Below are 144,179 nucleotides of genomic sequence, written 5' to 3' on the forward strand. Positions count from 1 at the left end.
TATGTTCTTCTGTAACATCCATTAAACTTACTGAAACATGATCATCCATCCCATATCGTTCACTTTGTTCTTCTTTAACATCCTTTAAACCTATTGATACATGATCATCCATCCCATATCGTTCAATATGTTCTTCTTTAACATCCATTAAACCTACTGAAACATGATCATCCATCCCATATCGTTCAATGTGTTCTCCTGAATTATCCATTAAACCTACTGAAACATGATCATCCATCCCATATCGGTCAGTATGTTCTTCTTTAACATCCATTAAACCTACTGAAACATGATCAGCCACCCCATATCGTTCACTATGTTCTTCTGTAACATCCATTTCAACCCACTGAAGATGATCATTCATCCCATATGGGTCACTATGTTCTTCTGTAACATCCATTTAAACCTACTTAAACATGATCATCCATCCCATATCGGTCACTATGTTCCTCTTTAACATCCATTAAATCTACTGAAACTTAATCCTCCATCCCATATCGTTCACTATGTTCTTCTGTAACATCTATTTAAACCTACTGAAACATGATCATCCATCCCATATCGGTCACTATGTTCCTCTTTAACATCCATTAAACCTACTGAAACATAATCCTCCATCCCATATCGTTCACTATGTTCTTCTTTAACATCCATTAAACCTACTGAAACATGTTCATCCATCCCATATCGTTCACTGAGTTCTTCTTTAACATCCGTTAGAACGTTTGTTCCACATGTTTTCATTTCCTTGTTGCAGTTGTTCCATTAATTAACTCCTTTTGACAGTGATGCAATGATAGTTTACATTTGTCCTCACTAATTGTTTCTTGAACATACAAATTCCTCTCAGATCATGTTGACTTTCTCTTATTTGGAACAACTTTTTAATACTGTCGGCTAATAACTGATCTTTTTTTCTCTGTAAATGACCAGAACCATTTTGAAGTCATCCATCCATCCATCCATTATCTGAACCGCTTATCCTGCGCTCAGGGTCGCGGGGATGCGGGAGCCTCCATATCTTTAAATTGTATTACCTTTAATTGGATAAACAGTGGGTTTGTTGGTTCTCTATAAGTGGTTTTATTTACAATTATGTCCCTTTTTTGAAGGATGAAGATTGAGTTAATGTTTGTTTTGTGTGTATTTTCCCTGACTGCCACACAGTAAGTTATATAAAGACAGGACAAAACAAGCATCATTTGCGTTTAAAACAGCTTTATTGTTTGTTTTTTTAACACTCATTACATATATTACATGCCTTCTTTTTCCGTTCATGTTCAGACATTAATACTTTGTAGGCTAAATGAAAACAAGGCAGCAGTGGTTCATCAAACTATCTGTTGTGAACCAATGTCATAACTCAGGATGGTAACCCCATTTTTCTTTCAACACAGCTTTTAGATGTGAGCCATTATAACATACTTTTCCCATATGAGGATGCCTCTTAAACAAACTCCAGGTGACACCTTGCTTCAGGTACATAACAGATAGAAACATGGCGCAGTTAGCTCGGATACATCACCACCAGTTCAGCACCAAAAACATCCTACAGCTTGCATGTGTTCCACGTGTGTGTTCGAGTAGATTGTTTGCTGTTTCAGTTCAGTCTCACCCCTACCTCGTGTAGGTTAACACCATCAGTCTCAAACGCACAGTAGTCAACGCACTCCTCCCTCGCTTGCTCACCTTGATAACAGGAGATGCACTCCCTTTTAGACTCGTGGCAAATCAGCGCTATCAACCAAAACCTTCCCTTCCCTTTGCAGAACTCACCTGATCCAGTTCACTGTGAATCTCTTAGAATGTGTCACAGCAGATGTTTCTGACTGCATGTCTCACTCCTTTTCCTGTTTCTGCGTGCATGTCTCACTCCTTTTCCTGTTTCTGAGTGCATATCTCACTCCTTTTCCTATGTTTATGAGTGCATATCTCACTCCTTTTCCTGTTTCTGAGTGCATGTCTCACCCTTTTTCTGTTTCTGAGTGCATGTGTCACTCCTTTTCCTGTTTCTGAGTGCATGTCTCACCCTTTTCCTGTTTCTGAGTGCATGTCTCACCCTTTTCCTGTTTCTGAGTGCATGTCTCACCCTTTTCCTGTTTCTGAGTGCATGTCTCACTCCTTTTCCTTCCGCTTTGGTTCCTCAGACTAAGTGCCAGGTCACACAGGCCTTGTCAGTGTTAGTTCACACCAAAATCAAATTCTTTGAACAGAATTTTCCCAACCAGTGGACTGTAGTGTGCTATGTGTGTTCTTGTAGTTTTTGGATGTGTTTTTGTCTTTGTGTTGCGCTGCTGTGGGCTGGGAAAACGATATGTCGTTTCATTTCATGTGCGAAAGTACATGAAATGAAACGACAAAGTGTTCCTGATTCCTGATGCACTTCCCTTAGCGAATTAAATTTGTGTGAAGCCTTTGCATCGAGATTTTTGATGAACTTGATTGCGCTAATTAACACTGGCACCGACTGCAAAACTACTTTGTGCGGACCTCTGGTTGGGCTGAGGAGTCCACAATGGAGGAAACTATCATTTTAGCTGCATCACATCCAATTTTATACAATTGTGCTAAGCCAAAATATAAATTGCTACACAAAAAAACAATGTGGGCAATCAGGCGGGAATCAGGATAAAATGGTAACTATGTTTATTTAATCAAATTGTATTTAGTGTTTTTGGTTTCTAACTTCTGGTATCACAAGGAGACACATTAAGCTCTGCCCATTTCTGGTGTGACCAAAGCCTAATACGAACATCTTATCTAGGAACAATGACCTCCACTTTTTCCTCACCACAATATTTTCTCAAACCACTTTTCTTACAGCTAGTTTCCCATTTCTTCCATTTTATCTTACTTTCTTTTCCAACTGCATGTGTGTCAGTCCTCACCATCTACATAAAAGCAACAGTTGTAGTTGTGACCAAATACACAAGAAGCCATAGTAACCCTCAACTGTTCACAGTTCTCTGGGTCAGCCTGGTCTTCTTCCTGTCCATCATATCTCTGTTATAATTAACAATAGACCACCAAAACGTATCAAACACTGTCAGTCTGCGCTTAATACAAACAACCTTTCCCAGATCTCCATCAAGACTTCATTATCAGTCAAGCCTTTCACTCCAGCAATATGTGTTGTGTAACATAAGATCTCTGTTAAACAAGATTTTTATTCTTAACAATCTCATTTTATGTCACAATCTGGATTTCTCACTTTTCATTGAGACCTTGGCTTAAAACCGGGGAGTGCTGCCCTCTAACAGACCTCTGTCCTCCCAATTACCAGACCCTCAATCTCCCTAGGCTCACGGGTCGTGGTGGGGGTATGGCAGTTGTTTTTAAGAATATTATTTTATGTAATCAGATTACATGGGGTACTTTCAATAGCTTTGAATTGCTTTCTTTTAAAATTGATTGTGAAATCTCAGTATGTTGCAATTCTTTTTTAAATGAACTCTCTGAACTGTTAACTTTGGTGGTTCTAAAATATATTTGAGATCTCTTGGACCTGGATTAACAACATTCATCAACTGAAAAGGGAAGTCAGAAGAGTGGTGCATAGGTTGAAGAAATCCCACCTCAGGGCCCATATCCTCCATCTGAGGGAACTGCTGTCTATGCTTGCCTAGTTTGAAGGGCTAAGTAGTCAAGTCAGTTTTATTTGTATAGCCCATTATCACAAATTACAAATATGCTTCAGCGGGCTGTAAGTAGTAACAATAAACACAGTCTGAGGTTCCCATATAAAGCCATTGACCAGATTGTAAACCCTGCCCATCTCGCTGTATCTGCCTCCTCCCTAGTAGACTGTGAAAATGTGTTGTCCTCCTTGGTTGACAAAACCAATAACGTTCTAATTTTAACATTGCTAATATTTCCTCTGATTCATCAGTCTACTGTCCTACTCTCATGTTTGATTTCTCTGATCTCTGCACAATCACACTGACACTGTATCCCATATGTGCCTGTTCTCTTGTCCTTTAGATGTAATCCCCCCCCCCCCCAAATTCCCTATAGCGGTCCTACCCTTGGCCCTAGCCTGCTCTCCATTATTGATCTTTCTCTCACCTCTGCCTGTGTTCCTGATGGTTTTAAGATGGTGACAATCCAGCCTATTTCAAAAAGAACCTGCCCTTGATCCAACCCTACCAAATAACTACAGACCTATTTCAATACTACCATTCATCTCAAAAATTCTTGAAAAAAAATCGTTGCACAGCAGCTCTTTGAGGTCACCAAAGGACACAATATTTTCAATAAATTCTAATCTGGCTTCACCACCAACATAGTACAGAAACAGCACTACTAAGAGTGACAAATGACATCCTCATGCAAGCTGACAATGGTGAACATTCTATCCTTGTCTTGCTTGACTTAACGGCTGCTTTTGATACTATTGATCACTCCAGCTTGGTTGAATGTTTAGATAAGTGGGTTGGTATCTCGGACTCTGCTCTCAGTTGGCTCTTGTCCTATCTGTCTAACAAGAAGTTTCAGGTTATCATAGACAACTTTGTGTCCTCAACTGCCCCTATACTCTAAATTTAGAGTTCCACAGGGTTCAAGTCTGGGTCCCATCCTTTTCTCACTTGACTTGTTACCTCTAGGCAATCTGGTTAGCCAGTTCAATTGCATCTCTCACCACCTCTACGCTGATGACATGCAGCTGTATTTTTCAGCTGAGCCAAATGACATGAGTAATATTGGTAGCCTTCATGACTGCCTGGTTGCTATTAAGGAGTGGATATCACTCAATTTCCTTCGGCTCAATCCAGACAAAACTAAGGTTCTCCTTACTGGTCCTAATAAGTTTTTCTAGAAAGAGAAGCCTCGTATCGGCCCTCTGGCCATCAATGTTAAACTCTCCTCAAGAAATCTGGGTGTAGTCTTTGACCAAAATCTGAACTTTGGCCCACACAAAAAAAAATTTGTGCAAGTCCCAATCACCATCATGGAGGGCTTCGAAGGGAAGATCAGGCAGTTCCTGCACCAGAGCCTAAGCAGCATTGCCCTTTACAGGCATAACACCAAGCTACAGCTTCCTCTCAGCAGTCTGGCAGAGGAGTTCAAAGTCACCCCAAGCCAGAGAGATTCTGCTCTACCAAGATTCTGCTTACTCTAAGGTCTCCTCTGCGGGTATCGAGGTCAGAACAGGAAGGAAGTGGTATACACAGGAAGCAGTTGGGCGGGTTGAGTCAAGGTTGAGGCACAGCATCTTGATGGGCATTGTGGCTGGGCTTGGGAGCAACCCAAGACCTTGCTATGGTAAAGCCTGAGGAAACAAGACACAAAAGCTGACCCAGGAGGAGGTACATGCAGAAGTGGAGGAAGCTCACTACAGCAGAATGGTGGGTATATGCAAGCCGGGGGGCCTGGATCAAGTGGGAGCATACAACCGGCCAAAAGACCACCTGGACAAGAACTCTGCAAGGCGGAATCACACTGATTCAAGTTTTTGGTCCAGTCAGTGTATGATGTCCTCCTGAGCCCTTCCAACCTTTTCAGCAGGGGCCTGGTGGACTCACCTACTTACCAACTCTGCCAGAAAAGGGAATCCTTGGAGCACATCCTGAGCTGCTGTCCAAAGGCCTTGGGAGAGGGGCAGTATATCTTGGCGCCATGAACAAGTTCTTCAGGCAGTAGCAGACACCATCTGCACTGGGATCAGCTACAGCAAGCACCAACACCCAACAAAACACAGTATCACCTTTGTTCGAGCAGGGGAGAAGCCCCAGGCCCAGCCAAAGGCTCAGGGTTGGCTGCTCACAACAGCAATGGGCTGGCAGTTCCTGGTCAACCAGGGAGACAACTGAGGTTCCCAAACACCATCACAGCTACTACACTCAGGCCAGACATGGTCCTGATGTCTGTGGCAACAAAGCAAGTGGTTTTGCTAGAGCTAACAGTCCCCTGGGGAAGATTGGATCGAGGAGGCACAAGAACGGAAGAGAGCCAGATATACAGAACTGGTAGCTGAGTGGTGGAGGAATGGGTGGAAGGCACACTGTGAGATGGTTGAAGTGGGCTGCAGGGGCTTTGCAGGCCCAGTCTCTATACCGGGTCCTGGGACTCTTGCGGGATTCGTGGGCTGCAAAGAAGAAGAGCAATTTGGAACATGGAAGCCGCTGAAAAGGCTTCCCATTGGCTCTGGGTGAAGAGGGGTGACGTGTGGCGTAATGCGCTACCTGGGCACAAAATGGCACTTGATCACCCCCAGCTGGGTCACTCGGGCAAGGGTGTCTGAGGTTAAGACCCGAAACATCTGATGACACAGGACTGACGATGTGTCCAGGATGTACCACATGGTGTATCAAAGAACATGCAAACCTGCTTTTTCCAACTCTGGAACATCACAAAAATCAAATCAATTCTATCAACAAGAGATCTAGAATTACTAATCCATACCCTAATTTTTTCATGCCTTGACTAGTGCAATGCTTTTTTCTCCTGTCTCAGCCAAGCAGCCCTGTCCTACCTGCAACTTGTGCAAAATGCTGCAGCCAGGCTGCTAACCATTAACAATCTTAGATCCCATGTCACACCAATCCTCACATCCCTTCATTGGCTCCCCGTAAAGTATAGAATAGACTTCAAGATACTGTTTATCACATACAAGGCCCTACATGGTCCTGCCCCTTTATACATATATTTACAAACTTTTGCATCATTACTCCACCTCTACACCACTCAGATCTTCTGACCAGGGTCTGTTATTTATATCCCACTCCCTCTGCAAATCCAAGGGTGACTGTGCTTTTTCTGTAAGGGTCCCATCCCTCTGGAACAGCCCCCCCCCCCATTAGATCAGCTGAGTCTGTAAACAGCTTTAAAAAACTTCTCAAAACCCATCTCCACCAACTTGCCTTCCCTGTAAAGGGGCTGTAATTTATACTTTTCTGTATGTAACTGTATATGTATGTTGTTGTTTATTTTTCTGTATGTGTATCTTGTGCAGCACTTTGTAACTTTATTTTAAAAGGTACTATATAAATAAACTCTTAATTATTTACATGGTAATATGCTGCCATAAAATTTCTACAGAACTCCTGTGGCTAGAAGATGGCTAAGCTACAGACCAAGGAAAAGTCTGACAGAAGGATTTCTTGCTGCCATATCTAAAATTGGCAACAGTTCATCACTGAACAGGGAAAGAGTAAGGTCATTTTCAGTTCAAGAAATTCAAAATATTGACTGACAATAAACAGTAAATGTAGTGAATGAAAACAGTTCAGTTAGTCACATATGCAAGTATATCAGGTGCTTCATGCCAAAATTTTAATCAAAATCTGGATCCTTAAATGACTTGAAGGTGCAATGTGTCCTTTTTGGATTTCATGAGGCATGATATGACTAGCAGATACAACAAGGGTTGCTGAATGGTGGTGACTCAAACAAAGCTAACAGCTTAGAGCACCCACTCCCCACATTTCTGCCTTCAAAAGCACATCATATTCTGGATGTTATTCACATTACTGAACAATAGATGTCAGCATTCAGGAGCAAATAACACATTGCACCTTTAAACTCAATTAAATCCTGCAACTAGTGATCCTCAGAATTATGGTGTGGTTTTAAAAATTAACCATCAAATAATTGATAAAAAAGCAGTGAAAATTACAACTCCATCTATACCTCTGTTGTGGCAAATTCTAAATGATCACAGCATCTTGCAGTATGAAAAGACATGACAAACTCTGCAACCAGACTGCCTGCAGCAGCTGTGTTTCTGTCAGTTAAGATACTGCTCGCTGTAGCATCAGCAGTACAGAATCTGTAGAATGAGACACAGCAGTACGAACATAAGCCTGTATGGCAATCAAGTGTTCAGCTCCTGTGACTTTTCCTAGCTCTCAAACAAGGAAACATCTCAGCAACTCAAGTGGCTGCCGAGGAGCAAAGTATGGCATCAAAACCTTGTTGGAAAGACGCACAGCAGGAGCCTGGTGAATAATTCCAACTGCACTGACTTGAAAAAATGGTGTGTACAAAATATTTTCTCAGACATTAGAAAAACAAATGCCATACTTTGTGAAGCATGTTCATCTGCTACCAACAAGCCATAGTAGCCACAAAGTGCCCACCAATTCCCAGAGTTATCAACCTTAACACTCGATTCATGAATAACGGGGTCAGTAAGATACATCGTGGGCATGTCTGGTTAAACCATCTTTCATTTAGTGCTTAAAAGTCTCTCTCAAAACAACCCATCTAAAAATGTAATAGTTATAGATCTTTATAAATGCTTTAAATACAAGCACTGACAATGCAACTAGTACAGCAGCATGTGTAGTCTCTGCAGGTTTCAGGTTAGAGTATACTGCCTTGTGGTCCCCAAAGTTAGGTTGCAATCATGATCTTCTGTCCTGCGGAGAAGCCACGCAGTAAAGATGCTATTCGGCTGAATACTAACGGAGAAAGTTTTCCAGTGGGAACAATACACGTATACAAATGTACTCCTTTGTGGAGAAAAAAAATATTCGTATCCATCAAAAATCAGTTATGAAAATGCCGTTTCATTTTTAGCCAGTTGCTGTACCACCGACAAACCGATGGGACAAAGACTCGGGAAAAGTTCCCAAGCTGCATCTGGAAAACCACTGAATACTGTAATCAATCTAGCTAAATAAGATTATTAATAACAAAAATAGTAATGATAAGAATACTGTGGCAAGGGTATAAAAGAGTATAAAACACAGTTCTATCTTTAAACACTTGGCTGCCTACTCACATGGCTACTTCCCCGCAAAACACAATCATTTTTATTAGTAGTAATACAGAATCAACCATTTAAAGCTTTAGAAGATACATAGTCCCAACACAAGGAAACAAAAAAATACATACTTGGTACAAAACCCTCAAACATATACTCTGAATGGTAAGTATATTTTTAATTCTACTATAAAGCCTACCAGTTCTTAAGATCCACTCTTACTTGCTAGGCCTTCAGACCTGTTGGATCATGGGAAGTCATACCATCACATTCACTTTCACCTACAAGTGAAGGGTTTGAGTATACAAGAATCAGTTGTTCAGTTTCAGCAAGTGGGTCTGTGGGTTTCTTTTTAAACTTTCCGGTGACATCCACGCTACTAGGCCAGGTTTGTCCAACTATTTACCAAACGTGGTAAACAGCTGCTGATACAGGGAAGCCATTTTTGAAACCATCTCATGCTACCTGCTGCGTTTTACTACCAAGTTCCTACAGCAACACCCTCATCTAGTGCCTGACACAGGCCTGACAAACCACTGTAGAGACAGAACTGTAGTCCGGTCATGGTGGAGCCCCTTTGAACAGTATTTTCCAACCCAGTCCTCAAGTTTCCCCTTTTGTGCAGGTTTTTTGTAACCATCTAAAGAGGTCATCTATGTTAAGAGGGAATGACCATCCCTGAACCGGGGGGGGGGGGGGGGGGGCGTCTAAGATTACATCTGTCACCATCTTACAATGCTGTGATTGTAACTATTCCCCAACCCTCTGTGAATAGTACACATGGCCATTGTAATACTAGTTAATGGCCACACCATATTTGCATATGAGACCGATTGTTGGTTTCAGTCGTTATGCCACTGTATTGTTTATAAGGGTGGGGACACCTGCAGTCACTTGAGACTGAAGAGGTCACTTAGATGACGATGAAACATATCTGTCAATAAACGTTGTGTCCAGATGAACTGATTCAACCTTCTGTGATGTCCACAGGCCTGTTTGTACTTACTCAACTAATCAATACTTCATCATGTCAGATATGGCACACCTGACATAATGATGTGCTATAATTTGATTAGTTGAGTAAAAGATCTTAAAATTTGAATACTGTGAAGCCCCAAACGTTTTGAACAGACACACCTATTCACACCTATTCAGGGTCTCAAAGAAAGTCTCCAGGACAGGGGTACTGCAGAAAAAAAGTCTGCACTGTACTGGAGGACTGGAGCTGAGGGGTGCCGGAGGACTGGAGGACAGGGGTACTGGAGGACTGCAGGACAGGGGTACTGGAGGGCTGGAGGACAGGGGTACTGGAGGACTTCGGGACAGGGGTGCAGGAGGACTGCAGTACAGGAGTACTGGAGGGCAGGGGTGCAGGGGTGCAGGAGGACTGCAGGACTGGGGTACTGGATGACTGGAGGGCAGGGGTACTGGGGGACTGGATGGGCAGGGGTGCAGGAGAACTGCAGGACAGGGGGATTGGGGGACTGTAGGACAGGGGTGCAGGAGGACTGCATGACTGGGATACTGGAGGACTGGGTTGGGAAAGAGGGACCCACTCTACTATTAAAAACTGTTAAACTAGCGGTGCAAAAAGCTTTTGGATGACTTGTGTTTTACAAAAGTCTCTGGACAGACGAGAGTTTGGTCAGGTTGTCCAATGAGTTAAAGGTCACTGGCCCTTCATCAGTTTCCTCCATATCATCAACATGTGAACTGGACAACACTCTACAGACCAGGTGGTATAGAATCAACAGTTACTTAGTGACAGGAATAAAATAATACTTGTGTTTTTCTGCTGAGCTAGCATGGCTGCTACACTCAAAAAGGTCATTGCCTTACACCTTCGGTGGACATGTCAGTCCAGAACTAACTTCCTCTCCCACATCTACACATCAGTCCAGAACTAACCTCCTCTCCCACATCTACACATCAGTCCAGAACTAATTTCCTCTCCCACATCTACACGTCAGTCCAGAACTAACTCCCTCTCCCACATCTACACGTCAGTCCAGAACTAACTTCCTCTCCCACATCTACACATGTCAGCCCAGAACTAACTTCCTCTCCCACATCTACACATCCTGCACAGAGCCCAGAGTGAACTGACAGCAGCAGAGTTGATGAAACCAAGACGGAGTCCTCCTTCCTTGATGCTGCATTGTTAGACACGTGTGTGTGTGTGTGTGTGTGTGTGTGTGTGTGTGTGTGTGTGTGTGTGCGTGCCTAGAAATTTAAATTCATTAATAAAGCCATGCATCTTTGTGTGCACAGTTTGTATATTTTGTGTGTGTGTGTGTGTGTGTCTACAGCCAGGTGAGAAAAGGCTCTGTCTTATTGAGAGCTGACTCCACATCATTGAGGATGGGTATGAGGTCAGATCCCTCCAAGGTTCCCAAGTCAACGTTGGTTCCTGGAAGTGAATCCAGGAAGTCAGGGAAGCGGTTGGGCTGGCCAGCAGGCATGCTGAGACTGCCCTGCACCAGAGCGTCACCTGCAGGAGAGGAGGGGAAGCACACAGGGTCCACCACTGCCAATCCATAAAGAACACAAGTAACATGAGTAGCTTTGTACACACACACACACACACACACACACACACACACAAACGAAGCTTTGCATATGTGTGTGTGAACATGTGGATGTGTGTACCTGTATCCATCTCCTCCATGTTGTTGAGGAAATCTTCAGGTGTCGTTGGAATACTGTAAGAGCCTAAACCCAAGCCGCTGTCGCTGCTCTGCTCTCTGGAGTGGTGGAAATGACCACTGGCACCGGGACAGATAGAAAGAAAAACATCATTAATTTTAACCTCATGACTGTGTTATGAAACACAACACTTCTGGTGAATCAGCCAAAAACTTCTAGATTACCTTCACCTGGGACAGAAATGTTTATTCTTAGAAAAGGATGTAGAAGGAAGAAACCACTTTCCAAAATAATGAATTGTATTTACTGTGTGGACACGTTTTATGAAGGTCACTTAAACTTGGCCAGAAGGCCCAGTGAGGTAATTATTCATGTCAGATGCAACACATTATTCGACCCGTTTCTCCACATGGAAATGTGTGTGATTTTACACATAAGCAACAAAACTAAACAACCAGACAGGCATCTGGACTAATGCAGCTGCAGTCTGCATGGAGACAGGTGGTAGGATCATGTTGTGTGATGGTTTAAAACCATGTTCCAGATGTTTCCAGGTGTTCCAGGTGTTTCCAGGTGAGATTAGAAGATGTACAGCAGAGCGTTATATGAGAACATGTGCAATACAACAAGCTTCTGACTGAACCCTGTGTCATGGATGTTGCTACTTCACATCACTGCTGTGCATTGTTTGATGTGTCTGGTTTTCCTGTACAACAGAAGAGCTCTCGAATAATCAAAAAAGGATTCACTGACAATAACACAATTGAAACCTTTAAGAAAACTGCAATTGAGCTATCGTCGTACAAACTGAGGATCTTGTGAACGACTTCAACTCAAAAATATATTTGACAACACTGCACATGTTAAAACTAAAAACAGAGAAAAACAAAAAGCCCCCTGAAGAAATGGAGTGGTTGTTAGGCAGTTTAAGAGAGACTGTCGCCAAGGAGAACGACAGTGGAGAAAGACTACACTTCAGGTTCACCATGAAATCTATAAGGACAGACTGAACAAGTACAGCAGAGACATTAAACAGGCCAGACAGTCTTTCTTCTCTAAAATCATGAATGAAAATATTAACAATAGTAAAGTGCTTTTCTCCACTATTGACCGACTTATTAATCCACCATCTCCAAAGCCATCAGAGATGCTGTCCACTGAAAAATGTGAGCAATTCGCTACATTCTTCAATGACAAACTTATTGCCATTAGACAGAGTATTAGAGCCTCAAGATCCAGTAATGAACCTACCCTCCAGTTCTCCAGAAATAGCACTGGCGCCATGTCTCACTTTGACACTCTAGACCTTAAAAGTCTAGACAATATTGTTAGGCAGATCAGGTCGTCCACCTGCTGCTTGGATCCTCTCCCTACCAAATTTAAAAAAAAATGTTTTTAATTGCTTAGCACATGACGTTTTAGAAATTATTAACTACTCCCTTCAGGCAGGTATATTTCCTGCAGCACTTAAGACAGCTGTCGTTAAACCACTTCTGATGAAGAGTAATCTTGATGCGACAGTTATTGCCAACTACAGGCCCATCTCCAACTTACCATTCCTCAGCAAAATCCTTGAAAAAACAGTTTATTCTCAAGTTAATAACTATTTAATATCTAACAACCTTCTAGGCATTTGTCAATCGGGTTTTCGATCTCACCATAGTACAGAAACAGCACTTATCAAAGTTGTGAACGATCTGCATATGAACACAGATTCTAATGAATTGTCTGTTCTTGTGCTCCTGGATCTCAGTGCCGCCTTCGACACTGTTGATCATGATATTTTGCTAGAGAGATTAGAAAAATGGGTCGGCCTTTCTGGCCCGGTTCTCAACTGGTTTAGAACATACCTTCAGGACAGGCAGTTCTTTGTGTCTATTGGAGACTTTTCCTTGGACAAAGTGGGTATAATGTGTGGGGTACCCCAAGGTTTGATTCTTGGACCACTACTATTCAATCACTATATGCTCCCACACGCATGTTATACAGAAACACAAAAATAAATTACCATAATTATGCAGATGATTCACAACTGTACATATCCCTATCTTCTGATGACCTAGCTCCCATACGTTCCCTAATTCAGCGTAGTGACGATATTACTTTATGGATCTCAGATAACTTTTTACGACTGAACAAAGACAAGACAGAAATACTTATTTTTGGTGTAAAGACTCGGAGACAGAGAATTGCAGCTCATCTCAGCTCTCTGTCTCTGGAGTGCAAAGGTGAAGCTAGAAATCTTGGTGTAATCATGGACAGTGATCTAAATTTTAAGAGCCACATCAGTCATCTCAGAAGATCAGCCTTCAACCATCTTAAAAACGTTTCGAAACTAAGGGGCTTTCTATCAAAATCAGACTGTGAGAAATTAATCCATGCTTTTATAACAAGTAGACTGGACTACTGCAATGGACTATATTCACCGGCCTCCCAAAATCAGCTGTGCACCAATTACAGTTAATTCAAAACGCGACAGCACGTGTTCTCACCAGAACTAAAAAGTATGAGCACATTACACCTGTTCTTAGATCTCTGCATTGGCTCCCCGTCAAAACTAGAACCGATGTTAAAATTATGTTGATTGTATACAAAGCGCTAAACGGCCTCGCACCACGCTATATAAAAGACATGTTAGTTAGATACAAACCAGCAAGAACTCTCAGGTCCAATGGCAGTGGTCTTTTAACCATCCCTCGTGCTAGGTCTAAAGCAGGGGAAGGTGCATTTTCTATTTATGCCCCAAGTAGATGGAACGCCCTGCCTGAGGACCTGAGAGAGGCCCCGAACACTGGACACATCAGGTTAAAAACCTTACTTTTCAAAACAGCCTACGGCTAAGTTCTCGGTGTGTGTGTGTGTGTGTGTGTGTGTGTGTGTGTGTTTTGTATATTTTGATATTTTTTATTAATTTTACTAACTCAGTTTAAACTTGTCTGCACTTTCATAAGATGTGTCTGTACTTTTATTTATCTTATTTTTATGCTTTTTATTTCTTATCTTTTGCCTGTAAAGCACTTTGAATGACCTCTGCGATGATAAGGTGATACACACATAAACTGGCCTTGCCTATACACATACACTCACTGGCCACTTTATTAGGTGCACCTTGCTAGTACCGGGTTGGACCCCCTTTTGCCTTCAGAACTGCCTTAATCCTTCGTGGCATAGATTCAACAAGGTACTGGAAACATTCCTCAGAGAGTTTGGTCCATATTGACATGATAGCATCACGCAGTTGCTGCAGATTTGTCGGCTGCACATCCATGATGCGAATCTCCCGGTCCACCACATCCCAAAGGTGCTCTATTAGATTGAGATCTGGTGACTGTGGGGGCCATTTGAGTACAGTGAACTCATTGTCATGTTCAAGAAACCTGTCTGAGATGATTCGAGCTATATGACATGGCGCGTTATCCTGCTGGAAGTAGCCATCAGAAGATGGGAACACTGTGGTCATAAAGGGATGGACATGGTCAGCAACAATACTCAGGTAGGCTGTGGCGTTGACACGATGCTCAATTGGTACTAAGGGGCCCAAAGTGTGCCAAGAAAATATCCACCACACCATTACACCACCACCACCAGCCTGAACCGTTGATACAAGGCAGGATGGATCCATGCTTTCATGTTGTTGACGCCAAATTCTGACCCTACCATCCGAATGTCGCAGCAGAAATCGAGACTCATCAGACCAGGCAACGTTTTTCCAATCTTCTATTGTCCAATTTTGGTGAGCCTGTGCGAATTGTAGCCTCAGTTTCCTGTTCTTAGCTGACAGGAGTGGCACCCGGTGTGGTCTTCTGCTACTGTAGCCCATCTGCCTCAAGGTTCGGCTTGTTGTGCGTTCAGAGATGCTCTTCTGCATACCTCGGTTGTAATGAGTGGTTATTTGAGCTACTGTTGCCTTTCTATCAGCTCCAACCAGTCTGGCCATTCTCCTCTGACCTCTGGCATCAACAAGGCATTTTCGCCCACAGAACTGCCGCTCACTGGATATTTTCTCTTTTTCGGACCATTCTCTGTAAACCCTAGAGATGGTTGTGCGTGAAAATCCCAGTAGATCAGCAGTTTCTGAAATACTCAGACCAGCCCGCCTGGCACCAACAACCATGCCACGTTCAAAGTCACTTAAATCACCTTTCTTCCCCATTCTGATGCTCGGTTTTAACTGCAGCAGATCGTCTTGACCATGTCTACATGCCTAAATGCATTGAGTTGCTGCCATGTGATTGGCTGATTAGAAATTTGCTTTAATGAGCAGTTGGACAGGTGTGCCTAATAAAGTGGCCGGTGAGTGTATGTATGTATATATGCACAGGAATCTCAAAAACTCATCACTACAGTCTTATTTGTTGTAGCCAGGAATCCCTGTCACTCTGTCAGTCAGTCAGTCTGTCTGTCAGTCAGTCTGACAGTCAGTCAGTCTGTGTGTCTGTCTGTCTATCAGTCTGTGTGTCTGTGTGTCTATCAGTCTGTCTGTCTGTCTGTCAGTCAGTCAGTCTGACAGTCAGTCTGTCTGTCAGTCAGTCTGTCTGTCAGTCAGTCAGTCTGACAGTCAGTCAGTCAGTCTGTCTGTCTGTCTGTCTGTCTGTCTATCAGTCAGTCTGTCTGTCAGTCTGTCAGTCTGACAGTCAGTCAGTCTGTCTGTCTGTCTGCCTGATGAAAATGGATGATCTGCTGTGGCGACCCCTAACAAGAGCAGCCAAAAGTAGTAGCAGTAGATTAACAGTATAGGAACTCATCTCACTAGTAAGTTCATGAAGAATATCATTTTGGATTTAATGTGACAGAATGATTATAGTTTCATAATAAGTTCTCAACACAGGGATCTGTGGTTCGAATCCCCGTGTTACCTCCAGTTTGGTCGGGAGTCCCTTCAGACACAATTGGCCGTGTCTGTGGGTGGGAAGCTGGATGTGGGTATGTGTCCTGATCGCTGCACTAGCGCCTCCTATGGTCAATTGGGGCACCTGATCAGGGGGGAGGAGGAACTGGGGGGGAACAGCGTGATCCTCCCATGTGCTACATCCCCCTGGTGAAACTCCTCGCTGTCAGGTGAAAAGAAGCGGCTGGTGACTCCAAATGTATGGGAAGAGGCATGTGGTAGTCTGCAGCCCTCCCTGGATCAGCAGAGGGGGTGGAGCAGTGACCGGGACGGCTCAGAAGAGTGGGGTAATTGGCTGAGTACAATTGGGGAGAAAAAGGGGGGGGGGGTAAAAAAAAAGAAATATACTTATTATTTTATAGCGCCCCGCTTTTCTCAGGTATTTCTGAAAATCACATACCTTCTGACACCATCGCCAAATATTTACCTATTTGATTCCCATTTTCCATTTATTTATTTATTCTTTTGTTCATTTATTCACCCAGTTATTCTAGTGCTGGTAGACATTTTGCTGGTAATAAATGTCTGTTATTGAGCATCGCTGCCTGTGTGTTTCTTTGAATCGAAGATAGAAATGCCTGAAATCCAGAATTTACAACTTCAGATCTGAAATTGATTCATTCTGTTTATCAAGTTGCTACGGAAGGAGATGGTGTCCCGAAATTCATAACTAGAAAAATTGTCACAGCCTCTCGCCCTTGACATCAAAGCGATCGCCCTTGACACCTGCTACACCAGCTGACACCTGCTACGCCAGCTGACACCTGCTACGCCAGCTGACACCTGCTACACCAGCTGACACCGGCTGACCCCCCCTTCACCCCGGCAATCGCCCTCACCCTTAAAAGGCCTCCACTATGGACCATTCATGGACTTCTGCCTGCTTGCCTACCTGCCACAGAGCCACCTCCTGCTCTACCCCCGAGATCGGTCACTTCAATAAAGACTGGATTCTTCCCTTATCTGGTTGTCCCGTCTGCTTTTGGGTTCCTTCCCGATACGTGACAGTACGTTCCAGCCACTATGGACCCAGCAGACTATTCCACCACAGAGCTGGCCACGGTCTGCCAGGCTGTAGCCAACCAGGAATCGGTCCTCGGCCAGCACAGCCAGGTGCTACAGGGGATGACTGACGCCCTCCGTGGGCTCAGCTCAAAGATCTCCAGAATCCAGACCCAACTTAGTGCCTCCGCTAGCCCGGGATCCGCCCGTCCAGCTCCGCCACCCCCAGCGCCATCAACTTCGGCTAAGGAACCATGGGTTGCCCCGCCCGATAAGTATGATGGAGATTTTGGACTTTGTCGCCCTTTTTTTGATGCAGTGTGAGATTGTGTTTAACCAGCAGCCCCAGTCATATTCCACGGATGGAGCCAAAGTCGCTTACATCATGGGTCTTCTCCGGGGAAGCGCCCTGGATTGGGCTACAGCGGTGTGGGAGATGCGGGCCTCCACTTCCTCATCCTACGCTGAGTTCACCACTGCTTTTCACCAGGTTTTTGATCATCCCGTGCGGGGAAAGGATGCGTCAAAAAGACTGATCTCTCTCCGCCAGGGTTCCCGCAGCGTCGCTGACTACTCAGTTGAGTTCCGTATGCTATCAGCGGAGAGCGGATGGAACAACGAGTCCCTCCAGGCCGGCTTTTCCAACGGGCTAAGCGAATCCATAAAGGACGAATTGGTTTCCTACCCCGAGCCTGGAGGGTTGGAGGAATTGGTTACCCTGGCCATTCGTGTGGACAACCGTCTCCGGGAGCGGAGGAGAGAGAGGACGTGCCGCTTTCCTGGTCACAACAACTTACCACGGGCCACACCTCCAAACTCGGGGGGCCGAGCTCACTCGACTGAGGTTGCCGTCCTCCGAGAAAGCCCGAGGCGTGACTCTTCCCCAGCTTCGGAGCCGATGCAACTCGGCCGCTTCCGGCTCAACCCGGAGGAGCGTCAACGCCGCATCACCGAGAACAGCTGCTTGTATTGTGGTCAGCCTGGTCACTTTCTCGCCTCCTGCCCTCACCGTTCCGTCAAACTAGCAGGCTCACCAGGGAGGGGGAGGATCCTCGTGAGCCCAACTGTCTGCCCTCTGTCTCCTCGTCCATGTACCCAGTTGCAAGCTACCATGAGTTTTAAAGGCCAGTCCACTAAACTTTTGGCTTTAATTGACTCTGGGGCTGATGAAAGCTTTTTGGATGCAAGTGTTGTGAAGCAGCTAGGTCTTGCCACTGTGAGTCTGGACCAGCCTCTTGAAGCTAATGCCTTGGATGGACGTCTCCTGATCCGGATAACCTCTAAGACCGAGCCTGTGCGCCTCCTGTTGTCGGGAAACCATCAAGAGGAGTTAAGTTTTTTCGTTATCAATTCTCCCTTTGTTCCCATTATACTTGGTCATCCCTGGCTGGTTAAGCATAGTCCCCATATTGATTGGTCATCGGCCAGAATTTCAAGTTGGAGTCCCGTCTGTCATGCCATATGCCTCCAGTCTGCTCTGCCTCAGTCTGTCCCCTGTCAGGTGTCAAGCTCTGAGACCTCTGACCTATCACTGGTGCCTCCAGAGTACCATGACCTCCAAGCCGTGTTCAACATGCAGCAAGCTCTCTCCCTGCCTCCTCATCGCCCCTATGATTGCGCTATTGACCTGCTCCCGGGCGCTCCCCTCCCCAGCAGCCGCCTATATAGCCTCTCCAAGCCTGAGTGGGAGTCCATGGAGAGGTACATCAAGGACTCCTTGGCTGCTGGTCTTATTCGCCCGTCATCATCACTCCTTGGTGTGGGGTTCTTTTTTGTGGGCAAGAAGGACAAGACCCTCCGGCCGTGTATTGACTATAGAGGCCTCAATAACATCACAGTCAAGAATAAGTACCCTCTGCCCCTCATGACTTCCACTTTTGATTCTCTCCAGGGAGCCACAGTGTTCACTAAACTAGACCTCCGCAATGCTTACCACCTGGTCCGGGTTCGAGACGGAGATTAATGGAAGACTGCCTTCAACACCCCCCTGGGGCATTTTGAATATCTGGTGATGCCGTTTGGTCTCACTAATGCCCCAGCTGTCTTCCAGAGTCTGGTCAATGACGTCCTACGTGACATGTTGGATCGTTTCGTTTTTGTTTACCTGGATGATATCCTGATTTTTTCCAGAGACCTGTCAGAGCATGTCATGCACGTCCGCCAAGTCCTTCAATGGCTTCTGGAGAACCGCCTTTTCGTAAAAGCAGAAAAGTGCGAATTCCATGCCCCTTCAGTCACCTTCCTGGGCTACATCGTGGCCGATGGGCAGGTGAGAATGGACCCCGCCAAGGTCAGAGCGGTTCTTGAGTGGCCAAGCCCGACCAGCCGTAAGCAGCTTCAGAGGTTCCTCGGGTTTGCTAACTTCTACAGATGGTTCATCCGCAACTAGAGCCGCGTTGCGTCCCCACTAACCGCTCTTACCTTCACCTCCAGACCGTTCCTGTGGACCCCTGTAGCAGAGGCAGCTTTCCAAGCCCTCAAGCACCGCTTCACCACAGGTCCTATCCTCATCCAGCCAGACCCAACCAAGCAGTTCGTTGTAGAAGTGGACGCCTCTGAGATTGGGGTGGGGGTGGTCCTTTCTCAGCACTCCAGTGAGGATGGCAAGACACACCCCTGTGCCTTCCTGTCTCACCGTCTCTCCCCAGCTGAAAGGAACTATGATGTGGGGAATCGTGAGCTCCTGGTGGTGAAATTGGCACTGGAGGAATGGCGACATTTTCTGGAGGGGTCTGAGCTTCCTTTCATAGTGTGGACTGACCATAAGAACCTGGAATACATCCAGTCAGCAAAGCGACACACCGCGCGCCAAGCCAGGTGGGCGCTCTTTTTTGGTTGTTTTAATTTTTCTTTGACGTACAGACCTGGCTCCAGGAATGCCAAGCCCGATGCTCTGTCTCGTGTGCATGGGGAGGAGTCTGAGCCCAAGCTCCAACCTGACACCATCATTCCCTCTACCTGTGTGGTTGCGGCTGCGGCTGTCACCTGGAACATTGAAAGGGAGGTCATGGCAGCACAACAGACTCAGCCTGACCCAGGTAACGGTCCCCCCGGGCGCTTGTTTGTTCCAGACGCTGTTAGATCTAGCGTGTTGCAGTGGGCTCACTCTTCCAAACTTACCTGCCATCCTGGAGTAACCCGTACCCTAGCCTTCCTCCGCAGGCGGTTCTGGTGGCCTTCCATGATGGAGGATACTGGGTCTTTTGTTTCTGCCTGTCCTGTTTGTGCCCAGAATAAGCCCTCCACTCGGGCCAGTGCCGGTCTGCTGTGCCCCCTGCCTGTTCCACACCGTCCCTGGTCGCATCTGTCCTTGGATTTCGTCTCTGGTCTGCCCGCCTCCGACGGTAACACCGTTGTACTGACTGTCGTTGATCGCTTCAGTAAATTTGCTCACTTTTTGCCCTTGTCTAAACTACCTTCGGCCCGAGAGACTGCGGATCTGCTGGTCAGGGAGGTTTTCCGGGTCCACGGTCTTCCCCGTGATATAGTGTCTGACCGTGGCCCCCAGTTCACTTCTGCTGTCTGGAAGGCTTTCTGCTCTGCCATCGGTGCCACCGTAAGCCTGTCATCGGGGTTCCATCCTCAGACCAACGGCCAGGCCGAGAGGGCCAACCAGGCATTGGAGACTGTCTTCCGCTGTCTGGTGTCTGCCAACCCATCCTCTTGGTCCTCACAACTTCCCTGGGTAGAATATGCCCATAACACCTTGCCATCGTCTGCTACTGGGTTGTCCCCTTTTCAATGCCTTTACGGCTATCAGCCCCCCCTTTTTCCTTCTCAAGAGGTAGACATTCCGGTTCCGTCTGTCCAGGCCCATGTTCGTCGGTACCGTCGGACCTGGCGGTGAGCCCGTTCTGCACTGCTCAGGGCCAGCGCTTGGCGGATTGTCATCGCACCCCTGCTCCGGACTACTCCCCCGGTGACCAGGTATGGCTCTCTACCAAGGATCTACCCTTAAGATCGGACACTAAAAAACTGTCCCCCAGGTATACTGGTCCCTTTCCCATTGTCAAAGTCATTAACCCCTCTGTGGGCCGTCTGAAGCTGCCCCACACTCTGCGGGTTCACCCTTCCTTCCATGTGTCCTGCCTCAAACCTGTCTCTACCAGCCCTCTAGTTCCTCCGGCCCCCCCGCCCCCACCTCCTCGTATGATCAACGATCATCCGGCTTACACCGTTCGTCGTCTCCTGGACTCTCGTCGCCACGGTCGCGGCCTGCAGTATCTTGTGGACTGGGAGGGATATGGCCTGGAGGAGAGGTGTTGGGTCCCTCGTCGCCTTGTCCTGGACGTGAACCTCATCCGGGACTTCCACAGGACGCACCCTGACGGGCCTGGTAGGTCGCCCGGTGGCGCCCCTCGAAGGGGGGGTACTGTCACAGCCTCTCGCCCTTGACATCAAAGCGATCGCCCTTGACACCTGCTACACCAGCTGACACCTGCTACACCAGCTGACACCTGCTGACCCCCCCTTCACCCCGGCAATCGCCCTCACCCTTAAAAGGCCTCCACTATGGACCAGTCTTCGCTGGAACGTCACCATTCATGGACTTTTGCCTGCCTGCCTACCTGCCACAGAGCCACCTCCTGCTCTACCCCCGAGATCGGTCACTTCAATAAAGACTGGATTCTTCCCTTACCTGGTTGTCCCGTCTGCTTTTGGGTTCCTTCCCGATACGTGACAAAAATAATAATATTATAGCCATATATCGCTACATTGTTCTCTTACAATTTGTGTTGCAGTGACTTTTTTTAATATTTACGCATTAATGAAACTATGACGCTGTCGTTAGACGGCTCAGCCTAGACGACTGCTCTAGAGTTCAGAGGTTTGGGGGGGGGGGGGTGCTGTGGTTTGTAAAAAGAAGGGAACTCTTTCTTGTCTACTGCATAGAAGACAGGCTGCTGCAGCTCTTCTCAGCATGGTGCTGAATAAAGGGACCACGTCTCCCTTAATGTCTGCAGCTGCTCTGGATGACTGGCTCCAGGTACCTGTTCAGGAAGGGATCTGAGCCACTGCTGGGCATGTTGTTATTCTGACTGCCACCAACAGAGGCCAGTGTGGAGGTCAAATCATCTCCTTCCATAGGCAGCTGCCGACATAGTGCCACCTCCTGGTGGGGAGGAGCAGGGGAAGGGGAAGAAAAGAAATAAAATGAAGTTAAAGGAGCACAGAGCACAAAAGAGAACACTAAATATTGGCAGGTTGTGTTCACCATTTAACAAAACCTTTTAAATCAAGAATAATTATGTTTTACTAATGGAAGAATAATTACAACATGAACTTCTTCCGTTTTTCTCTGTGTACTAGCACTGTTGACTCACCTGTCTCATGAGCTCCTCCTGTCGTCTCTGGATCATCTCTCTTTCCAGCTGGATTCTTTGGAGTCTCATTTTCTGCTGCTGGCTAACACTAACAGGGGTACCACCACCTAAGAACAGACAGAAAGGAACTATATGTGCATTTGTATGAGCTGATGCTACTGACACTATGATGAAACCAGGAAGAGAAAGAAGTTTCACAAAAAAAACCCAAAAAAACATAATACAGTACCAGAGAGGCAATCTTATTCGAGTGACTACGGTACTCCTTTATTTGTTTGTCATGGCTAGAAGGTATTTGTATTTGGTCACAACCCAGATATTCAAGAAAAGCAGTAAAGGATTGTTCCACCAATACCAAGTCCGCCAACGTCTTTCTTATTCCATCTCATTGCACATGTCAGTTTCCCAAAAGCAATTTTATCCATATTTTTCCAAAATAATGCAATCTGTCTCTGAGCCTGCAGGAGTCATGCCAATAAGCACTTCCTGTTCTTCATTCGCCTTAAAGAGGCTCAAACATGTCCACTGTCCACTAGATTACACTGGACAACAACAGATCACCACATGTTCCCGTCGTAACTGCTGTCCTGTATGTGTTTCAACAATAGTTCTGTGTTAATGTAGGGTTCTTTCGTGTGTACTGCATAGCCAGTGGGTACTGAAGGGTGGACATTGCCATTGTGTAACAGGACAGCTTTCATGGCATTGTTGTGGGTCATGCACACAACCCAAAGCCATGAACAATCCATCAGTGTCAGTGCAGAAACACAGGTTGTCAATCTGTGTAAAGAAGTTTGACAAATGTTCTTGATGGTTCCAAAAGATAGAAATGTTTGTACCTGGTGACAGCAAACCCCATCCTTGCAATCTTTAACCAAGTTGCTCTGCTTTAGCTTTTGACAAATCTAAGTCCCTGACCAGGTCATTTAATCCTGGGTGTGTTATCAGATGAGGATAACCACGCATAAAGGGTTCAACATCCGGATCAGTGTTGTTTTTCACATCTGGTACATGCATTGTGGCATCTTCATCTGCCCCATCTAGGCTCCATGTCTCTGGTGGCTTCGGTACTGGCAAACTGTCATCATGTGGCACTGGTGTCATGGCTGAAGGCAGGTTGGGGTATTCAGTAGCTTTCTTATTGTTAGTAGAGAAGCCAGATACATTGGTCAGACCGAAGCAACAGCCCGTCACGTGATCCTTCTGTTCTCACCATATCATTGGGACTGCAAATGGCATTTACTTTCGAGTACCTCTGAGTCAAGCTCTCAGGTTGACTGCACATGTTGCACAACAAATGTGAGGAGCCCAGGGTTTCTCTTGGCCACCAGTTTTACATCCCCAGTAGAGCTCATAGGCTTTCTTAATAAGTGCAGTCATGGTGCGTCTTTGAGCCTTAAGCGTGTCCTCACCACAGATGTAACAGAATGTATTGCAGCTGTTGCAACACTGACGATACATTTCCGCTGTATGCATGCATACACACACACACACACACACACACACACACACACACACACACACACATCTATATCGATATAGATATAGATGTGTGTGTTCGCACGTAGACAAAGACAGAGAGATTGTGAAAATCGTGATAGTTTCCCTTTAATATGCTTAGCTCTGTCTCAGGTGACAAACGATGATTGGTTAAAGGAAATGTACAACAATGGGGGGCTAGTCATGGGGGCTGAGCTGTTTGACTTCAGTACAGCTTTTGACATAATAGATCATGATTATCTACTATAGTTTCACATCCCCCACAATCAGTTGGATAGAAAGTATATATCAGAAGACACCAAGTATTTTAAATGTGGTGTTCTTCAGGGAAGCTACCTAGGTCTGCTTCTCTATTCTATCTATCCTAAAAGGTTACCACTCGTTTTGAAGACTGCCAGGTTGGGTATGTATGCAGAAAATTCTACGCAATACACATTAGCCCATATAGTAATTTCTCTTTATGCTACCTTAAGCAAAGAACTGCAAGCTACATTTAACTTGTTTATAGCAAGTAAACTGGTTTTGAATACATCTAAGACCAGTACGACATGACTGGAAAGTCATGCTACTCCTTGTGTTGTCCATAGCCAGCAGTCCATTGTGGCAGCTGCTAAGGCTGCCATGATACCATACAACTTAAACTTATATGGCAGAGGTTTCAAAACATACTCATCCCCCAGTGTTAACCTTTGTCTACGTAATAATTTGTTAAACTATATCACCTTGAACATTGCTAGTCCCACTAGCTCCACCAGCCCCAGCCCCTAGGGATCCTCCCAGATTCATCATGCCTCCAGAAGAGCTGTGCTGCTGGGCCAGGGTGCTCGGTGAGCCCAGAGTCTCGACTGGGATCTGTTGGGCCTGTAGCTGTTGCTGTTGATGATGGTGACATTGCTGTTGATGCTGTCGATGTTGTTGTTGCATCACTAGAGAGAAGATAAGGTGAAAGAGAAACAGTGATAAGTTACAGTCAGGAACAACCAATACTGGATTATGGTCAACAACTCAAACCGGGATTAATTAAAATCAATTTAAGAAATTATTTCTGGCTGTGCTGTATCAGAGAGGTAGGACGGATGAAAGCGCCCTGACACACTAGGACCTTTTGAAGATGCCATAGTTTACAGGATTTCATTCTTCAGGAGTCATTGGGCCTCAAGCAAATGGTTGTTTTTTGTTTGTTTTTTGTTTTTTGAAGTACAGCTCTGTTAATTAAAAAGTGATTACAACGAAAACCTATGGTATTCACAAGTTGTATCTTATTTTGGGTTTGTTCATTATGGACTGAACGTCTTGATGCATGCTCAGTATGCCAGGTAAGAACATCAAAGAAGGTTGAACCAGTTCATCTGGACACACTTTTTATTATAGACATCGTATCCAGATGACCTGATTCAACCTTCTTTGAGATCGACTGAATGTTATTGGTCAGAGTTGGGCTATGGTTGAGGAACCTCCTTTTGCTATTTTTCCTTAACCCTTCAAGAGAGACCGATGTCCCGTTTAAACCCATTTTACACCAACAACCATGTTCAACCCATGTTGGACCCTTTTACACGAAACCTGATGACTCGCATTATCCCTGCGTCAAGCCATGTATACAACATGTGGGAATGGGACGCAAGTCAGGCATTGCATCACATCATTGTCTACTCTCAGGTCTACGTCATTAACAGGGGACAGAAACTTTGTTTACAGCCAGTTCAACATGGAGTCAAGCGGAGTATCTACATGTCTATCTGTGTAGCCTAACAACCTGACATGACTAGACACCAACAACCTGACATGACTAGACACCTTCTTTTCATTTAGATAATCTAATGACAAAACCAATTTCATTTGGAAGGTGATATTACACATCTCCGTGATTACTGTTCATTACCATCACTTAACCCCTCTGACGTCAAAAACTACAGACCAGTTTCCCTTCTACCCTTTCTATCCAAAACTTTCCAACGTGCTGTCTTTAACCAACTTTCTTTGTACTTCCACCAGAACAACCTCCTGGACTCCAACCAGTCTGGGTTCAGGGTGGGTCACTCGACAGAGACGGCCCTCCTTGCAGTGACAGAATCACTGCACTCTGTGAGAGCAAACTCTCTCTCCTCTGTCATGATACTCCTGGACCTGTCAGCTGCGTTCAACACAGTGGGGCTGGGTGTCACAGGCTCTGCACTCTCAATGGTTGCATCCTACCTGACAGATCGCTCCTACCATGTGACATGGAGGGAATTTGTGTCGGACCCTCGCAGACTGACTACAGGCATTCCACATGGTTTGGTTCTGGGCCCTCTCCTATTCTCCCCGTACACGACATCCCTGGGTTCTGTTATTTGCTCGCATGACTTCTCTTACCACTGTTAATCCGATGACACCCAGCTGATCTTGTCCTTTCCTCCCTCTGACACACAAGTAGAGACTAGCATTGCTGTGTGTTTGACTGACATCTCAGGAGTGGATGCCAACACACCACCTGAAGCTCAATCTGGACAAGACAGAGCTGATGTTCCTCCCGGGGAAAAGGTTACCCACACAAAGACCTGGCCATCACCATTGACAACACCGTGGTGACGCCAACTCGGAATGTGAGGAATCTGGGTGTGATCCTGGACAACCAACTGTCGTTTGCTGAAAGGGTTGTATTGGTTGCTCGCTCCTGCAGATTTCTCCTCTATAACTTCAGGAGGATTCGCCCATTCCTCACCAACGAGATGGCACAGGTGCTCATCCAGGCTCTGGTCATCTCTCGGCTGGACTACGGCAACTCCCTCCTTGTGGGCGCCCCGGCGTCGGCCATCAGACCTCTGGAGTTTGTTCAGAAAGCTGCAGCTCATCTGGTCCTCAACCGCCCTAAGTTCTCCCACACAACTCCCCTTCTCATGTCCCTACACTGGCTCCCAGTAGCTGCTCGCCACCAGTTAAAGACTCTGGTGCTAGCCTACAGGGCAGTGAAAGGAACAGCTCCTTCCTATCTCCAGGCCATGGTCAAGCCCTACACCCCCGCCTGACCACTTCGCTCTGCTGCCTCGGGACGCCTGGTTGCCCCGTCGCTCAGAGGCCCTTGCTGCCGATCGACCCGGTCACAGCTCTTTTCTGTCCTGGCCTCACAGTGGTGGAATGAACTCCCCACTGATGTCAGGACAGCGGAGTCGCTGCTCATCTTTCGGCGCAGGTTGAAAACTCACCTCTTCAAGAACTACTACCCTGTTACTTGTTCTTAGCACTTAATGTATTCACTCATTAAAAAAAAAATCTCTTTCTTGCGCTTTTACTTTAGCACTGGTTTTGCTCTTAGATGCTTGTTTAGATGCACTTATGACCTCTGATAACTAGCAGTTATCCTGATTTCCTATGTTAAATGATGCACTGATTGTAAGTCGCTTTGGATAAAAGCGTCGGCTAAATGACTTGAATGTCATGTCATGTAATGTAATTACTGTTCATTTACACTGGTTCACATATTTATAGGTAACCAACAATGATAAGAAGATACAAGTACAGCTGGAAAGTACAGTTTGAAGCCTGAACCTAGAACGACCGGGATTTCACGCCTACCTAAAACGACCACGGGTGGTCAAAATGATGGCCAGTGTTTAAACTCTATATTGTGTCAAGATAAATACCCAATTGAAATATTAATGCATTACATATGTTGGAATGTCTGTTAGGAAACGATTGACATGAAAATCAACATTTTAACAACTATAATACTATTTTTAAACAATTTAAACTTCAGAGAGACATGGTCGAACTTGAATAGTAAAATTGCAAAAGTGAAAATATTACCTGAAAATCAAAATGGACAACACATATTGCTAATCTAAAAAACGCAACAAGGCCTATAAAACGTGACACGTAAAAGAGAGCTGTGTTCTGTAACTCTCATGCGCCCTGCATGAGCCAACAGACAGACAACTCCTCCCCCAACCAACCACCAGGACGACAACGCCTTTCAGCTCAGCGTCTTCTCATGGTGCACTGGAGGGAGGGTCGCAATACCATGAATGTATGTACACTGTACATAAATAAACTACGCATCAGATATGCTGGAGTCTAATACAAACCTGATAATATGTAAACATAAGCATGTGTGTATAAACATACATAATAAAATCCAATATTTTGTCCACAAAAGGGAAACAATAAATGAAATAGACTCACCGAGGTATAAGCTACAAACATATGGATAAACAACTAAGTAAGTATTTTAAACACATTCAAGTGTTGTTTTATAACCAACAATTAAAGTTCAGCTGACTCTCAATATCAGCAAATACACACAACACACTATACTGTGTGTGACGTTCTTGTGTAAGAAGTGGGGTTGTTGTGAAGCGTCTAGTGTGTTGGTGTAGTGTTGTGTGTCTGTCACGTCTCACTCTCAACTTTCACCTCTGGCTAGCAGAAATGCGAGCAGGAGAGCCGAGCGCGTAAGCCTCTCCTGGTCAGTACATAGCCTCTCCAACAGCAAGTACTATGTAGCGCCTCCTCATGGCGACACACGGTAACTGGGTACACCTTGGACCCTGGCTGAACTACAAGGGAATCGGAGGAGCTCTGGCCCCTAGACGTGCGGTATGCAGGCCCACCGGTGTGTGGATATTCCCTGATGCCCATGAACCACCCCCAGCTATGGGTTAGATAGTGCCACCTAGTGGGTACCTCGGGAGAGGAATAGGCTACGGGAGTAAACCCCTACACAACTCCAACGTCCACAGTGCTGTTGTTTTGTGTTTTCCTTGACCTTTTGTATGTGTTTAAGTGGGAGAGTACTGCTGGCGTCCTGTGTGGCTGCCACTCCTCCCTCTCGTAGCCCCCCTTCACATCCACCCCTGTATGTCTTCTCCCTCCCTCCTCTCCATCCACCGCTGTATGTCTTCTCCCCCCCTTCCCATTCACCCCCGTATGTCTTCTCCCTCCCCCCTTCCCATCCACCCCTGTATGTCTGTGTTATGTTTATCTGTTGTCTTGTTTCACCCCCTTTATTGTGAAGCCACTTTGAGTGTTAGAAAAGGGCTATATAAGTTTGATTTATTATTATTATACACTGCTACTACTACTACTTTTTTAGTGCATTCTTAGTGCCGGTCCCAAGCCCGGACAAATGGGGAGGGTTGCGTCAGGAAGGGCATCCGGCGTAAAATCTTTGCCAAATCAAATATGAGGATCATGAATAAGATTTCCATACCGGATCGGTCGAGGCCCGGGTTACCAACGACTGCCACCGGTACTGTTAACCAGCAGGGTGCCGGTGGAAACTATGCTACTGTTGGGCGAAGGAGAAGGAGAGGGGGAAGGCATGTACAGAGGCAGCTAGAGAGGAGGAAGGGTAGGCGTGTGGAAGTGAGAGTTGGAACTTTGAATGTTGGCACTATGACTGGTAAAGGGAGAGAGCTGGCTGACATGATGGAAAGAAGAAAGGTAGGCATACTGTGTGTGCAAGAGACCAGGTGGAAGGGGAGTAAGGCCAGGAGTATCGGAGGTGGGTTCAAACTCTTCTACCATGGTGCGAATGGGAGGAGAAATGGGGTAGGGGTAATCTGAAGGAAGAGTATATCAAGAGCGTGCTGGAGGTGAAGAGAGTGTCAGACAGAGTGATGAGTATGAAGCTGGAAATTGAAGGTGTATTGCTGAATGTTATCAGCGCATATGCCCCGCAAGTTGGGTGCGAGATGGACAAAAAAGAAGAATTCTGGAGTGAGTTGGACAATGTGGTGGAGAGGGTACCCAAGGAGGAGAGAGTGGTGATTGGAGCGGACTTCAATGGACATGTTGCTGAAGGGAACAGAGGTGATGAGGAGGTGATGGGAAGGTAAGGAGTCAAGGAGAGAAATGTGGAAGGACAGATGGTGGTCGATTTTGCGAAAAGGATGGAAATGGCTGTGGTGAATACATATTTCAAGAAGAGGGAGGAACACAGGGTGACGTACAAGAGTGGAGGAAAGTGCACACAAGTGGACTATAGCTTATGTAGAAGGCGCGATCTAAAAGGCATTGGAGACTGCAAGGTGGTGACAGGGGGGAATGTAGCTAGGCAGCATCGGATGGTGGTCTGTAGGATGACTATGGAGACCAAGAAGAGGCAGCGAGTGAAGACACAGCCGAAGATCAAATGGTGGAAGTTGAAGAAGGAAAACAGTTGTGTGGAGTTCAGGCAGGAGTTAAGACAGGCACTGGGTGGTAGTGAAGAGTTGCCAGATGGCTGGGCAACCACTGCAGAAATAGTGAGGGAGACAGCTAGGAAGGTACTTGGTGTGTCATCAGGACAGAGGAAGGAAGACAAGAAGACTTGGTGGTGGAATGAGTAAGTACAGCAAAGTATACAGAGGAAAAGGTTGGCAAAGAAGAAGTGGGATAGTAAGAGAGATGAAGAAAGTAGACAGTAGTACAAGGAGATGCAGCGTAAAGCAAAGAGAGAGGTGGCAAAGGCAAAGGAAAAGGCATATGGTGAGTTGTATGACAGGTTAGACACTAAGGAAGGAGAAAAGGACTTGTACCGATTGGCTAGACAGGGGGATCAAGCTGCAAAGGATGTACAGCAAGATAGGGCGATCAAGGATAGAGATGGAAATGTGCTGACAAGCGAGGAGAGTGTACTAAGAAGGTGGAAGGAGTACTTTGAGGGGCTGATGAATGAAGAAAATGAGAGAGAGAGAAGGTTGGATGATGTAGGGATAGTGAATCAGGAAGTTCAGTGGATTAGCAAGGAGGAAGTGAGGGCAGCGATGAAGAGGATGAAGAGTGGAAAGGCAGTTGGTCCTGATGACATACCTGTGGAGGCATGGAGATGTTTAGGAGATATGGCAGTGGAGTTTTTAACTAGATTGTTTAACACAATCTTGGAAAGTGAGAGGATGCCTGAGGAGTGGAGAAGAAGCATACTGGTACTGATTTTCAAGAAAAAGGGCGATGTGCAGAACTGTAACAACTACAGAGGTATAAAGTTGATCAGCCACAGCATGAATATTTGGGAAAGAGTAATAGAAGCTAGGTTAAGAAGAGAGGTGATGATCAGCGAGCAGCAGTATGGTTTCATGCCACGAAAGAGCAGCACAGATGCGATGTTTGCTTTGAGAATGTTGATTGAGAAGTATAGAGAAGGCCAGAAAGAGTTGCATTGTGTCTTTGTAGATTTAGAGAAAGCATACGACAGGGTGCCGAGAGAGGAGCTGTGGTATTGTATGAGGAAGTCAGGAGTTGCAGAGAAGTATGTAGGAGTGGTGCAGGATATGTATGAGGGAAGTGTGACAATGGTGAGGTGTGTGGTTGGAATTACAGATGGGATCAAGGTGGAGGTGGGATTACATCAAGGACCGGCTCTGAGCCCTTTCTTGTTTGCAATGGTGATGGACAGATCAGGCAGGAGTCTCCATGTACGATGATGTTTGCGGATGACATTGTGATCTGTAGCGAGAGTAGGGTGCAGGTTGAGGAGAGCCTGGAGAGGTGGAGGTATGCACTGGAGAGAAAAGGAATGAAAGTCAGTAGGAGCAAGACGGAATACCTATGCGTGAATGAGAGGAAGGACAGTGGAATGGTCAGGATGCAAGGAGTGGAGGTGACAAGGCATTTGAGTTTAAATACTTGGGGTCAACTGTTCAAAGTAACGGGGAGTGCAGAAGAGAGGTGAAGAAGAGAGTGCAGGCAGGGTGGAGTGGGTGGAGAAGAGTGTCAGGAGTGATTTGCGAAAGAAGGGTACCAGCAAGAGTTAAAGGGAAGGTTTACAAGATGGTTGTGAGACCAGCTATGTTATATGGTTTGGAGACAGTGGCAGTGACGAAAAGACAATCAGCAGAAGGGTCTACTCACCATCATCAAGACCTTCAGTGATGACATCAAGATGGAATTCGGAATTTACACGTATGCCAAAACCACTTTCAAGAAAGGAAGACTTCCCAAGACTGCAGACTTAGACCTTGACACTGACACCATAATCAAAGAGCTAAACCAAGATGGCACATTCAAGTACATAGGAGTGAATGAAGGAGACGGCATACAACACTCAACCATGAAGGAAAAGGTCTGGAAAGAGTACCACAGGACAGTGCGTATGGTACTGAAGCATGAACCCAATGCAGCTAACAGAATTTACACTATCAACATCCTAGCGATACCTGTAGTGACGTACAGCTTCAACATCATCAATTGGAAACTGAACGACATCAAGAGACTAAACACCAAGACACGAAAGATGCTGACCATGGAGAAGATGCACCACCCAAAAGCAGATTTCGACAGGCTGTACCTACCAAGAGCTTCAGGAGGACAAGGTCTAGTCCAACTTGAACTGACCTTCAAGACTACCACTATCGAGTTGGATGCATACTTGACAAAAACAGATGACCCACTCTTCCGAATAGTAAAACATCAGATCTACTAAATCAATAAAGACACTGCACAATACAAGAAAGAGCTTGATGTCTCAGACACCCTACCAACAGAAAATGAGGCAGCTACCATCTACACCAAATGAGTGAAGCAGAAGGCAAAACTCCATGGCCAGCAGCAACTGCAAAAAACCTGGGAGGACAATGCAATGCATGGGAAGTACCCAAAAAGAATGAAAGATGCAGATGTGGACCAACAAAAGACACACCAGTGGCTGAGGAGCACCAGACTGAAAGCAGAGATGGAGGGCCTGATAATCGATGCACAAGACCAGAGCCTGGCAACCAAATACTATCACCATCACATCATCAAAGATGGAACAGACCCAAAATGCAGAATCTGTGGATTGTACGAAGAAACCATCGACCATATTGTCTCAGGCTAACCGGAACTGGCAAAGACTGAGTACATATAGAACAGGCACAACAAGGCAGCAGCATACCTGTACTGGAAGATCTGCAGGAGTTACAAGATCAAGACGACTGACACACACACACACACACACACACACACACGCACGCCTTCACCCGAAACGAGTAAAACACAAGTTAATACAAAGATAGTATAAATCTATGATTCACTATCTCCATATTCAAATGTGAGGCTGCACCCTAGTTGACGACACTGTTCGGTGCTCTATAGTGTCCCTTGGCAAGATTTTCTGTTGCACAGCGTAGCTGAGACAGCCGCAGAAGAGTCCTGTTGCTTTTTGCCAGAACTGCTGCCGAGTTGACAAACAGAGTTGCCGGTTGCCGGAACTGCTGCCGAGTTGACTGAGTGGAGCCGCCATGGTTTACCCTTTCCGTTTACTGACAGCTGGGTGGATCGTACCCGGGGATTTGAATTCAGAGTTACCTTCTCTTAGCATTTGCTTAAAGAGGCATCAACTTACAAGGCAGCAGGTGGTTTTGTTGTCAGAGTGCTTCCTTCTTCTAGCCTTTGCCTAAAGAAGCATCAACCCACAAGGCAGCGGGTAGATTTGAAATCAGAGTTCCCTTCTCCTTTCCCAATGTGTTGGCTGGACTGGGCACCATGGGAAGTACCATACAGGCATGCAGAAGGACCAGATCCATCAGTAGGGACATGGTCCTTAGCCAAAGGGCCCTTGCTGAGGTAAGATGCTACCCCTCCACAGCCTGCGGTTGCAATTTAGCGTCTTACCCAGGACTGAAGACGAATGAGAAGTGGTATGAACATCAGTCAGAAACAGTCACTGAGACCAATGATGTCACCATCCTCTGGGATATGCCGAGCTTCACTGACAGAGAGATGAAAGCCAACAAAACGAACAACATCATTATCAAGGACAGGAAGGAAAAGAGGCGCATGCTCATCGACATGGCAATACCATCCGAACAAAACACCTCAGTGAACGTCACAGAGAAGCTGACCAAGTACAAAGAGATTGAATTCAACAGGATGTGGGGTATGAAGACCGAAACAACACTAGTGGTCATCGGCGCTCTAGGGCTCATGAAGAAGGGAATGGAAAAGTTCACCAACCGCATCCCAGGAAATATCAACATCCATGCAGTCCAGAAGATCGCCCTACTCGTAACAGCCCACATTCAATTCAATTTAATTAAATTTATTGTCATTAAAAACAATGTGCAGGCACATGTTAAAATTAAATGAGGGCTGTGGCTTCACCAAACAGTGCAAGACAGACACAGACAAACACAGCAAACACAGCATAAGATATACACACATGAAGACCAAAAGCTAAAAAATAAGTATAAAAAGAGCAAGAGTACAAAATATTTAAAAATATCTACAGACATTCAGTGGGTGGCCAGGTTCAGGAGGGCAACAGCTTGTGGAAAGTAGCTGTTTTTGAGCCTGATAGTGCGGGCTCTGAGGCTCCTGTAGTGCCTCCCAGAGCACGGGGGGAGAACAGTCCATGGTTGGGGTGGGTGGGATCTCTGCTGATGCTCAGACCCCTTCGAAGGCACAGTTTGTGATAAATGTTTTTTATGGCTGGGAGCTGGGTACGGGTGATATGCTGGGCCGCCTCGACGATCCGCTGCAGAGCTTACTGGACTACTGAGGTGCAGTTGCCATACCAAACTGAGATGCAGATGGTCAGGATGCTCTCTATGGTGCAGTCGTAGAAGTTGGTGAGAATGTTGGGGGATAGACGGGCGCTCCTCAGCCTCCTCAGGAAATGCAGGCGTTGTTGGGCCTTTTTCACAAGGGCCTGGGTGTTTAATGTCCAGGAAAGTTCCTCGCTGATGTAGACTCCAAGGAATTTAAAGCTGGAAACACACTCCACTTCCACCCCATTGATGTGTATGGGGGAGTGGCTGCAGCTTCTAGACCTCCTTAAGTCCACAATCAGCTCCTTCGTCTTCTGCACACTGAGGACAAGATTGTTGGTAGTACACCATGATGTGAGGTGCTGAATCTCGTCCCTGTAGGCCGTCTCGTCATTGTTGGTGATACGGCCAATGACTGTGGTGACATCTGCAAACATAACTATAACATTTGAAGGGTGAGTTCGCAGGCAGTCATGGCTAAAGAGGGAGAAAAGGAGGGGGCTCAGAACACAGCCTTGAGGGGCACCTGTGATGAGGGTCAGGGTGGAGGAGGTGTGGTCACCTAACCTAACAGACTGAGGTCTGTTGGTCAGGAAGTCCAGGGTCCAGTTACAGAGGGAGGGGTTGAGGCCAAGGGAGAGGAGTTTGGTGGTTAGTTTGGTGGGGATGATAGTGTTGAAGGCAGAACTATAATCTATAAACAGCATCCGGATGTATGTGTTTTTAAGTTCAAGGTGGCTCAGAGCAAAGTACAGGGCAGTGGCAATGGCAGCATCCTCAGCAGACCTTTTGGGACGGTAGGCGAACTGATGTGGGTCGAATGTGGGGGGGGGTAATGTATTTGATGTCAGCCAGAACCAGTCTCTCAAAACACTTCATGGCAATGGGGTGAGTGCTATGGGTCGGTAGTCATTCAGACATGTGGATGTTGGTTTCTTGGAGACAGGAATGATAGAGGTGGTCTTAAAGCATGTCGGGACTATGGATTGGGACAGTGAGAGGTTAAATATAGTTGTGAAGCCCTAAGCCAGCTGGTTGGCACATTCCCGGAGGACCCGACCCAGTATGCCGTCCGGTCCGGCAGCCTTCTGTGTGTTCACTCTACACAGTGATTCTCTGACCTCTGCGAGCGATAGAGTGAGCACCTGGTTTTCTAGGTGGCTGGGGATTTTTGTGGCCGGGTCAGTATTGTCCTTGTCGAAGCGGGCATAGAAATGATTCAGCTTGTCTTGCAGGGAGGCGTCATGGACAGCGGGACCGCTGTTGGAGCTTTTGTAGTCTGTGATAGACTGAATGCCTTGCCACATTCGCCGGGTATCGGAGTTATTGTGAAAGTGGTCCTCTATTCGTAGGGAATATTTACGTTTGGCTGTTCTGATGCCCTTTTTGAGGTTGGATCTGGCTGCGCTGTAGGCCTCACAGTTACCTGACTTGAACGCTGCATCCCGGACTTTCAGCAGCTGCCGGACCTCACTGGTCATCCAGGGTTTCTGGTTTGGAAAGGTGCGGACTGATTTTTTTGTTGTGACACTCTCAGTGCAAAAGTTAATGTAGGCTAGTATGGCAGATGTCTGTTCATTAATGTCTATATGGGAGCCATGGGTAGCTGAATGTGCAAAAATACTCCAGTCTGTGTTGGCAAAACAGTCCTGGAGTTCAGAGACTGCTCCTTCTGGCCAGACAGTGATTGTCTTTACTGCTGGCTTGACCCGTTTATTAGGGGTTTGTAGGCTGGGACCAGGAACAGACAGAGGTGGTCAGAATGCCCCAGGTGGGGACAGGGAGTAGCTTTGTCTGAGTCCTTAATGTTTATATGGAGATGGCCCAGGGTGTTTTGTCCCCTAGTGGGGCAGGAGACATGCTGAAGGAATTTGGGTAATACAGCCCTGAGGTTAGCCCGATTAAAGTCACCACCTATGATAAAGGCATTGTCCGGGTGTTTGGTCTGTTGTCTGCTGATGGCACATTGTAGCTGCTTAAGTGCTACCTCAGCATTAGCATGTGGGGGAATGTATACAGCAGCGATGGTAATGGCCGTTAGCTCCCTGGGCAGGTAAAAAGGCCTGCAATTAATCATAAGGAGCTCCAGATCAGCAGAGCAATGCCTTTTGACGATCTTTATATTATTGCACCAAGAGTTATTGACATAAATACTCAAACCTCCTCCGCGGATCTTGCCGGAGTCCGCTGTCCTGTCGGCACGGAAGGCTGTGCGGCCCGCTAGCTCGACTGCCGAGTCGGCTATGTTGCTGTTGAGCCAAGTCTCCGTAAACATCAGCAGACAGCAGTTCTGCAGCCTTTTCTGAGAGGACAGCCTGATTCTTATCTTGTCCATTTTGTTAGCCAACGATCGGACATTAGCCATGAAGATGTTGGGGAGGTAATCTTTGAAGGGAGCGCTACTTAGCTTAGCATGTAGCCCACCTCGTTTCCCCCTCTTCTGTTTACGTTGCCAACGGGGGCAGCGTTTCCACTGCGAGACCGGTGAACGGATAATATGGATGGGGAAGTTGTCTGTGATAGTGGAGGGAAGTGAGTAATCCGTTCTGAGGTTTAAAAGTTCCTGACGGCTGTAGAAGAGCGCATGACCTACACTTGTAAGTAAACTTAAAACTAACGTGTAAATAACAAAGAAACACAACACTGAACAGGGAGCCGACATATTACGACGAGTACTGTCAATGAAGTGACATCTGCCATATAGTGCCTCAGGTCCATAGTTTGGACCCGGCTCTACAGGATGTAAAACGGGGAAACACAAAAGAAATAATAATAATAATAACAATAATAATAATAATAAAAGTAATAATAATAATAATACGATTTATTTATGGGCACCTTTCAGAGCACTCAAGGACACCTTACAAAACACAGTTAAATATAAGCAGCACTGTAGCAGACAGCATAAATTCAAACAAAGCAGGGTAGACAATAATAAGTTAATACAAACAGGTATAAAATCATCATCTGTACTAAACTTAAAGTGGGTATAAATATTAAAGTCTGGATCAGATTGAATATGCCTGTTTGAAAAGGTGCGTTTTGAGATGGGATTTGAAGGTTGAAAGAGAGTCAATATTGCGAATCTCTTGTGGGAGAGAGTTCCAGAAGTGGGAGGCAGAATGACTGAAGGCTCTAGACCCCATGGTAGTCAAGCGGGCTGATGGTGTAGTGAGTTAGAGAGCAGAAGAGGATCTGAGAGTGCAGGAGGGCGTGTGGATATGAATGAGTCCGAAAAGATACAAAGGAGTTAGGTTGTTAAGGGCCTTAAAGGTGAGAAGCAGGATCTTGAAGTCAATAGGGTATTTAACAGGGAGCCAATGGAGTTGCTGACGAACAGGAGTGATATGATCCATGGAAGGGGTTCTGGTAATGATACGGGCAGCTGAATTCTGGACCAATTGAAGTTTATGAAGACACTTGAGGGAAAGACCAAAGAGGATAGAATTGCAGTAGTCAGGATTTAATTTCTAGTAGGCAGTCGGAAAGGGAAGTGGGCAGAAGAGCGGAGGAAGGTTTGATGGATAGATAGAGCTTGGTGTCATCCATGTAGCAATGAAATTGAATGCCAAATTTCCTGAAAATGTGGCCAAGAGGTAAAAGGTTAATAATAAATTTGAGGGGGCCCAAAACAGAGCCCTGGGTTACACCGGTAGAAAAAGGAAGGGACTGTGATCTCAATTTTTTAAGTTGGACAAACTAAGTGCGGCCAGAAAGATATGATCTAAACCAGGCAAGAGACGTGCCAGTGATTCCAATGGAAGCTAATCTCTGGTATGGTATCAATGGTATCAAAGGCTGCACTCAGATCAAGAAGGACAAGTATGGTTAAGAGCCCAGAGTCAACTGCCATCAACAGATCATTAGTGATTTTCACCAAGGCTGTCTCCGTACTGTGAAAGGAGTAAAACCCACACTGAAATTGTTAAAAAACGATTTTTATCAGTCAAGTGAGCATGAGATGCACCCGAGATGCACCTGTTCCTTCAAGTATTTTAGAGAGAAATGATAAATTTGAGATTGAGCAAAAATTATTCAAATTGTTGAGGTCTAAACCGGGTTTCTTGAGTATTGGCGTAATTGCACCTGTTTTGGGAGATGACAAGACCAGAAGCAAGGGAGGGATGTATGATATCAGTCACTGGAAAACAATTTTTTCAAATGTTTTGCTTCCTGAAAAACACTTAAGAGATTAAGATAGACAATATCAACATGAACACAAAGATAATTTCAGATTTGCTGTATCATGTATGAATTTGGAGAAACATTCAAATAACCTTTATTGACTTTAAAATGTTTAATCTCTGGCAGTTTCATCGAGAATAAGACAACGTGGCCGAGAGCTTCCCCTTCCGATCTCTGCAGGCATGACTAATCAATCACAAGCGTCATCTCTCAAAAAAGCTCAACAAGTCCATCATAGATTAACTCCTCTGGCAGGTAGGTATACTCATACTTTTTCAATGTTTTAACCCTGCTAACTTTTGTTATAAACATTTTAACCTCTTTCACTAGATTTTAACATTCACAATTCACAAGACTTTTTATAGAACTTTTACATTAATAGTTATGACCTGTTTATAAATGAATTCCATTTTGTCCCTATGACTGTTTCTATTACCTATTGAACTTATATCAATAATCAGCTTCATAATAAAATCAATCTATCACTCATCCATACTCATGCATGCTTAGTACATGCAAACAGGAGATGTAAACAGGAGATGCACATGTACAGTAGAGAAAGAGAGGGAGAGGCACACCAAGAGTTTTTGCAAACAATTGCTGTTTATTATGTAATTATTTTGACTTTGGTAGTTTGTTGAATACTATGAAAAAGCTGCCCTTGTGTGGGAAAACAACTGTCCATCAGCATTAGTACCTGTTTGTTCTTGGGGTTGTTGAAGATGGACAACTAATTTTTCATAAAGTCACTAACAGACTCGCTGTTTTTAGAGGTCACAGTCCACTCCACCAACAAGTATATTTCATAACACAAACAGAGAGAGAGCAAGAGAGAGAGAGAGAGAGAGAGAGAGAGAGAGAGAGAGAGAGAGAGAGAGAGAGAGAGAGAGAGAGAGAGAGAGAGAGAGAGAGAGAGAGAGAGAGAGAGAGAGAGAGAGAGAGAAGAGAGAACTCACCCAAATTGGGCTGAGACAGAGCCATAGTACGTTGAAGCTGGATGTGAGAGTTTGTATGTTGGGTGGAGTTATTCTGGGTATTGTGCTGCAGAGATGCTGGGGTCAAGCTTGGTGCCATGGATTTCCGAGGATCCACCCACGTTGTTATCTTCTCTATGTGACTGAAGGGAAGGAGAGGAGAGAATTATTTACACACCAATACATCTCCAGAAATCACATCAAGTAGAAATAGAAGAAGGCATAATTATTCTTTAGTGTACAATAGTGGTGGACAATATGGCCAATTTTTAATAAAATATTGGTGCCCAGAAAAGTTGAATCAGTTCATCTGGACACCAAGTTTAGTGGGAAAAATGTTCATCGCTCATCTAAGTGACGTTGTCAGCTCTTAGCTGACTGCAGCTGTCCCCAACCTTATAAACAGTACGGTTGCATAATGACCAAAACAAGCGATCTAACAAGGCAGCATATTCATCCTGCAGTGCTGTGCCGCTGCAGGATGAATATAGGTGAAATATAGAGAAATTTTAGCAGCAGCGCTCATAAAAGCTGCTGCAGAATTATGAGTGCTGCTGAAATTTTACATGATCATTTATATCAATGGGCTACTCATGACAGTACTGTACTGTTCTCATTCAGTGTACATGTGTGTATTGAACTAAACAGCCAGCTAAACTTTTCTCAGCATCAAGTCCTCCAAGGAACACGCAGATGTATTTAGGAGGATTTAATGATGGGAAGTGTGAAAATAAAAACAGAATATAACAGTATACAGTAATATAAATATAAAAAAATACTAATCATCTTTCTTTCTTTTACAGGGAACAGGAAACCACAGATCTCATTCAGAAGAGCATCAAAGGTAAGCACTTCACATGAATTACATGTGTAGCTATTTAACAACATTGGGTAATTAGCCACAACAGCAATATTAGCAACATTAGTGACATTAGCAATGTTAGCGAAACGGGCTAGTTTAAATAACACTACAGTCTATCTACCTGTTTCTTAAGATGACACGTTATAGCTAAAGCGAAGTGTTGAAGCATTCACTCACTGATAATGCCATGTTAAGGGCTACGAAAAGTGGAAAGAAGATTCTGTTTAACTTGGAAAGTGTTTTGATCTTGTGCTCTCACACACCATGACAACAGGAACTTACTGAATTCCCAGGAAGTGATGTAACTGATTACACAGGAAACTAAGCATCAATATATAAGTCCTACGTAAAACTGCTGAACAAAAAAATTACTAATTAAATTTCTGTTTTCTTTATTAAAGTTCCAGCACTCTCCCCACCCGACATATATGAAGATGCCACATTTAGCTGCTTCTTTTTTTTCTTCTTATTCCTCAGAAGCCAAAAGGAGCACCACATCCGAGTCTAAGGTAAGTCTAAGGTAAGTCCGGTCTAAGGTAAGTCCTCACTGGCTAATGAGAAGTAATTCTTACTTCTACTTTCCTAACTACTCCATCGTTGCTTGGAAACTTTTGTTATCCTTCCCATTAGCCATTCCTTCCATCTGTTCTGTTTTGTTTAATAACACCACATCTCCTTCCTTGAAATTTGGTTTCTTATGGTGCCATTTCTGTCTACTCTGAAGTGTGCGCAAGTATTCCCTTCCCCATCTGGTCCAGATGATGTCTGCTTGGGCTTGGACTCATTTCCACTGATGTTTGAACAAATCAAACTTAAGAATTCCCTAGGAGGACCTGCAGGTATGCTGATCTTCTGAGTAAGTAACATAGAAGGAGTTAAGATCAATGGCACTTCAGGGTCTTAGGAGGCAGGTATCGGAGGCCTGGAATTGCTTATAGCTGTCACTTCAGCCATTACTGTGCACAATACCTTATGTGTCAGCTTTGACTTTGCGCCTTGAAGCAACATTGAATAAAAGATGTGCCTTGTCATCCCTATCATGCGCTCCCAAGTGCCTCCCATGTTGGATGCATGTGGGGGGGTTGAAAACCCATGTGCATTTTTGAGTAAGGAGGTAGTTCTCAATGGTGGGCTCTCCAGGACTTACAGGAGACAACATCAACTCTCTGAAGCACCAGCAAAGTTAGTCCCACAATCTGTCCGTAGCTGTTTCGCAAGCTGTCTAGTGGAGAAAAATCTACAGAGTGCATGCTTGAAGAACTCATAGACTAAATTATCTCCATGTGAATAGCTCTTGTCGACATGCAGGTGGACACTACCACCCGCCTTTTGCTAGTGGCACTGCCACCTCTAGAGACTCCATGTATCCACCCCCCTAGGTCCAAAGATGTCTAGACCTGTGAAAGAAAATGGGGGTTCTTGTTGTGGGCGCATCTGTGGTTGTTGCAGCTTCCTGCGTAGCTTTCTTCATGTCACACATTTATGGATAAGACTACTAATGCTCCTCTTTTCCCCCACTACCCACATACCACTTGAACAGATACCTCCTTCAGTGTGGAGAGCAGTTTTCACCCCCTTATTATTTTTACAGTTAAATAGCACCAATTTATCTTTTTATATGAAATAATTACCTGGGTACAATCACAGCTGCCATGATCACTGAAAAGTCTGGGCATGACACCCCTTATAAATGCATTTCAGTTACCACCAACTCTCTGACGTTAATAATTTTCACTCTAACTGTGTGTGGCTATTAGCGCTGGTGTTTGTGAATTGGACTTTTTTTACAATGAGGTGTTTCAGTAGTATCCACTAGTCGCAATATATTACATTAATTTGCTTGTTAACCACTACACTGATTCACGGCCCGGTTTACCAGCGACGTCATTGGTCAGCCGACCAATCGTGTAATGTGTGATATCAGTGGTTGCCGCTAGCTGGATGTGAATGTGATCCAGTGGCCCAATGTGTCAAACTGATCACTCAGCCAGTCAGTTAGGGATATTTGTATTTGTAGGGCTGGTGGCCACGCTGGCTTGTCCAGCCAAAAAAAAGAAAAAAGAAAAAAAAGTTTGTCGTAGTTGTGATGCAATAAAAATATTTGTTTCTTAACTTAAGGTAAAGTGATTCCTGTATGTTTTAGTACAGTTTTAAGTGTTTTAAGCATAGTTTGATAATCGGGATAATACCGTGAATCGCAATTATTTAGGCCAGGATAATCATAACATGGAATGTTCATATCGTCCCACCCCTACTCACTTCTGCTAGGGGTGCAAGTTTGGCTTTGCTGAGGATGAAACCAACATCACTGCGGCCATCTTCATTTGTCACCTGGAGGTAAGCAACTGCAGCAATTGCTTTCAGTGATGCGCCCGAAAAGACACAGCGCTGCATGCTTTGACCTTGTGAGAGGGGGAATGATGCATAGATATGAGGGACATTGAACTCATTGAGCTCCTGTAGCGAGTCCCGCTATCTTCCCCAGTCTGTGCCCTTACAGTTAGTGGAGATTGTGTATCTTGTGCAGTGAGCGCCCTTAGAATGAGTCTTCCCTGGATTGTGACTGGAGCAAGAAACCCGAGCGGATAAAAAAAAACTGCTGACTATAGAAACCACACCTCAGCATGTGAAAGGCTTCTGACATTCTGGCACTTGGAATGTGAATGTGTCAGACATCATGTTCCACCTCACTCCAAGGCTACGCTGACATGGTAGGTCATCAACAGAAAGATCCAAGTGCTTGACATCTGTGATGTTCAGACTTTAATAGAGAATACCTCTTTAAGAGAAGCAAGGGGTTATGGGGCGAGTATGGAAATAGGAGGGGGAATGAGCATGTATGCAGGACACAGCATGGATATATGAACGACAGAACGAGATTGATAAAACAAAGCTCCAGTTATTCGCTCACACAGTCGTCCCGTTTATTTGTGGACATTACAATGGCGACGAGGATTTTGTGGATTAAAAGGACCTACCTTGCCACGGACCGAAAGGATTGTTGAGTAGCCTAATAGTGATCAGTGATAGCTGCTAACTAATGTTTAGCATCCCGACGCGTAAACGGATTAGCTCACAGCTCAGACCAGAACGTAGCCTACACCGCATCTAACCATCGCCAACATGCTCTCTGCTACAGCTGATTCATCCTCCGTTTTTGACGTTCACGGTGGAGCACCTGGATAATTAGGATCAAGATGGGACAGATGGATGGCTCATTTTGAAAATTCCCTGCGCGCCATAGACATCAAGGAGGACACTCGAAAATGTGCCATGTTACTTCACTATGCTGGTGAACAGGTATATTATAGTGGTTATGGGGATACATAATTCCCCTTATTGAGCTAGTAGGAACGTTGGTTTACAGCTGCTGTTTTCTCAGTTCGGGTTTACAGTGATACACTTCCGCTGCGCGGGTTTTTGTTGTAATGGTGGAAGGAATAAATGGTGCACGTTGTGTAGCCGAAAGAGAAAGTTGTCACGACTCCTGATTGAGCTCCTCTACACTGGTGACCCCGACGTTTGTCTCTTGGTAGTTATCAGAGACAATCTTTCAGACGAACCATGTTCGTCTGAAAATTGCCAGAGTTCTGGGAGTCATCGGCAACGACATGGTTCGCCCAGGCGGAAGCGCAGTTTGCTATCCGCAAAATAACAGATGATGCTACTAAATACAACTACGTGGTATCGGCGCTCGGATGTTCGACTGCAACTAGAGTGGCGAGTCTCCTTACAAATCCTCCGGCGGCAGACAAATACAAGGGGCTCAAAGATCACCTCTTGAAGATTTTTGAACTTTCCGACGCCGAGAGGGCCCACCGTCTCTTTTCTCTGCAAGGCTTGGGTGACAGCAGGCCATTCGAGCTCATGGACACAATGCTGAATCTGCTGGGACCGGCGCACACACCTGATTTCCTCTTTGTCCAACTGTTTCTGCGACAACTGCCTGCTCAGGTGCGGACCGCTTTGGCTAACACCAGCATCACCGATTGCCGCAAGCTAGCTGAAGAAGCTGACAAGATCTTCCTGGCCAGCCAACAGCAGCACTGCGCGTCCGCGCTCAACCCTGCCCACCCCCACACGCCACCACCTGGTGACTCAATGGTGGTCGCCGCGGCAACCCCCGGTCGGCGACAGGAGCCCGGCCTGGGCTTTTACCATGCAAAGTTCGGGGCCAGGGTGAAAAAGTGCAACTCCCCGTGCAATTTTAGCTCGTCGGGAAACGCCGAGGCCGGCGCTCACTAGTGGCCATGGGCGTCGGCGTGGAGGACAACAGGCTACTTTTCCTGCAAGACTCCGTCTTGGGGCGGCGTTCCCTATGCGACACTGGAGCGCAGAGGAGTGCCGTACCTGCATCGAGTGTGGATGCCCTGTCGGGCGCTCACGGCCCTCCCATGGAAGCTGCTAACGGCAGCTCTATCCGTACGTACGGCACGAGGCACATTGACATGTGTTTTAACGGACAGCGGTTCAGCTGGGATTTTGTCACCGCCGACGTGGCATTTCCCCTCCTCGGTGCAGCTTTCCTTTGTGCTCATGGGCTGCTGGTGGACGTCAGGAATCGACGCCTGATTGACGCCATCACCTTCGCTTCACACGCGTGTGCACTCAGCGATACAGGCTCCATCAGGCTGTCCAGCATGCTCTCCAACGAGGACGTGTTTCTCCATCTTCTCTCTGAGTTCCCTGACCTCACTCAGCCCACATTCTCGTCATCTACGACCAAACATGGGGTTGAGCACCACATCGTCACCACTGGCCCCGCCAGTGCACGCCCGAGCTCGGGGCCTCGACCCGACCAAGCTCTCTGTCGCCAAGGCGGAGTTTGAGAACATGGAGCGCCTCGGCATCATCCGTCGCTCCAGCAGCCCGTGGGCTTCACCCCTCCACATAGTGCCTAAGCCTGGCGGTGGGTGGCGTCCATGTGGTGACTACCGTCGGCTCAATGACGCAACAACACCGGACCGCTACCCGGTCCCTCACATCCAAGATTTCTCCGCCCACCTGGCTGGTAAAGTGATCTTTTCCAAGGTGGACCTCGTCCGTGGATACCACCAGGTGCCCGTCCATCCCGCTGATGTCCCCAAAACGGCTGTGACAACTCCGTTCGGACTGTTCGAGTTTCTGCGCATGCCGTTTGGGCTCAAGAACGCCGCGCAGTCCTTCCAACGCCTCATGGACTCAGTGTTGCGGGACCTACCTTTCCTCTTTGTGTACCTGGATGACATCCTGGTCGCTAGCACCTCCGTGTCCGAGCCGTGGTCAGCTCACCAGCAGCGACAGTTGGCCAACATCTCAGAGTTTACCACCAACGTGAGGCATGTCGCTGGGAAGTCCAACCCGGTCGCCGACTGTCTCTCCCGGGCCATCGCTGGTGCCGCCCATTTGGGACTCGACTACAGCCAGATGGCGGCTGACCAGGCCGCCGACCCAGGAGTGCAGGCATGCAGGACCGCCATCATAGGGCTGCAGTTGGAGGATGTGGCTTTCGACGACGCCGGCGCCATGCTCCTGTGCGACGTCTCTACGGGTCAGCCCCGACCCGTCGTTCCGACTGCTTGGAGGCGGCGGGTCTTCGACGCAGTCCATGGGCTGTCTCACCCTGGCAGAAAGCCTTCACAGAGGTTGGTGGCAGCAAAGTTTGTCTGGCATGGACTCAAAAAGGATGTGAGGGACTGGGCTGACACCTGTGTGGACTGCCAACGCTCCAAAGTGCTCCGGCACGTCAAAGTGCCCCTGATACCGTTCACGGTACCTGAGAGGAGGTTCGACCACGTGAATGTGGACCTGGTAGGCCCCCTACCCCCCTCCCATGGTTTCACATACCTGCTCACCATGGTCGACAGGACCACGCGATAGCCAGAGGCCGTCCCGCTTTCGTCCACAACAGCGCCTGAGGTTGCCCGAGCGTTCATCGGAACCTGGGTCGCCCGCTTTGGCACCCCATCTGACCTCTCCTCGGACAGAGGGCCGCAATTCACGTCAGCGCTCTGGGAGGAGATCGCCGCGGGTTTAGGGGTGAGGCTCCATCGCACCACAGCGTATCACCCTCAAGCGAATGGATTGGTCGAGAGGTTCCATCGCTCGATGAAGGCCGCATTGCGGGCTACCCTCAAGGACGACCGCTGGGTCGACAAACTGCCTTGGGTCATGCTTGGGCTCAGGACGGCCCCCAAGGAGGACCTCCAGTCCTCATCCGCCGAACTGGTCTACGGACAGCCACTAAGGGTCCTTCCCACCGCCACAGCTCACTGGTCTGCCAGCTGTTAACGGACTGCGCTAGAGGAGGAAACCAGGGCTTTTTCACCGGTCCCCACTTCTCAGCATGGTGGCTCTCAGTCCTATGTCCCCACGGAGCTGCGGTCGGCGGAGTATATGTTTTCATCCATCACGACACGCACCGCGGTCCCCTGCAGCCACCCTACGACAGTCCATTTCGGGTACGGGACACTGGAGATAAGCACTTTGTGGTGGAGGTTGGCAGCAGGCTGAAGCGGGTTTCTGTGGACCGCCTCAAGCCTGCTCACCTGGACTTAGACCGCCCTGTTGGTCTTGCCCTGCCCCCACGGCGGGGGCGCCCCCCAGCCCTGCCCCCTTCCCCCGGCGAGCCGCCCCCTGCTTCCCCAGCCCCTCCCTTTCCCCGGTCCAGCTGTGAGGACTCTGCTGCTTTGTCTGCGGTTAACCAGCCCCAGCTCCTGCTCAGCGGGGCAGAGAGATCCGCCCCCCTCGCCACACTGACTTTTCGTATTAAGGCGAATTCTGGGGGGACGTGTGTAGTGGTTATGGGGATACACAATTACCCTTATTGAGCTAGTAGGAACGTTGGTTTACGGCTGCTGTTTTCTCAGTTCAGGTTTACAGTGATACACTTCCGCTGCGTGGGTTTTTGTTGTTGTTGTAATGGTGGAAGGAATAAATGGTGCACGTTGTGTAGCCGAAAGAGAAAGTTGTCACGACTCCTGATTGAGCTCCTCTACAATATGACATTTTTGTCACGCTTCCTGATAGAGGAGAGGATAACGACTTTAATAGATCCAAACAGGCTCTTGTTACTTGTTTCTCACCGAAGAAAAATGTGGACTTCGAAGTTTACAAATTCAGACAATCTACTCAATCCGAAAATGAAACAGTTGGGGAATACTACGTTTGCCTATGCACACTGGCTGCTTCCTGTGAGTTCCCTGCTGCTGATGCAGAAATCAGACATCACATTGTACAAAGCAGCAGATCACACAAGCTGAGAAGGCAAGCTCTCACTGATCCCACAATGACACTGAAAAAAACTCCTTGAAATAGCCAGGCTGAATGAGGCATCTGAACAACAAGCACTTGAAATGGAAAAACACATTGACACTGGTTTAGATGGTGTTTTAGCATTGCGCCATCAAGAGCAAAAGAGCTAGCAGTGAGCCCGGAAACCGGCATCAACAGCCCGAAATGCACGCGCATGCGAGTATTTCAATTGCAGTGGACCATTCCCTCACCAAGGCGAGTGCCCAGTATATGGACATGCATGTCACAACTGTAGTAAAATAAATCACTTTTCGAAAGTGTGCCGGTCACAACCAAGACAAAATGTGAACTCGCTCTCGTCGGACGGCCCCTCAAACTCTGCCTACTCACCTCATCCCAATGAAGATGGGGCAGACTCCTCCTCCGTGTACCTCTTCACACTGGGGGACCCAGCCGTCACAGCACCAAAACAGACCATTCAAGTAAATGGGTCTTCACTCGAAGTGCTAGTGGATATTGGAGCCTCTGTCAATGTGATGGATTTCTGCATTTTTCAGTCACTACCAAACCCTCCCGTGTTGCAGAGCACGTCAGTCAGGATTTTTGCATACAGCTCACACACGCCTTTGCCAATGCCTGGGCAATTCCGCTCACAGCTCAGCTTCCGAGACAGGGTGATCTCAGAGACATTCTATGTGGTTGACAATCCAGCGATTCCTGTTTTGAGTTGTCAGACTGCGATTGCCCTCGACCTAGTCCACCTGGTCAACAGTGTAGACATGCCACTAAAGCCTCAGGAGAGGTACTCTGAAGTTTTCCAAGGCATTGGAAAACTCAAGAACCAACAGGTAAAGATCCACATCGACACAACTGTACAATCAGTAGCTCAGCCACACAGATGCATCCCATTCCACATGAGGAAGGTAGTCGAACAAGAGTTGGAGAAACTAGAGGCGATGGACCTCATTGAACGAGTTGAGAGCCTGACACCCTGGGTCTCACTTGTGGTAGTAGCCCCTAAGCCTAAACAACCAGGAAAAATCAGACTGTGTGTCGACATGAGATGCCCAAACAAGGCCATCAAGCATGAAAGACACCTCACTCCCACTGTGGATGATATCCTAGCAGACCTAAATGATGCAAAAGTGTTCTCCAAACTCGATCTAATGGCTGGCTACCACCAACTTGAACTCCACCCTGACATAACGACCTTCATTATACACGTGGGCCTGCGACGCTCCAAGCGTCTCAACTTCGGGATATCCTCAGCTGCAGAGATTTTCCAAAACACCATAAGAGAGGCACTATCTGGCATCCCAGGTGTTTTGAATGTCAGTGACGACACGCTGGTGTACGGTGCCAGCCAACAGGAGCACAACGAGAACCTGGAGAAGGTCCTCACACGCCTCAGAGACTGCAACCTGACACTAAATGCTGACAAGTGTGACTTCAACAAAACCAAGCTGGAGTTTTTTGGCTATGTGTTCTCAGACCAAGGCATTTCAGTGGACCCCAAGAAAGTGGCAGCATTCAAGGAGACCACAGCCCCACAAAATCCTGGAGAGGTCCGCAGTTTCCTGGGCCTTGTCACATACTGTGGTCGCTTCATTCCAGATCTAGCTACCCTGACACAGCCCCTCAGAGAGCTCACAAAGAAGGACCAACTGTGGAGCTGGTCCCCCGCACACCAGGCTGCATTCAACACACTCAAAAGTACCCTGAGCAGCGACACAGTCTTGGCCTACTTTAACCAATAAAAACACACAGAGGTTGTTGTGGACACAAGCCGTGTAGGCCTTGGGGCTATTCTAACCCAAACTGACTCTGATGGTAGACTACACACACTTGCCTACGCCAGCAAAATGTTGTCACCTGTGGAACAGAGATGTTCACAGACTGAGAGGGAGGCCCTAGCTGTGATTTGGGATTGCCTTCACTTCCAACTCTATCTACTTGGATGCACTTTCACAGTCGTTACAGACCACAAGCCGCTCGTGCCCATGTTCAACAAGCCATCGTCCTCCCCTCCCCCCAGAATCGAACGCTGGTTGCTGAAACTGCAAAACTTCAGCTTCTCTGTGGTCTACAGGGCAGGTGCCGGTAACCCAGCAGACTATTTCTCCAGGCACCCTGTTTCCACACCTGAGTCCAAGGACACATATGCCACTGAGCTGGCTGAAGCCCATGTGCGCTTCATCATCAACCACAATGTGCCCCGTGCCATGACACTACAGGAGATTCATGCTGCCACACAATCTGACCCATGCCTCCAGAGGGTTATGACTGCTGTCAGGACTGGACAGACAGTGGACATGTCTCCAGCCCAGCAATCAGTTCTCCGGTGTTTTCACGCAAAGAAATCAGAGCTAATGGTGTCTGCATCTGATCTCCTGCTGAGAGGGAGTAAACCTGTAATACCTTCCTCACTGCACAACCGGGTGATAGACATCGCCCATGAAGGCCACCAGGGGGTGGTGAAAACAAAGAAACTACTCCAGGAGAAAGTGTGGTTCCCAGGAATCGACCAAAAGGCAGGGGACTGCATCAAAACCTGTCTTGCCTGCCAGGCAGTAACAAACACGACACAGTCTCACGCACCACTTCAGATGACTCTTCTGCCAGCTGCACCTTGGACTGAAGTGAGTATTGACTTTTGCTCCTTGCCAAATGGAGAGTACCTACTTGTAGTGATGGATGACTACTCAAGGTTCCCTGTGGTGGAGACAGTATCCACCACATCTGCCAAAGCCGTAATACCAAAGCTAGACAAAATCTTCTCAGCATATGGCATTCCAGAAATTGTCAAGAGCGACAATGGTCCACCATTCAACTCTGAAGAGTTCTCCAGGTTTGCTACATACCTGAGATTCCACCACAGAAAGATAACTCCATAATGGCCCCAAGCAAATGGCGAAGTGGAAAGATTCATGAAGACCCTGAAAAAAACACTCAGGATTGCAACACTGGAGCACAAAAACTCTCAACAAGAACTGAATCGCTTCCTGCGAGCATACAGAACAATACCGCACTGCTCCACTGGGACGCCCCCTGCCACAACAATGTTTGGTAGGCAAGTACGCACAACACGGCCCAGTGTCCAGTCCACAGTCCCGGACGAGCTCATGACACACAAGTAAAAGAGAAGATGAAAGGGCACCACGACAAACACTTCTGTCGTCCCTCCTCTGCTCTGAAAGTGGGAGACCATGTGTTGGTCAAAAGACTGCGACCAGACAACAAGTTCCAATCCCCTTTCCATCCTGATCCGTTCCAAGTCATTGCTGTGAAACGAACAATGGTCACTGTACAATGTGAGCAGTGAGTGGTGACAAGGAACACATCACACTTCAAGCAAGTGCCCTCCTCACTAGCTCGATCTACGCCTACCGCTACAGAACATGACAGCATCATGCCTCAACAGACTGACCCATAGGCGGTCCTAGCGGGTTTGCCCACATCGACACAGACAGGGCATCCCCCAGTGGCACCATCGGGTCCGGAGACCCCTGGCATCCCTCGCTACCCACGGAGGGTAGTTCAGAAGCGGCCAGAGTACCTTAAAGACTTTATACTAAGTTAAAAGGGGAAAAAACCTGTTTGTAGTCACAGAAAACCGTTTGTTTCTGCTGTTGCATAATAATAGATAAATAAATAAAACACTGTTTGTAGTCAAAGACATTTTTTTGCTTTATTTTGATATCTTCCCCTTTGCCAAGTATGTTTTGTCGTTTTGTTTGGGAATGTTGGAGGGATGTGATGTTCAGACTTTAATAGAGAATACCTCTTTAAGAGAAGCAAGGGGTTATGGGGAGAGTACTGAAGTAGGAGTGGGAACGAGCATGTATGCAGGACACACAGCATGGATGCATGAACAACAGAATGAGAGTGATAAAATAAAGCCCCAGTTATTCGCTCACACAGTCGTCCCGTGTATTTGTGGACATTACAACCTCATTGGCTCGATCCTCGGTGGGGAAGACATTCATAACTGTTGTGGTTACACCGCCCCGAGCTGCCTCCTCGGCACGTTCAAGCCACTCCCCCAGCTCGGACGTGCCGGAAACATCCGAGCGCTCGGCTCGCGCTCTGAGGAGACGAGCGCTGCACTGCACCAGGTGTTTGCCATCATCCATCAGGCACACCTGTGGCAATCAGGCAGCCTTCTACAAGAAGCCTCCCAGAACGTTTCTCAGTGCTTCGACGTACTGAACCCTGCGACTCTCCCTCCGCGATTTCCACGGCTCCCTCGTCCCCAGCGACCTTCACGTTTCTCCCCGGACCTCTCCTGCGATCTCCCCCCTTGTCCCTCTATCTGGACCCCTCCTTTCGGACTCGACTTCCCGGATCTCGGACCTGGACTTTCTCGGACAACCCCTCTTGGATCACGGACTGGACTTTCTCGCCAGGTGCACGCACATTTTTTCAACACCTCCTGGTCATTTACATACCGCACCACACATTGGCTAAAAACACTCACACATAGTTATACACGCAAACCACGGGACACCACACATAGTTTATTCACACATCCCACTAACAGAACGCCTTTTTTTCACCATACATTTCCCTCCCACAATAAAACCTCCCTTTGTAGCTTTTCAAGTCATCTCGTGTCTGTCTGTCTTGGGTTTAGCCACACGGGTCAGGTTCTGGTGCGCGAGCATAACAGAACGTCGAAGCCATTATGGACCCAGGCAAACCCAAGGAGCGGACGGTCCCTGTGACGCCTCAGAGCCCCGTTCCCCTAGAGGCAGTAGTAAGAAGTCACAGTTGCCAACTTGCCTCTCTCAGCTCAGAGCTTACTACTGCCTTCACCCGTGTCACCGGGGAGATCAGCGATCTTCAGTCCGGCTCCCAGGCCGCGACGAGCGCGTTAGATGCCCTCACCGCGCAGATCGCTGCACTCTCCACAGCGGTCTCCAGGATGAGCGACCACCCTGCCCTGTCCTCGGTCTCTGCCCCCAGCTCGGCCTCCGGTTTCCCAGTTTCTGGTCCCAACGTTCCCCCTCCTCTGAGTCAACCCCCACTGGACCCCCGGTGCGAGCCTAACCTCCCCTGCCCCAAGGCCTTCGGTGGGGAGTTCGGCTGTGCAGGGGTTTCCTTGGTCAGTGTGAGCTCCTGTTCAAACACCAGCCAGCTAGGTATAGGACAGGAGAGACCAAGGTAGCCCTTGTCATGTCACTCCTCACCGGCAAAGCCCTCAGCTGGGCCATAGCGGCGGTAGGCCATACCGAGCAGCTCGCCTCGGACTATGGTGCCTTCCGCCGAGAGTTCAATCTGGTGTTCGACCACCCAGCTGACGGGCAAGACGCTGCCGGCCGCCTCCATTCCATCCAACAGGGAGCCAGGTCGGTGGCAGATTATTCCTTGGAGGTAAGGATACTCGCCGCAGACAGTGGGTGGGATGACACTGCGCTCAAGAGCACGCACAGGAGGGGGCTGAGCGAGCCCATCAAAGATCTCATCGTTCGGGACCGCCCTGCCTCCTTCAACGAGCTGGTCACCCTCGCCCTCCAGATGGACGAGCGGCGCCAGGAACGCGCCCCGCGCGCTGGCCCCTCCCATAGACCAACCCCCGTCCGTCCTACCGGTGCCTTCCCTGGGTCAGCGTCCCGTGGGCTCTCTCCACCCTCACACTCCCCCTCGCAACCCTGAGTGGCTTCTGGATCCAGGCCGGAGGAGGAGCCCATGCAGTTGGGTCGGTCACGGCTCCCGCTGGAGGTTAGGGAGCAGAGGATGCGTGGCCACCTCTGCCTCTACTGCGGGAGGTCGGGCCACTACATCAAGGCCTGCCCAACTCGCCCCAAAAGACCCGGCTCACTAGTGAGGGGTGTCCTAGTGAGCCTGACGACCCTTCCTCAGCCCCAGCCCAAGAAGGAGCACAACAACCTTTTTCCGGTCACTCTCACCTGGGGTAACCACTCACTGTCTGTTGGTGCACTCCTGGATTCGGGGGCGGACGAGTGTTTGATGGACATCTCGCTGGTCGGCATTCCACTCGTCCCCCTAGACACACCCCTCACAGCCCAAGCCCTTGATGGTCGTTCACTTGGTAAAATCACACACGGCACTGCTTCCCTCACCCTCACACTTTCGGGTAATCACGTGGAAGCTATCAGTTTCTTGGTTTTGCGCGCCCCTGGTGTTAGGAAGACCGTGGTTGGAACGGCACGATCCCTACATCTCTTGGTCTACTGGGCGGATTTTGGGTTGGAGCGTTGCGTGTCATGCCAACTGCCTTCGCTCCGCCCACTCCCCGTCCAGCGGCCTCAGACCCGTGCCTCCTCCCACGGATCTCACTGGTGTTCCTTCCATTTATCACGATTTAGCCCCTGTATTTAGTAAAGACAGCGCACTTTCCCTCCCCCCTCACCGTCCCTATGATTGTGCCATAGATCTCTTTCCCGGGGCCGCCCTTCCCACCGGTCGGTTGTATAACCTCTCCGTCCCAGAGAAGGAGGTTATGCGCAATTATATCCGAGTCCCTGGCCTCAGGAATCCTAAGGCCCTTGTCTTCCCCGGTGGCGGCGGGCTTCTTTTTTGTGGCAAAGGAGGGCAGCCTGAGGCCTTGCATAGATTATCGAATGTTAAATAATATCACGGTGAAAAATAAATATCCACTCCCCCTTATGAGTTCCACGTTTTGAGCCACTCACTCACGCCACGGTGTTCACGAAGCTGGACCTGCGCAGCGCGTACCACCTGGTGCGCATCCGGGAAGGGGATGAATGGAAGACGGCCTTCAACACCCACCTAGGGCATTTCGAGTACCTCGTTATGCCCTTCGGCCTCACCAACGCCCCGGCCGTCTTCCAGGCATTGGTCAACGACGTGCTCCGGGACATGCTGAACACGTTCGCGGTGGTGTACCTGGATGACATCCTCGTGTTCTCCAGGACTGAGGAGGAACACCACCAGCATGTCCGCCTGGTCCTCCAACGGCTGCTGGAGAACAGGCTCTTCGTGAAAGCCGAGAAGTGCGTGTTCCACTCCGCCTCCGTGGAGTTCCTTGGCCACATCGTGGAGAAGGGGCTCGTCCGCACTGACCCCAGGAAGACCCGAGCGGTGGAGGAGTGGGCACGGCCCACCAACAGGACGCAACTCCAGCGCTTCCTGGGGTTTGCAAACTTCTACCGGCGCTTCATCAGGGGGTTCAGCTGTGTGGCCGCCCCCCTCACTGCACTCACCTCCAACCTCCGCCCCTTCTCCTGGACCTCGGAGGCGGAAGCCGCCTTCTTGGCCCTGAAGAGGCTGTTCACAACGGCTCCGGTGCTCGCCCACCCGGACCCGTGCAGGCAGTTCATCGTGGAGATGGACGCATCGGACACGGGCATCGGGCCGTCCTCTCCCAGCGGTCGAAGGAGGACCAGAAGATCCACCCGTGCGCCTTCTCCCGGCGTTTCAGTCCTGCGGAGAAGAATTATGACATCGGCAACAGGGAGTTGCTGGCCGTCCACGCCGCCCTAGAGGAGTGGAGACACTGGCTGGAGGGAGCAGGGCAGCCGTTCATCGTATGGTCCGATCACAAGAACCTGACCTACGGACGGCTAAGAGGCTCAACCCCAGGCAGGCGCGCTGGGCTCTCTTCTTCAGCCGGTTCGACTTCACCCTCACCTACCGCCCGGGCACCAAGAACGTCAGGGCAGACGCCCTCTCCCGTCTGTTTCCCGAGGGGTCCCCTGACGCCCCAGACACCATCCTTCCCCCGGCCCGGGTGGTGGGTGTCGTCACCTGGGCCATCGAATCAGTGGTGAGAAGGGCCCAGGCAATGGACCCCGGAACCGGCTATTTGTGCCTCCCTCTGTCCGGCCCCAGGTGCTGGAGTGGGGCCACTCCAGCCATCTTGCCTGCCACCCCGGTGTCTACCGAACGGCGGCCTTCATCCGCAGGGGTTTCTGGTGGCCCACCATGGAGGCAGACACCAGAGAGTTCGTGGCAGCCTGCACCACCTGCGCCCGCAGCAAGGCTCTCCATCGCCCTCCAGCAGGTTTCCTGCGCCCCCTTCCTGTCCCTGGCCGACCTTGGTCCCACATTGCCTTGGACTTTGTAACTGGTCTCCCCGTGTCCCAAGGCAATGACACCATTCTGACCATTGTCGACCGGTTTTCCAAGGCCGTCCATTTTGTTGCCCTCACCAAACTCCCCTCTGCAGCCGACACGGCGGACCTTCTCGTCTCCCACGTCGTCCGACCTCATGGGATTCCCCTGGACATTGTCTCTGACCGTGGTCCCCAGTTCACTTCGAAGGTATGGCAGGCCCTCTGTAAGGGGATTGGGGCCACGGTCAGCCTCTCCTCCGGGTATCACCCCCAGACCAATGGGCAGGCAGAGCGGGCCAATCAAGCCCTGGAGGCGGCTTTGCGTTGCGTTACCACCAGCAACCCCGCCTCCTGGAGCAAGTACCTGCCCTGGGTGGAGTACTCGCTCAACTCCATGGAGAGTTCAGCTACCGGTTTGTCCCCCTTCGAGTGTTCCCTGGGCTATCAACCCCCTCTGTTCCCCCATCAGGAGTTGGAGGTGGCGGTCCCGTCCACGAGGGCCGATGTCGGCGCGTTTGGAAGACCGCCCGGGCCGCTATGTTGCGAGCTACAGAGCGGGCCCGGCGCAGCGCCAACCGGCGGAGAGTGCCGGCCCCAGCTTATCGACCTGGCCAGAGGGTATGGCTCCTGGCCCGGGACCTGCCCCTCCCTACCCTCAACCGGAAGCTGGCTCCCCGCTACGTCGGTCCCTACACCATCGACCGCATCGTCAACCCTTCGGCGGTGCGTCTCCATCTCCCTACCTCACTCAAGATCCATCCCGTCTTCCATGTCTCGCGCCTCAAACCGGTAGCCACCAGCCCCCTGTCCAAGCTCCTCCACCCCCCAGGGTCCTCGACGGTGGTGACGTGGTCTGGGATGTTGACCAGCTGCTCGCCGTACGCCGCCGGGGGCGTGGGTACCAATACCTGGTGGACTGGGTTGGCTATGGGTCCGAGGACCGCAGCTGGGTTCCCCGGTCCTACCTGGGGAACCAGATTCAGCGTCTCCGCAGTGAGGTTTGTGCGCTTCGGCACGCAACGACACTTCAGACTGATATTGGAGAAGACCTGCGTGCGGTTACTGCGACCACTGATGGCAGAGTTTCCGTGCTGGAGCGTCACCTGGGGCCGAGCCGTGGCGGAGGGCATAGCCTGGTGTTGCCGAGGGACAATGGAGACGCCGGCGGGAGCGCACGGTGAGCATCGGCTGTGGATAATGGCGAGACGGTGGCTACGGTTGCGGGCGACTCTGGTTTCTCTGCTGCTGTTGATTCCAGTGTTGGCCCGGGTCCTGCTCCTTGCGCGGAGTTGACCCCGGGCAGTGGAGTCGGTGCTGGCGTGGGGAGTGCAGTGAGCCTGCCTGGAGGGCCTACAGTGGTGGCGGAAGACTCGCCGAAATGGAGTCAGGTTGCAGAGCGGGGCTTGCGCCGACGTATGAGGAGGAATACCGAGGGCCAGCCCGGCTTGTCAAATGGCGTCCCGAGAAACCTGAACGGAGGATCATGCCTAAGCCTATTGTTGGCACTGGGGCGCATGGCAATATTAAGGTGGTGCGTAGGAAGCTGGTAAGTGTTTTTGCTACCAGATTGGCACCAACCCTTGATGCAGTAACGCTGTCTATGTATCTTAAAGAAGAGCTGGGCCGTGATGTGATTTGTGGACGCGTTGACACTGCGCGCAACACATTCAGCTCGTTTAAAGTGTGTGCTGAATGCAATGAAGTCGCGGAGATGTACAACCCGGAAATCTGGCCGGAAGGCTCTGTTGTGAGGTGATACTATGAGCCACGCAAGGCTGTGGTGACAGGGTAGTCTAGCGCTGGTGCTACTGTGCCGGATAGGGCAGCAGCCGCACCCGGTACCTAAACTCTCAAAATGCGTCTTGTATCATACAACGCACGCGGCCTGCGTGTAGGATGAAGCGGTGCGGATGAATCCGGACGTTTGGTGGTGAACACACTGCAGGACGAGGGTGACGTTCTGTGCATACAAGAGACCTGGTTTGCCAAACAGGACTTGGACAGACTGAACACTATAAACGAGGATTTTCATGGTGCTGGTGAATCCACCACTGATCTCAGCACGAAAGTAGTACGAGGTAGGACACATGGTGGTGCGGCTCTACCCTGGAACTGCAAATACGATCTGCTGGTTAAGGTGGTACGTTTAAATGTTGATTGGGCTCGAGTTTAATTATAATGATAAAAAGTTTATAATTTTAAATATATATACACCTTACGAATCCTGAGGATGAATTTCTGAACAGGCTCGCCTTTGCTCATTCTTTTATTGAGGACAGTGACTCAACTTGTGTCTATGTAATTGGAGATTTTAATGCTGACTTGTCGGATAACAATTCTATATTTGCAAAACATCTGCTGCAGTTTTGTAATGATAGCAGTTTAATAATATCTAGCAAAGTATTCTTGCCTGATAAGAGTTTTACTTATGTAAGTGAAGGTTGGCATACTGCTTCTTGGCTTGACAATTGTATGTGTACAGCAGATGCCCATGCCTCTCTGGATAATATAGAGATATGCTATGGGTTGGCCACCTCTGATCACATACCTGTTGCTATGTTACTAAATGTTGAGAATGTACCCCTGCTGGCTGTTACTGGTAATGCTACTAATACAGGGAAGCTAGATTGGACAAATCTGACTGAGGAGGATATTGACAGATCTCTACCCTAACTGACAGATTGCTTAATAATATTGCATTGCCTAGGGATGCTTTAATGTGCTTAAATATGAATTGCGAAGACCTACATCATGATGCTGATCTCTGCGCCATGTACGATAATGTGACGGCTCTTGGTGCCTCCAGTGAGCCCGTCCATAAACACAGGAATAAGGTGTATAATATCAAACCTGGGTGGAATGACTTTGCGGCTGAACAACATGCTGCAGCTAGAGAAGCCTTTGCACTCTGGTCTGAGTCAGGAAGGCCTAGACAGGGGGCATTGTTTGAGCATAAAAAACTTACAAACACAAAATTTAAATATGCTCTTCGTTTCAGGTTAAATGGGACAATGATGTGTCTGCCCCATTCCATGTAAGCAATGGGGTTCGCCAAGGTGGAATTTTGTCTCTGTTTTTGTTCAATGTGTATATGGATGACCTGTCGAGACAGCTGAATGGGTGTAACAAGGGCTGTCTTGTGGGTGGCTCTGTCGTCAATCATCTCATGTATGCTGATGATTTAGTTTTAGTTAGCCCATATGGTGCTGGACTCCAGCAGCTACTGAAGGTGTGCTTGCAGTATGGCGAAGAACATGACATTAAATATACGCCAAAAAAAAGTAATGTCATGATTGTCAGAACTAGAGAGCACAGGAAATCACATTTTCCTGTTTCAGTTACTAGATAGTCCTCTCGATACATGCAAGGAAATAAAATATCTTGGACATGTCCTCTCTGATGATCTGACGGATGAGAGATATATACTGACAATGCTGTAAAATCTATGCCCAGGCTAATATGCTGCTTTGGAAGTTCTCTATGTGCTCTGTTGATGTAAAGTGTTCATTTGTTAGAGCTTATGTAACACCTCTGTATACAGCTCATCTCTGGTCTTCTCACAGGAAGAGAAGTATGCAGAGGCTATATAACACCTCTGTATACAGCTCATCTCTGGTCTTCTCACAGGAAGAGAAGTATGCAGAGGCTATATAACACCTCTGTATACAGCTCATCTCTGGTCTTCTCACAGGAAGAGAAGTATGCAGAGGCTATATAACACCTCTGTATACAGCTCATCTCTGGTCTTCTCACAGGAAGAGAAGTATGCAGAGGCTATATAACCACTGTATACAGCTCATCTCTGGTCTTCTTACAGGAAGAGAAGTATGCAGAGGCTATATAACACCTCTGTATACAGCTCATCTCTGGTCTTCGTACAGGAAGAGAAGTATGCAGAGGCGATATAACACCTCTGTATACAGCTCATCTCTGGTCTTCTCACAGGAAGAGAAGTATACAGAGGCTATATAACATCTCTGTATACAGCTCATCTCTGGTCTTCTTACAGGAAGAGAAGTATACAGAGGCTATATAACACCTCTGTATACAGCTCATCTCTGGTCTTCTCACAGGAAGAGAAGTATGCAGAGGCTATATAACACCTTTGTATACAGCTCATCTCTGGTCTTCTTACAGGAAGAGAAGTATGCAGAGGCTATATAACACCTCTGTATACAGCTCATCTCTGGTCTTCTTACAGGAAGAGAAGTATGCAGAGGCTATAGAACATCTCTGTATACAGCTCATCTCTGGTCTTCTCACAGGAAGAGAAGTATGCAGAGGCTATATAACACCTGTGTATACAGCTCATCTCTGGTCTTCGTACAGGAAGAGAAGTATGCAGAGGCTATATAACACCTCTGTATACAGCTCATCTCTGGTCTTCTCACAGGAAGAGAAGTATACAGAGGCTATATAACATCTCTGTATATAGCTCATCTCTGGTCTTCTTACAGGAAGAGAAGTATACAGAGGCTATATAACGCCTCTGTATACAGCTCATCTCTGGTCTTCTCACAGGAAGAGAAGTATACAGAGGCTATATAACACCTTTGTATACAGCTCATCTCTGGTCTTCGTACAGGAAGAGAAGTATGCAGAGGCTATATAACACCTCTGTATACAGCTCATCTCTGGTCTTCTCACAGGAAGAGAAGTATACAGAGGCTATATAACATCTCTGTATACAGCTCATCTCTGGTCTTCTTACAGGAAGAGCAGTATGCAGAGGGTCAGAGGAGTTTACAATGATGCTATGAGCTTTTTGCTTCATGTCCCCACATGGCATAGTGCCAGTCAGTTGTTTGTGTCCTCAGATGTGCCTATATGTGATGTGCTTTTAAGACAGCTAATGCATAATTTTATGTGTGGCCTGGATGTGTTGGAGAACAGCATCATAGAGGCTCTAACCAGCCCTATGAAAAGCTGCTATCGGTTCACATCCAGACTTCAAAAGCACTGGCGAGATAGCCTGTAGTATCTGCTATGAACTGACTGTGTTGTACGGTGCATGTGTGGACGTCTCACATGGTGTGTGTGTGTGTGTGTGGGGGGGGTGCTTGTGAAGTGTAGGGGTGTCATGGAGGCCTAAATGTGTTTTTTTTAATTATTATTATTATTATTATTATTGTACTAGAAGAACCCCGGCACAATGTAGCCGTTTGGTTATCCACCCGTCTAAATCTCCCTCCTCTTCATCCTGCCAGCTAACCGCCTTCCCCCTGCCCCTAAACCCCCCCCACTCCAACTCCCTCCCCCAAATGCTCAGAATCATCTGAAATGCTGAGAAATTTGGTTTACCCCCCCACACTCCAACTCCCTCCCCCCAAATGCTCAGAATCATCTGAAATGCCGAGAAAAGTGGTTTTTAGCCATTTTTAGAAAATGCATATTTTGCATAATTATGCATAATTATTATAATTTAATTTTCTGCTTTTTTCTGGTCCTCTCTGGAACAATACCTACCACCTCCAAAAAAAATTAGGATCATAAGTGCATTTTTGCAAAAATGCATATATTTTGCATAATGCCAAAACATTTCCTAAGTCCCCCGAATTTTTTTTTTATAGGTGAAAAAATCAAAGATGCTCAGAATCATCTGCAATGCCGAGAAAAGTGGTTTTTAGCCATTTTTAGAAAAAAGCATATTTTGCATATTTATGCATAATTATGCATCATTTTAATTTTCTGGGATTTTTTCCTTACTCTGAGACAATACCTACCACCTCCAAAAAGAATTAGGATCATAAGTGCTTTAGTTTTCGGTCCCGCTATCTACACTAACTAACACACACACACACATTACGAAAATATATGAGTAGATTGTTGCTTTTATGCTATGGACCGGCTGTGTGTCCGAAATAATGACGATTATTATTGTTGTTGTTGTGTAAACATATTCCTTGTGAATGAGGAGAAAATGGCGGCGCGAACTCACATTTGCGGCGGCCTCCCCCAGTTCCGACTATGCAGTGTCTTTATCCATGTCTGAGTTTGTACCATCGTGTGAAGGATTATGGCTGTGATCGTCGATTTCGTTTGATAGCTGGGAGAGCAGGTGTTGGGTCAGCTGGGAGGGCTTGGTCTGCAGCGTTCTGTGGGCCGAGGGACCACGGCCCTGCCTGGAGCTGTGCCCGAAGAGGAAACACCGATGGCGGTCTGAAAGGACGCGGACGGAGGGCAGGCTAAGCTGGCTGCTAGCCCATGCAGACCGGCGGTTCCGATAACACCGAGGGCGGTCCGGCAGTGGCTTCGCCAGGCGTCAACTGTGCAGTTTTTTTGTCTGCGTTTGTGTTGTCGTGTGGAGTACAGGGGAGGTGTCTGGCTGGGAGAGCTATTGTTGGATCAGCTGAGGGAGCCTGGTCTGCCGCGTCCGGGGTTGGCCCAGGGACCACGGCCCCCACCTGGAGCTGCGCCCGAAGAGGAAACACCGAGGGCGGTCTGACTGGATGTGGAAGTGGGGCAGGCTAAGCTAACTGCTAGCCCATGTAGACCGGCGGTTCCGACCATCATCCTGGCTGGCGTTCGTTCTCTGGACAGTGACATTTTTGTACTGTGTTTGACTGTTGTTTTTGTTGTTGATTTTTTTTTTGCTTTGTTCTCTCTGTTTTTGTATGTTTTTGGTGTCGTTTTCTTTTGGATATGTTTTTTGTGTTGCCCTGCTGTGTGCTGGGAGAAACGAAATTTCGTCTCTTCTGTGTATGAAAGTACATGAATGAGAGGACATTGTTTCTGATTATCACATTAGGCATTAAAGCCAGTGACATATTTCACATATGTTAAGTCTTTTCAATCATGAATTAGAAACTTGTCTGGATGGATGGACCCTACAGAAAGTCTCAGTTGGCAAACACCAGAATGGCTCAAGCTGTGGCCTTTTGTGCTGATGCAAAGAATTGTTTTTAAAAACAGGTTTTAAAAGTTCCTTGTTATTAAGAGTCAGTTTGTTTAACACAGGGATCACCGGTTCGAAACCCTGCTTTACCTCTGGCTTGGTCGGCGTCCCTACAGACAATTGGCCGTGTCAGCGGGTGGGAAGCCGGATGTGGGTATGAGTCCTGGTCGCTGCACTAGCGCCTCCTCTGGTCGGTCGGGGCACCTGTTCAGGGGGAGAGGGAACTGGGGGGAATAGCGTGATCTTCCCACGTGCTACGTCCCCCTGGTGAAACTCCTCACTGGCAGGTGAAAAGAAGCGGCTGGCGACTCCACATTTATCGGAGGAGGCATGTGGTAGTCCGCAGCCCTCCCCAGATCGGCAGAGGGATGGAGCAGCGACCGGGACGGTTCAGAAGAGTGGGGTAATTGGCTGGATACAATTGGGGAGGGAAGATATTCTCCAACCCTAAACTGGAAGTGTGTTGACTTTGAAGGACCTTGGGTCTTGCTGATTACTTTGGCAGCAAATTAGCCAGTAACTAGCAGCACAATTAAACGGCTCATGATGAGATGGCAGTACAGCCTGCCTGTGTCATGGCTGCTGGGTAGCTAGTGAGTTAGCAGTGCTGCTGGATAGCTAGTGAGTTAGCAGTGCTGCTGGAGAGCTAGTGAGTTAGCAGTGCTGCTAGGTAGCTAGTAAGTTAGCAGTGCTGCTGGGTAGCTAGTGAGTTAGCAGTGCTGCTGGGTAGCTAGTGAGTTAGCAGTGCTGCTGGATAGCTAGTGAGTTAGCAGTGCTGCTGGGTAGCTAGTAAGTTAGCAGTGCTGCTGGATAGCTAGTGAGTTAGCAGTGTGCTGGTCGTAAACTTGAGCTCCCACAAGTTGATCAGCATGGTCCCTGGTACCATCAAAGCCACAGTTTTCTTACAGCTTGTTTTGTTTGAGGCTGTTAGGGAGGCAAACGGGGGGTATTTTTATTCTGACAATGGGCTTCTCTTCTCAACACTTCTCTCTGAACGGGGTGAACTCTAACACTTATATAAAGAGGGATCAGGGTTCCATAGGGACACGTTTCAGGGGAAAAACTAAATTGTGGTGCAGTCTTCCAGAACAGAGATGAAGTTAAGCCACAAAAGCAAATAGAACATGAGCTGGACAGACGTTATAAACCATATAGGTTTGATTCCAGGTAAAATCGTACATAGTATACCTTTAAATATGAAACTCTTTGACAAAATATTTTAGAGTTGGCTATACAGAGTAGTCCTAGAACTAAATGCATTGATGTTGCAGGAGAGCTAAATATCACTAAGCACAATACTGCCCTTACTGGAGAAAGAAAAGCTGGGTGTGGTTAGTAGCCAACACAACACAGCTTTCAGATCCAGCTACTGGGGAATTTCCCGAGCCCCCCACCCAGCCCCAGCCCTACACCCACAGCTCCAATGTCATATATACAAAAAGTCCCTAGCTAGCATAGATGGTACTTAAACTGCCAGCTGGAACAACTGCTTGTGTGTGCTGCAGGGCTATACTTAGACAACTCTGCAACAGCTGCTGTGGTCCCCAACTGGTCCCCAAAGGATGAACAAAGTTGAAATTCAGGGATCGCATTAGATCAATCAATAACAAGGACCTTCCGATGGACATTTATAATGATTAATCAAGCATTTTAGTCATACTGAATTTTATATCTATCTTTCCGTCCCCCTGCAAACAATGTAGAACTCACTCATAATAATAATACATTTTATTTACTAAACGCTTTTCAAGGTACTCAGAGATGCTTTACATAAGTTAAAATGAACATAAAAGCAGCACAGAAAAAAAAAGAAAGACAACATTAAATCACACTTTAAAAGCAACTGCGAAAAGGTGAGTTTTGATGACTAATTTGAATGTGGACAAATCGGTGCAGTGATCCAGGTGCTCATGACTAGCACTACAGTAACATACGGCATCCTGGCTGTTCAGAACGATCATCTGGAAACTACAGTTTATACGGACTGCTGCAACAAGTTTGGCCTGGCATCAAAAAGTTCCTGCACTTGCCACCAGTCAGTTAATGTCCTGACTCAAATCCTTCCTTAGACTTGCTCCCCAGTTTAACAATTGGCTGTGCAGTCTCAACATCCATCCATCCATCCATTATCCAAAACTCTTATCCTGCTCTCAGGGTTGCGGGATGCTGGAGCCTATCCCAGCATTCATTGGGCAGCAGGCGGGGAGACGCCCTGGACAGCCCACCAGGCCATCACACAGGGCCAACACACACACAAACATTCACACCTAGGGACAGTTTAGTACAGCCGGTTCACCTGACCTACATGTCTTTGGACTGTGGGAGGAAACTGGAGCATGCGAAGGATCTGTATCACCCCCATTTATTTCAGCATGTACAGACCAAATACTAAATTACAACATATTGAAACCCTTTCAAATCAACAGCATCTTCATGACACCATGAAGTATCGTCCTAGTTCCTGGCACCTTGATGCCATGTTTTTGACCACATGCAGTGTCATCTGTACAACAAAAGCAGAGATGAAGCAATAAATTGGGATAAGAATATCTGTGAACGCTTGGGAGGAGTGTCAAGAATTAACTTGTGCACTATTAATTTACAATTTGAAAAACAGGTTTGTGAGGACTACATTTCTTAGAAATTCTCAACCATCTGTGGACACATTCTTGCCTCCGTTAATAAAATTAAAGTGTGATATGTCTTTGGACCAAGCGTATTGGTATTTCTGAAAAATATTGTATGTTGCACACTGCATATGTAGCGTAGGAGTTGTTTGTTTTTTTATTTTAACTTTTTGATCTTTTTTTTTCTTCCTTTAATGCTTAAATGCTGTAAAATACATCCCAGCTCCGTGACAGATTTTCCTATTGTTTGGTAAAGGCCACTGCAGTACTGTGTCCTACCTAACCTATTCACTACCTAGCCATTTCACTACCTAGCCTTTTCACTACCTAACCTATTCACTCCCTAACTTATTCATTACCCAGCCTATTCACTCCCTAACCTATTCACTACCTAGCCTATTCACTACCTAACCTATTCAATCCCTAACCTATTCACTACCTAGTCTACTCACTCCCTAACCTATTCACTACCTAACCTATTCACTACCTAGCCTATTCACTACCTAACCTATTCACTACCTAGCCTATTCACTACCTAGCCTATTCACTCCCTAGCCTATTCACTTCCTAACCTATTCACCACCTAGCCTATTCACTACCTAACCTATTCACTCCCTAACCTATTCACTACCTAGCCTATTCACTACCTAGCCGATTCACTATCTAACCTATTCACTCCCTAACCTATTCACTACCTAGCCTATTCACTACCTAGCCTATTCACTCCTTAACCTGTTCACACCACATCCTGAGCCATGCTTTACACGTTCACCTCTGAAATGGTTTTCAATGGAGGAATGCATTGTCACTCTGCCCACACACACACACACACACACACACACACACACACACACACACACACAGCACATTCCAGCCAGCTGATAAAAAAAAATAAAGACAAAGTAGAATTAGAAATGTAGGGGAATATGGCTCCAGTCTACTCAGCATTTCCTACATTGTAGGCCAGAAGCATGGTCTAAACTGAATCCAGTCATACCAGCACACTTAATCTGGTTTCATTAAGGTGAACACAGAAATTATAATATCAGATTTTCTGTTTTAAAACTTTCTTTCCCAGTGGACTTCTGCTCTTATAATGTGACATCATCTTCTTATCAGCCGTGTACAGACAGAACCAGTCAGATACAGTATTTAGTCTAAGGAAATGGAGCCCAGTGGCCTTAACAAAATGCTATGGTTTCCACTTCCTGTCATTCTTGTTATCTGTGCTTATGTTTGTGTTCAAGCCATGAAAAATAGCTCAACACCAGCATAGACAAACCCACAATGTGACTGTAGCATTTGCTTTGTGATCCACTGAACGTCTGCAGCATCAATCCTCTTCTGCTCATGTCACTAGAGCTGACTGATATACAGACATTACTGAGAATAGAACAGTAAAACAGAAAGGCCAAGGAGGCCAGTGGTCAAGTTTCTCTCCTCAGTTTGAACAAAACAGACCAAACAAAGATGATACACCTTAACACACACACAGAGCTGGACACTGTCTAGTGGAGAAGGTAGTGGAGATGGTGTGTGATGAGCCTCAGTGTGGAGTTAGCATCTCTCCCCGTCTCTCAGAACCAGCTGCAGCCCTCTTCTGCTCAGGCACACATCTGAACCGACCTTCAACTTTATTTCATTACAGACCGACTCGCTGCTGCAGCATTAGCAAACTTTAAAACTACCATCCACCACTGCTGGATTTCCCACCTCAACACAGCACGGCGCTGCTACTGATGAAGGGTCACCACCTTAACTCATCTTGCAGGCTATGTTCCAGACGGGCTCTTTGTCTAGGACTTGTTGGCAACACCACAAGTGTTGTTCAAACCAACACCGGCAGTCTGACCAAAGCTACTCGCCACATCACGGGTGCAGTTAGTCGTTGCAATTGCAGCACATCGCAACGTTATTTTATGAAACTCATTTTGTGAAACTCAGATCATTTTACTGAATTTAAAGCCAACACATGACTTCATTATAAATTATGAGAAGCCACTGGATTAAAACCCAACACATGTTAGCCAGCATCGTCCGTCATAAGATTCATTCTTCCCAAACTCAGACTTGGAGACATTTTTACTCATTTCTTTTCCTGGAGAAAATAGGTATATCTAACAAAAATTAAATACGCCCTATTTAAGAACACAGTTCAAAGCAACATTATGTTTTATTTTGTTTTTTATTAATTTATTAAGATCTGCAGTGTGTACACAACAAATTGAGAAGCCTGGCACTTTAATACATCACTTAATCGCACTGCTACCACCTTAAGTGGTGTGGTGCACCAGCAAACGAGAGCGTGCACGGGAAATGACACTCACTTTGAGGCATGATGAAAACTAAGGCGGGATTGTAGATGTTTCCAGTCTATTTCCAGGCATATCAAATAAAACATGCCAGTTTAAGTAAAGCACTGTTGGGATCTGAATTTTGAACAGGCACATATAAAGGCTACTGGTTCATCGAATTAATGAAGTAGAGTAAGCTGGACAAGAAAATATTGCTGTTTACTCCAATTCTTTGACTAGAGGCACTGCTGCAACATGAAGAACATAGCACCGTGTGTGGCTGTGAAGTTGTACTGCATGATCAGCAAGCTATTGAACCACAGCCCTGACTTGATCCTACACATATTCCCTGTGCTTACTGTTCTAATGCTGCAGCATGCAACATGTGTAGGCTATTTTGACAATATATAACAATGCTAGGCTAGTTCAGCACACCCACACAACTATATTATTTTGTTTCCATGTTTTAATGGTCCTAAACTTGACATAAAGTTTGTTGCTGGGCCCCAAATCCACATTTGTGTCTGCTCTGCCAAACTGCCACATGGAATACCCAGGGAGGGAAAACCTGTTTGAGGATATATTTTTTTTTAAGTTGAGTTATACAAGCTACTTGAGGATTCATTCCAGCCCTGCTCTAAACAAGTGGAACTAAACACAAAACCACGTCCCGCTCTGTCGCACAGCCACACAGCAGCAGCAGCCGGGAGGACGGCAGTAGTGGTGAATGAGACAGGGTATTATAGTTTTAGCTGACGGCTGGAAATAAAAACAAATGCGGTCCACACACCTTTCCAAGAACTATTGTTGTTGAGCAAAAGGGCATGGCACAACAGTGTTGGAGCTGGTGGGCTCAGCAGCTGCTTGAGGATGCACTAAGCAGTGGTGAATGGCCTGAAACTGCCACGGCATGTGTGCAACACAGCCCAACTCTGTCAGAAGTTGAGACAAAGGCATGGCAACAGTTTTTTGCCAGAATATTTTCCTTTCTTTCTGTCAGTTAATAATGTTCAGCTCTTAGAAATGACCAAAACACCAACTGCGAGCAACAGGACATGAGAATGATGCACCATCGTGGTGCCATGTGTACTGGCACAATGCAAAGTAATCAGATACTGTTACAGTTTGTGTTATTGTGTAACTATGGAGGTATTTCCCCATTTTTATGTGCATGCTCCACTGAGCTACAGTTATAATGGGGCAGTGTCCATGAGCTATTTTTAGCCCTTCCCAAGCGGAAGCGGAAGCTTCACAGCACACGGAAGTCAGACATCGGACGCACTAGACTACATTAGAAGTAAGCCGTTTGTTGTAATTTTCTTCGTTTTTTGCGTAACTTAATATTATCGGATATATGGCAGCATGTACATGAGTTGGTGTTGTGAACACAGCCATGCTGTACTGTCTAACGTGCTCCGCATGGCTGACTTCCTGTGACGTGTCCATAGCGACAGCGATGCTGTGACATCACTCAGACGCTGCCCCATTATGTATGAGTCTCTAATGTCAGAAAAACGGATCCCTGTAAATCCTGCTCGTTAAATGTGCAATTGCCTTTTCTTTTTGTTTGCTACAATCTGACCTGCCTTTACTTTTTTGTTTGTTACAATCTGATCTGCCTTTTCTTTTTTGTTTGTTACAATCTGATCTGCCTTTACTTTTTTGTTTGCTACAATCTGATCTGCCTTTACTTTTTGTTTGCTACAATCTGATCTGCCTTTTCTTTTTGTTTGCTACGATCTGATCTGCCTTTTCCTTTTGTTTGCTACAAGCTGATCTGCCTTTTCCTTTTGTTTGCTACAAGCTGATCTGCCCTTTCTTTTTGTTCGCAACAATCTGATCTGCCTTTTCTTTTTGTTTGCTACAAGCTGATCTGCCTTTTCTTTTTTGTTTGCTACAATCTGATCTGCCTTTTCCTTTTGTTTGCTACAAGCTGATCTGCCTTTTCCTTTTGTTTGCTACAATCTGATCTTTCTTGTAATCTATTAACGATATTAGCTAGAAGAGAAGGTTCTGGTTTGCTCAACTGTACACTCTAATGTGAAGTATAAAACATGGCTTTCACCACATGCAGGTAAAATATTATGTTTGCCTGTATAAAACAATTATTTCAGCTCATCTAAACTTAAAATTTAATGAGGAAATGAGTTTAAGTAGACGAACCTTTTCATTCATATTTTAGACTTACAACTCAGTATAACTACCCTTCAAGTTGAATTATTAAAGTAGATTAATATATTTATTTCACTCTGACTTTATATTCATATTTGCAAAAAATGAAGAAAGTATCAAAATCCAGCATCATTATGATCCATATAAAGCATGATTTGCCATGTGGAAATGTGAATTTTAAACCCACCTAAAAAGAGAATTGTCAACCAAAAGGTTTCTAATTAACGCCGTCATTTTAATTGCTGTAAAAAAATTTTTTAACTATGACTCGATTAAGCTATCAGCAGGGTAGAATACTTTGAATACTTGAATGTGAAAAAGGGCACATGTGAAACAGTTGAGCTGCATCATTAATATTTATATCCCATTATGGCTTAGTCTATGGCATGACTGGCATCTCCATGCCATTATTGAGATGTATTGACCAACTGCCAATTACTGCTGCACACTGAAAAAATGCGGTGCATGCAGGAGGAAATGTGCATGTGCTGATATGAAATAGTTTTTAGTTTTTCAAAAGACTGTATGATTACTTTTAATGAGGAGCCGTGCCAGTGCTAGATATCCTATCATAGCATAGCATAGCATAGCATATCATATCATATCATAGCATAGCATAGCATAGCATAGCATAGCATAGCACATCAGAATGGCCGGTATTTAAGTTTGACCTGGGGCCTTTTCAGTTGACTCCACCTCGCTATTATTATTTTATCTTATACAATCCGCGACTAGATTATAATTGTTTTCTCTATAAGGTCCACTATAGTCCAATTGTATTCAGAGTTAAAGTAGACCAAACTGTGATCCTGTCATTGGCCAGATTCACTTTACCCATTGACTGGCAGTCTTTACACTACCACAACTCAGTGGCGCCAAGCAGATGCATGTCCACCGAAGGCGATAATCTCACTTGTCACTGCTCTTTTGCCTCTCGCTTTCCACTTGCCAGTTCTGGGTGTAAAACATCACTGTCATTAAATCAACCATAATAATAATAATAATAATAATAATAATAATAAAAAATAATCAATTGTTGCCCATTCTTGACGTTATCCAATTCAATATCAATTCAACGGTGTACATGCTTAGCCTACATTCTGATTAAAACACATACATGGGTTTGACTTGCTAGATACTCTCTCACAGTGTTGCATGCCTGTCATAAATTAGTCCAGTAGCAGATTAAATGTCTTCGGTCTAATACGTTAACTTTCAGAGGGTTCAGAGCATTGTGCATACAGACAGAGACAGCGTGATTTTTCATCACAGTGAATTATATAAGAAAGAGGATCTACACTACTTGCACTCAGGGGCGCCGCTAGAGACTCTGGGCCCAATGAAAGAATATAATATTGGCCCACCCATCAACCTAGAAAACCCAGTTGAATTTGATGTTTGATGAAGAACTATTTCATCGATAGAAGATTACTTGATGCACTGCAAGAAATCCACTGAAGGCTATCTTTTGTAAATTTAATAGAATACAGTAAATACAGTAATCAACAATCCAGTAAAAAAAAAACCTCAACATTCATCAACTTATTAAATTAAATGAAGATTTAAAAACAAGGACAAAAAGTACAATCATACAAAAAGTAAAAATATAAATTCAATGGGGTGGTATTTTTATCTGAATAACAGAAGCGCTACTATAAAACTATGTGGAGTCCATGGCTGTTGGTTTACCATACAGCTCTTGGCTGCATGGTCTTGGAAATACTAATCCAAAGTGTCAAAGGTGAGGAAATACGTTTGACTTATAAAGCTTTAGCCTACTTTAGGTTCTCTGAAATCATCTATTCCTGGCCTGGTTTATCTCTAGTTTACAATACTCAGCAACGGGCAAGACGTAGGCTATTACAATGTAACATAGCCGGGGCAGTTGTTACAGTAGGCCTATAGCTGTGAAATTAAACCTTATTCTCCCTGCCCATGACTTAAATGCCAAAAGCCAAACGCCGCGCCTTCTTGCTAGCAAAATCGTGAATCAAATCCCTGAAGTTAAGTGATAAAGCCAACTTGCTTTTGACTGACAGTATTGCAAGGTTCTTGAACTTCTCCTGAGACATTGTTGATCTCAGATAGCTCTTGATCAGTTTCAGTTTGCTAAATACCCTTTCTCCGCCGGCAACGGTAACCGGGAGAGTGAAAAAAATCCTAAGAGCAATGCAAACCTCTCCAAAAATGCTCTGGAGTTGCATTTTATAGATTGCATTCAGGGGAGCAAGAGAGGTACAGCCAGAGGGGAAAGTGGCAGAAAATATTGTATGAAGATGCCTGATTTCACTCTTAAACCGAGGTGTGAGGTCCTTTGTGTACTTCATTATCAGTGGCTGACACAGAGAAGCAATATTACTGTCACTCAACTGCCAGACTTTAAGTATGGCCGCAGATTCTTCGACAATATTTGCTGTGGTTTGGAACCGAGTGTCCAAGTCACTTATTATCTGGTCCATGGTAGTGAAAAACACAGTGTTACGATATGTTGTTTCTGGCTTGTCCTCCTGACCTGTTTTTTCTGAGGTCTCATCATGGAACCTCTTCCTCCTCCACATCTGTGCTGGTCTCTGTCCTTTGCCTCTTCTTCTGCCTCTGCCTCTTTACCTCTGCTCTCCTCTCTGGCTGCCTTGCTTGAAGAGGACCCTGGCTCTAGAGTATCCATAAGGTACATCATTCATAATCTGTTCTATAATAGTATTAACATAGTAATACATAAATATATTACACTGTGGCGGACACGAGGGGCTGTGCCTCTCACCCAGCAGGGCTGTGAGCTGGGGACATGGTTTACGTTCCCGGGCTCTCTGGTGCAGGGTTGTTCCTGTTGTAGTTTGGTTTTTGGAGCGGAGGAATAAAGTTCAAACTCGCCTTCGTCTCCTGTGTTTTTCCTCATCCAACCACAATACCAGATGGGCTATCGTAAATTTTATCTAGCTAGCTGACAACCTTATTTTACCGTGCCAGAGGTCAATGTTAATGCAACTATTGGAAGAACTAGATGAACTAAATGTGACAATTAGCTAAAGTTGTATTCAATGTTTGCTTGCAAGCTAGCTACCTGCTCACATGGTAATACATCATACATTAAACTATCCAAAATCAGTTTGTATGGGCCTTAAACCCAAATCCCTACTGCTCACCCCCTTCTCCTTCAACTGGGGGGTGGTTTAAGGGAAGGGTTTCTGATCCTGAAGCTGCATCTGTGCATGACGAGGGCAGACGTGATTAAGGAGTGAACAAGCTTACAAGCATGTAACGTTATGCTAGTTAGCTAGCCTAGCATACTAGCTGCTGGATATAGGCTACAAATTCACTGAGCTCTAGTTATATTTGGAGCAAATTTGCACTCATCTCATTTTCGGTGGCAATAAATATTTAACTAAAATTACCCTGACACCGCAATGTAAATTAACTTTACTTGAAGCTAGCTAAATCATCCACGCAGTGATTAAGCGACACAGAATAGCTACGCTGGCTAAGTTAGCTAGCTACATGTTATGGGCACCAAAGGGAGGGGCCGTGAATAAATATCTTTCTTTTGAAAAGACTTTATGACTAGCTGTCGCCCCTTAATGTCACTCGCAGCTTTTTTCTTGTCTTTTGTTTTCTTTTCTGACAACCTGATGTAGGTTTGGATGACATCTCTTCATCTCGTCACCTAACGTTATTCTACTGGAATCAACTGTTCTAGGCTAGCGCGCTCTGCAAGACTGAACCATGCAATGCATAGAGAGAGGGGGGAAATAAGGCCAATCATCCTGATAATTTTGCCAAAAATGGAGAAACAAATCCCAAGTTTGTTTCTTTTGTAACTTTTTAATACATACAATTATCATTGTAAGTACATTCACTTACTTATGATAATAATAATAATAATAATAATAATAATAATAGTGTTCTCTGAAGGGCCCCTGTTAGTGCTGGGCCCTTGGAATCGTTCTAACCCCCCTCCCCCCACGGCACCCCAGCTTGCACTCATCGCAGAGTAGAAAATAAAGTCTTAGCGGAACTAATGACTGGCGTCCAATGTACAACAAGCATCCCGATTGGTCAGCACCAAGTGGACACGGGATGTAATTTGCCTTAAGTTGAGTTCTCATTGTGAGGCTCCGCTGCACAGACCATGATGGGATACTTTGACCCTACCGTGTAAGAAATTAAAGTAGCGGCAAACAATTGACCTATCACTCCGTACCGCCCCTCAAACGCAGACGAGCCAATGGCATTGTAGTACCAGCATGCGGGAGCTCACTTGGACATCTAGAGCTAACAACTCCATTAACCAGCATCAGAGTTGCATCAGAGGTCGTGGTTTTTGTGATGTTTTATGGATATAAGTTGAACAAAAATGGTCAAATGATGTGCATGGAGTGCATGCAACACTGATATTAGGTATCCTGAGAGGATAGGCAACGGGTTATATTTTATCCCATTTCCCAAACCAAAACAAGATGGAGCCAAATGTCTGCGGTGGATTAAGCTGTGTGGCAGACCACGCAGTCAACGCAACGTAACGAAGATAAACAAGGATGTCTACATTTGTTCTAAGGTAAGGCAAGGTTGTGTGTAATATACTTTTCACTTTGAAACTTTTAATGATGAAATCATTAGAATGATGAAATCATTAAAAGTTTGCTTCAAATAATAAACTACTTATTTTAATAAACTAATACACGTACATCTCAGTGCCTCTCCAGAACTAACGTTAGTTAACTGAAGGTAAATGAATTAATCCTACTCTGCGGTGCACGAACAATGCTGGTCCTGGATGATGTTATCTGCAACTGTGTTGACCGTGAGATGAGGCTTTTCCCTCTTGCATTGTGATCTGTAAACTCTCGCCTCCAATTTAAGCTTGTCACCCACCATATCTAGTTTTAAATGTTGTACATATCCCTCCATAGCATAGTGAAGTCCTTTTTGATGCCTTCTAGATGAAATCATGTCCTCCTGTCTCCAGAAGTTATGTATAACCTCTTGGGATATAATTTTGACACCGATAGCTGCCATTGTAACTCTCTAGTCAGCCCGGGTAGCTTGTCCGAGTTAGCAACAGTAACTAAGTGGGGTGGGGCTCAGCGATAGGTCCATTGGATTTGAGAAAAGTTTGCTGTGAACGTTCTTCCCCTGTAACCACAGCTTTTCCGTGTCCCACCAATATGAAGGCAAAGCAAAACAACTGTGTCAGGTTTCCAAGCTATTTTGTTGACGTACAGACGTACACAAAAGAAATGTCATTTGATGACAAGTGGCAGAAACGTCGGCATTTCGGATGTGTAAAATTAACGTACAGGACGATTTTATCCACATGCCATGAATGTCTTATCATGTCTTATCTTCATTAGTGCCCTGTGATGGTCTGGCAATCTTATGTAGGCTATTTTCATTAATTTAATCAAATTGAACTGGGGGTAAAACTATAGAACAGATATGTCTGTTGGCAAGATGACACACCCACAGACGGCAGATAGAAGTGGTGCAACGCTGAAGTCAATGCTGGAAGCAGAGAAACCATCCTGCATCACTTCAGCCCGCTACCATACCACACCTAACATTATCCAGACAAACACAGCTATAGGAGGCAACATTATCCATTATGAGTCGCACCCTGAACCATGTCAGTGGTCACAAACTGAAGTTGTGCTGACTTGCCAGTGTTTTGTTGTCTGTCATTTGTTTGTTTGAGGGTTTTACAATATAGTAACATTTTAAAGATCATCTGCTAAAAAACACTAAGATGGTAAAAAAAGTTTCATCCTTCTCTGGGTGCGTCTAGAACTACTATCTGAAGCAGCAACACCTCACAGCAATGACATGGGCCCTTAGCTCAGATACAGCAGGAGGGACCTGTTGAGTCCGCGGTATACACTGCACAGCGAACTCAGTCTGGAGGCCAACATACATTTTACAGAACACATCAGCATCCAGATATAACAGAGGGAAAGAAAGAGGATCAAGAGGAAGAATACGAGGTGGCAAGCATCCATTTGCTGCCATTACACTCGCCAATGTACATTCTTTGTCTAACAAGATGAATGACATGTTGGCACTAATACTGAATGACTGGGACTACAGCCGTGCCAGTCTCTTCTGCTTCACAGACATGTGGTTGACTAAGGATATTGGCATTAACCTGAATGGATTTGCAATTTACAATTTGATAGGGACCCTGTGAAAATCCAGAAGATGGTTAGCAGGGGCTTTTGCATGGCTGTCAATGATGGGAGGCCAACAAACTTTTCTAAATGTTAAACTGTCAGTACGACGCACTTTGAAATAATGACAGTATATTTTTAGCCACACTACCTGATGCATGAATTCAGTCAAATCACTGTCGTCTTCGTATATATTCCAGGGCCTGATTTCTCATGTGCAGTTGAATGGATCACAGAAATCTGTAAGAGAGCACTAAACAGATCAGCGGATCTGCCAATATTTTCAATGGTGATTTTAAAAACTGTGATATAACACCCTGGCTTCTAATCCAGAGCAATTTGTGTCCTGTCCAACCAAGCAGAATAGAACATTAGATCAATGTTTTGGGAACATACCTACCTAATGCTTATATTTCAAGGTGCCACCCACCACTCTGTCATCCTGACCACAGTGTAGTACACCTATTGCCAAGGACTAAGCAAAGACTTGATGTATATCCAGCACAGACTAAAATAAGCAACAACGACACCCTGAAAAAACTCTGTGGCTACCCAGAGGCTACAGATTGGGATGTATTCTTTGAAGGACCTCTAAACTAATCCAGTAGTTTATTTGCGGTTTTGCACAGAATCTGTTGTTCCCATAAAACCTGCAAGGGTGGTTTCAAATAATAATCCATGGCTCACTACAGACCTTAAACAAACCTTGATTCAAAAGAAGCAAATCTTCAAACAGGGAAATCATGACAGATTTAAGTCTTTAAATAAAGATCTATAGAGCAAGCAGAGCAGTGCAAAACTAGACTACAAGACAAAGGTGGCAAAGTAAGAGGCATGGAGAGGCCTAAACCTTATGATGGATAGAGCACAGGGGAACCAAAGCATTCATTGTGCCAACCCTATCAAGTTTGTAAATTACCTTATTTGATCAAAATCAACACAGGAAGATGGGACAGTTCTTCTCTGCAAGTAAGGACAAGCAGTTGCAAATAACAGAGGTAATGTCAATTCTTTGACAACTGAACCCCCATAAAGCCAAAGAATCTGTTGGCTAGGAGGGATGAGTCTCAAAACCAGTGCCAAGCTGCTAGGAAATGTGCTTGCCAGACTCTTCCAGCTGTTCTTAGACATAAGCTTTGTTCCAACCATTTGGAAAACCACCAATCATCCCCACTCCCAAGAGGACATTAGCTAAGGAAATGAATAATTTCTGGTCTATAAGCCTCACATTAGGGGTGAACAATATGCAACAAAAAAAAATCATTGTGATTATACTATTTATTTTTTTGGAGCTTTTCCCCCCTTTTTCTCCTCAATTGTATCTGGCCTATTACCCCACTCTTCTGAGCCGTCCCGGTCACTACTCCACCCCCTCTGCCTATCCGGGGAGGGCTGCAGACTACTACATGTCTCCTCCCATACATGTGGAGTCACCAGCCGCTTCTTTTCACCTGACAGTGAGGAGTTTCACAAGGGGGACATAGCATGTGGGAGGACCACACTATCCCCCCCCCCCCAACAGGCGCCCCGACTGACCAGAGGAGGTGCTAGTGCAGCGACCAGGGCACATACCCACATCCGGCTTCCCACCCACAGACACGGCCAATTGTGTCTGTATGGACGCCCGACCTAGCCGGAGGTAACGTCGTGATTATTTTGACAGATATGGCAATTGCGATTTGAGTCATGATTTTTAGTGGGAATGGTAATTTTTGCATTTAATTTTCACTGAAAAAAACATATCAAAATGATGATTATGTGTTTTTTGCTGGGGTCTGTACCAAACAAGTATCTGGTGACAAGCATCCCTTACATTTGGAGAACATGCTTTGTAGGCGGGGGCTTCTCCGTAACACCACAATACTTCAGTTATAATGGTATATTGAGACACAGTTTACCGTGGTCAAAATAAATGCAGCTACTGCGATTTGGATATTGCACTTGGCCATATTGCGATTTCGATAATATTTCAATCAATTGTTCAGCCCTACCTCACATCCATCCAGTAAATATATAGAGAAAGTTGTATGCAAATGACTAACATTATCACTCAGTAAGCCATTAGGCCTACTGCAGTTTGCATACGATGCTAAGAGAGGGATGGAGAATGCAAGCCTGTCATGGTTACATACAGCAACACATCACCTGGACAAACGAGGGTCAGTACACTGATTTAATGTATGGACTTTTCCTCTGCTTTTACTGTTATCATTGGTGGTTACTCGGGGTCAAGTATGACTGTCCTCCTTCTGGGTCTTCAGGTGGTTGTAGAGGCTGATCCTGGAGCCGCATAATGGGAGGATACCTGCGCATGACAGCTTTTTACGTGGAGTGGCTGATGTGCCTGCAGCCATCACACGGTCCTTGGCAGGGGGTAGCCAGGGTCCGATGGAATGGAGAACCAAGACGATTGGGAACCACCCTCTGTTAAAGCCTTCATCCGCCCTCAGTGCTGTTGTGACCTGAAGACATCTTCCACCAGTTCCGCCGTTGAGGTCTTTGTTGGCTCACACTTCGTCTGGAACCTCCCCCTTGACCTATCCACCTTGGGTGACCCTCCGGACGGCATAGCTCTTGGGATCATTAGTACACGCAAGCTTCTCCACCACAGCAAGGTGGCGATCCAGGAGAAGTTTACTGTTACACTGTTAATTCAGAAATATTGATTAAGCACCTTTTTCACCTATGGATACATGCCATTGTTCTTATGTAATGAACCCCAGAGTGTTAATGTGAATGACTGGATGTCAGACACACTTGTTTTAAACACGTGTCACCCAGGGCTGCACTCTATTTCCAGTTGTATTTTATATATATATACACTACCGTTCAAAAGTTTGGGATCACATTGAAATGTCCATATTTTTGAAGGAAAAGCACTGTACTGTTCAATGAAGATAACTTTAAACTAGTCTTAACTTTAAAGAAATACACTCTATACATTGCTAATGTGGTAAATGACTATTCTAGCTGCAAATGTCTGGTTTTTGGTGCAATATCTACATAGGTGTATAGAGGCCCATTTCAAGCAACTATCACTCCAGTGTTCTAATGGTACAATGTGTTTGCTCATTGGCTCAGAAGGCTAATTGATGATTAGAAAACCCTTGTGCAATCATGTTCACATATCTGAAAACAGTTTAGCTCGTTACAGAAGCTACAAAACTGACCTTCTTTTGAGCAGATTGAGTTTCTGGAGCATCACATTTGTGGGGTCAATTAAATGCTCAAAATGGCCAGAAAAAGACTTTCATCTGAAACTCGACAGTCTATTCTTGTTCTTAGAAATGAAGGCTATTCCATGCGAGAAATTGCTAAGAAATTGAAGATTTCCTACACCGGTGTGTACTACTCCCTTCAGAGGACAGCACAAACAGGCTCTAACCAGAGTAGAAAAAGAAGTGGGAGGCAGCGTTGCACAACTGAGCAAGAAGATAAGTACATTAGAGTCTCTAGTTTGAGAAACAGACGCCTCACAGGTCCCCAACTGGCATCTTCATTAAATAGTACCCGCAAAACACCAGTGTCAACATCTACAGTGAAGAGGCGGCTGCGGGATTCTGGGCTTCAGGGCAGAGTGGCAAAGAAAAAGCCATATCTGAGACTGACCAATAAAAGAAAAAGATTAAGATGGGCAAAAGAACACAGACATTGGACAGAGGAAGACTGGAAAAAAGTGTTGTGGACGGATGAATCCAAGTTTGAGGTGTTTGGATCACAAAGAAGAACGTTTGTGAGACGCAGAACAAATGAAAAGATGCTGGAAGAATGCCTGACGCCATCTGTTAAGCATGGTGGAGGTAATGTGATGGTCTGGGGTTGCTTTGGTGCTGGTAAGGTGGGAGATTTGTACAGGGTAAAAGGGATTCTGAATAAGGAAGGCTATCACTCCATTTTGCAACGCCATGCCATACCCAGTGGATAGCGCTTGATTGGAGCCAATTTCATCCTACAACAGGACAATGACCCTAAACACACCTCCAAATTGTGCAAGAACTATTTAGAGCAGAAGCAGGCAGCTGGTATTCTATCGGTAATGGAGTGGCCAGCGCAGTCACCAGATCTGAACCCCATTGAGCTGTTGTGGGAGCAGCTTGACCGTATGGTACGCAAGAAGTGCCCATCCAACCAATCCAACTTGTGGGAGCTGCTTCTGGAAGCGTGGGGTGCAATTTCTCCAGATTACCTCAACAAATTAACAGCTAGAATGCCAAAGGTCTGCAATGCTGTAATTGCTGCAAATGGAGGATTCTTTGACGGAAGCAAAGTTTGATGTAAAAAAAATCTTATTTCAAATACAAATCATTATTTCTAACCTTGTCAATGTCTTGACTCTATTTTCTATTCATTTCACAACATATGGTGGTGAATAAGTGTGACTTTTCATGGAAAACACAAAGTTGTTTGGGTGATCCCAAACTTTTGAACGGTAGTGTATATATATATATATATATATATATATATATATATATATATATATATATATATATATATATATATATATATATATATATATATATATATATATATATAAATGAGATGATGTGCAATACAGACAGACTCACACTAATCAAATATAGAGATGATATGGCCCTAAGGGTATGTCCTACCGATGCTCAGTTGTTCAATTACTACACTGACTACAGTGCACACATAAGTAAGTTGATAGTTACCTCTCATTAAACATGTCCAAAACAAAAGAACTGTGTTTGCTTTGTCACAACCTTTATTCAAGCTAATTGTGGTCAATGGCCAGAAGGTGGAACATGTGAACTCCTTCAAGTAGCTGGGCACAGAGTTAGATCATACTTTCTCCTACTGAGGCAACATGGACTACATATTCAAAGAGTACAACAGAGACTCTTTCTGCTGTGCAAACGAGGGCATTTTGATTTGGGCATATGTAATTTGAACATAGTATGTCAATCTTTAATTGAAAGCGTGTTGATTTTTGATTCTGTGTCCTGGCTTGGCCATCTGACTGTCAAGGACAAGGCCAAGATCTCTAGAGTGGTCGAAGGAAGTACAGTGATAGGTTGCAAGCAGTCCCAGCTCTCAGATTACCACTCTCAGGCAGTGGAAAAATGCCAAACATACTTTTTTTGCAATACTCCTTTTCAAGTTCAAGTTTCTGTTTCTATTACCTCTCACCACCAGGAGATGTTGACAACATGCAAACTTATGGCTTGCAGGTTTAATTTGCCATAATTATTTCTTACAAAGTTGAACGGAGTTGTCTGTGACTAACGGAAACAATTGATGCTACTGAAATTTAGTCAGTACTGCCGCTATTCGACTATACTTTGTATGACAGGTACAAAACTTGGGACGAATGTTCTAAGGCTATCTGATGACCTCAGCAAGTTTTTTGCCATTTTCTGTTCACAAGCTGTTATAAGCTCAAATGTTAGATGTCTTGCCTACTGGAAGTAATTCTGACCAAATTCCGGATTCTGAATAGTACATTATTCCAATACCATGCACAACAAATTTCATGACAATTGGTCGATCCATTCATGAGATATAAATTTCCGGCAATTGTGGCACCCCTTATGGGAAAACACCGTGATTTTCATTTTAATATAAACTTTAGTTAGACAGGTAATCTCATTGAGACATGGGGTCTCATTCTCAAGAGATACCTGGTCAAGAAAACAGAACTACAACACAAAGTTACAGGCAGACAGGGAATTTAATACAGACACAAAAAAGAACACAAATCATAAAAGTGGTAAGTACATAAGGGCCAAAATGGTAGTCAGATTTTACATACTATGTACAAGAGCAAACCCCTAGAGACGCTTGCTCCAGATTTTGTAAAAAGTAGTATAAAAGTAAAAGTAAAATCCCAAAGCAGAATCATGCTGGACAATTAAGGTCCTTCTGTAGCATGTTCCAGGTTGAGGGGCAGAGTACAAGAAAGCCTTTTTACCAAATTCTATAGAGGGGATGGAGAGTGATTTAGCCCTTGGAGCATATGCTATGGCAGCACTGTTTGCATGGCATGTAAGTGGATAAATAAGTGGGCAGCAGTCCAAGGATAGATTTATAAATGAAGTTATACCAGTGCAAAGTGGACGGCACATGGATAATGATGACCAGTTAACTAAAGAATACAGAGTGCAATGGTGTGTGTGAGGGGTGTACAGTCGGTTACGAAGTGAACCATCATTTTGTTTTGGGGTTTGTTTTTTTTTAAGAAAAGAACATGGCCTTAGTTTTGTCTGCATTTAACACTAGTCTGCGATGGAACAGGTGTGACTGAATAGTGTCAAATGCAGACTGCAGATGTTCAAATGCCGGGGATACAATAGTATCATCGGCATAAGATGTAATAAGATGTACAGAACCGACATCGTTTACATAAATACTGAAAAGGGTGGATCCTAAAACTAAACCTTGTGGCACACCCTTAGTGACATTAAAAAAGCTGGAGGAAAGACAACTGAACTATACACATTGCTAACAGTTCGGACTGACAGGCCTATATCTGATAATCTCTAGTATAAAATGTCATGGTCAACGATATCAAATGCCTTCAATGATTCAATAAAAAGAGCAGTACGATAGTTCCTGGTGTCCAAGGCTTCCATAATATAATTTACTACTTTCATGAAACAGTTACTGTACTGTGCTTTTTCCTAAAACCAGACTGGTGAGGAGCAATATGTTGTTCAATCACATGTATTCCTTGATCTGGTGATTCACCAGCCTTTTAATGAACTTAGCTAAAATAGAGAGCTTTGAAAAGGGTCTATACTTATTCAACATTGTGGGATCCCCGCCTCTCAATAATGGAAGAACTTGGGCAGTTTTTCAAACATCAGAAATGATGTTGTTTTGTATAGAGAGATTAAAAACACGCGACACTGATTCAGCTACAATATCTGCAGCCAGGCGTAAGAAGTAAGGGGGGAGATTGTCAGGGCCTGCCAATTTTCTAGGGCCTAGGTCCTTTAAGGCCTTACAAACCTCACTAATGCCCCTTTCCCAATGGACAAAAAAAAAAAAAACCACTAATGCCCGCCGACATGTGGCTTTTGTCTTTAGTGGGAAAGGTTACAATCAGCATTCATTCTCACAACAGATGACTCTGCAGTAGTCACAGGTATTCACAGCTCCAGCTCCGATCGACAATGATGGAAACATGACACCTGGGTAGACGCGCTAAGTTTCGCCCCTTGACAGGTGTCATGGCTAAAAGTAATCGTCCGCCAATAACTGATTGCCATCCACGGTTTCCACTTGCCAAAAAGTGATTGCAGCTCCTACCTTGTGACTGAAAGGTTGTTTCTCCCTCAAAATCGCTTGATCTAGATTTTAAAGACAAGACCTTGTTAAAGAATATTTAAATGAATTTGAAAACTGAATATCTACTCATATATTTTCGTTATGTGTGTGTGTGTGTGTGTGGTGTTAGTGTGTGTGTGTGTGTGTGTGTGTGTGTGTTAGTTAGTGTCGATAGCGGGACCGAAAACTAAAGCACTTATGATCCTAATTCTTATTGGAGGTGGTAGGTATTGTCTCAGAGAGTAAGGGAAAAATCCCAGAAAATTAAAATTATGCATAATTATGCATAAATATGCAAAATATGCATTTTTCTAAAAATGGCTAAAAACCACTTCTCGGCATTTCAGATGATTTCTGAGCATCTTTGTTTTTTTCACCTATATAAAAAAAATTTCTGGGACTTAGAAATGTTTTGTCATTATGCAAAATATATGCATTTTTGCAAAAATGCACTTATGATCCTAATTTTTTTTGGAGGTGGTAGGTATTGTTCCAGAGAAGACCAGAAAAATAGCAGAAAATTAAAATAATTATAATAATTATGCAAAATATGCATTTTCTAAAAATGGCTAAAAACCATTTTTCTCAGCATTTCATATGATTCTGAGCATTTGGGGGGAGGGAGTTGGAGTGGGGGGGGGGGGTAAACCACTTTTCTCGGCATTTCAGATGATTCTGCGCATTTGGGGGGAGGGGCTTAGGGGCAGGGGGAAAGCGGTTAGCTGGCAGGATGAAGAGGAGGGAGATTTATACGGGTGGATAACCAAACCGCTACATTGTAGCGGGGTTCTTCTAGTTTAAATATATAAACTGAAACAGACTGCGGACGACAATCAGTTTTTGGTGGACAATCACTTTTTGGCAACTTTTTGCACCTTTCTGACACCTAAGACACCGGCACATTCATGACACTGAACACAACACACCAGAAAAAAAAGAAAAAGAGAAAGGCATACTCGTGTACTGGCAATGGGAAAGGGGTCAATCAACTATTTTTAGCTGTAATCCCACGTTAAAAAACCCCTACTTATACACGCTAATTTTTGTGGGAAAAGGGCATAACAGATAAGGGGGTGAAGGAGAAACTGCGACTATTGGAGGCATGACTGGCAGGGGGAGTGGATGATTTGCCATCAGATAATGTGCCAAACAAAGAGCTGGAGACTATAAAATGTTTGCTAAAACAATTAAGCATCTCAGATTAATCTGGCACAGGGATGGAGTCAACAACAATATCAGGAGGCAGCTCTGAAGAGCAAGAGCTGGCAGAGAGAGATCTTATAGCTTGCCAGAATCTCCTAGGGTCATTTAGACCATCTCTGGTCTGTGATAAGTAGTCATCTCTTTTGGCTTTTTTAATGGAAGCAGTGCAGCGATTACGTAGTTGACAGAAATGTAGCCAGTCAGCCTCAGAGCCAGACTTCCTCGCATCGGCCCAAAGCTGATTCCTCTTGTGTAAGAGGCCTGCCAGCTCTGAGGTGAGCCAGGGGCTACCACGGCTCCTCACCCTGAACTGGCGAATAGGCGCATGTTTATTCATAAAATAACTAATACTGTCATGAAAATATTTCCAAACAAGGTCAGCATCACTAATCAATAAAATATGGTTTCATTTAAAATGAAATAAATCATGAAGAAAGGCTTGCTCAACAAAGTGCTTAAGATTTCTCCTCTGAACAACACAGGGCTTAGTACAGGGGATTTTAGTGTCCCTAATAGCACCAACCACACAGCAATCGCTTAGATCATTAGTAAAGATCCCTGTGGCAGAATTTTTATGTGGCATATTGCTAATTAAAAGGTTGATAAGAGATGATCCGTCTAGACATCTGGGTTTAGACGTATGGGGCTTTCAGTGACTTGTGTAAGGTTAAAAGACAAACATTGTGCTTTAAAATCATCAGATACTGGTGAAAGCCAATCCCAAATTGAATTCACCCACCAGGATAATTTCCTTAAAATGTAACTGAGGTAAGAGTGGCATTAAAGAGGATAATGTGTAAATGGTAGCAGAGGGGGGCCTATAGCAACCAATAACGGTTAAATACTGAACACCAGCCAAATCAATACTTAGAACTAAGATTTCAAACTGCTTAATTGCAGATTTGGAGAACATTCCCTGCGCAGCAAGACTGGATTTAACATAGATTGCTATGCCACCGCCTTTCCTGGCATGGTCAGAACGATAAATATTGAAGCCATCAATTGCTCTATCTTTATCCACTATAGACTTGGAGAGCCAAGTCCTGGAAACAACAAATTTGCACCATATCCATGTTAGGAAGCAGACTGCGAGTGTTTATATGTATGATATGCAACCTAGACAAAATCTTAAATTCTCCATGCGAGATACATATAGTTGAGGGGCCAGGATTAGGCTGAATACCAGACAGCAGTAAAAGCATAACAATAAGCATTTCTGCTTAATTTTCATTAACGTCAAGTCATGACAGGAGTTAGTATTCTGGCGTAAGGCAGCAGCAGAGTTCATCAAGGAAGAGGCACTGGGAAAATAACAGATCTCTAGAATCCAAAGGCAGTGAAGCCAGTAATGAGAGTCAATTCAAACAATATTCACGTGTGACAACCATCCATTATGTTCATGGCCCAGTGAGGATGTTGCACCACCTGTGGTGACCAGCCACTAGCACAAGGAATCTGAGCTGCCACTAGCAAAGTCACTAAAACTCCACGCCACGACAAGACAGAGAAACAAGGCAAAGGACATCATGGCAGGAGCCAGAGAGAAACAGCCACTTAGCCGGTCCAGTTAGCAGTTAGCCCCCATGCTAAGTAACTCGTGCCAGGTGCTACAGTGGCAGCTAAATGATCTGATCCGCCAGCATATAAATCAGATCCGTCGGTGTCATACTTTTGCGCACATTTGTCTAACTCCATCAACCATCAAGCATACTTTCAGTTATTACCCATTTTTTTCTTCAAGGCCACACATTTTTTTTTTCATTTTTATGTTTATACCACAACCATTTTTCAAGATACCAAAATTCCTTCACAATTTAGAGAGGCGACCATACCTAGATGACACATACCAAGGCAGTTGCAATCTGACAAATGTTCGTGGAGGAGAAAGAAAAAGGTTTTTCAGAAAATTAAAATGGTGGAAAATCCAATTTGGCCAACTTTATGTGTTCTATGAGCAAGTTCGTACAGCATGACTTACTTGCATTTGCAAGTAGGTCTTTGGCTTTCACTTTGGTCACACAGGATATGTAAGAAAATTTTAAACTATAATTTCTTGGCATGCCGATTTCTAATGAGGCGGCATGGCTCGGGAGGTAGAGCAGGTCATCTAGTAATTGGAAGGTTCCTGGTTCGAGCCAAGGCTCCTCCAGAGAGCATGTTGACATGTCCCTGCGCTAGAGCTGGGCAATGTGGACAAAATCAAATATCATGATATATTTGGACGACATACCTAAATATCAATAGTGTGATGATACTGTGGGAATGACCAACGGTGCTTTCACAAAACATTTACACAATCAGATTATTGATAACTAAGTGGGTAAAGGCAAATAATAGAACAGCTAGAAAATTCTGGTAAGTTTCAAAAAATTACATTACTGTAATGCAGCCTTGAAAAACCAGGGAAAGACAACACTTATGCCATATCACAATATTAAAATATCCAAAATCCCAGATGATATCTAGTCTCATATCATGATATTGATATAACAATATATTGCTAAGTCCTACCTTGAGCAAGACACTGAACCCCTAACTGATCCTGGTGAGCAGGTTGGCGACTTGCATGGCAGCCTCCGCCGTCAGTGTGTGAATGTGTGTGAATGCGTGTGACTGTGAGGCATACACTGCAAAGTGCTTTGAGTGGTCGGTAGATGAGAAAAACACTAAATAAATGCAGTCCATTTACCATTTCTTCCTGGGACTATGGCACCACCTGGGCTGTCAATGACCCGGGCCTCTATCTCTAGGTACCCACTAACGGCACAATGCTGTCAAATTTCAAATTTTATGAGAACTTGGTGAAAATGTAGGTCAAGGTGACAGAAGTAGTGAAAGACGTAAAAGAAATGAAATGATTTCAATAGGGTGCCTAGCCACCTTCAGTGCTTGGCCACCAAAATACTGCCAGTAGGTATTTCAAAGCAGAGAAATTAAATAATGCACACAAAATCAGCCAACTGTTCAACCACATCATGAGTTTACCATCCATCCATCCATTATCCAAACCGCTTATCCTGCTCTCAGGGTCGCGGGGATGCTTGGAGCCTATCCCAGCAGTCATTGGGAGGCAGGCAGGAAGACACCCTGGACAAGCCGCCAGTCTATCACAGCCCCCCCCCCCCACACACACACACACACATTCACAGCTAGGGACAATTTACAGGGACAAAGTACAATTTGTCTTTGGACTGTGGGAGGAAACCGGAGAAAACCCACGCACCATTTAAATATGGTAAACCCACGAGTTTACTATACTTAAAGACAAAAAAAAAGAGTCATGTTCTACTTGTTCAACTAGTGTTTTTAGTGACAGATATATAGTCACATATATGACCAAACTGGTTGGGGTGTGGAGCCCTGTGTGGTAGCATTAGTAACCATGCAGTCTGTGTAACCATGCAGTCTGTATCCATGTTCCCCTATCACAGTGAAACAGAAATATTTACATATTACAACTCTGAACTGAAAGACTTGACAATTATCCATCTACTGCATTTTATCCTGGAAAACAAATTGTTATATCCAAATATTTGGATTTCATCTTTGATTGTCTGCATACTACCAGTAACTGGGGCATCAGCTGGAGGAAGCGTTTTAAATGTTCTGCTCATGAAGGACACCAGCGACTGTCTGTGCCAACAGTTTGAAACATGCTGAGAACCACTCCACCTGGTTCAAAGTCCTGTCGTTTTTCTGGCTCTGCTGGGCCTCACAAGGAGCACAACTGGCATTGCTCCTGGGTGGGGAGCCGGCAGCAGTGACATGCTCTGCCAGTGTAAATATAGTGGTGGTGGTGGTGGGGAGCTTGTAGCTCTGCAGGTGGATCTGGGGGTAAAAGTGTGACCCTCTGCACATTTCATATTTCCCAGAGAAACCTGCAGCAAATCCTTGTGTATTGAGGACACAGAGTCTACAGCCTCCCCAGGGTCATGCCATGGTGGCGTCTTCACAGAACAGGGCACTGGGCATGTCAACTTGGTGTACAAAGGTTAATGTGTTTAAGAGTATCACTTGACCTATACTGAATAATTTGTACTCTCATCAAATTATTATTTTGAAATATATCTTGTTTTTCTTATTCGTATTGACTTTTTATTTTGCACTTACAGAGACAGATGGCGCTGTAGTTTATGTAGTTTATGATGGTGCAGTAACGCAACAGACTAAAGACTCGCTCCTTTCAACACTTCTCTGTCATGTCTGTTGATAATTTATTTGTGAGTATAGTCAAGGAAAATGTTTTTCATTTGTACTGACTTTTTAACATGTTCAGCCCTTCACTTGCAATAGTTTCAGATATTTTATATTATCTAAGTTTGTTTTAATTTTTTATATTATTTAAGTCCATGTTTTAATTTTTCCATAGTGAGTTTTCCTGTTTGAATTATTTCGAAATAAAGCAGACTGAATTTACCTTTCGTATCCTCTGCACGTGTGTGTGTGTGTGTGTGTGAGTGAGTGTGTGTTAATTTGACCTGCAGAGGCACAAGCAACAGATAAAGATTCATCAAGCCAAAGCATAAAGGCAGTTTTAACTCAATTTTGCAACTGACTGCTCAAAGCACGTAAATGAGTTGATCCACTGCACTGCAGCAGATTGTACTGTAAAGATGTACTGTAATGTAGATGTAAAGATGAACTGTAATGTGAAAATAAACTGTAATGTAAAGATTAACTGTAATGTAAAGATATACTGTAATGTGAATATGTATTGTAATTTAAAAATGTACTGTAATGTGGAGATGTACTGTAATGTGAAGATGTACTGTTATGCAGATGTGAAGATGTACTGTAATGTAAAGATGAACTGTAATGTGAAGATGAACTGTAATGTAAAAGATTACATGTAATGTAAAGATGTGCTGTAATGTGGAGATGAACTGTAAAGTGAAGATGTACAGTAATGTAAAGATGATCTGTAATGTGAAGATGTACTGTAATGTAAAGATGTACTGTAATGTGGAGATGTATGGTAATGTAAAGATGAACTGTAATGTAAAGATGATCTGTAATGTGAAGATGTACTGTAATGTGGAGATGCACTGTAATGTGGAGATGTACTGTAATGTAAAGATGTAAAGATGAACTGTAATGTGGAGATGTACTGTAATGTAAAGATGTAAAAATGAACTGTAATGTGAAGATGTACTGTAATGTAAAGATGTAAAAATGAACTGTAATGTGAAGATGAACTGTAATGTAAAAGATTACATGTAATGTAAAGATGTGCTGTAATGTGGAGATGAACTGTAATGTGAAGATGTACAGTAATGTAAAGATGATCTGTAATGTGAAGATGTACTGTAATGTAAAGATGTACTGTAATGTGGAGATGTATGGTAATGTAAAGATGAACTGTAATGTAAAGATGATCTGTAATGTGAAGATGTACTGTAATGTGGAGATGCACTGTAATGTGGAGATGTACTGTAATGTAAAGATGTAAAGATGAACTGTAATGTGGAGATGTACTGTAATGTAAAGATGTAAAAATGAACTGTAATGTGAAGATGTACTGTAATGTAAAGATGTAAAAATGAACTGTAATGTGAAGATGTACTGTAATGCGGAGATGCACTATAATGTGCAGATGTACTGTAATGTAAAGATGTAAAGATGAACTGTAATGTGAAGATGTACTGTAAAGATGAACTGAATGTAAAGATTAACTATAATGTAAAGATGATCTGTATGTGAAGATGTACTGTAATGTAAAGATTAACTGTAATGTGAAGATGTACTGTAATGTGGAGATGCACGATAATGTGCAGATGTACTGTAATGTAAAGATGTAAAGATGAACTGTAATGTAAAGATGTACTGTAATGTGAAGATGAACTGTAATGTAAAGAGATGTCAAGATGTACTGTGATGTGAAGATGTACTGTAAGGGGAGGTGAACTGTAATGTAAAGATGAACTGTAATGTGAAGATGTACTGTAATGTAAAGAGATGTAAAGATGTACTGTAATGTGAAGATGAACTGTAATGTGAAGTTGAACTCTAATGTAAAGATGTACTGTAATGTGAAGATGAACTGTAATGTGAAGATTAACTCTAATGTAAAGATGAACTGTAATGTGAAGATGAACTGTAATGTAAAGATGAACTGTAATGTGAAGATGTGCTGTAATGTAAAGAGATGTAAAGATGTACTGTAATGTGAAGATGAACTCTAATGTAAAGATGAACTGTAATGTGAAAATGAACTGTAATGTGACGATGAACTCTAATGTAAAGATGAACTGTAATGTGAAGATGAACTGTAATGTGAAGATGAACTCTAATGTAAAAATGAACTGTAATGTGAAGATTTGCTGTAATGTAGAGATGTAAAGATGTACTGTAATGTGAAGATGAACTGTAACGTGAAGATGAACTCTAATGTAAAGATGAAATGTAATGTGAAGATGAACTGTAATGTGAAGATGAACTCTAATGTAAAGATGAACTGTAATGTGAAGATGAACTGTAATGTGAAGATGTACTGTAATGTAAAGATGTACTGTAAGGGAAGATGAACTGTAATGTGAAGATGAGCTGTAATGTGAAGATGTGCTGTAATGTAAAGAGATGTAAAGATGTACTGTAATGTGAAGATGAACTGTAATGTAAAGATGAACTGTAATGTAAAGATGTACTTTAATGTGAAGATTAACTGTAATGTAAAGATGTACTGTAATGTAAAGATGTAAATATGAACTGTAATGTAAATATGTACTGTAATGTGAAGATGAACTGTAATGTAAAGAGATGTAAAGATGAACTGTAATGTGAAGATGAACTGTAATGTGAAGATGAACTCTAATGTAAAGATGAACTGTAATGTGAAGATGAACTGTAATGTGAAGATGTACTGTAATGTAAAGATGTACTGTAAGGGAAGATGAACTGTAATGTGAAGATGTGCTGTAATGTAAAGATGTAAAGATGTACTGTAATGTAAAGCACTGTGGGGCCGCCTGCACAATCCTGATGGGGGCACCCAGAGCCCCAGAGCCGGTATTGACGACCGCAACTAATTTGACTTGGGCCTATAAACCATCCTGTCGGGTTACAGACACGCTAATAAAGCAGCAATAAACACAATAATTGAGTGTTGTGTCGGGCTGGATGAAGTTGTGTCCACACAACTGTGTCCTATCTCTGCTCTACGGATTTTTGACCAAACAGATAGCCCAAATCACAGCAAGGAAAAAACTGGGGGGGAAAATCAAATCATCGTCTTCAAAACTATTGTGTAGACTTGAATGCCCCCCCCACACACACACACACAGACACACACACACACAATGAAATAAATAAATAAGTAAAATTAGAAAGCGAGCCCACACGGGACACCCAGACGGTTCTTACTTGAGGAAGTACTTCTGGCCGCTGCTGGTGTAGGCCATCTCCCAGCCGGGCGGCAGCGGCAGCTCCTCCGCCACATCGCAGGACTGGTGCCGCTGGTGGTGGTGGCTCTGCGGGCTGGGGCTGGGCTTTCCCGCGGAGCCGAACTGCAGCGAGGCCGGGGAGGAGTGGGAGCGGCTGTGGGAGACCAGCAGCCGGATCGGATAGGAGGTGGAGTCGGTGCTGCTCTGCCGGGAGTGAGAGCCCGAGTCCGGTTCCTTAAAGAAGGACTCCGGGAGAAGTTTCTTCCTCCAAGAAGAAGGCTTTGGGTTCATGACCGAGTTGAACAGGGCTTCCAGGTCGGTGTCGGAGTCCTGGGCTACGTGCACCACTTGTTGCCCAGGCATTGGCTGATGATGCTGGTTCATCTCGTTTGAGGGAATAGTTTCAAATGTCCAATAAAAAAAGTTTCAGACGGTCCTAAAGTAGTGTTTCGGCCGACGGACGGGTAGCCAAACTGCGGCCTCCTGTCTGGCAGGAATGTCCTCCCAAATCTCTGTCGACACTCGCTGGAAGAAACTTTTGCTCCCGCTGGAAGTGGCCGCTTCGCTCCGAAATCACTTCCCGCGAGTTAGAGGAAAGTGGCGTGGGGTCCTGCAGAAGAAAGGGTCTTCTGGTGAACTTTATCCCGGTCCTGCTGTTTTTCCTGCGGCGCGTCGTGCCGGTGTGGAGTTGCTGGGGTAAGTTGGCTGGGACGGGACGGCTGGGCGGTGCTTCCTCGACCCAGCGGCGTCCGCAGCTCCCACAAGTGTTGTCAAACTATTTCATCATACCGGCAGGTAGGAAGAAGTGTGTGTAGGGGCTGTGAAACACAACAGCGCCATTCCTTCACTCCAGACTGGGTGGCACGACTCGCCCGGGGCCGAGGGCTGCGAGCACAGCTGAAGTGCGGCGCGGACCGTCCGTAACACGCCCGAGTCTGCAATTAAGGGAGGTTTTCTGTGCCCGGGGCAGATTTTCAACAAGAGGAAAAAATGTTTTTTATAACAGTTATTGTGTTTGTTAATTAAGTTATGTTAGCTATGAAAACAGATGTGTGTGTCAGGGATGACACTTTAATATTGTTCAGAATGTTGAAATTGAAAGGTGACAAGAGTTTCACTGTTCTGGGCTTGCCCCGTACCCAGAGTTTTTACCTTGCCCTCTATAATAAAGTCATCAAAATTGTGGAATTCATTAAAGTTTTACTTTGCATTTTCTCATAATAATTTAAAAAGACAAATTTCAAATTCATATGGTTTACATGGGTGCAATTTGCAAATTTTATAGTTAAATACCGCTGTCCTCATACATCTGTCATTACATCACACCCAACATTTTACAGCAACAACGTTTTTCAAAAAACAACAACGTGGTTGCCATGGAAACGAGAAGTGCCAGACGCGCGTGAGCAATCATGTCGTGACATTTTCATGTCACAAATGTAATGTGAAGGTTTCTATGTCCTGATCTGACAGGATGGTCATAACACATGTAAGTCATGTGAAGGTATGTCCGGATCTGACAGGATGGTTATTACACATGTAAGTCATGTGAAGGTTTATATCTCCTGATCTCACAGAATGTTTATTACAAATGTAAGTCATGTGAAGGTTTATAAGTCCTAACCTGACAGGATGGTTATTACAAATGTAAGTCATGTGAAGGTTTATACCTCCTGATCTGACAGAATGGTTATTACAAATGTAAGTCATGTGAAGGGTTATATCTCCTGATCTGACAGGATGGTTATTAGAAATGTAAGTTATGGGAAGGTTTATATCTCCTGATCTGATAGGATGGTTATTACAAATGTAAGTCATGTGAAGGTTTATATGTCCTGATCTGACAAGATGGTTATTACAAATGTTAGTCATGTGAAGGTTTATATCTCCTGATCTGACAGGATGGTTATTACAAATGTAAGTCATGTCAAGTTTTATATGTCCTGATCTGACAGGTTGGTTATTACACATGTAAGTCATGTGAAGGTTTATATGTCCTGATCTGACAGGATGGTTATTACAAATTTAGTAATGTGAGGGTATATATGTCCTGGTCTGACATGATGGTTATTACAATTATAAGTCATGTGAAGGTGTATATGTCCTGATCTGACAGGATGGTTATAACACATGTAAGTCATGTGAAGGTTTATATGTCCTGATGTGACAGGATGATTATTACACATGTAAGTAATGTGAATGTTTATATCTCCTGATCTGACTGGATGGTTATTACACATGTAAGTAATGTGAAGGTTTATATCTCCTGATCTGACAGAATGGTTATTACAAATGTAAGTCATGTGAAGGTTTATACCTCCTGATCTGACAGAATGGTTATTACAAATGTAAGTCATGTGAAGGTTTATACCTCCTCATCTGACAGGATGGTTATTACACATGTAATTCATGTGAAGGTTTATATGTCTTGATCTGACAGGATGGTTATTACAAATGTAAGTAATATGAAGGTTTATATCTCCTGATCTGACAGAATGTTTATTACAAATGTAAGTAATATGAAGGTTTATATCTCCTGATCTGACAGAATGGTTATTACACATGTAAGTCATGTGAAGGTTTATATGTCATGATCTGACAGAATGGTTATCAGAATGTAGTAATGTGAAGGTTTATATGTCCTGATCTGACAGGATGGTTATTACAAATGTAAGTCATGTGAAGGTTTATATGTCCTGATCTGACAGGATGGTTATTACAAATGTAAGTCATGCCAAGTTTTATACCTCCTGATCTGACAGAATGGTTATTACAAATGTAAGTCATGTGAAGGTTTATACCTCCTGATCTAAAAGGATGGTTATTACACTTGTAAGTAATGTGAAGGTTTATATCTCCTGATCTGACAGGATGGTTATTACACATGTAGTAATGTGAAGGTTTATATGTCCTGATCTGACAGGATGGTTATTACAAATGTAAGTCATGTGAAGGTTTATATGTCCTGATCTGACAGGATGGTTATTACAAATGTAAGTCATGCCAAGTTTTATACCTCCTGATCTGACAGGATGGTTATTACTAATGTAAGTAATGGGAAGGTTTATATCTCCTGATCTGACAGGATGGTTATTAGAAATGTAAGTCATGTGAAGGTTTTATGTCCTGATCTGACAGGATGGTTATTACAAATGTAAGTCATATGAAGTTTTCTATGTCCTGATCTGACAGGATGGTTATTACACATGTAGTAATGTGAAGGTTTATATGTCCTGATGTGACAGGATGATTATTACTCTTGTAAGTAATGTGAATGTTTATATCTCCTGATCTGACTGGATGGTTATTACACATGTAAGTAATGTGAAGGTTTATATCTCCTGATCTGACAGGATGGTTATTACACATGTAAGTAATGTGAAGGTTTATATGTCCTGATCTGACAGGATGGTTATTACACATGTAAGTCAAGTGAAGGTTTATATGTCCTGATCTGACGGGATGGTTATTACATATTTAGTAATGTGAAGGTTTATATGTCCTGATCTGACAGGACTGTTATAACACATGTAGTCATGTGAAGGTATATATATCCTGATGTGACAATATGGTTATTACAAATGTAAGTCATGTGAAGGGTTATATCTCCTGATCTGACAGGATGGTTATTAGAAATGTAAGTTATGGGAAGGTTTATATCTCCTGATCTGATAGGATGGTTATTACAAATGTAAGTCATGTGAAGGTTTATATGTCCTGATCTGACAAGATGGTTATTACAAATGTTAGTCATGTGAAGGTTTATATCTCCTGATCTGACAGGATGGTTATTACAAATGTAAGTCATGTCAAGTTTTATATGTCCTGATCTGACAGGTTGGTTATTACACATGTAAGTCATGTGAAGGTTTATATGTCCTGATCTGACAGGATGGTTATTACAAATTTAGTAATGTGAGGGTATATATGTCCTGGTCTGACATGATGGTTATTACAATTATAAGTCATGTGAAGGTGTATATGTCCTGATCTGACAGGATGGTTATAACACATGTAAGTCATGTGAAAGTTTATATGTCCTGATGTGACAGGATGATTATTACACATGTAAGTAATGTGAATGTTTATATCTCCTGATCTGACTGGATGGTTATTACACATGTAAGTAATGTGAAGGTTTATATCTCCTGATCTGACAGAATGGTTATTACAAATGTAAGTCATGTGAAGGTTTATACCTCCTGATCTGACAGAATGGTTATTACAAATGTAAGTCATGTGAAGGTTTATACCTCCTCATCTGACAGGATGGTTATTACACATGTAATTCATGTGAAGGTTTATATGTCTTGATCTGACAGGATGGTTATTACAAATGTAAGTCATGTGAAGGTTTATACCTCCTGATCTGACAGAATGTTTATTACAAATGTAAGTAATATGAAGGTTTATATCTCCTGATCTGACAGATTGGTTATTACACATGTAAGTCATGTGAAGGTTTATATGTCATGATCTGACAGAATGGTTATCAGAATGTAGTAATGTGAAGGTTTATATGTCCTGATCTGACAGGATGGTTATTACAAATGTAAGTCATGTGAAGGTTTATATGTCCTGATCTGACAGGATGGTTATTACAAATGTAAGTCATGTCAAGTTTTATATGTCCTTCTCTTACAGGATGGTTATTACACATGTAAGTCATGTGAAGGTTTATATGTCCTGATCTGACAGGATGGTTATTACACATGTAAGTAATGTGAAGGTTTATATCTCCTGATCTGAAAGGATGGTTATTACACATGTGAATAATGTGAAGGTTTATATGTCCTGATCTGACAGGATGGTTATTACAAATGTAAGTCATGTCAAGTTTTATATGTCCTTCTCTTACAGGATGGTTATTACACATGTAAGTCATGTGAAGGTTTATATGTCCTGATCTGACAGGATGGTTATTACACATGTAAGTAATGTGAAGGTTTATATCTCCTGATCTGAAAGGATGGTTATTACACATGTAAATAATGTGAAGGTTTATATCTCCTGATCTGAAAGGATGGTTATTACACATGTAAATAATGTGAAGGTTTATATCTCCTGATCTGACAGGATGGTTATTACAAATGTAAGTCATGTGAAGGTTTATACCTCCTCATCTGACAGGATGGTTATTACACATGTAATTCATGTGAAGGTTTATATGTCCTGATCTGACAGGATGGTTATTACAAATATAAGTCATGTGAAGGTTTATACCTCCTGATCTGACAGAATGGTTATTACGAATGTAAGTAATGGGAAGGTTTATATCTCCTGATCTGACAGGATGGTTATTAGAAATGTAAGTCATGTGAAGGTTTTATGTCCTGATCTGACAGGACGGTTATTAGAAATGTAATTCATGTCAAGTTTTATATGTCCTGATCTGACAGGATGGTTATTACACATGTAAGTAATGTGAAGGTTTATATCTCCTGATCTGACAGAATGGTTATTACAAATGAAAGTCATGTGAAGTTTTATATCTCCTGATCTGACAGGATGATTATTAGAAATGTAAGTTATGGGAAGGTTTATATCTCCTGATCTGATAGGATGGTTATTACAAATGTAAGTCATGTGAAGGTTTATATGTCCTTCTTTGACAATAGGGTTATTACACATTTAGTAATGTGAAGGTTTATATGTGCTGATCAGACAGAATGTTTATTACAAATGTAAGTCATGTGAAGATTTGATAGTCCTAATCTGACAGGATGGTTATTACAAATGTAAGTCATGTGAAGGTTTATACCTCCTCATCTGACAGGATGGTTATTACACATGTAATTCATGTGAAGTTTTATATGTTCTGATCTGACAGGATGGTTATTACAAATATAAGTCCAGTGAAGGTTTATACCTCCTGATCTGACAGAATGGTTATTATAAATGTAAGTCATGTCAAGTTTTATATGTCCTGATCTGAAAGGATGGTTATTACACATGTAAGTCATGTGAAGGTTTATATGTCCTGATCTGACAGGATGGTTATTACACATGTAAGTCATGTCAAGTTTTATATGTCCTTCTCTGACAGGATGGTTATTACACATGTAAGTCATATGAAGGTTTATACCTCCTAATCTGACAGAATGGTTATTACAAATGTAAGTCATGTGAAGATTTGATAGTCCTAATCTGACAGGATGGTTATTACAAATGTAAGTCATGTGAAGGTTTATACCTCCTCATCTGACAGGATGGTTATTACACATGTAATTCATGTGAAGTTTTATATGTTCTGATCTGACAGGATGGTTATTACAAATATAAGTCCAGTGAAGGTTTATACCTCCTGATCTGACAGAATGGTTATTATAAATGTAAGTCATGTCAAGTTTTATATGTCCTGATCTGAAAGGATGGTTATTACACATGTAAGTCATGTGAAGGTTTATATGTCCTGATCTGACAGGATGGTTATTACACATGTAAGTCATGTCAAGTTTTATATGTCCTTCTCTGACAGGATGGTTATTACACATGTAAGTCATATGAAGGTTTATACCTCCTAATCTGACAGAATGGTTATTACAAATGTAAGTCATGTGAAGGTTTATACCTCCTGATCTGACAGAATGGTTATTACAAATGTAAGTCATGTGAAGGTTTATATCTCCTGATCTGACTGGATGGTTATTACACATGTAAGTAATGTGAAGGTTTATATCTCCTGTTTTGACAGGATGGTTATTACAATTGTAAGTCATGTGAAGGTTTATATGTCCTGATCTGACAGGATGGTTATTACACATGTAAGTCATGTGAAGGTTTATATGTCCTGATCTGACAGGATGGTTATTACACATGTAAGTAATGTGAAGGTTTATATCTCTTGATCTGAAAGGATGGTTATTACACATGTAAATAATGTGAAGGTTTATATGTCCTGATGTGACAGGATGGTTATTACAAATGTAAGTCATGTCAAGTTTTATATGTCCTTCTCTTACAGATTGGTTATTACACATGTAAGTCATGTGAAGGTTTATATGTCCTGATCTGACAGGATGGTTATTACACATGTAAGTAAGTTGAAGGTTTATATCTCCTGATCTGAAAGGATGGTTATTACACATGTAAATAATGTGAAGGTTTATATCTCCTGATCTGACAGGATGGTTATTACACATGTAAGTCATGTGAAGGTTTATATGTCCTGATCTGACAGGATAGTTATTACAAATGCAAGTAATGTAAAGGTTTATATGTGCTGATCTGACAGAATGTTTATTACAAATGTAAGTAATGTGAAGGTTTATATGTCCTGATCTGACAGGATGGTTATTACAAATGTAAGTCATGTCAAATTTTATATGTCCTTCTCTGACAGGATGGTTATTACACGTGTAAGTCATGTGAAGGTTTATATGTCCTGATCTGACATGATGGTTATTACAAATGTAAGTCATGTCAAGTTTTATATGTCCTTCTCTGACAGGATGGTTATTACACATGTAAGTCGAGTGAAGGTTTATATGTCCTGATCTGACGGGATGGTTATTACATATTTAGTAATGTGAAGGTTTATATGTCCTGATCTGACAGGATGGTTATAAAACATGTAGTCATGTAAAGGTTTATATGTCCTGATGTGACAGGATGATTATTACACATGTAAATAATGTGAATGTTTATATCTCCTGATCTGACAGGATGGTTATTACACATGTAAGTAATGTGAAGGTTTATATGTCCTGATCTGACAGGATGGTTATTACAAATGTAAGTCATGTGAAGATTTGTATGTCCTGATCTGACAGGATGGTTATTACAAATGTAAGTCATGTGAAGGTTTATACCTCCTCATCTGACAGGATGGTTATTACACATGTAATTCATGTGAACTTTTATATATCCTGATCTGACAGGATGGTTATTACAAATGTAAGTCCAGTGAAGGTTTATACCTCCTGATCTGACAGAATGGTTATTACAAATGTAAGTCATGTGAAGGTTTATATGTCCTGATCTGACAGGATGGTTATTACAAATGTAAGTCATGTCAAGTTTTATATGTCCTTCTCTGACAATAGGGTTAATACACATGTAAGTCATGTGAAGGTTTACATCTCCTGATCTGACAGGATGGTTATTACACATATAAGTAATGTGAAGGTTTATATCTCCTGATCTGACAGGATGGTTATTGCACATGTAAGTCATGTGAAGGTTTATATGTCCTGATCTGACAGGATGGTTATTACACATGTAAGTAATGTGAAGGTTTATATCTCCTGATCTGACAGGATGGTTATTACACATGTAAGTAATGTGAAGTTTTATATGTCCTGATCTGACAGGATGGTTATTACAAATGGAAGTCATGTGAAGGTTTATACCTCCTGATCTGACAGAATGGTTATTACAAATGTAAGTCATGTGAAGGTTTATACCTCTTGATCTGACAGAATGGTTATTACGAATGTAAGTAATGGGAAGGTTTATATCTCCTGATCTGACAGGATGGTTATTAGAAATGTAAGTCATGTGAAGGTTTTATGTCCTGATCTGACAGGATGGTTATTAGAAATGTAATTCATGTCAAGTTTTATATGTCCTGATCTGACAGGATGGTTATTACACATGTAAGTAATGTGAAGGTTTATATCTCCTGATCTGACAGAATGGTTATTACAAATGAAAGTCATGTGAAGTTTTATATCTCCTGATCTGACAGGATGATTATTAGAAATGTAAGTTATGGGAAGGTTTATATCTCCTGATCTGATAGGATGGTTATTACAAATGTAAGTCATGTGAAGGTTTATATGTCCTTCTTTGACAATAGGGTTATTACACATGTAAGTCATGTGAAGGTATATATCTGCTGATCTGACAGGATGGTTATTACACATGTAAGTAATGTGAAGGTTTATATCTCCTGATCTGACAGGATGGTTATTACACATGTAGTAATGTGAAGGTTTATATGTCCTGATCTGACAGCGTGGTTATTACACATGTAGTAATGTGAAGGTTTATATGTGCTGATCTGACAGAATGTTTATTACAAATGTAAGTCATGTGAAGATTTGTATGTCCTGATCTGACAGGATGGTTATTACAAATGTAAGTCATGTGAAGGTTTATACCTCCTCATCTGACAGGATGGTTATTACACATGTAATTCATGTGAAGTTTTATATGTTCTGATCTGACAGGATGGTTATTACAAATATAAGTCCAGTGAAGGTTTATACCTCCTGATCTGACAGAATGGTTATTATAAATGTAAGTCATGTCAAGTTTTATATGTCCTGATCTGAAAGGATGGTTATTACACATGTAAGTCATGTGAAGGTTTATATGTCCTGATCTGACAGGATGGTTATTACACATGTAAGTCATGTCAAGTTTTATATGTCCTTCTCTGACAGGATGGTTATTACACATGTAAGTCATATGAAGGTTTATACCTCCTAATCTGACAGAATGGTTATTACAAATGTAAGTCATGTGAAGGTTTATACCTCCTGATCTGACAGAATGGTTATTACAAATGTAAGTCATGTGAAGGTTTATATCTCCTGATCTGACTGGATGGTTATTACACATGTAAGTAATGTGAAAGTTTATATCTCCTGATCTGACAGGATGGTTATTACAAATGTAAGTCATGTGAAGGTTTATACCTCCTCATCTGACAGGATGGTTATTACACATGTAATTCATGTGAAGTTTTATATGTTCTGATCTGACAGGATGGTTATTACAAATATAAGTCCAGTGAAGGTTTATACCTCCTGATCTGACAGAATGGTTATTATAAATGTAAGTCATGTCAAGTTTTATATGTCCTGATCTGAAAGGATGGTTATTACACATGTAAGTCATGTGAAGGTTTATATGTCCTGATCTGACAGGATGGTTATTACACATGTAAGTCATGTCAAGTTTTATATGTCCTTCTCTGACAGGATGGTTATTACACATGTAAGTCATATGAAGGTTTATACCTCCTAATCTGACAGAATGGTTATTACAAATGTAAGTCATGTGAAGGTTTATACCTCCTGATCTGACAGAATGGTTATTACAAATGTAAGTCATGTGAAGGTTTATATCTCCTGATCTGACTGGATGGTTATTACACATGTAAGTAATGTGAAAGTTTATATCTCCTGATCTGACAGGATGGTTATTACACATGTAAGTCATGTGAAGGTTTATATGTCCTGATCTGACAGGATGGTTATTACACATGTAAGTAAGTTGAAGGTTTATATCTCCTGATCTGAAAGGATGGTTATTACACATGTAAATAATGTGAAGGTTTATATCTCCTTATCTGACAGGATGGTTATTACAAATGTAAGTCATGTGAAGGTTTATACCTCCTCATCTGACAGGATGGTTATTACACATGTAATTCATGTGAAGGTTTATATGTCCTGATCTGAAAGGATGGTTATTACAAATATAAGTCATGTGAAGGTTTATACCTCCTGATCTGACAGAATGGTTATTACAAATGTAAGTCATGTGAAGGTATATATGTCCTGATCTGACAGGATGGTTATTACAAATGTAAGTCATGTCAAGTTTTATATGTCCTTCTCTGACAGGATGGTTATTACACATGTAAGTCATGTGAAGGTTTATATGTCCTGATCTGACATGATGGTTATTACAAATGTAAGTCATGTCAAGTTTTATATGTCCTTCTCTGACAGGATGGTTATTACACATGTAAGTCGAGTGAAGGTTTAAATGTCCTGATCTGACGGGATGGTTATTACATATTTAGTAATGTGAAGGTTTATATGTCCTGATCTGACAGGATGGTTATAAAACATGTAGTCATGTAAAGGTTTATATGTCCTGATGTAACAGGATGATTATTACACATGTAAATAATGTGAATGTTTATATCTCCTGATCTGACAGGATGGTTATTACACATGTAAGTAATGTGAAGGTTTATATGTCCTGATCTGACAGGATGGTTATTACAAATGTAAGTCATGTGAAGATTTGTATGTCCTGATCTGACAGGATGGTTATTACAAATGTAAGTCATGTGAAGGTTTATACCTCCTCATCTGACAGGATGGTTATTACACATGTAATTCATGTGAAGTTTTATATGTTCTGATCTGACAGGATGGTTATTACAAATATAAGTCCAGTGAAGGTTTATACCTCCTGATCTGACAGAATGGTTATTACAAATGTAAGTCATGTGAAGGTTTATATGTCCTGATCTAACAGGATGGTTATTACAAATGTAAGTCATGTCAAGTTTTATATGTCCTTCTCTGACAGGATGGTTATTACACATGTAAGTCATGTGAAGGTTTATATGTCCTGATCTGACATGATGGTTATTACAAATGTAAGTCATGTCAAGTTTTATATGTCCTTCTCTGACAGGATGGTTATTACACATGTAAGTCGAGTGAAGGTTTAAATGTCCTGATCTGACGGGATGGTTATTACATATTTAGTAATATGAAGGTTTATATGTCCTGATCTGACAGGATGGTTATAAAACATGTAGTCATGTAAAGGTTTATATGTCCTGATGTGACAGGGTGATTATTACACATGTAAATAATGTGAATGTTTATATCTCCTGATCTGACAGGATGGTTATTACACATGTAAGTAATGTGAAGGTTTATATGTCCTGATCTGACAGGATGGTTATTACAAATGTAAGTCATGTGAAGATTTGTATGTCCTGATCTGACAGGATGGTTATTACAAATGTAAGTCATGTGAAGGTTTATATCTCCTGATCTGACTGGATGGTTATTACACATGTAAGTAATGTGAAGGTTTATATCTCCTGATCTGACAGGATGGTTATTACAATTGTAAGTCATGTGAAGGTTTATATGTCCTGATCTGACAGGATGGTTATTACAAATGTAAGTCATGTGAAGGTTTATACCTCCTGATCTGAAAGATTGGTTATTACACATGTAAGTCATGTGAAGGTTTATATGTCCTGATCTGACAGGATAGTTATTACAAATGCAAGTAATGTAAAGGTTTATATCTCCTGATCTGACAGAATGTTTATTACAAATGTAAGTAATGTGAAGGTTTATATGTCCTGATCTGACAGGATGGTTATTACAAATGTAAGTCATGTCAAGTTTTATATGTCCTTCTCTGACAGGATGGTTATTACACATGTAAGTCATGTGAAGGTTTATATGTCCTGATCTGACAGGATGGTTATTACACATGTAATTCATGTGAAGTTTTATATGTTCTGATCTGACAGGATGGTTATTACAAATATAAGTCCAGTGAAGGTTTATACCTCCTGATCTGACAGAATGGTTATTACAAATGTAAGTCATGTGAAGGTTTATATGTCCTGATCTAACAGGATGGTTATTACAAATGTAAGTCATGTCAAGTTTTATATGTCCTTCTCTGACAGGATGGTTATTACACATGTAAGTCATGTGAAGGTTTATATGTCCTGATCTGACATGATGGTTATTACAAATGTAAGTCATGTCAAGTTTTATATGTCCTTCTCTGACAGGATGGTTATTACACATGTAAGTCGAGTGAAGGTTTAAATGTCCTGATCTGACGGGATGGTTATTACATATTTAGTAATATGAAGGTTTATATGTCCTGATCTGACAGGATGGTTATAAAACATGTAGTCATGTAAAGGTTTATATGTCCTGATGTGACAGGGTGATTATTACACATGTAAATAATGTGAATGTTTATATCTCCTGATCTGACAGGATGGTTATTACACATGTAAGTAATGTGAAGGTTTATATGTCCTGATCTGACAGGATGGTTATTACAAATGTAAGTCATGTGAAGATTTGTATGTCCTGATCTGACAGGATGGTTATTACAAATGTAAGTCATGTGAAGGTTTATATCTCCTGATCTGACTGGATGGTTATTACACATGTAAGTAATGTGAAGGTTTATATCTCCTGATCTGACAGGATGGTTATTACAATTGTAAGTCATGTGAAGGTTTATATGTCCTGATCTGACAGGATGGTTATTACAAATGTAAGTCATGTGAAGGTTTATACCTCCTGATCTGAAAGATTGGTTATTACACATGTAAGTCATGTGAAGGTTTATATGTCCTGATCTGACAGGATAGTTATTACAAATGCAAGTAATGTAAAGGTTTATATCTCCTGATCTGACAGAATGTTTATTACAAATGTAAGTAATGTGAAGGTTTATATGTCCTGATCTGACAGGATGGTTATTACAAATGTAAGTCATGTCAAGTTTTATATGTCATTCTCTTACAGGATGGTTATTACACATGTAAGTCATGTGAAGGTTTATATGTCCTGATCTGACAGGATGGTTATTACACATGTAAGTAATGTGAAGGTTTATATCTCCTGATCTGAAAGGATGGTTATTACACATGTAAATAATGTGAAGGTTTATATGTCCTGATCTGACAGGATGGTTATTACAAATGTAAGTCATGTCAAGTTTTATATGTCCTTCTCTTACAGGATGGTTATTACACATGTAAGTCATGTGAAGGTTTATATGTCCTGATCTGACAGGATGGTTATTACACATGTAAGTAATGTGAAGGTTTATATCTCCTGATCTGACAGGATGGTTATTACATATGTAGTAATGTGAAGGTTTATATCTCCTGATCTGACAGCGTGGTTATTACACATGTAGTAATGTGAAGGTTTATATGTGCTGATCTGACAGAATGTTTATTACAAATGTAAGTCATGTGAAGGTTTATAAGTCCTAACCTGACAGGATGGTTATTACAAATATAAGTCATGTGATGGTTGATATGTCCTGATCTGACAGGATGGTTATTACACATGTAAGTAATGTGAAGGTTTATATCTCCTGATCTGACAGAATGGTTATTACAAATGAAAGTCATGTGAAGGTTTATATCTCCTGATCTGACAGGATGATTATTACAAATGTAAGTTATGGGAAGGTTTATATCTCCTGATCTGATAGGATGGTTATTACAAATGTAAGTCATGTGAAGGTTTATATGTCCAGATCTGACAGGATGGTTATTACAAATGTAAGTCATGTGAAGGTTTATATCTCCTGATCTGACTGGATGGTTATTACACATGTAAGTAATGTGAAGGTTTATATCTCCTGATCTGACAGGATGGTTATTAAAATTGTAAGTCATGTGAAGGTTTATATGTCCTGATCTGACAGGATGGTTATTACAAATGTAAGTCATGTGAAGGTTTATACCTCCTGATCTGACAGGATGGTTATTACACATGTAAGTCATGTGAAGGTTTATATCTCCTGATCTGACAGGATGGTTATTACACATGTAAGTCATGTCAAGTTTTATATGTCCTTCTCTGACATGGTGGTTATTACACATGTAAGTCATGCGAAGGTTTATATGTCCTGATCTGACAGGATGGTTATTACACATGTAAGTAATGTGAAGTTTTATATGTCCTGATCTGACAGGATGGCTATTACAAATGTAAGTCATGTGAAGGTTTATATCTCCTGATCTGACAGGATGGTTATTACAAATGTAAGTCATATAACGGTTTTATGTCCTGATCTGACAGGATGGTTATTACAAATGTAAATCATATGAAGTTTTCTAAGCCCTGATCTGACAGGATGGTTATTACATATTTGGTAATGTGAAGGTTTATATGTCCTGATCTGACAGCGTGGTTATTACAAATGTAAGTCATGTGAAGGTTTATATGTCCTGATCTGACAGGATGGTTATTATAAATGTAAGTCATGTCAAGTTTTATATGTCCTGATCTGAAAGGATGGTTATTACATATGTAAGTCATGTGAAGGTTTATATGTCCTGATCTGACAGGATGGTTATTACACATGTAAGTCATGTCAAGTTTTATATGTCCTTCTCTGACAGGATGGTTATTACACATGTAAGTCATATGAAGGTTTATACCTCCTGATATGACAGAATGGCTATCACAAATGTAAGTCATGTGAAGGTTTATACCTCCTGATCTGACAGAATGGTTATTACAAATGTAAGTAATGGGAAGGTTTATATATCCTGATCTGACAGGATGGTTATTAGAAATGTAAGTCATGTGAAGGTTTTATGTCCTGATCTGACAGGATGGTTATTACAAATGTAAGTCATATGAGGTTTTCTATGTCCTGATCTGACAGGATGGTTATTACACATGTAGTAATGTGAAGGTTTATATGTCCTGATCTGACAGCGTGGTTATTACAAATGTAAGTCATGTGAAGGTTTATACCTCCTGATCTGACAGAATGGTTATTACAAATGTAAGTAATGGGAAGGTTTATATCTCCTGATCTGACAGGATGGTTATTAGAAATGTAAGTCATGTGAAGGTTTTATGTCCTGATCTGACAGGATGGTTATTATAAATGTAAGTCATGTCAAGTTTTATGTGTCCTGATCTGACAGGATGGTTATTACACATGTAAGTCATGTGAAGGTTTATATGTCATGATCTGACAGAATTGTTATTACAAATGTAGTAATGTGAAGGTGTATATGTCCTGATCTGACAGATTGGTTATTACAAATGTAAGTCATGTGAAGGTTTATATGTCCTGATCTGACAAGATGGTTATTACAAATGTAAGTCATGTGAAGGTTTATATCTCCTGATCTGACAGGATGGTTATTACACATGTAAGTCATGTCAAGTTTTATATGTCCTTCTCTGACAGGATGGTTATTACACATTTAGTAATGTGAAGGTTTATATGTCCCGATCTGACAGCGTGGTTATTACAAATGTAAGTCATGTGAAGGTTCATATGTCCTGATCTGACAGGATGGTTATTATAAATGTAAGTCATGTCAAGTTTTATATGTCCTGATCTGAAAGGATGGTTATTACACATGTAAGTCATGTGAAGGTTTATATGTCCTGATCTGACAGGATGGTTATTACACATGTAAGTCATGTCAAGTTTTATATGTCCTTCTCTGACAGGATGGTTATTACACATGTAAGTCATATGAAGGTTTATACCTCCTGATCTGACAGAATGGTTATTACAAATGTAAGTAATGTGAAGGTTTATACCTCCTGATCTGACAGAATGGTTATTACAAATGTAAGTAATGGGAAGGTTTATATCTCCTGATCTGACAGGATGGTTATTAGAAATGTAAGTCATGTGAAGGTTTTATGTCCTGATCTGACAGGATGGTTATTACAAATGTAAGTCATATGAAGTTTTCTATGTCCCGATCTGACAGGATGGTTATTACACATGTAGTAATGTGAAGGTTTATATATCCTGATCTGACAGCGTGGTTATTACAAATGTAAGTCATGTGAAGGTTTATACCTCCTGATCTGACAGAATGGTTATTACAAATGTAAGTCATGTGAAGGTTTATATCTCCTGATCTGACAGGATGGTTATTAAAATTGTAAGTCATGTGAAGGTTTATATGTCCTGATCTGACAGGATGGTTATTACAAATGTAAGTCATGTGAAGGTTTATACCTCCTGATCTGACAGGATGGTTATTACACATGTAAGTCATGTGAAGGTTTATATCTCCTGATCTGACAGGATGGTTATTACACATGTAAGTCATGTCAAGTTTTATATGTCCTTCTCTGACATGGTGGTTATTACACATGTAAGTCATGTGAAGGTTTATATGTCCTGATCTGACAGGATGGTTATTACACATGTAAGTAATGTGAAGTTTTATATGTCCTGATCTGACAGGATGGCTATTACAAATGTAAGTCATGTGAAGGTTTATATCTCCTGATCTGACAGGATGGTTATTAGAAATGTAAGTCATGTGAAGGTTTTATGTCCTGATCTGACAGGATGGTTATTACAAATGTAAGTCATATGAAGGTTTCTATGTCCCGATCTGACAGGATGGTTATTACACATGTAGTAATGTGAAGGTTTATATATCCTGATCTGACAGCGTGGTTATTACAAATGTAAGTCATGTGAAGGTTTATACCTCCTGATCTGACAGAATGGTTATTACAAATGTAAGTAATGGGAAGGTTTATATCTCCTGATCTGACAGGATGGTTATTACACATGTAAATCATGTGAAGGTTTTATGTCATGATCTGACAGAATTGTTATTACAAATGTAGTAATGTGAAGGTGTATATGTCCTGATCTGACAGGATGGTTATTACAAATGTAAGTCATGTGAAGGTTTATTTGTCCTGATCTGACAAGATGGTTATTACAAATGTAAGTCATGTGAAGGTTTATATCTCCTGATCTGACAGGATGGTTATTACACATGTAAGTCATGTCAAGTTTTATATGTCCTTCTCTGACAGGATGGTTATTGCACATGTAAGTCATGTGAAGGTTTATATGTCCTGATCTGACAGGATGGTTATTACACATGTAAGTAAAGTGAAGGTTTATATCTCCTGATCTGACAGGATGGTTATTACACATGTAAGTAATGTGAAGTTTTATATGTCCTGATCTGACAGGATGGTTATTATAAATGTAAGTCATGTCAAGTTTTATATGTCCTGATCTGACAGGATGGTTATTACACATGTAAGTCATGTGAAGGTTTATATGTCATGATCTGACAGATTGGTTATTACAAATGTAAGTCATGTGAAGGTTTATATGTCCTGATCTGACAAGATGGTTATTATAAACGTAAGTCATGTGAAGGTTTATATCTCCTGATCTGACAGGATGGTTATTACACATGTAAGTCATGTCAAGTTTTATATGTCCTTCTCTGACAGGATGGTCATTACACATTTAGTAATGTGAAGGTTTATATGTCCTGATCTGACAGCGTCGTTATTACAAATGTAAGTCATGTGAAGGTTTATATGTCCTGATCTGACAGGATGGTTATTATAAATGTAAGTCATGTCAAGTTTTATATGTCCTTCTCTGACAGGATGGTTATTACACATTTAGTAATGTCAAGTTTTATATGTCCTGATCTGAAAGGATGGTTATTACACATGTAAGTCATGTGAAGGTTTATATGTCCTGATCTGACAGGATGGTTATTACACATGTAAGTCAGGTGAAGGTTTATATCTCCTGATCTGACAGGATAGTTATTACAAATGCAAGCAATGTAAAGGTTTATATGTGCTGATCTGACAGAATGTTTACTACAAATGTAAGTAATGTGGAGGTTTATATGTCCTGATCTGACAGGATGGTTATCACAAATGTAAGTCATGTCAAGTTTTATATGTCCTTCTCTTACAGGATGGTTATTACACATGTAAGTCATGTGAAGGTTTATATGTCCTGATCTGACATGATGGTTATTACAAATGTAAGTCATGTCAAGTTTTATATGTCCTTCTCTGACAGGATGGTTATTACACATGTAAGTCGAGTGAAGGTTTATATGTCCTGATCTGACGGGATGGTTATTACAAATGTAAGTCATGTGAAGGTTTATACCTCCTGATCTGAAAGATTGGTTATTACACATGTAAGTCATGTGAAGGTTTATATGTCCTGATCTGACAGGATAGTTATTACAAATGCAAGTAATGTAAAGGTTTATATCTCCTGATCTGACAGAATGTTTATTACAAATGTAAGTAATGTGAAGGTTTATATGTCCTGATCTGACAGGATGGTTATTACAAATGTAAGTCATGTCAAGTTTTATATGTCATTCTCTTACAGGATGGTTATTACACATGTAAGTCATGTGAAGGTTTATATGTCCTGATCTGACAGGATGGTTATTACACATGTAAGTAATGTGAAGGTTTATATCTCCTGATCTGAAAGGATGGTTATTACACATGTAAATAATGTGAAGGTTTATATGTCCTGATCTGACAGGATGGTTATTACAAATGTAAGTCATGTCAAGTTTTATATGTCCTTCTCTTACAGGATGGTTATTACACATGTAAGTCATGTGAAGGTTTATATGTCCTGATCTGACAGAATGGTTATTACAAATGTAAGTAATGGGAAGGTTTATATCTCCTGATCTGACAGGATGGTTATTAGAAATGTAAGTCATGTGAAGGTTTTATGTCCTGATCTGACAGGATGGTTATTACAAATGTAAGTCATATGAAGTTTTCTATGTCCCGATCTGACAGGATGGTTATTACACATGTAGTAATGTGAAGGTTTATATATCCTGATCTGACAGCGTGGTTATTACAAATGTAAGTCATGTGAAGGTTTATACCTCCTGATCTGACAGAATGGTTATTACAAATGTAAGTCATGTGAAGGTTTATATCTCCTGATCTGACAGGATGGTTATTAAAATTGTAAGTCATGTGAAGGTTTATATGTCCTGATCTGACAGGATGGTTATTACAAATGTAAGTCATGTGAAGGTTTATACCTCCTGATCTGACAGGATGGTTATTACACATGTAAGTCATGTGAAGGTTTATATCTCCTGATCTGACAGGATGGTTATTACACATGTAAGTCATGTCAAGTTTTATATGTCCTTCTCTGACATGGTGGTTATTACACATGTAAGTCATGTGAAGGTTTATATGTCCTGATCTGACAGGATGGTTATTACACATGTAAGTAATGTGAAGTTTTATATGTCCTGATCTGACAGGATGGCTATTACAAATGTAAGTCATGTGAAGGTTTATATCTCCTGATCTGACAGGATGGTTATTACAAATGTAAGTCATATAACGGTTTTATGTCCTGATCTGACAGGATGGTTATTACAAATGTAAATCATATGAAGTTTTCTAAGCCCTGATCTGACAGGATGGTTATTACATATTTGGTAATGTGAAGGTTTATATGTCCTGATCTGACAGCGTGGTTATTACAAATGTAAGTCATGTGAAGGTTTATATGTCCTGATCTGACAGGATGGTTATTATAAATGTAAGTCATGTCAAGTTTTATATGTCCTGATCTGAAAGGATGGTTATTACATATGTAAGTCATGTGAAGGTTTATATGTCCTGATCTGACAGGATGGTTATTACACATGTAAGTCATGTCAAGTTTTATATGTCCTTCTCTGACAGGATGGTTATTACACATGTAAGTCATATGAAGGTTTATACCTCCTGATCTGACAGAATGGCTATCACAAATGTAAGTCATGTGAAGGTTTATACCTCCTGATCTGACAGAATGGTTATTACAAATGTAAGTAATGGGAAGGTTTATATATCCTGATCTGACAGGATGGTTATTAGAAATGTAAGTCATGTGAAGGTTTTATGTCCTGATCTGACAGGATGGTTATTACAAATGTAAGTCATATGAGGTTTTCTATGTCCTGATCTGACAGGATGGTTATTACACATGTAGTAATGTGAAGGTTTATATGTCCTGATCTGACAGCGTGGTTATTACAAATGTAAGTCATGTGAAGGTTTATACCTCCTGATCTGACAGAATGGTTATTACAAATGTAAGTAATGGGAAGGTTTATATCTCCTGATCTGACAGGATGGTTATTAGAAATGTAAGTCATGTGAAGGTTTTATGTCCTGATCTGACAGGATGGTTATTATAAATGTAAGTCATGTCAAGTTTTATGTGTCCTGATCTGACAGGATGGTTATTACACATGTAAGTCATGTGAAGGTTTATATGTCATGATCTGACAGAATTGTTATTACAAATGTAGTAATGTGAAGGTGTATATGTCCTGATCTGACAGATTGGTTATTACAAATGTAAGTCATGTGAAGGTTTATATGTCCTGATCTGACAAGATGGTTATTACAAATATAAGTCATGTGAAGGTTTTTATCTCCTGATCTGACAGGATGGTTATTACACATGTAAGTCATGTCAAGTTTTATATGTCCTTCTCTGACAGGATGGTTATTACACATTTAGTAATGTGAAGGTTTATATGTCCCGATCTGACAGCGTGGTTATTACAAATGTAAGTCATGTGAAGGTTCATATGTCCTGATCTGACAGGATGGTTATTATAAATGTAAGTCATGTCAAGTTTTATATGTCCTGATCTGAAAGGATGGTTATTACACATGTAAGTCATGTGAAGGTTTATATGTCCTGATCTGACAGGATGGTTATTACACATGTAAGTCATGTCAAGTTTTATATGTCCTTCTCTGACAGGATGGTTATTACACATGTAAGTCATATGAAGGTTTATACCTCCTGATCTGACAGAATGGTTATTACAAATGTAAGTAATGTGAAGGTTTATACCTCCTGATCTGACAGAATGGTTATTACAAATGTAAGTAATGGGAAGGTTTATATCTCCTGATCTGACAGGATGGTTATTAGAAATGTAAGTCATGTGAAGGTTTTATGTCCTGATCTGACAGGATGGTTATTACAAATGTAAGTCATATGAAGTTTTCTATGTCCCGATCTGACAGGATGGTTATTACACATGTAGTAATGTGAAGGTTTATATATCCTGATCTGACAGCGTGGTTATTACAAATGTAAGTCATGTGAAGGTTTATACCTCCTGATCTGACAGAATGGTTATTACAAATGTAAGTAATGGGAAGGTTTATATCTCCTGATCTGACAGGATGGTTATTACACATGTAAATCATGTGAAGGTTTTATGTCATGATCTGACAGAATTGTTATTACAAATGTAGTAATGTGAAGGTGTATATGTCCTGATCTGACAGGATGGTTATTACAAATGTAAGTCATGTGAAGGTTTATTTGTCCTGATCTGACAAGATGGTTATTACAAATGTAAGTCATGTGAAGGTTTATATCTCCTGATCTGACAGGATGGTTATTACACATGTAAGTCATGTCAAGTTTTATATGTCCTTCTCTGACAGGATGGTTATTGCACATGTAAGTCATGTGAAGGTTTATATGTCCTGATCTGACAGGATGGTTATTACACATGTAAGTAAAGTGAAGGTTTATATCTCCTGATCTGACAGGATGGTTATTACACATGTAAGTAATGTGAAGTTTTATATGTCCTGATCTGACAGGATGGTTATTATAAATGTAAGTCATGTCAAGTTTTATATGTCCTGATCTGACAGGATGGTTATTACACATGTAAGTCATGTGAAGGTTTATATGTCATGATCTGACAGATTGGTTATTACAAATGTAAGTCATGTGAAGGTTTATATGTCCTGATCTGACAAGATGGTTATTATAAATGTAAGTCATGTGAAGGTTTATATCTCCTGATCTGACAGGATGGTTATTACACATGTAAGTCATGTCAAGTTTTATATGTCCTTCTCTGACAGGATGGTCATTACACATTTAGTAATGTGAAGGTTTATATGTCCTGATCTGACAGCGTCGTTATTACAAATGTAAGTCATGTGAAGGTTTATATGTCCTGATCTGACAGGATGGTTATTATAAATGTAAGTCATGTCAAGTTTTATATGTCCTTCTCTGACAGGATGGTTATTACACATTTAGTAATGTCAAGTTTTATATGTCCTGATCTGAAAGGATGGTTATTACACATGTAAGTCATGTGAAGGTTTATATGTCCTGATCTGACAGGATGGTTATTACACATGTAAGTCAGGTGAAGGTTTATATCTCCTGATCTGACAGGATAGTTATTACAAATGCAAGCAATGTAAAGGTTTATATGTGCTGATCTGACAGAATGTTTACTACAAATGTAAGTAATGTGGAGGTTTATATGTCCTGATCTGACAGGATGGTTATCACAAATGTAAGTCATGTCAAGTTTTATATGTCCTTCTCTTACAGGATGGTTATTACACATGTAAGTCATGTGAAGGTTTATATGTCCTGATCTGACATGATGGTTATTACAAATGTAAGTCATGTCAAGTTTTATATGTCCTTCTCTGACAGGATGGTTATTACACATGTAAGTCGAGTGAAGGTTTATATGTCCTGATCTGACGGGATGGTTATTACATATTTAGTAATGTGAAGGTTTATATGTCCTGATCTGACAGGATGGTTATAAAACATGTAGTCATGTAAAGGTTTATATGTCCTGATGTGACAGGATGATTATTACACATGTAAACAATGTGAATGTTTATATCTCCTGATCTGACAGGATGGTTATTACACATGTAAGTAATGTGAAGGTTTATATGTTCTGATCTGACAGGATGGTTATTACAAATGTAAGTCATATGAAGATTTGTATGTCCGGATCTGACAGGATGGTTATTACAAATGTAAGTCATGTGAAGGTTTATACCTCCTCATCTGACAGGATGGTTATTACACATGTAATTCATGTGAAGTTTTATATGTCCTGATCTGAAAGGATGGTTATTACACATGTGAATAATGTGAAGGTTTATATGTCCTGATCTGACAGGATGGTTATTACAAATGTAAGTCATGTCAAGTTTTATATGTCCTTCTCTTACAGGATGGTTATTACACATGTAAGTCATGTGAAGGTTTATATGTCCTGATCTGACAGGATGGTTATTACACATGTAAGTAATGTGAAGGTTTATATGTCCTGATCTGACAGGATGGTTATTACACATGTAAGTCATGTCAAGTTTTATATGTCCTTCTCTGACAGGATGGTTATTACACATGTAAGTCATATGAAGGTTTATACCTCCTGATCTGACAGAATGGTTATTACAAATGTAAGTAATGTGAAGGTTTATACCTCCTGATCTGACAGAATGGTTATTACAAATGTAAATAATGTGAAGGTTTATATCTCCTGATCTGACAGGATGGTTATTACAAATGTAAGTCATGTGAAGGTTTATACCTCCTCATCTGACAGGATGGTTATTACACATGTAATTCATGTGAAGGTTTATATGTCCTGATCTGACAGGATGGTTATTACAAATATAAGTCATGTGAAGGTTTATACCTCCTGATCTGACAGAATGGTTATTACAAATGTAAGTCATGTGAAGGTATATATGTCCTGATCTGACAGGATGGTTATTACAAATGTAAGTCATGTCAAGTTTTATATGTCCTTCTCTGACAGGATGGTTATTACACATGTAAGTCATGTGAAGGTTTATATGTCCTGATCTGACATGATGGTTATTACAAATGTAAGTCATGTCAAGTTTTATATGTCCTTCTCTGACAGGATGGTTATTACACATGTAAGTCGAGTGAAGGTTTATATGTCCTGATCTGACGGGATGGTTATTACATATTTAGTAATGTGAAGGTTTATATGTCCTGATCTGACAGGATGGTTATAAAACATGTAGTCATGTAAAGGTTTATATGTCCTGATGTGACAGGATGATTATTACACATGTAAATAATGTGAATGTTTATATCTCCTGATCTGACAGGATGGTTATTACACATGTAAGTAATGTGAAGGTTTATATGTCCTGATCTGACAGGATGGTTATTACAAATGTAAGTCATATGAAGATTTGTATGTCCGGATCTGACAGGATGGTTATTACAAATGTAAGTCATGTGAAGGTTTATACCTCCTCATCTGACAGGATGGTTATTACACATGTAATTCATGTAAAGTTTTATATGTCCTGATCTGACAGGATGGTTATTACAAATGTAAGTCCAGTGAAGGTTTATACCTCCTGATCTGACAGAATGGTTATTACAAATGTAAGTCATGTGAAGGTTTATATGTCCTGATCTGACAGGATGGTTATTACAAATGTAAGTCATGTCAAGTTTTATATGTCCTTCTCTGACAATAGGGTTATTACACATGTAAGTCATGTGAAGGTTTATATCTCCTGATCTGACAGGATGGTTATTACACATGTAAGTAATGTGAAGGTTTATATCTCCTGATCTGACAGGATGGTTATTACAAATGTAAGTCATGTGAAGGTATATATGTCCTGATCTGACAGTATGGTTATTACAAATGTAAGTCATGTCAAGTTTTATATGTCCTTCTCTGACAGGATGGTTATTACACATGTAAGTCATGTGAAGGTTTATATGTCCTGATCTGACAGGATGGTTATTACACATGTAACTAATGTGAAGGTTTATATCTCCTGATCTGAAAGGATGGTTATTACACATGTAAGTAAAATGAAGGTTTACATCTCCTGATCTGACAGGATGGTTATTACATATGTAGTAATGTGAAGGCTTATATGCCCTGATCTGACAGCGTGGTTATTACACATGTAGTAATGTGAAGGTTTATATGTGCTGATCTGACAGAATGTTTATTACAAATGTAAGTCATGTGAAGGTTTATAAGTCCTAACCTGACAGGATGGTTATTACAAATATAAGTCATGTGATGGTTGATATGTCCTGATCTGACAGGATGGTTATTACACATGTAAGTAATGTGAAGGTTTATATCTCCTGATCTGACAGAATGGTTATTACACATGTAAGTCATGTGAAGGTTTATATGTCCTGATGTGACAGGATGGTTATTACACATGTAAGTCAGGTGAAGGTTTATATCTCCTGATCTGACAGGATAGTTATTACAAATGCAAGCAATGTAAAGGTTTATATGTGCTGATCTGACAGAATGTTTACTACAAATGTAAGTAATGTGGAGGTTTATATGTCCTGATCTGACAGGATGGTTATCACAAATGTAAGTCATGTCAAGTTTTATATGTCCTTCTCTTACAGGATGGTTATTACACATGTAAGTCATGTGAAGGTTTATATGTCCTGATCTGACATGATGGTTATTACAAATGTAAGTCATGTCAAGTTTTATATGTCCTTCTCTGACAGGATGGTTATTACACATGTAAGTCGAGTGAAGGTTTATATGTCCTGATCTGACGGGATGGTTATTACATATTTAGTAATGTGAAGGTTTATATGTCCTGATCTGACAGGATGGTTATAAAACATGTAGTCATGTAAAGGTTTATATGTCCTGATGTGACAGGATGATTATTACACATGTAAACAATGTGAATGTTTATATCTCCTGATCTGACAGGATGGTTATTACACATGTAAGTAATGTGAAGGTTTATATGTTCTGATCTGACAGGATGGTTATTACAAATGTAAGTCATATGAAGATTTGTATGTCCGGATCTGACAGGATGGTTATTACAAATGTAAGTCATGTGAAGGTTTATACCTCCTCATCTGACAGGATGGTTATTACACATGTAATTCATGTGAAGTTTTATATGTCCTGATCTGAAAGGATGGTTATTACACATGTGAATAATGTGAAGGTTTATATGTCCTGATCTGACAGGATGGTTATTACAAATGTAAGTCATGTCAAGTTTTATATGTCCTTCTCTTACAGGATGGTTATTACACATGTAAGTCATGTGAAGGTTTATATGTCCTGATCTGACAGGATGGTTATTACACATGTAAGTAATGTGAAGGTTTATATGTCCTGATCTGACAGGATGGTTATTACACATGTAAGTCATGTCAAGTTTTATATGTCCTTCTCTGACAGGATGGTTATTACACATGTAAGTCATATGAAGGTTTATACCTCCTGATCTGACAGAATGGTTATTACAAATGTAAGTAATGTGAAGGTTTATACCTCCTGATCTGACAGAATGGTTATTACAAATGTAAATAATGTGAAGGTTTATATCTCCTGATCTGACAGGATGGTTATTACAAATGTAAGTCATGTGAAGGTTTATACCTCCTCATCTGACAGGATGGTTATTACACATGTAATTCATGTGAAGGTTTATATGTCCTGATCTGACAGGATGGTTATTACAAATATAAGTCATGTGAAGGTTTATACCTCCTGATCTGACAGAATGGTTATTACAAATGTAAGTCATGTGAAGGTATATATGTCCTGATCTGACAGGATGGTTATTACAAATGTAAGTCATGTCAAGTTTTATATGTCCTTCTCTGACAGGATGGTTATTACACATGTAAGTCATGTGAAGGTTTATATGTCCTGATCTGACATGATGGTTATTACAAATGTAAGTCATGTCAAGTTTTATATGTCCTTCTCTGACAGGATGGTTATTACACATGTAAGTCGAGTGAAGGTTTATATGTCCTGATCTGACGGGATGGTTATTACATATTTAGTAATGTGAAGGTTTATATGTCCTGATCTGACAGGATGGTTATAAAACATGTAGTCATGTAAAGGTTTATATGTCCTGATGTGACAGGATGATTATTACACATGTAAATAATGTGAATGTTTATATCTCCTGATCTGACAGGATGGTTATTACACATGTAAGTAATGTGAAGGTTTATATGTCCTGATCTGACAGGATGGTTATTACAAATGTAAGTCATATGAAGATTTGTATGTCCGGATCTGACAGGATGGTTATTACAAATGTAAGTCATGTGAAGGTTTATACCTCCTCATCTGACAGGATGGTTATTACACATGTAATTCATGTGAAGTTTTATATGTCCTGATCTGACAGGATGGTTATTACAAATGTAAGTCCAGTGAAGGTTTATACCTCCTGATCTGACAGAATGGTTATTACAAATGTAAGTCATGTGAAGGTTTATATGTCCTGATCTGACAGGATGGTTATTACAAATGTAAGTCATGTCAAGTTTTATATGTCCTTCTCTGACAATAGGGTTATTACACATGTAGGTCATGTGAAGGTTTATATCTCCTGATCTGACAGGATGGTTATTACACATGTAAGTAATGTGAAGGTTTATATCTCCTGATCTGACAGGATGGTTATTACAAATGTAAGTCATGTGAAGGTATATATGTCCTGATCTGACAGTATGGTTATTACAAATGTAAGTCATGTCAAGTTTTATATGTCCTTCTCTGACAGGATGGTTATTACACATGTAAGTCATGTGAAGGTTTATATGTCCTGATCTGACAGGATGGTTATTACACATGTAACTAATGTGAAGGTTTATATCTCCTGATCTGAAAGGATGGTTATTACACATGTAAGTAAAATGAAGGTTTATATCTCCTGATCTGACAGGATGGTTATTACATATGTAGTAATGTGAAGGCTTATATGCCCTGATCTGACAGCGTGGTTATTACACATGTAGTAATGTGAAGGTTTATATGTGCTGATCTGACAGAATGTTTATTACAAATGTAAGTCATGTGAAGGTTTATAAGTCCTAACCTGACAGGATGGTTATTACAAATATAAGTCATGTGATGGTTGATATGTCCTGATCTGACAGGATGGTTATTACACATGTAAGTAATGTGAAGGTTTATATCTCCTGATCTGACAGAATGGTTATTACAAATGAAAGTCATGTGAAGGTTTATATCTCCTGATCTGACAGGATGATTATTACAAATGTAAGTTATGGGAAGGTTTATATCTCCTGATCTGATAGGATGGTTATTACAAATGTAAGTCATGTGAAGGTTTATATGTCCAGATCTGACAGGATGGTTATTACAAATGTAAGTCATGTGAAGGTTTATATCTCCTGATCTGACTGGATGGTTATTACACATGTAAGTAATGTGAAGGTTTATATCTCCTGATCTGACAGGATGGTTATTAAAATTGTAAGTCATGTGAAGGTTTATATGTTCTGATCTGACAGGATGGTTATTACAAATGTAAGTCATGTGAAGGTTTATACCTCCTGATCTGACAGGATGGTTATTACACATGTAAGTCATGTGAAGGTTTATATCTCCTGATCTGACAGGATGGTTATTACACATGTAATTCATGTCAAGTTTTATATGTCCTTCTCTGACATGGTGGTTATTACACATGTAAGTCATGTGAAGGTTTATATGTCCTGATCTGACAGGATGGTTATTACACATGTAAGTAATGTGAAGTTTTATATGTCCTGATCTGACAGGATGGCTATTACAAATGTAAGTCATGTGAAGGTTTATATCTCCTGATCTGACAGGATGGTTATTACAAATGTAAGTCATGTGACGGTTTTATGTCCTGATCTGACAGGATGGTTATTACAAATGTAAATCATATGAAGTTTTCTAAGCCCTGATCTGACAGGATGGTTATTACATATTTGGTAATGTGAAGGTTTATATGTCCTGATCTGACAGCGTGGTTATTACAAATGTAAGTCATGTGAAGGTTTATATGTCCTGATCTGACAGGATGGTTATTATAAATGTAAGTCATGTCAAGTTTTATATGTCCTGATCTGAAAGGATGGTTATTACATATGTAAGTCATGTGAAGGTTTATATGTCCTGATCTGACAGGATGGTTATTACACATGTAAGTCATGTCAAGTTTTATATGTCCTGATCTGACAGGATGGTTATTACAAATGTAAGTCATGTCAAGTTTTATATGTCCTTCTCCGACAGGATGGTTATTACACATGTAAGTCGAGTGAAGGTTTATATGTCCTGATCTGACGGGATGGTTATTACATATTTAGTAATGTGAAGGTTTATATGTCCTGATCTGACAGGATGGTTATAAAACATGTAGTCATGTAAAGGTTTATATGTCCTGATGTGACAGGATGATTATTACACATGTAAACAATGTGAATGTTTATATCTCCTGATCTGACAGGATGGTTATTACACATGTAAGTAATGTGAAGGTTTATATGTTCTGATCTGACAGGATGGTTATTACAAATGTAAGTCATATGAAGATTTGTATGTCCGGATCTGACAGGATGGTTATTACAAATGTAAGTCATGTGAAGGTTTATACCTCCTCATCTGACAGGATGGTTATTACACATGTTTAATCATGTGAAGTTTTATATGTCCTGATCTGAAAGGATGGTTATTACACATGTGAATAATGTGAAGGTTTATATGTCCTGATCTGACAGGATGGTTATTACAAATGTAAGTCATGTCAAGTTTTATATGTCCTTCTCTTACAGGATGGTTATTACACATGTAAGTCATGTGAAGGTTTATATGTCCTGATCTGACAGGATGGTTATTACACATGTAAGTAATGTGAAGGTTTATATCTCCTGATCTGAAAGGATGGTTATTACACATGTAAATAATGTGAAGGTTTATATCTCCTGATCTGACAGGATGGTTATTACAAATGTAAGTCATGTGAAGGTTTATACCTCCTGATCTGACAGAATGGTTATTACAAATGTAAGTCATGTGAAGGTATATATGTCCTGATCTGACAGGATGGTTATTACAAATGTAAGTCATGTCAAGTTTTATATGTCCTTCTCTGACAGGATGGTTATTACACATGTAAGTCATGTGAAGGTTTATATGTCCTGATCTGACATGATGGTTATTACAAATGTAAGTCATGTCAAGTTTTATATGTCCTTCTCTGACAGGATGGTTATTACACATGTAAGTCGAGTGAAGGTTTATATGTCCTGATCTGACGGGATGGTTATTACATATTTAGTAATGTGAAGGTTTATATGTCCTGATCTGACAGGATGGTTATAAAACATGTAGTCATGTAAAGGTTTATATGTCCTGATGTGACAGGATGATTATTACACATGTAAATAATGTGAATGTTTATATCTCCTGATCTGACAGGATGGTTTTACACATGTAAGTAATGTGAAGGTTTATATGTCCTGATCTGACAGGATGGTTATTACAAATGTAAGTCATATGAAGATTTGTATGTCCGGATCTGACAGGATGGTTATTACAAATGTAAGTCATGTGAAGGTTTATACCTCCTCATCTGACAGGATGGTTATTACACATGTAATTCATGTGAAGTTTTATATGTCCTGATCTGACAGGATGGTTATTACAAAGGTAAGTCCAGTGAAGGTTCATACCTCCTGATCTGACAGAATGGTTATTACAAATGTAAGTCATGTGAAGGTTTATATGTCCTGATCTGACAGGATGGTTATTACAAATGTAAGTCATGTCAAGTTTTATATGTCCTTCTCTGACAATAGGGTTATTACACATGTAGGTCATGTGAAGGTTTATATCTCCTGATCTGACAGGATGGTTATTACACATGTAAGTAATGTGAAGTTTTATATCTCCTGATCTGACAGGATGGTTATTACAAATGTAAGTCATGTGAAGGTATATATGTCCTGATCTGACAGTATGGTTATTACAAATGTAAGTCATGTCAAGTTTTATATGTCCTTCTCTGACAGGATGGTTATTACACATGTAAGTCATGTGAAGGTTTATATGTCCTGATCTGACAGGATGGTTATTACACATGTAACTAATGTGAAGGTTTATATCTCCTGATCTGAAAGGATGGTTATTACACATGTAAGTAAAATGAAGGTTTATATCTCCTGATCTGACAGGATGGTTATTACATATGTAGTAATGTGAAGGCTTATATGCCCTGATCTGACAGCGTGGTTATTACACATGTAGTAATGTGAAGGTTTATATGTGCTGATCTGACAGAATGTTTATTACAAATGTAAGTCATGTGAAGGTTTATAAGTCCTAACCTGACAGGATGGTTATTACAAATATAAGTCATGTGATGGTTGATATGTCCTGATCTGACAGGATGGTTATTACACATGTAAGTAATGTGAAGGTTTATATCTCCTGATCTGACAGAATGGTTATTACAAATGAAAGTCATGTGAAGGTTTATATCTCCTGATCTGACAGGATGATTATTACAAATGTAAGTTATGGGAAGGTTTATATCTCCTGATCTGATAGGATGGTTATTACAAATGTAAGTCATGTGAAGGTTTATATGTCCAGATCTGACAGGATGGTTATTACAAATGTAAGTCATGTGAAGGTTTATATCTCCTGATCTGACTGGATGGTTATTACACATGTAAGTAATGTGAAGGTTTATATCTCCTGATCTGACAGGATGGTTATTAAAATTGTAAGTCATGTGAAGGTTTATATGTCCTGATCTGACAGGATGGTTATTACAAATGTAAGTCATGTGAAGGTTTATACCTCCTGATCTGACAGGATGGTTATTACACATGTAAGTCATGTGAAGGTTTATATCTCCTGATCTGACAGGATGGTTATTACACATGTAAGTCATGTCAAGTTTTATATGTCCTTCTCTGACATGGTGGTTATTACACATGTAAGTCATGTGAAGGTTTATATGTCCTGATCTGACAGGATGGTTATTACACATGTAAGTAATGTGAAGTTTTATATGTCCTGATCTGACAGGATGGCTATTACAAATGTAAGTCATGTGAAGGTTTATATCTCCTGATCTGACAGGATGGTTATTACAAATGTAAGTCATGTGACGGTTTTATGTCCTGATCTGACAGGATGGTTATTACAAATGTAAATCATATGAAGTTTTCTAAGCCCTGATCTGACAGGATGGTTATTACATATTTGGTAATGTGAAGGTTTATATGTCCTGATCTGACAGCGTGGTTATTACAAATGTAAGTCATGTGAAGGTTTATATGTCCTGATCTGACAGGATGGTTATTATAAATGTAAGTCATGTCAAGTTTTATATGTCCTGATCTGAAAGGATGGTTATTACATATGTAAGTCATGTGAAGGTTTATATGTCCTGATCTGACAGGATGGTTATTACACATGTAAGTCATGTCAAGTTTTATATGTCCTTCTCTGACAGGATGGTTATTACACATGTAAGTCATATGAAGGTTTATACCTCCTGATCTGACAGAATGGCTATCACAAATGTAAGTCATGTGAAGGTTTATACCTCCTGATCTGACAGAATGGTTATTACAAATGTAAGTAATGGGAAGGTTTATATCTCCTGATCTGACAGGATGGTTATTAGAAATGTAAGTCATGTGAAGGTTTTATGTCCTGATCTGACAGGATGGTTATTATAAATGTAAGTCATGTCAAGTTTTATGTGTCCTGATCTGACAGGATGGTTATTACACATGTAAGTCATGTGAAGGTTTATATGTCATGATCTGACAGAATTGTTATTACAAATGTAGTAATGTGAAGGTGTATATGTCCTGATCTGACAGATTGGTTATTACAAATGTAAGTCATGTGAAGGTTTATATGTCCTGATCTGACAAGATGGTTATTACAAATGTAAGTCATGTGAAGGTTTATATCTCCTGATCTGACAGGATGCTTATTACACATGTAAGTCATGTCAAGTTTTATATGTCCTTCTCTGACAGGATGGTTATTACACATTTAGTAATGTGAAGGTTTATATGTCCCGATCTGACAGCGTGGTTATTACAAATGTAAGTCATGTGAAGGTTCATATGTCCTGATCTGACAGGATGGTTATTATAAATGTAAGTCATGTCAAGTTTTATATGTCCTGATCTGAAAGGATGGTTATTACACATGTAAGTCATGTGAAGGTTTATATGTCCTGATCTGACAGGATGGTTATTACACATGTAAGTCATGTCAAGTTTTATATGTCCTTCTCTGACAGGATGGTTATTCCCCAATAAGTCATATGAAGGTTTATACCTCCTGATCTGACAGAATGGTTATTACAAATGTAAGTAATGTGAAGGTTTATACCTCCTGATCTGACAGAATGGTTATTACAAATGTAAGTAATGGGAAGGTTTATATCTCCTGATCTGACAGGATGGTTATTAGAAATGTAAGTCATGTGAAGGTTTTATGTCCTGATCTGACAGGATGGTTATTACAAATGTAAGTCATATGAAGTTTTCTATGTCCCGATCTGACAGGATGGTTATTACACATGTAGTAATGTGAAGGTTTATATATCCTGATCTGACAGCGTGGTTATTACAAATGTAAGTCATGTGAAGGTTTATACCTCCTGATCTGACAGAATGGTTATTACAAATGTAAGTAATGGGAAGGTTTATATCTCCTGATCTGACAGGATGGTTATTACACATGTAAATCATGTGAAGGTTTTATGTCATGATCTGACAGAATTGTTATTACAAATGTAGTAATGTGAAGGTGTATATGTCCTGATCTGACAGGATAGTTATTACAAATGTAAGTCATGTGAAGGTTTATTTGTCCTGATCTGACAAGATGGTTATTACAAATGTAAGTCATGTGAAGGTTTATATCTTCTGATCTGACAGGATGGTTATTACACATGTAAGTCATGTCAAGTTTTATATGTCCTTCTCTGACAGGATGGTTATTGCACATGTAAGTCATGTGAAGGTTTATATGTCCTGATCTGACAGGATGGTTATTACACATGTAAGTAAAGTGAAGGTTTATATCTCCTGATCTGACAGGATGGTTATTACACATGTAAGTAATGTGAAGTTTTATATGTCCTGATCTGACAGGATGGTTATTATAAATGTAAGTCATGTCAAGTTTTATATGTCCTGATCTGACAGGATGGTTATTACACATGTAAGTCATGTGAAGGTTTATATGTCATGATCTGACAGATTGGTTATTACAAATGTAAGTCATGTGAAGGTTTATATGTCCTGATCTGACAAGATGGTTATTATAAATGTAAGTCATGTGAAGGTTTATATCTCCTGATCTGACAGGATGGTTATTACACATGTAAGTCATGTCAAGTTTTATATGTCCTTCTCTGACAGGATGGTCATTACACATTTAGTAATGTGAAGGTTTATATGTCCTGATCTGACAGCGTGGTTATTACAAATGTAAGTCATGTGAAGGTTTATATGTCCTGATCTGACAGGATGGTTATTATAAATGTAAGTCATGTCAAGTTTTATATGTCCTTCTCTGACAGGATGGTTATTACACATTTAGTAATGTCAAGTTTTATATGTCCTGATCTGAAAGGATGGTTATTACACATGTAAGTCATGTGAAGGTTTATATGTCCTGATCTGACAGGATGGTTATTACACATGTAAGTCATGTCAAGTTTTATATGTCCTTCTCTGACAGGATGGTTATTACACATGTAAGTCATATGAAGGTTTATACCTCCTGATCTGACAGAATGGTTATTACAAATGTAAGTCATGTGAAGGTTTATACCTCCTGATCTGACAGGATGGTTATTACAAATGTAAGTAATGGGAAGGTTTATATCTCCTGATCTGACAGGATGGTTATTAGAAATGTAAGTCATGTGACGGTTTTATGTCCTGATCTGACAGGATGGTTATTACAAATGTAAGTCATATGAATTTTTCTATGTCCCGATCTGACAGGATGGTTATTACACATGTAGTAATGTGAAGGTTTATATGTCCTGATCTGACAGGATGGTTATTACAAATGTAAGTCATGTGAAGGTTTATACCTCCTGATCTGACAGAATGGTTATTACAAATGTAAGTAATGGGAAGGTTTATATCTCCTGATCTGACAGGATGGTTATTACACATGTAAGTAAAGTGAAGGTTTATATCTCCTGATCTGACAGGATGGTTATTACACATGTAAGTAAAGTGAAGGTTTATATCTCCTTATCTGACAGGATGGTTATTACACATGTAAGTAATGTGAAGTTTTATATGTCCTGATCTGACAGGATGGTTATTATAAATGTAAGTCATGTCAAGTTTTATATGTCCTGATCTGACAGGATGGTTATTACACATGTAAGTCATGTGAAGGTTTATATGTCATGATCTGACAGAATTGTTATTACAAATGTAAGTCATGTGAAGGTTTATATGTCCTGATCTGACAAGATGGTTATTACAAATGTAAGTCATGTGAAGGTTTATATCTCCTGATCTGACAGGATGGTTATTACACATGTAAGTCATGTCAAGTTTTATATGTCCTTCTCTGACAGGATGGTTATTACACATTTAGTAATGTGAAGGTTTATATGTCCTGATCTGACAGCGTGGTTATTACAAATGTAAGTCATGTGAAGGTTTATATGTCCTGATCTGACAGGATGGTTATTATAAATGTAAGTCATGTCAAGTTTTATATGTCCTGATCTGAAAGGATGGTTATTACACATGTAAGTCATGTGAAGGTTTATATGTCCTGATCTGACAGGATGGTTATTACACATGTAAGTCATGTCAAGTTTTATATGTCCTTCTCTGACAGGATGGTTATTACACATGTAAGTCATATGAAGCTTTATACCTCCTGATCTGACAGAATGGTTATTACAAATGTAAGTAATGTGAAGGTTTATACCTCCTGATCTGACAGAATGGTTATTACAAATGTAAGTAATGGGAAGGTTTATATCTCCTGATCTGACAGGATGGTTATTAGAAATGTAAGTCATGTGAAGGTTTTATGTCCTGATCTGACAGGATGGTTATTACAAATGTAAGTCATATGAAGTTTTCTATGTCCCGATCTGACAGGATGGTTATTACACATGTAGTAATGTGAAGGTTTATATATCCTGATCTGACAGCGTGGTTATTACAAATGTAAGTCATGTGAAGGTTTATACCTCCTGATCTGACAGAATGGTTATTACAAATGTAAGTAATGGGAAGGTTTATATCTCCTGATCTGACAGGATGGTTATTACACATGTAAATCATGTGAAGGTTTTATGTCATGATCTGACAGAATTGTTATTACAAATGTAGTAATGTGAAGGTGTATATGTCCTGATCTGACAGGATGGTTATTACAAATGTAAGTCATGTGAAGGTTTATTTGTCCTGATCTGACAAGATGGTTATTACAAATGTAAGTCATGTGAAGGTTTATATCTTCTGATCTGACAGGATGGTTATTACACATGTAAGTCATGTCAAGTTTTATATGTCCTTCTCTGACAGGATGGTTATTGCACATGTAAGTCATGTGAAGGTTTATATGTCCTGATCTGACAGGATGGTTATTACACATGTAAGTAAAGTGAAGGTTTATATCTCCTGATCTGACAGGATGGTTATTACACATGTAAGTAATGTGAAGTTTTATATGTCCTGATCTGACAGGATGGTTATTATAAATGTAAGTCATGTCAAGTTTTATATGTCCTGATCTGACAGGATGGTTATTACACATGTAAGTCATGTGAAGGTTTATATGTCATGATCTGACAGATTGGTTATTACAAATGTAAGTCATGTGAAGGTTTATATGTCCTGATCTGACAAGATGGTTATTATAAATGTAAGTCATGTGAAGGTTTATATCTCCTGATCTGACAGGATGGTTATTACACATGTAAGTCATGTCAAGTTTTATATGTCCTTCTCTGACAGGATGGTCATTACACATTTAGTAATGTGAAGGTTTATATGTCCTGATCTGACAGCGTGGTTATTACAAATGTAAGTCATGTGAAGGTTTATATGTCCTGATCTGACAGGATGGTTATTATAAATGTAAGTCATGTCAAGTTTTATATGTCCTTCTCTGACAGGATGGTTATTACACATTTAGTAATGTCAAGTTTTATATGTCCTGATCTGAAAGGATGGTTATTACACATGTAAGTCATGTGAAGGTTTATATGTCCTGATCTGACAGGATGGTTATTACACATGTAAGTCATGTCAAGTTTTATATGTCCTTCTCTGACAGGATGGTTATTACACATGTAAGTCATATGAAGGTTTATACCTCCTGATCTGACAGAATGGTTATTACAAATGTAAGTCATGTGAAGGTTTATACCTCCTGATCTGACAGGATGGTTATTACAAATGTAAGTAATGGGAAGGTTTATATCTCCTGATCTGACAGGATGGTTATTAGAAATGTAAGTCATGTGACGGTTTTATGTCCTGATCTGACAGGATGGTTATTACAAATGTAAGTCATATGAATTTTTCTATGTCCCGATCTGACAGGATGGTTATTACACATGTAGTAATGTGAAGGTTTATATGTCCTGATCTGACAGCGTGGTTATTACAAATGTAAGTCATGTGAAGGTTTATACCTCCTGATCTGACAGAATGGTTATTACAAATGTAAGTAATGGGAAGGTTTATATCTCCTGATCTGACAGGATGGTTATTACACATGTAAGTAAAGTGAAGGTTTATATCTCCTGATCTGACAGGATGGTTATTACACATGTAAGTAAAGTGAAGGTTTATATCTCCTTATCTGACAGGATGGTTATTACACATGTAAGTAATGTGAAGTTTTATATGTCCTGATCTGACAGGATGGTTATTATAAATGTAAGTCATGTCAAGTTTTATATGTCCTGATCTGACAGGATGGTTATTACACATGTAAGTCATGTGAAGGTTTATATGTCATGATCTGACAGAATTGTTATTACAAATGTAAGTCATGTGAAGGTTTATATGTCCTGATCTGACAAGATGGTTATTACAAATGTAAGTCATGTGAAGGTTTATATCTCCTGATCTGACAGGATGGTTATTACACATGTAAGTCATGTCAAGTTTTATATGTCCTTCTCTGACAGGATGGTTATTACACATTTAGTAATGTGAAGGTTTATATGTCCTGATCTGACAGCGTGGTTATTACAAATGTAAGTCATGTGAAGGTTTATATGTCCTGATCTGACAGGATGGTTATTATAAATGTAAGTCATGTCAAGTTTTATATGTCCTGATCTGAAAGGATGGTTATTACACATGTAAGTCATGTGAAGGTTTATATGTCCTGATCTGACAGGATGGTTATTACAAATGTAAGTCATGTCAAGTTTTATATGTCCTTCTCTGACAGGATGGTTATTACACATGTAAGTCATATGAAGCTTTATACCTCCTGATCTGACAGAATGGTTATTACAAATGTAAGTCATGTGAAGGTTTATATGTCCTGATCTGACAGGATGGTTATTATAAATGTAAGTCATGTCAAGTTTTATATGTCCTTCTCTGACAGGATGGTTATTACACATTTAGTAATGTCAAGTTTTATATGTCCTGATCTGAAAGGATGGTTATTACACATGTAAGTCATGTGACGGTTTTATGTCCTGATCTGACAGGATGGTTATTACAAATGTAAGTCATATGAATTTTTCTATGTCCCGATCTGACAGGATGGTTATTACACATGTAGTAATGTGAAGGTTTATATGTCCTGATCTGACAGCGTGGTTATTACAAATGTAAGTCATGTGAAGGTTTATACCTCCTGATCTGACAGAATGGTTATTACAAATGTAAGTAATGGGAAGGTTTATATCTCCTGATCTGACAGGATGGTTATTACACATGTAAGTAAAGTGAAGGTTTATATCTCCTGATCTGACAGGATGGTTATTACACATGTAAGTAAAGTGAAGGTTTATATCTCCTTATCTGACAGGATGGTTATTACACATGTAAGTAATGTGAAGTTTTATATGTCCTGATCTGACAGGATGGTTATTATAAATGTAAGTCATGTCAAGTTTTATATGTCCTGATCTGACAGGATGGTTATTACACATGTAAGTCATGTGAAGGTTTATATGTCATGATCTGACAGAATTGTTATTACAAATGTAAGTCATGTGAAGGTTTATATGTCCTGATCTGACAAGATGGTTATTACAAATGTAAGTCATGTGAAGGTTTATATCTCCTGATCTGACAGGATGGTTATTACACATGTAAGTCATGTCAAGTTTTATATGTCCTTCTCTGACAGGATGGTTATTACACATTTAGTAATGTGAAGGTTTATATGTCCTGATCTGACAGCGTGGTTATTACAAATGTAAGTCATGTGAAGGTTTATATGTCCTGATCTGACAGGATGGTTATTATAAATGTAAGTCATGTCAAGTTTTATATGTCCTGATCTGAAAGGATGGTTATTACACATGTAAGTCATGTGAAGGTTTATATGTCCTGATCTGACAGGATGGTTATTACAAATGTAAGTCATGTCAAGTTTTATATGTCCTTCTCTGACAGGATGGTTATTACACATGTAAGTCATATGAAGCTTTATACCTCCTGATCTGACAGAATGGTTATTACAAATGTAAGTCATGTGAAGGTTTATATGTCCTGATCTGACAGGATGGTTATTATAAATGTAAGTCATGTCAAGTTTTATATGTCCTTCTCTGACAGGATGGTTATTACACATTTAGTAATGTCAAGTTTTATATGTCCTGATCTGAAAGGATGGTTATTACACATGTAAGTCATGTGACGGTTTTATGTCCTGATCTGACAGGATGGTTATTACAAATGTAAGTCATATGAAGTTTTCTATGTCCCGATCTGACAGGATGGTTATTACACATGTAGTAATGTGAAGGTTTATATGTCCTGATCTGACAGCGTGGTTATTACAAATGTAAGTCATGTGAAGGTTTATACCTCCTGATCTGACAGAATGGTTATTACAAATGTAAGTAATGGGAAGGTTTATATCTCCTGATCTGACAGAATTGTTATTACACATGTAAGTAAAGTGAAGGTTTATATCTCCTGATCTGACAGGATGGTTATTACACATGTAAGTAAAGTGAAGGTTTATATCTCCTTATCTGACAGGATGGTTATTACACATGTAAGTAATGTGAAGTTTTATATGTCCTGATCTGACAGGATGGTTATTATAAATGTAAGTCATGTCAAGTTTTATATGTCCTGATCTGACAGGATGGTTATTACACATGTAAGTCATGTGAAGGTTTATATGTCATGATCTGACAGAATTGTTATTACAAATGTAAGTCATGTGAAGGTTTATATGTCCTGATCTGACAAGATGGTTATTACAAATGTAAGTCATGTGAAGGTTTATATCTCCTGATCTGACAGGATGGTTATTACACATGTAAGTCATGTCAAGTTTTATATGTCCTTCTCTGACAGGATGGTTATTACACATTTAGTAATGTGAAGGTTTATATGTCCTGATCTGACAGCGTGGTTATTACAAATGTAAGTCATGTGAAGGTTTATATGTCCTGATCTGACAGGATGGTTATTATAAATGTAAGTCATGTCAAGTTTTATATGTCCTGATCTGAAAGGATGGTGATTACACATGTAAGTCATGTGAAGGTTTATATGTCCTGATCTGACAGGATGGTTATTACAAATGTAAGTCATGTCAAGTTTTATATGTCCTTCTCTGACAGGATGGTTATTACACATGTAAGTCATATGAAGCTTTATACCTCCTGATCTGACAGAATGGTTATTACAAATGTAAGTCATGTGAAGGTTTATATGTCCTGATCTGACAGGATGGTTATTATAAATGTAAGTCATGTCAAGTTTTATATGTCCTTCTCTGACAGGATGGTTATTACACATTTAGTAATGTCAAGTTTTATATGTCCTGATCTGAAAGGATGGTTATTACACATGTAAGTCATGTGACGGTTTTATGTCCTGATCTGACAGGATGGTTATTACAAATGTAAGTCATATGAAGTTTTCTATGTCCCGATCTGACAGGATGGTTATTACACATGTAGTAATGTGAAGGTTTATATGTCCTGATCTGACAGCGTGGTTATTACAAATGTAAGTCATGTGAAGGTTTATACCTCCTGATCTGACAGAATGGTTATTACAAATGTAAGTAATGGGAAGGTTTATATCTCCTGATCTGACAGGATGGTTATTACACATGTAAGTAAAGTGAAGGTTTATATCTCCTGATCTGACAGGATGGTTATTACACATGTAAGTAAAGTGAAGGTTTATATCTCCTTATCTGACAGGATGGTTATTACACATGTAAGTAATGTGAAGTTTTATATGTCCTGATCTGACAGGATGGTTATTATAAATGTAAGTCATGTCAAGTTTTATATGTCCTGATCTGACAGGATGGTTATTACACATGTAAGTCATGTGAAGGTTTATATGTCATGATCTGACAGAATTGTTATTACAAATGTAAGTCATGTGAAGGTTTATATGTCCTGATCTGACAAGATGGTTATTACAAATGTAAGTCATGTGAAGGTTTATATCTCCTGATCTGACAGGATGGTTATTACACATGTAAGTCATGTCAAGTTTTATATGTCCTTCTCTGACAGGATGGTTATTACACATTTAGTAATGTGAAGGTTTATATGTCCTGATCTGACAGCGTGGTTATTACAAATGTAAGTCATGTGAAGGTTTATATGTCCTGATCTGACAGGATGGTTATTATAAATGTAAGTCATGTCAAGTTTTATATGTCCTGATCTGAAAGGATGGTTATTACACATGTAAGTCATGTGAAGGTTTATATGTCCTGATCTGACAGGATGGTTATTACACATGTAAGTCATGTCAAGTTTTATATGTCCTTCTCTGACAGGATGGTTATTACACATGTAAGTCATATGAAGGTTTATACCTCCTGATCTGACAGAATGGTTATTACAAATGTAAGTCATGTGAAGGTTTATACCTCCTGATCTGACAGAATGGTTATTACAAATGTAAGTAATGGGATATTTATATCTCCTGATCTGACAGGATGGTTATTAGAAATGTAAGTCATGTGACGGTTTTATGTCCTGATCTGACAGGATGGTTATTACAAATGTAAGTCATATGAAGTTTTCTATGTCCCGATCTGACAGGATGGTTATTACACATGTAGTAATGTGAAGGTTTATATGTCCTGATCTGACAGCGTGGTTATTACAAATGTAAGTCATGTGAAGGTTTATACCTCCTGATCTGACAGAATGGTTATTACAAATGTAAGTAATGGGAAGGTTTATATCTCCTGATCTGACAGGATGGTTATTACACATGTAAGTCATGTGAAGGCTTTATGTCATGATCTGACAGAATTGTTATTACAAATGTAATAATGTGAAGGTGTATATATCCTGATCTGACAGGATGGTTATTACAAATGTAAGTCATGTGAAGGTTTATTTGCCCTGATCTGACAAGATGGTTATTACAAATGTAAGTCATGTGAAGGTTTATATCTCCTGATCTGACAGGATGGTTATTACACATGTAAGTCATGTCAAGTTTTATATGTCCTTCTCTGACAGGATGGTTATTGCACATGTAAGTCATGTGAAGGTTTATATGTCCTGATCTGACAGGATGGTTATTACACATGTAAGTAAAGTGAAGGTTTATATCTCCTGACCTGACAGGATGGTTATTACACATGTAAGTAATGTGAAGTTTTATATGTCCTGATCTGACAGGATGGTTATTACAAATGGAAGTCATGTGAAGGTTTATACCTCCTGATCTGACAGAATGGTTATTACAAATGTAAGTCATGTGAAGGTTTATACCTCCTGATCTGACAGAATGGTTATTACAAATGTAAGTAATGGGAAGAATTATATCTCCTGATCTGACAGGATGGTTATTACAAATGTAAGTAATGGGAAGGTTTATACCTGCTGATCTGACAGGATGGTTATTACAAATGTAAGTAATGGGAAGTTTTATATGTCCTGATCTGACAGGATGGTTATTATAAATGTAAGTCATGTCAAGTTTTATATGTCCTGATCTGACAGGATGGTTATTACACATGTAAGTCATGTGAAGGTTTATATGTCATGATCTGACAGATTGGTTATTACAAATGTAAGTCATGTGAAGGTTTATATGTCCTGATCTGACAAGATGGTTATTATAAATGTAAGTCATGTGAAGGTTTATATCTCCTGATCTGACAGGATGGTTATTACACATGTAAGTCATGTCAAGTTTTATATGTCCTTCTCTGACAGGATGGTCATTACACATTTAGTAATGTGAAGGTTTATATGTCCTGATCTGACAGCGTGGTTATTACAAATGTAAGTCATGTGAAGGTTTATATGTCCTGATCTGACAGGATGGTTATTATAAATGTAAGTCATGTCAAGTTTTATATGTCCTTCTCTGACAGGATGGTTATTACACATTTAGTAATGTCAAGTTTTATATGTCCTGATCTGAAAGGATGGTTATTACACATGTAAGTCATGTGAAGGTTTATATGTCCTGATCTGACAGGATGGTTATTACACATGTAAGTCATGTCAAGTTTTATATGTCCTTCTCTGACAGGATGGTTATTACACATGTAAGTCATATGAAGGTTTATACCTCCTGATCTGACAGAATGGTTATTACAAATGTAAGTCATGTGAAGGTTTATACCTCCTGATCTGACAGGATGGTTATTACAAATGTAAGTAATGGGAAGGTTTATATCTCCTGATCTGACAGGATGGTTATTAGAAATGTAAGTCATGTGACGGTTTTATGTCCTGATCTGACAGGATGGTTATTACAAATGTAAGTCATATGAATTTTTCTATGTCCCGATCTGACAGGATGGTTATTACACATGTAGTAATGTGAAGGTTTATATGTCCTGATCTGACAGCGTGGTTATTACAAATGTAAGTCATGTGAAGGTTTATACCTCCTGATCTGACAGAATGGTTATTACAAATGTAAGTAATGGGAAGGTTTATATCTCCTGATCTGACAGGATGGTTATTACACATGTAAGTAAAGTGAAGGTTTATATCTCCTGATCTGACAGGATGGTTATTACACATGTAAGTAAAGTGAAGGTTTATATCTCCTTATCTGACAGGATGGTTATTACACATGTAAGTAATGTGAAGTTTTATATGTCCTGATCTGACAGGATGGTTATTATAAATGTAAGTCATGTCAAGTTTTATATGTCCTGATCTGACAGGATGGTTATTACACATGTAAGTCATGTGAAGGTTTATATGTCATGATCTGACAGAATTGTTATTACAAATGTAAGTCATGTGAAGGTTTATATGTCCTGATCTGACAAGATGGTTATTACAAATGTAAGTCATGTGAAGGTTTATATCTCCTGATCTGACAGGATGGTTATTACACATGTAAGTCATGTCAAGTTTTATATGTCCTTCTCTGACAGGATGGTTATTACACATTTAGTAATGTGAAGGTTTATATGTCCTGATCTGACAGCGTGGTTATTACAAATGTAAGTCATGTGAAGGTTTATATGTCCTGATCTGACAGGATGGTTATTATAAATGTAAGTCATGTCAAGTTTTATATGTCCTGATCTGAAAGGATGGTTATTACACATGTAAGTCATGTGAAGGTTTATATGTCCTGATCTGACAGGATGGTTATTACAAATGTAAGTCATGTCAAGTTTTATATGTCCTTCTCTGACAGGATGGTTATTACACATGTAAGTCATATGAAGCTTTATACCTCCTGATCTGACAGAATGGTTATTACAAATGTAAGTCATGTGAAGGTTTATATGTCCTGATCTGACAGGATGGTTATTATAAATGTAAGTCATGTCAAGTTTTATATGTCCTTCTCTGACAGGATGGTTATTACACATTTAGTAATGTCAAGTTTTATATGTCCTGATCTGAAAGGATGGTTATTACACATGTAAGTCATGTGACGGTTTTATGTCCTGATCTGACAGGATGGTTATTACAAATGTAAGTCATATGAAGTTTTCTATGTCCCGATCTGACAGGATGGTTATTACACATGTAGTAATGTGAAGGTTTATATGTCCTGATCTGACAGCGTGGTTATTACAAATGTAAGTCATGTGAAGGTTTATACCTCCTGATCTGACAGAATGGTTATTACAAATGTAAGTAATGGGAAGGTTTATATCTCCTGATCTGACAGAATTGTTATTACACATGTAAGTAAAGTGAAGGTTTATATCTCCTGATCTGACAGGATGGTTATTACACATGTAAGTAAAGTGAAGGTTTATATCTCCTTATCTGACAGGATGGTTATTACACATGTAAGTAATGTGAAGTTTTATATGTCCTGATCTGACAGGATGGTTATTATAAATGTAAGTCATGTCAAGTTTTATATGTCCTGATCTGACAGGATGGTTATTACACATGTAAGTCATGTGAAGGTTTATATGTCATGATCTGACAGAATTGTTATTACAAATGTAAGTCATGTGAAGGTTTATATGTCCTGATCTGACAAGATGGTTATTACAAATGTAAGTCATGTGAAGGTTTATATCTCCTGATCTGACAGGATGGTTATTACACATGTAAGTCATGTCAAGTTTTATATGTCCTTCTCTGACAGGATGGTTATTACACATTTAGTAATGTGAAGGTTTATATGTCCTGATCTGACAGCGTGGTTATTACAAATGTAAGTCATGTGAAGGTTTATATGTCCTGATCTGACAGGATGGTTATTATAAATGTAAGTCATGTCAAGTTTTATATGTCCTGATCTGAAAGGATGGTTATTACACATGTAAGTCATGTGAAGGTTTATATGTCCTGATCTGACAGGATGGTTATTACAAATGTAAGTCATGTCAAGTTTTATATGTCCTTCTCTGACAGGATGGTTATTACACATGTAAGTCATATGAAGCTTTATACCTCCTGATCTGACAGAATGGTTATTACAAATGTAAGTCATGTGAAGGTTTATATGTCCTGATCTGACAGGATGGTTATTATAAATGTAAGTCATGTCAAGTTTTATATGTCCTTCTCTGACAGGATGGTTATTACACATTTAGTAATGTCAAGTTTTATATGTCCTGATCTGAAAGGATGGTTATTACACATGTAAGTCATGTGACGGTTTTATGTCCTGATCTGACAGGATGGTTATTACAAATGTAAGTCATATGAAGTTTTCTATGTCCCGATCTGACAGGATGGTTATTACACATGTAGTAATGTGAAGGTTTATATGTCCTGATCTGACAGCGTGGTTATTACAAATGTAAGTCATGTGAAGGTTTATACCTCCTGATCTGACAGAATGGTTATTACAAATGTAAGTAATGGGAAGGTTTATATCTCCTGATCTGACAGGATGGTTATTACACATGTAAGTAAAGTGAAGGTTTATATCTCCTGATCTGACAGGATGGTTATTACACATGTAAGTAAAGTGAAGGTTTATATCTCCTTATCTGACAGGATGGTTATTACACATGTAAGTAATGTGAAGTTTTATATGTCCTGATCTGACAGGATGGTTATTATAAATGTAAGTCATGTCAAGTTTTATATGTCCTGATCTGACAGGATGGTTATTACACATGTAAGTCATGTGAAGGTTTATATGTCATGATCTGACAGAATTGTTATTACAAATGTAAGTCATGTGAAGGTTTATATGTCCTGATCTGACAAGATGGTTATTACAAATGTAAGTCATGTGAAGGTTTATATCTCCTGATCTGACAGGATGGTTATTACACATGTAAGTCATGTCAAGTTTTATATGTCCTTCTCTGACAGGATGGTTATTACACATTTAGTAATGTGAAGGTTTATATGTCCTGATCTGACAGCGTGGTTATTACAAATGTAAGTCATGTGAAGGTTTATATGTCCTGATCTGACAGGATGGTTATTATAAATGTAAGTCATGTCAAGTTTTATATGTCCTGATCTGAAAGGATGGTTATTACACATGTAAGTCATGTGAAGGTTTATATGTCCTGATCTGACAGGATGGTTATTACACATGTAAGTCATGTCAAGTTTTATATGTCCTTCTCTGACAGGATGGTTATTACACATGTAAGTCATATGAAGGTTTATACCTCCTGATCTGACAGAATGGTTATTACAAATGTAAGTCATGTGAAGGTTTATACCTCCTGATCTGACAGAATGGTTATTACAAATGTAAGTAATGGGAAGGTTTATATCTCCTGATCTGACAGGATGGTTATTAGAAATGTAAGTCATGTGACGGTTTTATGTCCTGATCTGACAGGATGGTTATTACAAATGTAAGTCATATGAAGTTTTCTATGTCCCGATCTGACAGGATGGTTATTACACATGTAGTAATGTGAAGGTTTATATGTCCTGATCTGACAGCGTGGTTATTACAAATGTAAGTCATGTGAAGGTTTATACCTCCTGATCTGACAGAATGGTTATTACAAATGTAAGTAATGGGAAGGTTTATATCTCCTGATCTGACAGGATGGTTATTACACATGTAAGTCATGTGAAGGCTTTATGTCATGATCTGACAGAATTGTTATTACAAATGTAATAATGTGAAGGTGTATATATCCTGATCTGACAGGATGGTTATTACAAATGTAAGTCATGTGAAGGTTTATTTGCCCTGATCTGACAAGATGGTTATTACAAATGTAAGTCATGTGAAGGTTTATATCTCCTGATCTGACAGGATGGTTATTACACATGTAAGTCATGTCAAGTTTTATATGTCCTTCTCTGACAGGATGGTTATTGCACATGTAAGTCATGTGAAGGTTTATATGTCCTGATCTGACAGGATGGTTATTACACATGTAAGTAAAGTGAAGGTTTATATCTCCTGACCTGACAGGATGGTTATTACACATGTAAGTAATGTGAAGTTTTATATGTCCTGATCTGACAGGATGGTTATTACAAATGGAAGTCATGTGAAGGTTTATACCTCCTGATCTGACAGAATGGTTATTACAAATGTAAGTCATGTGAAGGTTTATACCTCCTGATCTGACAGAATGGTTATTACAAATGTAAGTAATGGGAAGAATTATATCTCCTGATCTGACAGGATGGTTATTACAAATGTAAGTAATGGGAAGGTTTATACCTCCTGATCTGACAGGATGGTTATTACAAATGTAAGTAATGGGAAGGTTTATATCTCCTGATCTGACAGGATGGTTATTAGAAATGTAAGTCATGTGACGGTTTTATGTCCTGATCTGACAGGATGGTTATTACAAATGTAAGTCATATGAAGTTTTCTATGTCCCGATCTGACAGGATGGTTATTACACATGTAGTAATGTGAAGGTTTATATGTCCTGATCTGACAGCGTGGTTATTACAAATGTAAGTAATGGGAAGGTTTATATCTCTTGATCTGACAGGATGGTTATTACACATGTAAGTAATGTGAAGTTTTATATGTCCTGATCTGACAGGATGGTTATTATAAATGTAAGTCATGTCAAGTTTTATATGTCCTGATCTGACAGGATGGTTATTACACATGTAAGTCATGTGAAGGTTTATATGTCATGATCTGACAGAATTGTTATTACAAATGTAAGTCATGTGAAGGTTTATATGTCCTGATCTGACAAGATGGTTATTACAAATGTAAGTCATGTGAAGGTTTATATCTCCTGATCTGACAGGATGGTTATTACACATGTAAGTCATGTCAAGTTTTATATGTCCTTCTCTGACAGGATGGTTATTACACATTTAGTAATGTGAAGGTTTATATGTCCTGATCTGACAGCGTGGTTATTACAAATGTAAGTCATGTGAAGGTTTATATGTCCTGATCTGACAGGATGGTTATTATAAATGTAAGTCATATCAAGTTTTATATGTCCTGATCTGACAGGATGGTTATTACACATGTAAGTCATGTGAAGGTTTATATGTCATGATCTGACAGAATTGTTATTACAAATGTAAGTCATGTGAAGGTTTATATGTCCTGATCTGACAAGATGGTTATTACAAATGTAAGTCATGTGAAGGTTTATATCTCCTGATCTGACAGGATGGTTATTACACATGTAAGTCATGTCAAGTTTTATATGTCCTTCTCTGACAGGATGGTTATTACACATTTAGTAATGTGAAGGTTTATATGTCCTGATCTGACAGCGTGGTTATTACAAATGTAAGTCATGTGAAGGTTTATATGTCCTGATCTGACAGGATGGTTATTATAAATGTAAGTCATGTCAAGTTTTATATGTCCTGATCTGAAAGGATGGTTATTACACATGTAAGTCATGTGAAGGTTTATATGTCCTGATCTGACAGGATGGTTATTACACATGTAAGTCATGTCAAGTTTTATATGTCCTTCTCTGACAGGATGGTTATTACACATGTAAGTCATATGAAGGTTTATACCTCCTGATCTGACAGAATGGTTATTACAAATGTAAGTCATGTGAAGGTTTATACCTCCTGATCTGACAGAATGGTTATTACAAATGTAAGTAATGGGAAGGTTTATATCTCCTGATCTGACAGGATGGTTATTAGAAATGTAAGTCATGTGACGGTTTTATGTCCTGATCTGACAGGATGGTTATTACAAATGTAAGTCATATGAAGTTTTCTATGTCCCGATCTGACAGGATGGTTATTACACATGTAGTAATGTGAAGGTTTATATGTCCTGATCTGACAGCGTGGTTATTACAAATGTAAGTCATGTGAAGGTTTATACCTCCTGATCTGACAGAATGGTTATTACAAATGTAAGTAATGGGAAGGTTTATATCTCCTGATCTGACAGGATGGTTATTACACATGTAAGTCATGTGAAGGCTTTATGTCATGATCTGACAGAATTGTTATTACAAATGTAATAATGTGAAGGTGTATATGTCCTGATCTGACAGGATGGTTATTACAAATGTAAGTCATGTGAAGGTTTATTTGCCCTGATCTGACAAGATGTTTATTACAAATGTAAGTCATGTGAAGGTTTATATCCCCTTATCTGACAGGATGGTTATTACACATGTAAGTCATGTCAAGTTTTATATGTCCTTCTCTGACAGGATGGTTATTGCACATGTAAGTCATGTGAAGGTTTATATGTCCTGATCTGACAGGATGGTTATTACACATGTAAGTAAAGTGAAGGTTTATATCTCCTGACCTGACAGGATGGTTATTACACATGTAAGTAATGTGAAGTTTTATATGTCCTGATCTGACAGGATGGTTATTACAAATGGAAGTCATGTGAAGGTTTATACCTCCTGATCTGACAGAATGGTTATTACAAATGTAAGTCATGTGAAGGTTTATACCTCCTGATCTGACAGAATGGTTATTACAAATGTAAGTAATGGGAAGAATTATATCTCCTGATCTGACAGGATGGTTATTACAAATGTAAGTAATGGGAAGGTTTATACCTCCTGATCTGACAGGATGGTTATTACAAATGTAAGTAATGGGAAGGTTTATATCTCCTGATCTGACAGGATGGTTATTAGAAATGTAAGTCATGTGACGGTTTTATGTCCTGATCTGACAGGATGGTTATTACAAATGTAAGTCATATGAAGTTTTCTATGTCCCGATCTGACAGGATGGTTATTACACATGTAGTAATGTGAAGGTTTATATGTCCTGATCTGACAGCGTGGTTATTACAAATGTAAGTAATGGGAAGGTTTATATCTCTTGATCTGACAGGATGGTTATTACACATGTAAGTAATGTGAAGTTTTATATGTCCTGATCTGACAGGATGGTTATTATAAATGTAAGTCATGTCAAGTTTTATATGTCCTGATCTGACAGGATGGTTATTACACATGTAAGTCATGTGAAGGTTTATATGTCATGATCTGACAGAATTGTTATTACAAATGTAAGTCATGTGAAGGTTTATATGTCCTGATCTGACAAGATGGTTATTACAAATGTAAGTCATGTCAAGGTTTATATGTCCTGATCTGAAAGGATGGTTATTACACATGTAAGTCATGTGAAGGTTTATATGTCCTGATCTGACAGGATGGTTATTACACATGTAAGTCATGTCAAGTTTTATATGTCCTTCTCTGACAGGATGGTTATTACACATGTAAGTCATATGAAGGTTTATACCTCCTGATCTGACAGAATGGTTATTACAAATGTAAGTCATGTGAAGGTTTATACCTCCTGATCTGACAGAATGGTTATTACAAATGTAAGTAATGGGAAGGTTTATATCTCCTGATCTGACAGGATGGTTATTAGAAATGTAAGTCATGTCAAGGTTTATATGTCCTGATCTGAAAGGATGGTTATTACACATGTAAGTCATGTGAAGGTTTATATGTCCTGATCTGACAGGATGGTTATTACACATGTAAGTCATGTCAAGTTTTATATGTCCTTCTCTGACAGGATGGTTATTACACATGTAAGTCATATGAAGGTTTATACCTCCTGATCTGACAGAATGGTTATTACAAATGTAAGTCATGTGAAGGTTTATACCTCCTGATCTGACAGAATGGTTATTACAAATGTAAGTAATGGGAAGGTTTATATCTCCTGATCTGACAGGATGGTTATTAGAAATGTAAGTCATGTGACGGTTTTATGTCCTGATCTGACAGGATGGTTATTACAAATGTAAGTCATATGAAGTTTTCTATGTCCCGATCTAACAGGATGGTTATTACATATGTAGTAATGTGAAGGTTTATATGTCCTGATCTGACAGCGTGGTTATTACAAATGTAAGTCATGTGAAGGTTTATACCTCCTGATCTGACAGAATGGTTATTACAAATGTAAGTAATGGGAAGGTTTATATCTCCTGATCTGACAGGATGGTTATTACACATGTAAGTCATGTGAAGGCTTTATGTCATGATCTGACAGAATTGTTATTACAAATGTAATAATGTGAAGGTGTGTATGTCCTGATCTGACAGGATGGTTATTACAAATGTAAGTCATGTGAAGGTTTATTTGCCCTGATCTGACAAGATGGTTATTACAAATGTAAGTCATGTGAAGGTTTATATCTCCTGATCTGACAGGATGGTTATTACACATGTAAGTCATGTCAAGTTTTATATGTCCTTCTCTGACAGGATGGTTATTGCACATGTAAGTCATGTGAAGGTTTATATGTCCTGATCTGACAGGATGGTTATTACACATGTAAGTAAAGTGAAGGTTTATATTTCCTGACCTGACAGGATGGTTATTACACATGTAAGTAATG

The 144,179-nt window shown here is 41.6% G+C and overlaps 1 protein-coding gene across 1 annotated transcript; it reads right to left on the reverse strand.

Annotated features, from left to right (window-relative positions):
- Nucleotides 1-9,413: 9,413 nt before the first annotated feature.
- On the reverse strand, nucleotides 9,414-92,966 carry wwtr1 (WW domain containing transcription regulator 1). Its single transcript, XM_056277216.1, has 7 exons — nucleotides 91,783-92,966; nucleotides 39,633-39,793; nucleotides 24,790-24,993; nucleotides 22,568-22,674; nucleotides 22,235-22,356; nucleotides 11,357-11,472; nucleotides 9,414-11,198 (listed from the first exon to the last, which is right to left on the reverse strand). Exons 1-7 carry the CDS (start codon nucleotides 92,184-92,186, stop codon nucleotides 11,011-11,013), a joined length of 1,302 nt encoding a protein of 433 aa, XP_056133191.1. The 5' UTR covers nucleotides 92,187-92,966; the 3' UTR covers nucleotides 9,414-11,010.
- Nucleotides 92,967-144,179: the final 51,213 nt, after the last annotated feature.

This window comes from Lampris incognitus, chromosome 3 (assembly GCF_029633865.1).
Source record: "Lampris incognitus isolate fLamInc1 chromosome 3, fLamInc1.hap2, whole genome shotgun sequence".
Classification (NCBI taxonomy): Eukaryota; Metazoa; Chordata; class Actinopteri; order Lampriformes; family Lampridae; genus Lampris; species Lampris incognitus.

Coding starts and splice junctions, on each gene's coding strand:
- wwtr1 (XM_056277216.1), bottom strand. CDS start 92,186: ATGAACCAGCATCATCAGCCAATGCCTGGGCAACAAGTGGTGCACGTA. Junction 39,794..91,782: donor GGCCAGAAGTACTTCCTCAA/GTAAGAACCGTC, acceptor CCTTCCCTTCAG/TCACATAGAGAAGATAACAA. Junction 22,675..24,789: donor TGGGACTAGCAATGTTCAAG/GTGATATAGTTT, acceptor GTCTGTTCTTAG/GTGGTGGTACCCCTGTTAGT.